Source organism: Gymnogyps californianus, chromosome 1 (genome assembly GCF_018139145.2).
Source record: "Gymnogyps californianus isolate 813 chromosome 1, ASM1813914v2, whole genome shotgun sequence".
Lineage (NCBI taxonomy): Eukaryota > Metazoa > Chordata > Aves > Accipitriformes > Cathartidae > Gymnogyps > Gymnogyps californianus.
The window spans coordinates 185,947,323-186,068,514 of record NC_059471.1 but is presented as its reverse complement, the minus strand read 5'-3'; the positions used below and the strand labels follow the sequence as shown (position 1 = coordinate 186,068,514).

At 38.6% G+C, this 121,192-nt stretch overlaps 2 protein-coding genes across 4 annotated transcripts; one reads left to right on the top strand and one right to left on the bottom strand.

Annotated features, from left to right (window-relative positions):
- Nucleotides 1-32,010: 32,010 nt before the first annotated feature.
- Nucleotides 32,011-44,827, bottom strand: ZCRB1 (zinc finger CCHC-type and RNA binding motif containing 1). The gene is made up of 8 exons (XM_050905294.1): nt 44,760-44,827; nt 39,588-39,675; nt 39,388-39,416; nt 36,015-36,126; nt 35,825-35,932; nt 34,254-34,363; nt 34,072-34,147; nt 32,011-32,675 (listed from the first exon to the last, which is right to left on the bottom strand). Exons 2-8 carry the CDS (start codon nt 39,669-39,671, stop codon nt 32,544-32,546), a joined length of 651 nt encoding a protein of 216 aa, XP_050761251.1. The 5' UTR covers nt 39,672-39,675; nt 44,760-44,827; the 3' UTR covers nt 32,011-32,543.
- Nucleotides 44,828-44,971: 144 nt separating this feature from the next.
- Nucleotides 44,972-118,350, top strand: PPHLN1 (periphilin 1). 3 transcript variants are annotated; one of them, XM_050900372.1, is made up of 10 exons: nt 44,972-45,005; nt 50,552-50,599; nt 51,720-51,811; nt 55,108-55,287; nt 56,207-56,268; nt 73,946-74,160; nt 78,220-78,302; nt 82,525-82,644; nt 85,300-85,440; nt 115,972-118,350. In XM_050900372.1, coding segments are annotated over exons 2-10 (1,104 nt in total). In that variant the 5' UTR covers nt 44,972-45,005; nt 50,552-50,598; the 3' UTR covers nt 116,182-118,350. The 3 variants fall into 3 exon arrangements, with proteins under 3 accessions (XP_050756329.1, XP_050756321.1, XP_050756337.1); XM_050900364.1 differs by having other exon boundaries at nt 73,946-74,202; XM_050900380.1 differs by lacking the exons at nt 44,972-45,005; nt 50,552-50,599; nt 51,720-51,811 and adding an exon at nt 53,916-53,934 and having other exon boundaries at nt 73,946-74,202.
- The last annotated feature ends 2,842 nt before the right edge of the window (nt 118,351-121,192 follow it).

Genomic DNA, 121,192 nt, shown 5'->3' with positions numbered 1-121,192 from the left:
GGGGGCGGCGGTAGCGGTGGCGGGAGGGGTCCGGCGCCGAGGGGCGGCCCCGGCGGCGGTTGGCGTTGCGGGCGCCCCGCGGCCATTGTCGCGGCGGGGAGCGGGGACGGGCCGCCCCGGGGGGCATGGCGGCCTATCCGCCCGCCGCGGCGGCGCCGGGGTAGGCCGGGCGGGCCGCGGCGGCCGGGTGGGCTGAGCGGCCGGAGGGGGGTGGGGGGCCGCGCAGGGCCCGGCGGGGAGGAGCTGCCCCGCGGCTCCCCGCCCGGGCGGAGCCGGCGGCCGGGACCCGTCTCCGAGGCCGCGGCCGAGGGAAGGCCGCGGGGAGCCGGCGGCCCCGCTGCGCAGCCCGCAGCCGGGGCGGTGGGGGCCGGGGGGGCGCGCCGGGCGGCGAGGGTAGAGCCGCGGAACCGGCGGAGGGGCTGTCCCCGGCGGGGAGGCGTGAGGCGATGCTGGGCAAAACGGGCTGACCGAGAGCACGAGTGATTTAAAGTGGCCTGCACGGCTCTCCCCTGGAAAACTGCTTTTCTATATTACCGGGTATTGCTTGCAATAGCGTCTAGGTTGCCTTGTTCTCCTTCCCAAAGGAATTGCTCCAGGCCGCGCTTCACAGTAAGAAAGAAACGGGAAAAAACTAAGCACGAGGTTCTGCTTAGAAACGTTGGTCTAAACCAGCCCGTTAGCCTGAGGCGGGTGGAGAACATGATGGGTACCGATACAAAACCAGGGGAGAGTGGCGTTACCTAGTACCCGTGTGCAGTGCGGTGCTTTTGCACTTCAAAGCTTACAAGTACAACGTGGTTCACATGCAGCATAGCAACATTAAACAAAACACTGGTGTTTATTACCTGTATTATCTTAGTGCACAGCAGCCCCAGTCACAGACTAGGATGCCATTTTGCAAGATGCTGTACAAACAGAACAAAGAGCACATGTCCTAAGTCCGTAACAAAAGACAGCAGTTGTTAGACACAGGTAGATGGCAGAGCGCAAGCAGACAATGAGATGATACTGGTCAGCATCGTAGTGCTCAAAGCTGTTTTTGCTGCATTGTCTTTGTGAAGAAACAACAAGATTTCGAAAACAAAATATGCCCAAGGGGAGGTTTACCCAAGTGTGTGAAAAAGCATAACTGAAGATGTAGACGTCTTTGAAAATTTAGCAAGTGAACAATGGAGAAACTTTCTGATTCTGAAGGCCAAGTTGTCAAAAAGAGTTTCAGCTAGAAATACTGGGGTATGGCAAAGAAAAGGAAAATGTAGGTGAAGTGCTTGAGGTCATCTTAGGGAAGCAAGAAAAGACCCATTAGTTGAGACATTTACATTTATGTAAAAATACTAATACTTTTAAAAGATTCTCAGTTTTCTGTGTCTCTAGCAATCCTGTACACCAGCAATTGGAATCCTGTGTAGTATTTCCTACTTGTGGTTGGCCATTTATCCTAATTTCCTTCTGCATCCACATCCTGCTTCCAGTATTGTAATTTTCCTTGCCTTCTGGTTTTTTCCGTATTTGCCTTGCCTTTTCCTTTCTTCCTCTGTTGCAATTTCTTTCTTCTGTTTTTATGTTTCTCATAGAGCCTTCTGTAAATTATGAATAAAATGTATGGATTGCAGGTATGAGGACAGGCCACGCCAGGCACAGACAGCTGGTCTGGGTTGGTTTGTATCTAGTTAGACATCTGCATGAACTAGGTGCCCAGACCCAACCCCCCGTGGGGAGAAACAAGCTCCTGCTGAACACGATTGATCTGATCCTAAGACAAGCATACGATTTTCTCACCTATGGGGACCATTTCTCTCCATTGACTATAAAGAGAGATTTGCACCAGTAGTCCAGAACTGGGCATCTACCCTTTAAAATTACAGAATTATATGAGGTGACTCACCTGTGCTTGAGCATCATGCTATGTAGAAATCTCTAGACAGGAAGCAGTGGAGAAACCTGTCTCCTTGTGCCCTTTTCCACACTGCACTCTCTCTACTGTATAAATGACATATTATTTCCCCACTTTCAGAAAGCAATTATTTTGAAACATCTCTTTCTCTTGACCTTTCCTCTGTCGCAGCCTACTTTTTCCATACCGATTGTGAGACACAAAACAGAACTTCCACTGCTGGTTACAAAATGCTGGGATATGTTGTAATCCCGCAGGAACCATTCTTGGAGAGAACTGTTTCTAATCAGCAGGGGGAATCACAACTGCCAGCCACAAATGTTATCCCTAACAGCCGAGTAATCTTTCTGGTTGTCGTGTTCCAGACCTTCTGCTGCATGGCCATCACCCAAACCACTGCGCTTAAAGATCACGATGTTTTCCCAGCAGCGTTGGGCCTGTTCCCCACTGAACTCCTAACTAATCCTTATTTTGGGAGCTGAAAGGTGATTGGGATGGTGCGTTCAAAAGTTCAGGTCATGGTGCCCTCCACATGGTGCCACCCATGGTGCCCGTGGGTCTGTGCAAGGATGGGTCTCATTCTTAACACTGAAGAGGAAAGAAAGGCCATTTTCCTCACACCTTGTTCCGTCCTCAGATAGGAGCACAAGAGAACACCAGTGAAAGCACCGAGCCGTCCCATGTCATCTCTGCAACTGAAACGGTGGTGGAAAGCATCTTTTAGCAGCAATGCAGGAAAGCACATGGAAGAGGTGTGTGTAATAGTCAAATGCTTAATCAAGAGATTTAGGAGGACTTTGCTACAAACTGACAAGTTGAGAATTCCATAGCCAGACATTTTGTCATCCAGTGATACCCCTGTGAACCCAGAAAACTCATCTGTCTTCTGCTAAATATTTGTATGGCACATTACCTGGGTAGTCTGAATGACAAAATTGATGGTGTCGGTATTAGCAGTCTTTAAAAAAATGTTTCAGGGAAAGAAAGGGGATGACCGAACCTTCATTTCGAATTCCCTTAGTTTTAAGTTTGGTTTCATCTAGAAGTACAATTGTTCTGGAATAGTTATTTGCACCCTATTTTAATTCAGCTGAGCTAAACTAAACACATCTTTAAGACAGAAGGGATGGGCAATATATGTCTTTCTGTACATCAGGCATTCACTCTTTAGCTAGTGTTTGGTCTCTTATCTCGAAATTGACTCTTTTATAGCATTGTACTAGGGAAACGCTCACTGTATGATTATGATATTGAATATGATATTACGCTGATAGCTTTGTGGAAGTTAAAGATCTAATAATATTTTCAGTATGTTATGGTGTAAGTGTTCTGGCATGCATGACTTCTCAGTTAAAAGTTTATTCATATTAAAGAGGATGTGAAAAGGGATGGTAGCAATTTCTAAGTATCTTTTTGTGTGAAAATTCTTGCTGCAGAGAAAATTACAGTTGTTCCTGAAAAAAAAAAAGTGTTCACATATGAGGTTATTTAAGAATAGGCTGTTGCTGTGTAAATCCATATGAAGACTTGCCATTTAGTCAATACTTGAACCATTGTTGTGCACATCAAACCTATGCCAGTTGCTGCATTACCAGCATCTTGAGCAATTAAGTAATCACTTCGTCACTGCTTGAGTTTAACAAAACTCTCCATGAAGACGATTATCATTATATTGTAGATAAACCACCTTTTAATCTCTATTTATAGAAAGGAAAACTACGTAAGTATAAAATTGCACTGGAACAAATGCCACATCATTCCAGCACAGTATATTTGTTTTGCTTGGGTTGCACTGATATAGTAAAATCAACACAATTAAATCAATTCATGGGAATTTGTCTGGTGAGGTTTTTTAACATGCTTGGTATAATGAGGCCTGAATCCTGTCTGGGCTTCTATATGCTACTGCACTGCAAAAAAACCCCCATATTTCAGAGCTTTTGAAAAGTGAAAGATACTTGCAGACCCTATAATAAAGACAGTAAAATTGGTGACAGTGAGAACTGCCCTTCCATGTTAACCCAGCATGTGTTTGCTCAGCCTTGGGGTCAGCCCAAGCTATTAAAAAAGCATCAGTGGCTCCTGGCAGTCCACACTTCTCTTATTAGTGTGTGGAGGCAGGAGAGGAAAATTCTGCTTTAGAAAGGGCTGGGGCAGAGAGGGACCACATCTAGAGTATGTCATAACATCAGAGAGTCTAAAATATGTTTTAAAGTAGTTTGCACTTCCTTGTGTGTACAAGCCTGACCTAAACACATCATATAATTTTTAGGGAACTACGGCATTCGTGAGACTTGGTTCACCACCATATCCTTCAGGTTTCACACAGTTAGAATGGCCCTGAGATCAGCAGGGATATGGTGTCATGAACCTGGAGTAACACAGTGGTGAATAAGTCCAGGAATCTTTCTAGGGCCATAATTTAACTGTATAATATGTTTGTGAGAATTTGGCTCCAAACGCGTAAGACAAAGAGTATGTACACAGAATGCTTGCAGGTTATAGTGCAGCAGCAGTATATAGTTGTCTGCGTAGGTGATCATTAGATCAAGAAAAATTCGACCATAGCGGTCATTTTTTATATTTGTCCTCTATGGACTGGAATGAAGTTATCAAACCACTTAATTTCAGATGCTTGGTAATTATCAAATAATTATTTCAGTTACTGCCTACTCTCCTGGTTTGGGCCCAGCCTTTATCTTTGCAGATTTTGTAATGAAGCTTTTCAGCTCTACAGTCTCTGTAAGTCCTCTACGTCGTCACAGAAAACTCTCACAGTGGAAGTTTCCCTACTTTTTCCATTCAGCCTCTCTTGGAGGTAATCCGAGGTGTGAAGGATTCACATTCTCAACATTGAACATTCTCAACACTTATTAAGTATTTCTGGTCCTTTTGCTGAGATTCCCAGGCGTGGTGGTGCACATGACAGTCTTTTAGACTGAGGACGATAATTCATTTCAGATAGGTCACTAAAGATTGTTAATAAATAATACCAACACTTAATTCTTCTATCATACCTCTCACAGGAGAGATGTGCTAAAAACTGCCTGCGAATGCTAGCTTGAAGGTATGCCAGGCGATGGTTTCAGACACTGGAAAGGTGTTCACGCACCCTATGTCTGGACTTAAAGAGCCAGTGGAAGTTTCCCTCCTAACAAATGGTGAAAGATTGGCTTCTCCAGGGCAAATGGTTCAAAGTGGTAGTGCCGGCGTCTTGCTTTGAACCATCTATAAAGGGAACGGAGGGAGACAAGGCTCACTAGCCTCTGTGAATTTGGATCTCTGGAGTTAAAGGAACTGGAGTGAAGCTGCCATTATCAGCTATTTAAATTTGTGGGTAAATCTTTCCCTGGCTGCTCCCATCAGGGTGAATTGAGGTAGTCTCCAGTACGTCCTCTGCCAAGGGGGATTCATTTGGGCAAAGCCAGAGCTCCCCAAGGAGGAATGGGTATGCATTGCAGAGGCTCCTTTAAACAGAAACAATCTCTGTCTTCAGCTGCCAGTTCTTGCTGACATCAGCATAAGATCTGGCTGGTTACAGGGGTGAACACATACATACCTTGATTAGCAAGCCAAGCTCCCTCGGGGCTATAGGAGAGAAAAAAAATAGCCCACTCTCAATGCTATCTGTTCAGGTCTGCTCCCTGATTTCATCATCTGCCTTTATCCCTCCTACTTTGCTCCCTCTTTCCCTCTCTGCTATTTGTCATCTTCCTGGTGTTTTTTTTTTTCCCTTTTCCTTCTCCTCTTTATGTGTTCCTTCATCCTCCTTCCTGTTTTCTTTTCCTCCTTGTCTTTACGTCTGAGATTTGTCTTTCTAGCTGGTCTGCTGTACTGCTAATTCTGTCTGCTCCATCCTCCAAGTTCCCTTTCTGTCATGTCTCACTCTTCTCTTGCTTGCTTTTCACCTTCACTGATGCTCTCTCTTTTAGGAGTTGTTTTAAAGCGTTAAAATCTGGCCAGAGGTTGAGTTTCCTATTTTTGTGCCGTGCAGGTGGCAGGCTTCCAGTGGAAATAGTGCCAAAGGAAGAACAGCAACCCAGAGGAGATTTCACACTTTACAGCAATATTTAAAGCATTCTGAATCTGATTAGGGGATATGGCTGAAAGTCACATAGCTTTCTGGTCCTACACGGCATTTTTTAAAAGCTGTCAGAGCAAAAAATGAAATACTGGAACTAAAGCCCCTAAGCAAGTTCCGGCTTCAGTTCAGTACTCCGGCGTAGTGTCAGTCAGCACGCAAACACCTACTGCAACGGCTGGATTCACAAGTGCCATAAGCCACCTTTGGATCAAAAGTGCCATTCAATTTTTCTCACTGTAAATCTCTTTTATACATTCCTCCAGATTTACTTTGAGATCAGAATTTGACTTACAGGCATTATCTCTGACAAACGAAGGGGAAAGGGTGAATGTGTAGCACTGTGGCATCAGGAGGAAAAAAGGGTATTGCAGATGTACTGCTTTTTTCAGATATAATGGGAGTAGTGAATGAACAAACCAACCTTCTGTCAGAAAAAACCAAAGATGATGACTCCTTAAGAAGAATGCCTTCTCTGTGTATAATAAAAAGCATATTTCACTGCTCATAGCTCTATGCATACATACACACACAGAGACACGGGTATATAAATATTCAAAACAGTTGCAAATTTATCTTAAAAGGTATTGCATATCAGGTCATTACATTTTCATTATGAAATACTCTGAGGTAAGAGATATCCATGAGAAACCTTTCGAGTCCCCTTTTCCCAATTCCCACACTATTCTAGGTAAGGAAGAGAAAGATGGATTTAATAAAGGTGCAGCACGCAGGAGTGCTGGTAAGCAATCTCACTTTTTTTTTTTTGGCTTGGAATCACTGGCTTTGTCTCAGTTTGGCAAAAGATTATATCCTTCATGACATAATCCATGTCAGTATCTTCTGCTTCCAGCCCCAGTGTTACACTTTCCATTTTTCCTTTTTTTTCCCTCTTTTTAATTAAATGAATATAAAATATAGCATCTAACAAAAAGGAACAAAAAAAGCACAGGGATGAGATCCAGCTAATAGAACAGATCACTGTGTGCGTTCAGAATCAAGGCTGGGCAAGGAAGTCTCTCCCCTGAGGAGAAGACTATTTCCTTGCCACTGTGCTAAGGTTATTGCAATGCCAGCATCCCTAAATAACCACGCACTGCGTCTTACCACCCCTGCATCTCTCCCCGTCCTTTTTGCTGGACTTGTATTGCTGCCAAGTGTAGGGCTGGACTGTGTAGAGACTCAATACTTGGTAGAAGCTCTTTACAGAGCTTCTTTTTCAAAACAAATAAATATAGAAATAAGAGAGAGAAAGAGTAACGAAGTTGTTTAATTAACGTGGAACGTACCCTCAGGCTTTGCCTGTAGGTTCAGAGCACTGTCTGTAGCAAGCCCGTTGCACTGACAGGTGGTCTGGGGCTGGGAGAAGCAGAAATCTCCCAGAGGAACCTGTCAGTCGACATGGATCGGTGTTGATTCCTCCTGTTAGGTAATTGCTCAAGTAGAAGATTCTCCAAATTGTTCAGGATTCAAGAAGAACTGTTCAAATAAAAGACTACCTAATCTTGCAGCGCTGCTACTTTTGAGATGATTTAAACCTCAAAAGAAAGTGCCGTGGAAAAAAATACTGCAATTATCAAGATGATCATCACAGATCACCATCACTGGAAGTTGAACATGGAGGTCAGACGACTTCTTTACGAAGCAGCTGCACCGCACGGTCTGACTGGTGCTGTCTAGCCTGCAAATGACCGGGGAGGCTGCACGGCTAATGCTGCAAAGGCACACCACTGATGCAAAAGCTCTGCTCTCAAGCTAAACTGCTGCTCTCTGGCTGCTAAAAAGGAAAAGGAAATGTAGTTACACAAAAGGGAGTTTGAAAAATGACAAATTTTGCTACTTAATTCTGCATTGGAGTTATCATCATCTGTAGCCATTACGTACATTTGACTAACCCTCAGAATGCTCTCTTACAGCCTTACAAAGAAATCTTCAAAGAAACCCTGGGATCAGGGCAGTGTAAGCACAAGCTTTAAGTCAGCTTTGCATGACAGCTTCTGATTTATGCTTTCAAACGTACCGACAGATCTCTGCCTCAGTTTGTTAGTTACCACTTGCAAAATACATAAGGACATGCAGTGCCTTAATATACCTCTCCCAGAAGAATAAAATCTTTATACATACTCTATTAAATTAGATGGTTTGGAGAAGAATTACATTTTCCTGAAGACTGGATTTATGAAAAGACTATCTAGAAGCTTCTGTTTTTAATTAATTGCAAATTCTGTAGCATTCTAGACAACTTTAATGACCAAATTTGTCCTCACTAAGTCTATTTAAATACTACCATTTTCATATAAACATTGAAAAATATTGCTAAGAATGAAGTGTTGAATGTCTTTTTTATGATACCAGTAGAACATACAGTAAAGGCTTTACCATTTCCCTTATCCTTGGGGAAGTACTTAAGCAGATAAAGTAATTAATATGTGAGTTACTAGCTTATATAGTAACAACAGAATATTTGTTAGCTGCACATGTGAGGAGATTTCAGATAAATTCAGTAGTTCTATCTGTAGTTCAATTCTTTGAAAGAAAAAAAATCCTGTAATTGGATTTATTTGTTGAAAAAAAGCTATTTCACAGTTAAGAAGGGAGACATGTAGCAGAAAATCTTTAGCCACGTCTCTCATTAATGTGCAGTAAAATGAGCTAGATATACTCTGCTTGGGTTAACCATCACACCTTTATGCAAGCTGTTTGACCTGTACACTTAACTCCACATAAGAATCTGTCCCTGTGTAACCAGAAGATAACAAACTGTATAGTAGACATAGGAAAAAAGCACCTCAACAAGACAGTGGCAGGAAATCATTGATTGACTTTGTGTTCGTTTGGTAACCTCAGGAGGTCAAATACAAGAGAGGTCGTTGAGCTTCAAAGTCTAAAATGTGCATGTATTCTAAGAGCTGTGTTCTGTCTTCTTAGGAGTTTGCCTGGGACGCTAGCCAGAATAGCACTGCAATAGCACCTGACAGATAAAATTAAAGCATGAATCATAATCTCTCTGGTCTGCCAAACTGAGCTTCATTCAAGTTGTAGCTTTAAGATAGATTACAGTTCATAATTTGATGGCATGTCCAAAAGCTAACTAACCCTTAATTTCAAACAGTGTTGTGGGAAGGTTGTGTATTTGCACTGGGGTAGCAACATGGGTTTGTGTGATGAGAATCGAGTGAAGGGATTTCAAAATCATAATGGTTTCTGTTGTTTACATTTAAATGAAATACCAGCTGGACATTTGCCAGGATAAGATATCACTCTGACAGAGCAGAACACTCAAGTATATCAAGCGAGCTCTTTGGATTAGTTTAAAAGAATAAAGGGCATCATAACACTCTTACAAGGCAGGGAAAATGTGGAATGCTTCAAAAACAAGCATTCAAAATAGCATTGATAATAAATGATTTAAATGGAATTTGGAATATGGAATTCTTGATGTTTGAAACCTTTTTCTTAGATATGGGGAAGAAGGCAGGCAGACTAGACCTGGAAGAAAGCCCGTTACAGGGTAGAAGGGTATTATTTTCATTAATGCTAGCATTATTGATAGGCTAATCTTCCAAAACAAATCTACTTAATCTATAATCTTTGAAGCTATAGAATTGGTTGGGTACCACAGTAAGTATCATCCTTCCAATTTTCATTTTAGACGCTGTAGCAATCAAAGGATGATACAGCTTCAAAGAGTAATACAACGTAGTTTGAAGTTCATTGTATCATGCTGGTAACGGACCAACCACTGGGATTTTTTAGTTGGCTTGACTGGGACAAGGGATGGGCATACACAAGTCTTCAATCATCAGATTAACTTGATATGCATGACTAATTGGTAGACTGAATATAGGGTTAGGTAAACTAAACACTTTGTAATTGACAGCAAACTGCCTGCTTTATCAACTCCAATAAAAAAGACTAATGCAATCTAAGAAGTTTTCCCTCTCTGCCTAGATATGCAGCAGATTTGTATCTCTTAACAAGCGTTTTAATCCATAGATCAAAGGGTAAAATAGTATAGAAATAAAACAGACTATTCAATTTATAATTCAAAGCATTCTTACATTTGAGATATCAACTCACAAAAGTAAAATAGCTAGCAGACTTCAATGCAAGAATACATATTTACTTTTAGTCTCTTTGGTAGTGTGCATTCAGGACCTGACATTCAATTCATCAGTTGCAGATATGACCACATCTGTAAAAAAGGCGGTCTAGATTTTGATATGAGTAGCCATCACTAGATGCAGTTCGTATCTTTTCTGGGAGTACTTTCAGTTAAATTAGTGATATACATTCTCAATATCAACTCCAATTTAACATTGATCTTTGTCTGAGAATTCCTTTAAAAGGTTTTTACATGTGAATATTTAAGAAGAAAACCCAGGAAGAAACCCAATAAGAAGACACAAGAACAGTAGCATAATATCCACCAAAACCTAAAGATATATATGAGGAATCTTGGCTCAGCTGGAAACGTATCTGAAGTTTTGAGACATTCATCAGTAGGCACTGTTTGCTTTGTGCTGCTATTCGGCAATGCAAAGCAAACAAAACGTAGTCATAAGCTAGGCCAGGTCTACAGCTGCTTTGCATTACTGGGGGAGCTAACACCAGCCAAAGAGACCTTATAAGCCTGATCATTAATTGACTAGCAGTCAGGCACAGAGATCCTCTACAAGAGTGGCATTGGGGACTGGGTGGTAATTGTGCGGCACTGTCAGGGAGAGCTATTAACAGATGAGGCCGGTGTCCCTGACTGATTGTGCCCAATTAAACTGAATCATGCAAATCAGTGAGTGAGGAAGGATGACGCTTGGCTTTGTTATCTCCGGTGTCAGACATCGAGGTATAGATCTGCACCTGCTTATCGCTTACAGCACTTTCTATACCAGTCATTAATAACACACTGTCAATGTATGTCCTCCAGCTGAAGCCTACATGTGAGATTTCAGGGCTTTAACTCTATGGAAAGTTTGAATGCTCCTATGTTTCCACATTATTGCACAGAGATGTGGGATAAAAGACTGGCAAATGGCAAATTTCTAAAGTGACTGGGGTCTTTTGTTTGTTTGTTTTAATTTTTGAGTTAAAAATGAATTGAAACATTTTATCTGTAAATTGTCACAAAAAGTGCTGTACCCAAAGCACAGGTAATGCATCCTATGAAATCCATATCCTAGGTGATGCATCCTACCATCCATTTGAAAGGATCTCGAACCTTTGATGCGTACAAAGCAAAGAAGTTTTGAGTATTGAACCATTCACTCAGATCTCTATAAGAAGACACGTACCACAAACACGCCAGTACTCTATGTTCCTTACAGTACATTCAAGGTCTGGAAATGCGACCAAAAAAAAAAATCACCTATGGTGATGATATTACAGATTATATAAGCTTTCTCTGATGTTCAGAAGGTGTAGAAACTGTTGGCGTCGTAGGCATAGTCAGGATGATCGCTCACAGCATGCTGCCACTTCAGTTTGAAGTCCTCAGTAAAGAGCTTGGAAGAATTATTTCTGGCCAGTCCAATCATAGTGTCTTAGATGTGCTGATGAATGGTGTTGCTATACAAAACCTCCAAGTTCAGAAGCAACCTTGAAATGTCTGTTTCCAGTGCTGTCAAAGATGGGAAGTATTGTAAAGCTAATGTTACCCTTATAAAGATGAACAGCAAGAACGTCAGTAATAATGTGAGTGTGCTGCAGCTGTACCTGGACAGTGGGAAAGCCAGGGAGTTAAAAAGAAAGAGTCAGTCAGCTCCAGAAGATGGTCTGGGTGAAATTTTTCTTTTATTGTCTGCTGTTCTATTTCATTTTTAATTGGCGAGGAAGAAGGGTCATATTCTGATACCAGGAGCCTTCCAAAAGTCAAGAAATGTCATATACAAAGTAAGTCAGTGTAGTTTTTTATTTTCTTGGAAAAACTATCCGCTACTAAGTTGCTTTATTAGATACACATTTATTTTAAGAAGCAACTGAACATTATACAGAGGGTAACAAACTATGTAATAGCTGGGGGTTTTTTTCTATTGCACGTGAAATATTTTGCACAGGCAAATGTGACTGCAGAGTACTTTGTGTTTGAAATCAAATAGAGATGGGAAGAGTCAGAGCATTTGTAAAAAACTAGTGATACACCATGTTTTTCAGCTGTATTAGGATAACTGCATTACTGTATTGGGGGGAAAAAACATTCTTCAGCTGGAAAGCCCAGATACATTAATCCCGGGTACCAGTAACCTCTGCAATGTTTGCATTGAGGTCCCCATAGAAAGATTAAATGACATTTTCAGAAAAAGTTATGGCTACTAGCTTTTATATGTCCAGTAACTTGCAGTTGTTGTAGCCTCTTGGTGCTTTCAGCAAATGAGCTAAGTTAGATAAATTCTTAGAGCTTTTGTTTGTTTGTTTGTTTGTTTTTTGGAGGCTGCCCTTGCAACACATAAAGCCTCAGAATCATGGCAATATTCTCCTTTACTCCAGCTTGGCTTCCAACTTAACTAGCAGCTGAGCACTGGAGCTTAGTATTCAATACTCCTCCAGTGTCCCAGCTGAGGAACCTTCTTTTGGTAGTTAACAGGGTCAAACTTACTGCCTGAATTGATTCACAGACTTTATTTCAAGATAGCATTATGTGTTCACACTGAAATAAACAGTGGGCACAAGTTCTTTCTTGTTTAAACCTGCTTCCAGGTTGTTTACATGTGTTCCTAACTCAGTCTTGGACTAAGATTTTGAGTTGTTGTCTGTCTGTCACTGTAAATCTTCAGTGACTCTGCTGAAATCCAAGCATTCACTCTGGATTTTGAAGAGGTTTAAATGGATGCAGACTTTTCAGTTTTATCTTGTTTGGGTTTTTTCCCTTTCTTTTCCGCCTGGGGAATAAAATAAGCAGATGGAATCTCAAGTCTTTTGAGAACAACCGCAGGGAAGAAGTTTTCCGTGGGTGTGCAAAAACAAGCTAGAGGACAATTTGTAATTTATTGCTGCACTGCTGAGTCTGAAGTAATTGTGCCACTTCTGAGCAGTCTGAGGAGGCTGGGTGAAAGCACACATTTACATGGGAACATTACTAGAAAAAAGTGTGATGTCAAACTGGCTAGTTCACCCCAAAATTGCTGATGTGGAAATAATACAAAAATTGTTATTTTTCTGGATGTTCTTAAACTATGTATGGATTAAGTTGTATTAAAAATAAATAAACTTACAGCTTTTCTGGTTAGAAACCTGTGTTAATAGATGTGAGTACAACATTAAGAATGGTTTGTTTATTGCCAGCCAAAGTATTCTGACATAATTATAGCACTCCATGGTCTTTCTTAATGGATAGTGTTAATTTTGGAGCCTATCTGGGTTTGCAGAAATTACTCACTGTATTAATAGGTGCCAGCTGTGAGATAAGCCACTGACAGCTTCTTAAAAATACTGTTGTTCTTTCACACTGACTTCATGTAAAGCTAATCATTGCACGGTTTTGCATTTGTTGCCGAAAGCTAAAAAGAAAACCACCACTTCACTTTGCTATTGTAAATATTTAACTGATGAAGTATTAAATATTCTCTGGCTTGCTCTTGTTCTATGCCAGAAGAAATAATAATTTTTAAATAATCATTCTTTTCTGCTACGTTTGTTTGAGGAAAAAAAAAAAAGGTAGTGTGTCTTTTACTGATTCTGCAGCTTCACAGGGAATTTCTCCTGGAACTTTTTTACATGTAAAATCACCTGAAGAAAAATTTTAATGCAAGTACTTCTGAAGAGCAAAAGATGACTGATCTTGCAGTTTCACGATCACTTTATACAAGCTAATTGTAGGCTGCACCCCCAGGGAGCGCTCCCCTTCTCTACCCAGGGGTCTGTCCCTGCCTCCTCCCTGCCTTGGCTGCCATAGGGACAGAGCAGGGCATGGTGAGCTGGATCAGCTTGCCAGGCTGACTGTAACCGCTCTGCTGGGTTTTCTGCAGAGTTCATTTTCTCTGCTCTGATCTGTGAGTTAGTCCGGCTCAGCCCACAGCTGTTTGATTGGAAGCAGCAGGAGCTTGTAACCAGAGGCAAGGAGGAGAGAGCTGGACCGTTCTTTCTAGGCTGCGGCGAGTCAGGCTTCATTGCACACATCACAAATCAGCAATATAAAAATAGGTAACCTGAGCAATAAGACAGCATTGGAGGTTGCACTGCAAAATCACTCAAAAAAAGAAATTGTCCTAACGTCAAAAAGAACATGAATCTGACCTATGATCAAAAGACAGAAAAGCCTCCAAACAGGCAACTTACTGGGAAGCAAAAAGCTCTTTGTAGATTGTCACTTATTTAATAGCAGACACGTAAGTAGTGCTTCACAGATACAGGACTTGATTCCTGGCACTCTAACAGTCTAAACGCTTGCCCTGTACATTGCAAGATGGAAGCACAGAGACCAGCCTACATCACGGGGTTGCAGTCCTGAAGGATCAGGTCCTATATGAAATAATTAAACATGATAGTGGGAGAACTGACCCAGACTATGACTAGATACATCTACACTAACTTACAAGAATAAAACTGTACTATCTCACAGCTTGCTGACGTAAGAAGCTAAGGCCCTGCTTTCCAAGGGTTAATCCTGGCCATGTGGCCCCACCTTTTCCCATTTTCTTGCCTCTGGCACTGTCTGGCACTGTCTGACCCATGGGTGAGCCAGGTCAGCTCACTAAACTAGCTTTCTGCCAGCTCAGCCAGCAGATCCAACAAACTGTGGGGCCATGTGAGCAGTAACAAGAAAGCAGAAAGATTGGCAGAGCGGAAACCATCCTTCTGCAGGCAGCCAGGCATCAGATTGTCTCAGCTGTAATGGGAACCCTCCCAACAGTTCTCCAAAGCGCTAATTATTTGCATTCGGTTTATAGCACTAGTGACAGCAAACCTGTAGCTGGTTATTTTTCACTTTAAAAAATCATAGGATCACAGGATAATTCAGGTTGGAAGGGACCTCAGGAGGTCTCTAGTCCAATCTCCTGCTCAAAGCAGGCTCAGCTTTGAAGTCAGACCAGGTTGCTCAGGGCTTTGTCCTTTCTTGCCTTGAAAAATCATTCTCTTTATTTGAGAAGTTGCACAGTTTATATAAAGTTTGTGATATTTTCCAGGGGAAATGCCTTTCCTCTGTCACGAAAACATCTATGTAGCTTTAGCAGAGAACAAAACTATAAAAAATGACCACTGTCCTTCTGTCTGGGCTGCTCAGGTGCAGGCAGAAGAGCACTCTGCAAATGCCTCCGTGCAACCAGCGCACTGGCACACTCATAGCCTTCTCTGTAGGGAGGCACCAGTTCTTAGGTACCTTTTCTTACGGTCCGCTGAGAGAGTTACAAACTCCCACCCTGGGTCCCTTGACTTTCCCCTAACTGTTTCAGTCCAAATGAGGCACGTGAGTGAAGCCTCCTGCTCACCCTGTTTAACCTGGAGTGACTTCATTCCGAACTCGGAGGCAGATGGCAGGCTCAGCCAGCGGCTACCGGGGCACAGGAGTTTTTCCTGGGGAAGGGGTGGGTGACTATGAACTGCAGGGAGGATAACTCTTCACTCCAGCACAGCTGGATCTGGAAAAGGGCATCTGTCCATAGCCTGGGACACGTATAACGTGGTTGTATCTTCTTCTTTAAAATGAACTCAAAATTTTTTTTGTAAAAAAGAAGCAAGGAAGCTACTTAAAAAGAACGTTATGTGGGTAGCAAAGTCAGCTACCCAAAAGTTAGAAGATGCCAGCTGACTATACGACCTTGACTTGGTCCCCTGCACAAAGTGCGTTATGCAGTATCAGCACGTATTGTTCCTCCATGGGATCTCTGTCTGGTTCAGTGCAGAATACAGATGAAAAAGGAGTGATAAGGGGATCTTAAACTTGCCACTTTCTAACGTTCAAAAGCTTCACCTTGGACCTTATATCCCAATTAATATTCCTGTAATGTAGAGGGTTACATGCAGTATGCATGATGTGTGTAGACACACCTGTATATACTTTGGACCAAGTTCTCACCTGAAAGAAAAGTAAAAATGTCTTGAAAAAGACTGAAAAATAAAATTATTAAGGATGAGATTTGATTTTATCTCCTTTTACAATTCATGTTAATTTTGGACTTACAAGGTCATGTTAAACAACTTATAAAGGAAATAGTAAATCAGCTTATCATAGCAAATGTAAAACAAATATGACCGAGTGGATGTGACCGTGTGAACAGTCACATGGGGAGAAAATCCAGGCAGCTGCCTCCAAATAACCATTAATCCTCTCAAAGGCGAACAGACAAGAGAATGGCCTAGGGCCTCAAAAGAGCCAGACCCAGTGCATTTCAGGAGAAGCAACACTGAGGAAGCTGGGATGAGGCAGGAAGCTGAGAGGAGAGCTCACGTACAGTGGCACCATTTGGTGTTAATGCTGCCTTTTTTCCAACTCTCTTAATTTCTTCAGGGTTTTTTTTTTTGTTTTCCTTTCTTTTTTTGCTCCTTCCAGAGTCTGAAGTAAATTCCAGAAGACAATACGTGCATAACATCAGCCACATATTAAAAATTTCAGATGTTTAGGAATCAGAGCTATTTTCAGGTAAAATTTCTTATCCTCCTGTGGTTCTTGTAAAAGGCCAAGAAATCTGTAGAATGGGCTTAAAGGTGGGAAATCTCTGTCGTTTACTGAGTTCAGCAGCCCTGTTGTCTAGCCTTCTGGCCCTTTACTGCTTTGTGTTGCCTTTGTGGATGAGATACAGGGACGTGATACATTGGCTTTTATTTGGTCCCCTAATTCCTATTAAGAAAATGGGGGAATTATAACATGTTGGTAGCAACACACATTGGATGAAAAAGTACAGCAGGAAGGTGAACAGGAGGTTTCCCATTGATTTGGTGTGATCAAGATTTACACCACTGTTTTTTAAAAATACATCCATTTCTAAATGTCCATACAATAAAAGTGCCAAAAGGTGCCTGCATTTAATCAGAAAAAACACAAAAAAGAAACATTGTAAAATATGAAAACCTTTCTGACATAAATAAGATGTCTTTAAAGATACTGTTTTAATTCAGATCAAGTGTTTGTCAATTAAGAGCATTAACTGGGGACACAGTCATCCTAACTGGCATATGCATTCATCCATGGACATAGCCTGGAGGGGTGGTGATCAATTATTCAGCAAGGCATTTTATGCTGCCTTCACCTTTCATAGCACATCATCTGCTAGATTGTGATCAGCAGCAAATATCTGAACAGCAGCAAATGAGAAAACAATATTTCTTGGTTGAAGCTGAGTGAGATTTTAATTTCCTCAGTAAAAACTCTCCTCAGTCACTAGGTTATGGAAGATGCACGAGTCTGGCTTCTTCTGTTCTCCAAAAAGAGCTGAGATGGTGGTTTCCCATTCTCCAAATATCCCATATGCTTTAGCATTCAAACCCCTCAGAATTCTGCCTCTTCCATCACATTTATTGTCACCTCCTCCTCCCCCGGATCTTTGCTGTTGGTCCAGCAGCATATTGATAGAGAACAGCTCTCCCTCTGTGCTTTTCCAGTTTTGAAGCTGCCCAAGACTGCAGTCAGAAACATTGCTCTGCCTAAAGCTGATGGAGGTAAAGAGGTCACTGCCCCACACACTCATCAGTTTCTTCCCCATCCTCCCCATCTACCTCCAGCTCAGTTCTCTTGGGTCAACCCAAAGCAAACTATCCCACCAAAAACCTGTTCATTTTCTGTTGGATCAGGGGAGCTGATTCACCCTGAAGTTGCATAATCCCTCGATGTGATGCAAGGAAGAGAACAGGGACACACGTGGGAGTGGGGACATGAAGACAGAAAGACTGCCATCTTTGGTGGCAGCCCACAGTTGTACCAGATTAAGTGCAGCGTGAACCACTCTTGGAGAAAAACATGTTGACCACAATCTCTCTACTGGGGAAAATACAATATTACAAGGTAACATAAGCTACTTCCCACTTCTTTTGGCTTTTTTAGTTTGGCTTTCATTGGCTTGCCCCTCGCTGGAGCTGGAGTCACAGTTTATGCACTTCAGAAGTGAGATACATGTAAAAATTCCTTCAAACTAAGTTTTTTTCTTAAACTATCACTAACGTATGCCTGGATGAATCCACGCAGGACTCTTTCCATACTCATTCTCTCACTTTCAAAGTTATTTATACTTCACGCCCTTGCCTTTTAGCACCAGGTAGGCTCTACATTTTTTTTTTTTGTGTACCAAACAGCTTTTTTTGCCTCATAACAGGGAAAACATACCAGAGGCCATTATAAAACAATCAAGATCGTTAATCCTATTCTTCTCCTGTGGGAGCTGCTTTGTGTTTCTGTTGCTCCAGGGCATCCATCTCTTAGAAGTGCATATTCAGCGTTTTCCCCCTTGTATTTCTTGTTGTCGTGGGTAATATCAGGTATGGAGTAGGATACTAGGTGAAATTGCAGTATCTCTTCATCTCTCTCCCTCTCTCCTAGGAGGTTAGGGATAAGAGCAACATGACTTGGGAGGCAGCATTTCAGTTGGTCTTCCTGTGGGCAATTATTGTATCTGCATTGTCTAGGTGCATTTCCTTAGCATCTTGAAAAGGCCTGGCTGATTCTAAACTGAGGTCAATATTTGGAAAGGAAAATGTTTTCTACTATGAAATTAAAAGGAACTGGTAGCTCTGTAAGGAGCTCGGTAGCTCTGTAAGATGTAAACTGTGCAGTTCTTACTTTTGAGTTAATAATCAGACCTAAACCTAAATAATCAAACCTATTAGGTAACTAAACTATGTTCTGGGTGGAATTAAACACATAACTAAAAGAAGTAATTCAAAAGAAAACATCTTGGTCACAAAGGTGCCTCAGTATGCCTAGTTTTCACCAAAGGACAGTCACCTAATTTCCTGTATCACTTAAGTCAAATATATACGATCATTGAAAACTGGCAAAGGATGGGCAGCTAGGCTGCTTCTATGTCCATCCATTGTGAAAACACTTTCTGATTGTAATAAACAGCTCTGGGTTTGCATGAAATGTGTGAATGTGTCTGCCATCACTTTAAAAATTGTGTCTATGCCTGTTCAGTGGGAAAGGTTTTGGGAGAGGGAGCAAGGAAAAACTAAATGCTTAGAAGTAGTCTCCCAACCACCAAGGGATGGGGATATGACACGGTCTTGATCAAAGCTTCTGAGGTGGGATGGGCCAGAGAAGGGAGCATCTCTGCTCGGGAAAGGTCAGGGTGCGGGATAACTGAGAAGACTGGACAGCCCTGCTGGAAAACCCTGCTGCTTGGCAGTGTGCCCAGAAAATAAGACTTGCCATGAAAAGGAGGCAAAGCACCTGCAAAGGGGGTTGTCCCTCCCATTTTGTGCCCCTGTTAGCTTGGGACCTTCTCAAGGGTACCTGGCAACTGAGGAAGTCTTGTTTACCTACTGTCCCCCCCGTCGCTGCTCTCACAATACTCCGATCAGTGTAGATGGATGCCCATCTTCAGAGGAGGGGAAGCGGCTCGTACAGAAGGGAGGCTTGGGGCTGTACCACCAAATCCCTGCTGTGCTTGGGAACTGCATCCCTGCTCCCGCACCAACTGCAGTCAAGTTCATTCTGCTACAAACAAGACATCCCCTAGCACTGGACCATATATTAGTATTAGACTTTTAATAGGCCCTCTTCAAAGCCTTTATTAGATGCTCCACTAGTCCAAGTCCTTTTGATGCCTCTCCTTAAGCATGGACAAGGCACTGGCACTGTATTCCTTATCCCTGGCCATTTTGCCAGTGAGGGACTGCTGCACAGCAGCTCCTCTCCAGAGCCTCAGCAGGTCTCTTCCCAGATCCACTTTGGATCACAGCTGGTAAGACTGAAAACAAATGACATTTCTATGGCCTTTGATGGGTTCTACATGGGTGATAGTGCCATTTCTGGCTACTATGGCAATGGAGACCTGTGGCAGGTAAAGGTCCAAGGTAAAGTCTATAGAGATCCAGCTGCAGTACCTGCAAGAAAAGGATGGGCAGGGCTGAGAATAGGTGCTTTGAGGAATCACCTTTGCTCTTGGGCAAAACAGTTGTAACTGGGCAAAGAACTGACCAAGAAAAGACTTGAGGAGAGATACGGGATGTCCAGTAAAGCCCTGGTGAGAAAAGAAAATGTGTGATCTGTCATAAGACCCATCAGCAAACACTTAACCCCTTTTGGGAACACTTCACCTTTTGGAGTGACTTTATACCTGATCAGTATTCTGTATTATGTAGCTGCTAATGGGGTGCAAGGCGTTCAAAAGCCAGGCTTAGTGCTTTGCCAGGCCATGACCCACAGCCCTTCAGCCCACAGTGCTGTCACATCTGCTAGTACAGTGCGGGACCCAGGGACGGCGGGCGGACCCACAGCTCTACTTCGCCGCTCTGTAAACCACTGTTCGATTTTCTTTCCTGTATCTTCTACAATAAACTGTAAAGCACCGTTGTGAAAGGGGGTTATTAAATAAATAAAAGCTGGCGATGAACAACCTCCTCTTAAGCAGGAAACTGTGTGTCATCGAGCTTCTCGCTTATGTCAGGGAAGAGAGGAGTGAAGGAGAGGTGATAATGACAGGGGCTGCCTCCAGGGAGGGAGGTGGAGACAGCATTGGAGGGGGTGGAGAGCTTAGATTGTGGCGAAGGGAGAAAAGGAATACAGTACAGTCAAAGGAATACGGTGGATATAGATAAAGGTCAAGTGAAACAAAGCAGAACCACCGAAACCTTCAGAGCTATAAAAATGAGGAAAGGAGAAAAAGTATGAAAAAATTCTCATCAAAATTCCTAAAATAGGCACATGTTAGCACACTCAGAGAGGGAAAAAAATAACAGGGAGGCTTCGATCTTGTCTGTCTCTTTCTCTAATCTAGCCAGCAGTGTGCCCACGTTCCCATGCAACGTGACTATAATTATAAGCTGTGATCTATCAAAGCAAGACCTGGAAATTTTCATCTTATTGCCCTGCAAACATACGGGGAAGGCTGCAAAATTGTTCAAGCGTTGACTCTTCTCATCTAACCACATTGTTATTTAGCACCATGATTCTATACATAATGAGAGTGGCTGGGTTTCCAGTGAGTAGGGCTTGATAGTATCACACAATTAGATGTGAAATGTAATGAACATGACCAACACCTCACCCAGGTTTACTGTCTCTTGGTGTCTAATGGAAATTGTTTGCACTTGCCTCCTCTTTAAATGATGATCCCACACAAGGCTCTCTTTCCAATTAACAAAAAATCTTGAAGTGTAAGAACACATTTAAAGAGCCCTTTTTTCAGTTTTGTCACTTATTTGTGCTCAAGAGTCTGTTTCTCGTTCTTTCCCCCACATGCTGATAAATTCCATGCTGACAGACTGAAGGGGTTGAACTCAAATGAGCCCTGAAAATCTGTATTTCAGCTTTGGCATTTACTACGTTGGCAATGGATGTCTCCCCCTACCACTTCACCATAGCACCAGCCTCCTGCTGTAACGGAGTATAAACCCAGGCAAAGATAGGATTGCCCTCAATCTAAGAACACTGAAGTGTTTTATAAATGTGGTGTTTGACCTTGTTAGTGACGGGAGGTTATTGATACTTAAAGGAGCACCACAGCTAGAGGCATAATGGAGCTTGTTGGGGGCTGTGGGAAACACAGTCTATGGCCCCAGGCTTCTACACAGCCTTGAAAGACAGAGGAAAGTTATTAGCTTTGAAGATCTTATAACTTGCCTCCAAGGAAAAAAGAGTCTTGCTTTGCTAGACAGGGACTTTGAAGAAAAAAAAAAACCAAAGCAAGCCCCCCTCCCCAAAACAAAAAAACTCACCCCACCCAGCTTTAAAGGATCTCTTCCTGAAACATTAAAGTGCCTGTGAACCAAACATTACCAGACCTACCATTCTCTGGGAAAGAGATACAGAATCTACTGAAAGCTTAGATCAGCCACGAAAAAATGCTCAGGTGTCTGAAACCAGATTTAGGGGTTTCAGTCCCATTTTTATCTGGAAAGCTTTTATTAAAATATTCTGCCTTGGAGATGCGCTTAGTTACCGATCATCTTGCCATTGTCCCCATAGGACAAAGACACATAAGCCTTGAGCACAGGTCAGTTCGGCTGGTGAAATTGCTGTGATGAGCAGAGGGCAGAAGCCCATGCCAGCGTGGAAGAACCACGGGGAGAAGCAAGGGCTGAGCAGAAGGTGCTCGCAGAGGTCACTGGAGGTAACTGATTAGCTCAGGAACAGCCAGGAAAGGAAGAGCTATTCTTATGCCCATTCAATATTCAGCAGCATCAGATGAAAAGCCAAGACAGCTGGTGTCCTACGTGATGCTCGTTATTCACAAGTTTTACAAGCATATTTTCCATCCCACCATCCAAGGTTTTAAAGAGAGTATTGAACAGTATCGCATTTGTGACAGATCCCTGCAGAACCCCACTCAGTACATCTCATCAGTTTGTCTGTGAACTACTGAGAGTTTTCCCCAAAAATTTTCATTCAGGTTACAGTAGTAGCATTTAGACCGTGTTGTTACTATGTCACAATATCACAAATCTTAACGAAGTCAAGATAAATGGTATCTACCACCTCTCTTTTACATGTAAAATCTGTACCCTTGTACAGAAAGACATCAGATTGATTACAGTCCATATTGATTTTTCTCACCCCTTTGCTCGATAATTTTGTTCCAGGATTTTTTTAAACCACAGGTCTAAAATTCCTCAGCTCCCATTTTTAAAACCAGAATTTGAGTGTACACTTGTAAATGCAAATTCTCAAAGACAACTCCTAAAATTGCCTAGGGTCTCTAGGTACTCTGGGAGGCCCAGCCATTTTAACATCTAACTAACCTAAGCATCCCCTACCCCTTTCTTTCCCAGTTGCAGCATGCACTTCGATAGATAGTTGCTAGCATGACAGTTGACTGTATTAGTGAGGGCTGATTCCACCAGGGCTGAAACACCTCTGCCTTTTCAGCTGCTGCAGAGGACTCCTCCCTGTTGAAGGGTGGATCAACTCGCTCCTCAGTTTTACCCTTCCTGCGAACATACTCCTCCTTTCTTGTTATTCGTACAACACTCATTACTGTTTCTTGTTTGATTGGCTGATCTTTTGATTTTGCCTCTGTATCCTTGTGCTAATTACATTTAGCAAACTGATCTAGGTTCCCCTTTTCTTTTTTTGTTTTAACACTGTTGAGGATTTCATGGTTTAGTTAAGTTGAGCTCTTATCTCACTCCTTATTTTATTCCGCTTTGGGATAGTTTGCAATAATGCCTTTAGCACAGTTTCTTTAAGGAATTGCATTTTTTGCTTTTGCCTACTTCCCATGAGCTCTGAATTCTCATCTCTTACTGCTTCAGTTCTGTTGTGACACTATTTGAAAATTAATAGCATCAATGATACTTTTACTAAGTGAAACTTAGAATGAGTTCCTATGAGAAAAATAGGTTGGGAAACCAGTAAGAGTGAATGATCAGTCATGTGGGATTTCTCCTCAGCAAGGTGGCTTCTTTACTTCCTATGACTTTCCTGTTTCTTAACAAACTCCTCATGCCATGTAAATGATAGCAGCCTACTGAGGCTCCTCCCAGTCTCTCAGTTCCCTCCTGTGACTGAAATTTGAGTTGAAATGAAGCTTCCCTAAACCAGTATTCAGCTGTAGTGGTACTAGTAAGAAATATGAACATTTGGGAACAGCCTGAGTATGGATCTATAGAAATATAAATTAAAATATGGAATACCCATCTGCTGGTTGGCTTATTCTTATTAAAAGGGCCAATCAGCTAATTTTTATTTCTAAGTGAATTAAAGTACAATAAATGAACTGAATAACCTTAAGACAGTATCTTTGAAATCTTATAAAAATATTACAGAGATTCCCTACTACAGTTTTCTGTTTTAGAAATAAAGATACGATTCTAAAGTGAGTATTTTCTGCCAAACATCAGCATATTTCCACAGTGAACTCTTAAACCCTTGAAAGGGAGGGGGGAAAGAAGAAAGAAAAAAAATAATGGAACAGCTAATAAACCTTTTAAGATAGCAACAGCAAAAAATACTGCCTATCATAATGCTGTGGCACAGAATACATCTTTTAAAACCAGTTATCAGTGAATAATGCACTTATCACTCAGACTGGAGGCGTGTATGAAACTCATACTTGAGTATTCTCCAAAGGAATATGTCTAGACATTTGAAATATAGTTTGTTGGCCTCTCTCATCAGCTGAAGCCTAAGTATGATACATCTGTCATCAAACATGGCAGCAAACATTAGCCTGTGTGATTCATTGCTGGTTTTGCTATAATTCAGTTAATGATGACCATATATATTTTAATCATCTCAGTGAATTCAATTTAACTCATTCATATTATGTCAAGGAACTGTAACAATTACATTGCAAGAAAAGAGAGAAACAGAGATGACAGAGGAAAGTTTCCAGGCAGCAAATTTTGGAATTAATTTCTTGTTCCTTATTCATTATTAATACAAGTAATTTTAGAACAAAACATAGGATGAACTTTTATTATTAGTTGCTCACTTCAGCTTGCTAGGGTTGTGTCCGTTTTTAAACACTTTATATTTTTCTGGTTAATTAAAAATTAAAAAATAGATGGGCTAAATGTGACAGAAGATAACTGAACCCCTCACATTATTAGCAGTTTTCCGAAGGAAAAAGAGCCTGAATGAGTGAGGTCTCCTTCAGTTGTAAACCTAGGCCTTTATTTAGGTATTAAATTTAGTCAATGATAATAAAAGTGGAAAATCAATTGGATAGAATAACTAAATGAATGGCATAGCTGGAAAGCAATGGGTTTTTTTAAAAAAAAGCATCTTGCAGGTAAAGTACAGTTACAATGAGACACCCTGAAGCTGGTCTGCAGACTGGATATCAACACATAAAAAAGCACAGAACAGAAATCTCTCCATCTGAGAGAGTCAGAAATCTAGGGAGGAAACCTTCATCATAGGCAGAAGAACAAACAGCAAGTTATGAATGAGGAAAAAACCCTCAGCATAAATCATATCAATGGTGAAGTGAATAGAGACAGGAGGACTTTGTCATCCAGACAGTTGGAAAAACTGGAGAAAGCTCTGAACAATAACAATCCCATGGGGGAAGGAGGGACAGGAGAGCAAGGAATTGAGTTTAAGAGACACTGGTTTTCAGAAGCATCATTAGGTCTTAGAAGTTATTTATTGGCTAAAGAGCTCTTGAACAATAACAGGTGACACAAAGGATAGATTGGGAAGTCATTCGTGGCTTTATTTTTCAAAAAAAGCTGAGCTGCATCCACCTTTGCCATATTGCTGTGAAGTTTAGCACCTAGAAAATCAGGTAACTGAGTTCAGAGTTGAATGTGAAAAACAAACCTTCACTGCAATATGCAAAATCACTTATTTCCTGTAAAAGCATTCTTTAAATAGAGGGGAATTAATGTTACAGACGATTGTGTGTGTTGGTTTTTAGTTGACCTTTTTTGCTCCCTTTTGCCCCTTATTCTGATGCTGGTCTCTGCTCTACCAATATTCTCAGTCTCACCTGCTAATTCTGCCAATTTTCTTTTTTTTTTTTTCCTTCACTTCTGAAGCTCTCCTTCCTCTCCTCCCAAGTATAATACATCCTCTTAATTTCCACAAAGCCACTGATGCTGTCTGCATTCAAGCCTCTCATGTCAGAATCTATTTAAATATAACACCTATGTAAAAAATAGTTTATAATAAATAGTTCTACTAACAGACAGGTGTCATTGTTCCCCAGGAGAAGCCAGTTAAAGCATGAAGATAACTTAACGTGAAGATGTAGCGAGTCCCATTTGCATTAATATAATCCATGTTACACTTCTACATGACTAAAATCAAATCTTTGCAGTTAGAATTTACACCTATGTACTCCAGACAGCCACATAAATTTAATCCTCATAAATTCTGATCTAAAGTACTGTTAAGAGGGGAATCTGTACAGAGAAACCTGAAAATGTTTAGCATAATGGATACACACTTATTCTGGATGGACACTTGGCCTACTCATTTTTTGCCCTACCTGCCTCCTTCCCTCCTCCTCTGCCTCTCAGTTCCTAGGAGCAGTGAAGTTGCATCCAGAGAATGCTGTCATAATAATTACTGATTGCCCCATCCTCAAAGGAGCAGAGTAATCTGTGTGCAGTGCTCCTACCACATTCGGACCAAGGGAGCTCGGTGCCTTCCCATCAACCAGTTTGCCATTTCAAAGGTTTAAGTAATGATTGCACTCATATGAAATCCTAAGGAAGAACACCACACCAAATTTGCAGCAAGTTTGCAGGAATAATAATAACATATTGTAGCTTGTACTCTTTTGATATTTAGCGGGCATACAACGTGTGCAATATAGTACAAAATCTGCCATCCTAGCACAAATAACAGAAGAGTGAAAAAAAGGTAAAAGTTTTGCAAGGGCTTCTTTGTCCTGAACTCAAGTACTCCATCATGGGCTTGACCTAAACTGTGCAGCAAATGAAGAAGATTCTGGACATTCTCCAGCAGCTTCAGCTAAATTAAATATGAACATGAATAATGCCCTGGGGCCCTGCATTCTCTGGGATGCCACAGGCATGGGACTCACAGAGAATCCACCCTTGCTGCAGAACTGTGTTCCAGATTTTAATTAACTGAGTTTCCTCTGTTAAGCTTTTCCTGTGAAAGCCTCCCACAGTAAAAACACTTCTTAAAAACGTTATGCTGCAGCAGATGAAAATAAATCTAGCTGTTGAATTTTCAAAAACTTTCTTTGAAAGAACATAATTTCAAGGACTACAATCACTCATTCCAGATACATGGTTCATGAACTCAAAACCATCACGTCCAAGTACTGCAAGTTCTCATCTTTCCTAACTGCCATATGCTACTAAGTCATTTCATTTTATATGCACCCTCATGGCTCCAGGCTTCATGGGCAGATGGCTCTTTGCCACCTAATCAAATTCACACATCAAGGGCATCCCAAGTGAGGTCCTTTGTAGAACTGCATGCTCCTTTAGTTCCTCCCCCTTTCCTGAACATTTGCACATCAGTACAAACTTGTACTACCAAAAGGTTCATAATTTTCACATATAAGACACTCATTCTTCAATTAAGCACAACATAGTACAAGCAGTTCTATCCCATTCACTCCAAAAATACAATTCAGTGCCTTGGAACTTCACAGCATACCCACACAGTCCTTAATATCCCTTTTGGTTCTTTTTTGGGTCTTTCCTTCTTCCATAGCCACATCTGTTCATTGGGCAGAATGTGTCTACGTCCTCTGCCACCACATACGCAGTTATAATAACGCATCTTTACTCCTGCAACCAAGTGACAGTTTTTGCTGTACTGCACCAAGCTTGATGCAGTATCTAAATTTGGATGCCTTCTAATTTTCTTTAACTGCATATTGATAAAACTGAATTTTCATGGATCAGTTAATCTTAATGTAGGCTAGTGGCTGTTGCCTTTGATGGACTCATAATCTCAAAGCTGCATTTGATTCTCTGGAGCATCCCATTAATCAGACAGGAAAGTTCTCATATTAGTAACTGTGGTATTTCTTCAAGCCACTGTGACCTACATTGCCTCACAGGGTTGGTTAGATTTTTCACACATGCTTTTATCACATTTTACTGCCACAATTTCTGTAACTCTTTACTTGCTGCGTTACCTATCACATCCATTAAATACTTGTATAAGCACACATCTCATCTGTCTGAATGCTCAGCAGGGTCAGGGTTAGCCTGGCACTGACGAAACATTATTTCACAAACCTGTACAATTCTTCAACTTAAAAAATATTGCTTTCTTTTACATACAGAATCTCCTCAGCTTATCCCTTCTAGGACATGTTTTACAGACACAAGGTCATCTACATTGAGAGTGACTAAACCCTCCACTTTACACATTTTTCTCTAAAGAAGAAACAGGGTAGTAATTTTTAATATTGCCGTCAACAGCAACAGAAAAAACTCACCCTGTTAAGATCCGTAAGATAAACAAAGCTGTTTAGTACGACCATTTTAAGGACACCTAAAATCAGTTTTGTAATCTATACTGCAAAGAAGCAATCAGCTATGCAATACCAGTTATTTTAAGATAACACATCTGGAAGAGTGTTATTTGAAATATTTTTATAGAAGAGCAATGATGGAATAGTGATGGTATATATTATCACATTGACACTGCAGACGCCGAATAGAATAGAAAGCAGAAACAAAGAGGTCTCTACACTAGTTACTTCTAAACATTCATAGTAGCACTTAATAAATCCCATTTTTAAATATCATGTTTTAAATATAGCTTTTCCAACCAATTTAATATTTTGTGCCTCAGAAGACTACAGCCAAACAGCATGCACAGCTCACCTTCCCATGCTACAATAAGTCATCTCTGCAGATTAAAAAAGGGCTATTCTAGAGAACATGGTGACCCAGAAGCCAAAGATAAAGTGTTTACAATTTGTTCCAGACATCACCTATTAAGCTACACATAGTTCTTTATATTTACAGCCCATTCTATTGCTCTGCTGAGAGTAGTAACCTGAATATGCCAAGAACATAGTGGGAGCCTGCTAAACATGGACTAAATTTACTCCAGTGTCTCATAGCTGCAATGGTTTAACAAGTGCTGCACAGGCACAGTGAGTAATACCATTTATAATCAGTTAAGCTAATCATCCTTATCCCCCTTCCACAGCCCCTTCTTCCCCAAGGACAGACAAAAGTGATCTGTTTCTGAGACACTACTTGGTTAGCCATTTCAATAGACAAGAGGTCCCATGACCCAGAGAGCATTATTTTGACAATTTTCAAGCTGTTTTGAAAATACGAAAGTAAAAATCTAATAAGTGGATGTTTGCAGAAAGATCTACGTTTTGGACATTATTTTAAAAAAAAGAAACTGTCTGCCACTTAATGTCATTCTCTATAATCAGAGCCACATTATATGTACTCTAAAATTAGCATTCAGCTTGCTAGCCTAAGCTAGGTCCTCAAAGTACTAAAAAAAACCCCAAACCAACACAAAAAACCCCACCCACAAACCCCTGTGGTTTTTCTAACAATAACAGGAAGGTGTTCTACAAGGCGTTTTTTATTCTTCTCTCTTTTGAGAACTTGGCTACATAGCCTCATCTGTTTGGCCCGGAGCCATGCAGCCACCAAAGCTGTTTTCTGCTTCCTGAGCTGGTGCTTTTAAGATACCAAACTCTGACAAAAGCACCGCTCTGTTGCTCAAGTTTTGAAAACTAATTGCATCCTATCGGCCTGATTTAAATTAGGAGCCTAGTTAACACTCCACCTAGCTTCTCAGCACTGATCGGACTCAGATGGAAACCTGAAGCCATGCTGCTTGGAGTAGGTGAGGTTGGGCACGAACAAGAGCAAATCCCTTGGCGTTCAAAGATCAAAAAGGGACTTAGTTGACAAGTTTGGGCCTTTTTCCAGAACGAGGCAGCTGCATCAGGGGGTGCTGCAGACAACAATTTTGGATTTAAGCAAGCAGAACAGGTACTCATGCTATCTAACTTAATGGTTATCTAATGCTAGCGTTCTGAATTTCTCACCTAGAGATGCTTCATTATCTTGCCAACAAAGAATAGAAACTTAAAATAATTCAGGAGACCAAAGTGCAAAAATCCTACTCCCCCAAAGTCCCTCTAGGTCCTGTTTTAGGCACTACGTGCTTTCTTCTTTACCCTGACTCTACGCCAAAAACTATAAGCACTGCTAATCAATAGAAGTTCAGAGTTAAGAAAACTGCTAAAGGAAGATGATTTAAGGTAAGGAATTCTAGATGCCAATTCTGCACAGAAGCAGGCTCATTTTTATCTGTTTCTTTTTCAATGTCACCTGCCTCAAGTGACTTTACGCTTGGAACAAAAGAGCATGGAGGAACACCACTGGGTCAGTTGTAATAGTCTGGACTGAGGTACTGCTTCATGCTGACAAAAGCAAATCCTACGGGGAAAGCAGTGAGGCAGAAGCAGCAGAGTAGAAAGATATATCAACATGCTTCAGCTACTGGAACTCTTGAAAAAGTAAAGTACTGTGTTAGGTCAGAACAAAGGTCAGTTTTGTTTTTATTCTTTCTGACAAGACACCAGTAGCAAATATGGAACAGTAAAGTGTATAAGAATAAAACATTCCTAGAGTGTTAATATCTCTGTATATTTTACAGTTAAGAGGTAGTCAGTAATTTCTAAGTGGAGACTGTATTTAAACTAACATTGTTAAATATCACGTTCCACACGTAAGTCTAATCCTTTTGACCTTATGACCCTGAAAAAAGTCTCACAGCAGTGAGTTCCACTACTACATTACACAGTGTAATGAAACAAAAGTTTGAAACTTGCTGCCTGATCACTTAATTGAAATCTTAATTCTTATAAGCTATCAAACATTCCCAAATCAAAGTCATGGACAATATCAAACTGGTCCTCTATCACATTTTAGTTTTCTATCTTTTTTTAAAAACAGCATTGAACATGGTATTGGAGAAGACAACAAACCCCGATTTTAAGTAGCGGCATAATATTTTTGTTTGCTTGTTTGTTTTGCTCTCCATTTTTTTTATTTTATTTTTTTTTTAACTGCCACTGAGCCCTAACCTAGCATTTACAGAGAAGCATGCTGGCAGCAAGATTTTCTTCCTTAGCAGAGTTTAGAACTCCTCAGTCTTCATTATTACACACATGATGTACAGTGATTTGCATTTATTAATACTAATTACATCTGACACTTTAGCACTAGGCTATTCAGCATCAAGAGATCTTTCTGAAATTCAGTAAAGAAAGCTTCAGATTTAATATATAGTACTCTTAGCAGAAAGTCACAAAGTAAGTCTTAAAAACATTATTTGGATTACTGAGTCCAAGACTTTCCTATGCATAAGGCCCAGTATTTCTCCCCATTCTGTGGCTGGAGTAGTTTGTACAGAAAAATCTTTTACTTTATTACTTTATTCTTGTTTCTGAATTCTTGTGAAAGTAGCAACAAAAGACCCCAGAATGACCTTCTGAATGTGACTGCTTTATATTAGCTTAGAGGGGGTGTGTGTGTCTTTGCTTTGCACCTAGTTATATATTTGAATCTAAATTGGTATTAATTAAGAATACATAATGGTATATTTGGATTTACATTTTCTATATTTGGAAGAAAACCAAGTCCTGATGAGCAACAGGAAGAGCTGAAAATAGAAACAGGCCAGCTGGTCTCTTCTTCCAAGTGTGAAAGTGTGAATGTGTTTTATATTGTGCCTCCTAAAAATGAAAAGTTTGACTACACAAAGTAGCCAATATAAAAGAGTTACTGCCATCACCATGTGTCTGTGGTTTTGGGAGTGATGACTGCTGCAGGGCTTTGTACTGTTCTCCTAATGTGTCTATGAGGCTTTTTAGGAGAACATGACTAGAACCCTACAGAGATTTAAGGATGGAGACCCTATTTAAAAGATCTGAACAGCTTTAGCTGCAAAATAGGCGCCAACACACTTTGCTTAGAGACCATGACAGTTCCAAGTATACACGAAAACTGATTTTTAAGCATGTAGGAAACTTTCTGCCTTTTGGATTTTGCCAGCAGGTTCGGATGCCTGAGAACATAGGCCTGTGATCCATGTTAGATATAAGAATATTTAAAACCCCATGCATAACCGTAATTACCATGTTAGGCACCCAAACTGCGGTCAGGAGAAACAGTGCAATATAAGCCCTTATCACAGCAAGAGACCTTCAATATCAGATTAGAGCATATTAAAACATATGCATGTTCCAATTTTTAGAACATACGGCCATTCTCATTTTTGATGCAAGAGCAACAGAACTATCACTCTTAAAAAAATATTAAGTATGTTTCAAGACTGAACTAATCACCACATCACTTAACTTGCATCTCCTATGAAGCCTATATTGTATACAGGCCATATAATACTATGAAGTGTACAGCAAGTTACTAAAACTGTGCATAGGACAGAAGATCAACATCTTTATATCCTTTTGGAAAACAGACAGATGTATTGTTTAGTCTAAAATGATTTCACAGACCAAGCTGATGTGACAGTAATTTATTATATTACTGAATGAAGAGTTAAAAGACTAGTACAATGCTTAAGGCTGAAATTTAACCCTATGCAGAGGAACTAGTGCAAGATTCATATACTAAAGTACTACTAAAGCACTGTTTCCAAACAAGCAATAAACAGACCAATACATAAAGCATCAGTGGTGCCAACAGTGATCCTAAGAGGAACTTGTCTTAGGAAAAAAATCCTGGGAAATTCTCTTATGAAAGAGTTCACTCCCAGGGTTTGGGTCTAGATACTAACTGCAAGAAGCATTCTCCCAGATATTTTTCTGGATTTAAGTGTAGAAACACATCGTTTTCTTAAGAAGCAGCCTTGAAAGGTGAAGTTTTGAGAGAGAGAGAGATATCAAAAGATGGGAGGTTCGGGGGGCAGGGTAGAACTACAACATGATTTTCAGTGTCTTCAACACCAAGACAAACCTGTATTACAGATAACTTTGTAGCACTTTACAAAATGTACACTATGTATATTATATATGCACATAAACCAGGATTATTTCAATCACTAAGTTCTTCCTCATCACTGAAATAAGCACTTTTCTTAATCCGTGGACGTTTTGAATCATCTGAAATTGAAGATTCCCCTGCAGTCTGCGTCCATCTTTGTTGTTCTTCCTCAATTTTGGCTTGCTACAATGAAAGAAGGAAAAGTATTAGCTAGGATTAAGAAAGATTAAGATGCATTACAAATTATAATGCTAATTATTAATATGCATTGAATTATTTAATAAGTTAAAGAATTCAAAGGGTTTATCTCCATTTCCAGATAAACTGTGCGATGAATGCACTAGAAAACATTTCTGGAAGTAGTTCTCACATGCAAACAGCAAGTCTTCTGCACCAATGCAGGCCACATGGAGTACCCTCTATTTTCAAAGGGAGGAACTTTGCCCATGGCAAACTTACAGAACTATAGAGCAGCTGAAATCTGAAGCAAAGAATGCACTGCATTTTAAATTGACATTATTGAATCAGCTTTGTTCCACTAACAAGTCTTCTATCTGTTGTCTTTTGCAGTCATTCATTCAGGGAATGAATGTCTTCAGGGATGTAAAGGTTATTCAACTAAAGGTTTAAATAGATGATTCCTATTTTTACTGGGAAATATGCTATCCCAGTTAAAATCTTCGGATGGTGAGAGAAAGGGGAATGTTTCCTGGCTTGTTTACATTTATAGGTTTTACTTCCAATTATGGAGTTTTCTGGGAGTGGGGGGGGATAATTGTATCATTTGGGGATCACTGTATCAATTGGGGAAATTGCATCATTTTTTTGGACTACATCATGTAGAAGTTTTGCACTCATTACAGTCATATTCAGAACAAAGTTATCTTAAAAACTCTTGAGGGTTTTTTGGGCGGGACGGGGGCACACAGGGGACAGCTGAGGACTAGAGAGCCAAGAAATTTGAACATCAGGTCAGGCTTGCTCTGTGTAGTGAAGTAAAAGCCCGTAAAGAAGTATTAAAGAAGACAGTGATACAGCTGTCAGACTATCTCTCTACATAACAAAAAATGCACTAAATATGTTTTGAGAGAAGAGGTCTATTAGAGACCGCAATGGACTGCATTAGGCAAAGGAAGTGCTCCAGAAATAGACGTTGTTCAAGGATATTCTAGTGAGTGAGGGCAGAGGATGTACCCGGTCATTTACACATGACTGTTTTTCTGGCTCAGTTAACAGAGTAAAGATGGATTTGTGGACCAAAAACCTAATCGAGCATCACAGCAGAGATGATAGGAAACTAAGCAGCAAAGGAGCTTGAAAGAAAGAAAAAAATTGCAATGCCCAAACACAGCAATAGTGAAACAAAAAAAAAAGAGGAAAAAAGATGACTGAACATGCCTGCAATATGAAGAAACCAACTATAGTCACGAACTACTGCCAGGCAAGAGTGCCCTGAGTGCTACAGAGTGGACAGACCTACAGGTATATATCAGAGCTTTTGAAAAGCAGCTAAAAAAAGGAAGTAGAGTTGCATTTAAATAATAATAAATAATAAATATTCAATGCTTTAATTTTGTACCTGAAAAGCTATGGCTTGGCTGAGGCTATCTAGAGCAGGGTCTTCTCCTTCCTCTTCACTTTCTTCTTCCTCCTCACTTCATTGCGCAGAGAGAGAGGAAAAATATATAGATCTTTATTTTAAGTGTTCAGTATGAAAAAGCTTCCTAAAAGAAGTAGTAACATGTAAATAAATATACATACATTTCTTCTGGCTCAACTATTTTCTTTCTCTTCTTCTTTTCTTTTTTTTTTGGTGGCTCCCGCTCTCCTAGCATATTTTTAGGACAAGCATAACTTAAGTGTCCTGCTTCCTTGGAGAAAAAGAAATATTGCTTAACAGAAACCATTACAAACAACTATATGTTAAAACATATCATGAGGAAAGTTAATGTAACACAGTTCACAGGGAAAAAACCAGAAGCAATTAGTAAGATAAATGGAATGCTGAATTAGCACACAGAAGACAAACTCTTCTCTATAAGCTTGCCATGGAAACGAAGAGATTGGTGGTGATATGCAGGTTTAACTGCAAATTGAGCACAAGCTATGAGCAAAGTAGATTTTCTCTGGCTGCTGCAATAGCTGAATACACTACAGCACAGTTTATGCTCAAGACAAGACATAAACCTCAGCATTAACAGTTTAAGAAACAGGAGTGAGTCAACATTTTTGCTCTAAAACATGTTATGAGTATAAAACAACTTTGCATTTGACATTAAACACTATCCAAATCTCAATCTCCTATGTTATTATGTTCAGGAAAAGTGAGGAATTGCCTAAAACTTAAAACACACATCTTCTGTATAAAATCAGTTGTTTCCAATATTTATTTTACTGCCAACTATATCATGAACTTCCAAAGATATAGCAAAAGCAGTATTTTGGAGCAAAGATTAGGAGGTTTTCCTTCTCAAACAGCATTATACTGATACTCAGATCTGTCTGCTCATTAGCATGTTAAGCAGCAATTATATGTACATATTTTATTTGGGATTTTGGGGGTGGGGGAAAAGACACAAGGGGTACTATCATTCTTGAAAATGGTACAACTGCTATGCAAGTTGATAATATCAACAGAAAAAAATTAATTTAACAGCATGGGCAGGATTAGCAATGGCCAAACTGAAGAAACAACTAAAAGTCTGTGCTGGTTTTGGCTGGGGTAGAGTTAATTTTCTTCATAGTAGCTAGTATGGGGCTACGTTTTGGATTTGTGCTGGAAACAGTGTTGATGATAACACAGGGATGTTTTAGTTACTACTGAGCAGTGCTTACACAGAGTCAAGGTCTTTTCTGCCTCTCACACCACCCCACCAGCGAGTAGGCTGGGGGTGCACAAGAAGTTGGGAGGGGACACAGCTGGGACAGCTGACCCCAACTGACCAAAGGGATATTCCATGCCATATGATGTCATGCTCAGCAATAAAACTAGGGAGAAGGTTGGCTGGGGGGCCACTGCTCAGGGATTGGCTCGGCATCAGTCGGTTGACAGTGAGCAATTGTTTTCATTTACATCACTTGTCTTTCTTGGATTTTATTTCTCTCTGTTATTTTCCTTTTCATTACAATTTATTATTATTTTATTTCAATTATTAAACTGTTCTTATCTCAACCCACGAGTTTTCTCACTTTTACCCTTCCAATTCTGTTCCCCCCATTCTGCTGGGGGGGGGAGTGAGCGAGTGGCTGTGTGGTGCTTAGTTGCCGGCTGGGGTTAAACCACAACAGAGTCAAAAGATGGAATATATTAGTTCATTTTTGGTTTTACTCACCCCACATTCATAACACTTAGACTTATCAAAGTAGTTACGCCTGCGAATGAATTCTGCTGCTCTTCCATTATCAATGGCAATACTTGCTTTTATTACTCTTCCAAACAACTACAGCAAATTGGAAAAAAAAGGTAAATATTTTGGGACTGCAAACCCAACCCTCCTGCCATAACAACTTTCCACAATTTACCTGTTTGTTATTAAGTGACCGAGAACAGTTTTGTGCAGATTCTTTATCCAAAAACAAAATAAAGGCAACTCCTTTGCTCTTCCTGGTGTCTTTGTCTTTCATAATAGTAACTCTGAAAACATATAACCACATTATTGATACACTAAAATTACTTCAGAGACATTTTTTCCTTAAAGATCTCAGTGGCACCTTAGCTTTGTTACATAGCAAAAAGGAAAAAGTATATTTAACAATAGAAAGGCTCACTAAACAGAAATTGAAAGGAACAGCTAACCTGGCCATGTGCTTACAGGTAGAGTGGAGATGATTTAAAAAAAAAGTATGTGGGGGTCTTTCTGGGTCCAGTGTCATTCTTTATTCCCTTGGATGACTTGAAGAACAGAGAACATACTCTTCAGATTTGCAGACAAAATAACTGGAGGGAACTACACATACTGGAGGTGAAATTAAAATTCATGAGTAATCTTGACCATTGCTATCATTGCTGAAAAACAGTGTATTGAACTGCATCCAAACTCAGAAATCTATGTTCGTGTAGGACTAACCAGCTAAACAGGTTCATGATAGGAAATGATAAGTATATGCAGTATTGTTCTACAAATATTGCCAACTGGAATCCAAGCAGGTCATGGACACGTGTTATTTTTCATGACATACAAAGTTAAATCTTCAGTCTAACACTAGAAATCAACAGCTCCAATAGCACATCAAGAAATTCAAGAAAGATTTAGACCTAGTAAAAAAAAAAAACAGACAAAGAAAAAGAATGACAAGAGGTGAAGGCGGGGGCGGGGAACCCACACAACCTCAATTCTTTCAGTCTTAACGTCAATTGTATTTAGCCCTAAAAACAAACAACAGTGGGAAACAGGATGCCAGTCTGCATGTACATAAAAATAAAAGTACATGTTAAGAAGTAGGGAATAAACTCCTCCCACCACGGGCAGAACAAGGTTCAGCCATATGGCAAGCCAAAATTGTAAGAAGTAATAGGACATTTTTAAAGAAAAACCACCCCAAACAAACCCCGCTTCAATGCAAAAGGCCTACCAAAGAACCTGTATAAGTAACAGGTGACCTGCATAGTAAAAAGTGTATAAAATAAAAGCTTAGTAAAAAAAGCTCAATTTTCCCCCAAATACATGCACAGAAAGATAGAGCTTAGAACAGTTTTTCTTCCAAAGCCTCTCGGACAAGGATGTGTCCAACTGAATGCATTGAGTTGAAGTGTCAATAAAACTCACTTTAGAACAATTCTATTAATTGTTTTGCCAACTTACTCTTGAAAGAGTTCCAACAGAACCCTAATATGACTGTCAGGCTTCTAGTTGGGATATTGAACATACCAGTTAATAACACAAGCATAGAAAGAAACAAGTGTGACAAATCTTTAACAAGTCAGCAACTTCTTGGAGCCCTAGAAAGTCTGATTTCTCACTGAACAAACTGAGCTGAAATCATAATAGTCAGGATATATTGGGGTGAGAAATGCAGTACAGAAGAAAAGTCAGCATGATTTTGCTGAGTCAAGACACACCTCAAAAAAAAGTCTATTAATGCTTATTTAATTAAGTTAAAGCTGACCTAGATGGCATCGCAAAGCTTTCTGCAAAGTGTTTTAAGGTCCCTGAACAAAGACTCTACAGAAATCAAGCTAATATTTGAAAAGATTTTTCTTGGGAATTAATGACTAGTTACAAATAGGAAAACTGATCCTTGTTAGCCTCAGTTTCACAGCGAAATGGGAATACCAGTATAATCCCACAGTATCTGCACTGTTTATAGTCAGGTCAGCTTGCAAAGGGGCGAACAGGAAACAAATTTTGCTAGATACAAAAAAAAAAAAATCATGGTAGTATTTCACACATGGTATTCTGTGACTCTTTGCATTTGGTTTAACTTTTGGCAGTGACTAGACAAAATGTCAGGAAAAATTAGGTATCAGTAAGTGAATTTTTTGCAAAACAATATATAGGTGGCGGAAAACAGTAACTGCGCAGATAGAATTGCAAGTTCTAAATTAGCTACTTTCACACAGGATGCAGTGCAGGATTTCTTCTGCACAGGCATCTGAAAACACCATTTCTGTTGTCAATGACAGTAAAAAAACCAAAAAAGCACATAAACCACTAGAAACTATTAAAAAAGGGGAAAAAAAAAAAAAGAGAGAATGCTTCTATGACACCTTTAAAATAACCAGTGCATCATACAGCCAACACTTCATACAATTCTCATCCTCCTATCAAACAAGTTCAAAAGCCAAGACAGTAGGAGACCCCTACCTCCAAACACACAAAGTATAGGTATATTACCAAATGATAGCAGAGAGGTCAGAAGTGTCAAACTTATGGAGAACAGGCCCCTCAATGGATAAACACTAGCATTAGTACAACCTTTGCTCAGGATTTTTCTAAATCGGTAGTTCAGCAATCGACTAGAACAGGTCAGACATCCCACTCTGGAAACAACAGAGACTGTAGGTGCCCAGTTGTATTGGTCACTGCATGTCTGCCAGAGCCCTACATAAGGGTTTTCCTCTCAGTCAATCTAAAAAATATGTTTCTCTAAAGTTGTAGTTTGGCTTTTCCTGCTATTTGTCACCTGAAACACACTCCTGAGACTTCAAAAAGTTTGAATTTAGCTCTGTATCTCACAGGTTATTACAGCAGCTACTAGAAGTTAGAGTAGATATTTGCTGGTGTAGGGTTAAAAACTGAAGTCTTAGGTCTTGTTATCCTGACCAGTTAAAAAAATAAAGAAATGAAACAAAACAGCAAGTTCCTTACTGTGGCATTTATTTCCATCATTTGAACATAGAGGCAGGTATTCACAAGTATTGTTCATGAATACCCCACAAATTAAAAGCTGTTACTATGCAGCCTTACATCTAATCTTAAATATAATACTAAGCAGTCACAATCACAAGTCCTGCTAGAACCACAAATAGAGGAATTGTACATTGCAATTGTGGGAACTGTGACATCTAGTTCACATAACTAGAAGCTCCCACTTTTACACTTACCCATTTGTGTCCCAGGTGGTGTTCAGGGGAAGGGGAACAACACTTACTAGAAGACTATTGTTTCAACTATTTCAGAGAAAAGACCATTGGTATATAACAACATTTTACTTGCTCTTAAGAAGTGGTTAGCAAAACCTGCCCCCAGCACAAATATTCTTACATCATGTGTTTAACTGCAAGAACTTCCAGTTGTTAAATTAAATTTATACTTTATTAAAAACGAACAGGACTTCAATACAGTTCCATATTCATACTTAAATTATAAAAAGCACAAGACTTTCAAGTGAAGCAAAGACATTAAATATTTAAAATGAAAGCTACAAAAATAGCAGGCCATATCGGGTCACTTACTTGACAACTTTCCCATACTTTGAAAATATCTGAAATATAAAACAAAATAAAAAGATTTAACAATAGACAATTGCATTTCATTAGTAATAAATTTATCAAGACAAACTTTTCTAAGTAAAAGATATGTATCAGTATTGTATTTACACTCAAAATTGTTGTCAACAAATTTAATCTGAACAATGCAGCTGTTAAAAACTTACCCTGTATAGATCGTTGTTTGTCAAAGCAAAGGGTAAATTGGACACATACACTGTGCTTTTGCTTGGTGCCAACCCACCACTCATTTTTCTGATGAAAGGAGAAAGAGAGAAGAGTTAAACTGTATTCAACAGAGAAATCAATTAAAAAACAGTTGCAAGACTAAGTTGTTTTTCAAACCTAGCCCAGACAGTCATGATAAAGCTGCAGGGAAGCATAGCTTTCATTTCCCTTTCATTGTTTTACATGAAATTAGTGTTTGCCTTCATGTGCTACAGAAGACATACATTCCTTCCTCCTCCCCTGGATCCAAAGCATATTTTTGCTGCATGCGAGTCAATTTATAAGTCATGAAAAAACAGACAAGTTAGTGTACTTAAAAGAAACCTTTGCTGATTTGTGCAGTAAAGAAAGGTTTAGGTCCAAAAAGAAGCAAATAATCTCCATTTATTAAACATTATGGCCAATATGTGAAATGATTGACCTTTGTTCAAGTACCTGCATGATCTGATTCTTTACACAAGCTTCAGTTCAGCTGCATTCAACATAGAATAAACCACAATTGGTTAAGGGGGAAAAAGAACCTTCCCTAAAGCAGAGTCCTAATTATTGGGTGGGTAAAAAGATACTACATTGACTTTAAAATGTATCTAAGATGCTAAAGCAGCAAGTATTTCCTCTTGTACCTATTGCTCAGGCTTCTACACTGCTCTGGAACTGCAAGTGTCCAGAGCTGATCATACACAGCATCTCCCCTAGAGGCACTCCCCCTCCTCCTCCTCATTAAGCAGCTCTATACTGGCAGGAACCAGGGAAATCCCAAAGCCATTTTCATTTCCAATCTCCTTTAAGGTCTTGAAACTAAGTATGTCTGGAAACAATGAATCAATTAAAAAACACTGTTATAACTGCATACACATCATCTAACACTAGGTGTGCGAACTCACTTGAAAAAGAACAGCCTATGGTTTTCCTCATGTTTGGACATTTCCCAAAATTTTAAGTGGTGCTAAAGTCTGTGCAACACACTTCTTCCCTTTGATCCATTCTGTAGCCATGGCACGGTCCAAGAGCTAAGCAAGTAAACTTTAAGATCAGAATAAAGCACAGCCCTTATGAGAGGGCACACCAAATAGTACAGCAAAACTGTTCCCTACACAGTCCAATTATTGCCTCCTTATCCAGTTTCCTGCAGCCTTATTCCTGCTTCTTGGCACCTCTAACCGATTCCTAACTGAGGATCAAGTCATTTCTTCAGCAAGACCAATCCATTTCAAAAATGCAGACAAAAGCTCATGAAGGGATAAAAGAAACTAAAGTATCAACATCCGGCGTAGTACACAGTTTCTTAGGGGACTTTTTGGGTAGTGAGTCTGAGCAGATTGCTTGGCCAAGTGCCAACAAAGTAACTAATATCACACTCTAATCTGGCTGTGGTTATTTTCTGGCATTTCATGATTCAGTCATCTGAAGACCTGATATTCCCAGTAGACACTGATTATCCAAGTGTTTTGTTTCTCTTTCCTGACATGCTTACTGTATCACAATTCATTTGAGTGGCAGTTTCCAAGTGATTGAATTTTGAGGTTTTCCATGTTCAGAGACTGGTTTTTGGCATGAGCAGAAATGGCAACATAAAGGTTAAGCAAATGAAAACAGAATAAATTTGCAATAAAGGCCACACATTGCATCTGGTGTTAAGCAGACTGGATTCATTATCCGAAATTCCTTGCTGCTTGGCATTAATATCCTTGACAAGCCTAACCAGACTGACTTGGCAACATGCCACGCGAATAGATGGCCCGAAGTGCAGTTATCCAGATGTACAGTGGATACAAAGGATTCGGTAAGAGCTACCTTAGTGCTGCATTATAGTATGTTGCCAATACTAAATTTATTGCAACAGGGGAGGAGAAAACAGCAGAGGTGACCCTCACGTGGGTGCAGATAGCAATTTAACTGCCTGAAAGGCAAGAGAAGCTAGAGCACCTTGTAACAGGAGACCAAGCAGGCCCCATATTAATGAACAGATGCCAGTGAGGATGGCATGACTGGAGAGCAGTCAGCTTGCGTATTCCGCAACACCGCAGTGCAAGCCTCCAAAGAGAAGGTGATATGTCATGTGAAGATTACTGTAGGCCTAATAGCTCAGTTGATAGGAAATTATTAATGACTGCAAGCTACAGAACTGCCATTTTCAGCTGTACGCTACTTTTTCCAGAAGCAAGCTGAAAGAGTTGCTCCCTGGAGTGCTGGCTGCCAGACAGCTGAGGTTGAGCTTTGTTTCTAGTCCCCTGGACAAATTTAAGTGAAACAGTCTTGCTGCTCTGACTGCCCAAATATTCTTAGCAATTTGTACTGTTTAGGACTATCGTGCCAGGATTTCTTACTTTTAATGTCTGACCTGCCAGACAGACACAATTTTAATAAAAGAGGAAGTACAGTAACTGTAAGGCTATCACCATGCTCATGTTCAAGATGGCAAACGTTCAAATTTACCACTCCAGGAAAGAGTATTTCCCCAGATCTGCAGGAGGATTTCCTCTTCTAAATACTAAGGGGTCATTGGGATGGTTTATAAATATCTTATTTAAGCCAGCAGATACACTGACAGGTTTGCATAACGGCAACATTTGGGCCATTCATGTATCTACTTAAAAGCCTCATTGTCCTTACTCAGTCTTCTGCAGAACATTAAAAAATAATATTCTACCAAAAGCAGTCTCTCAAAAAGCTTGAGCATGTTAAAATGCAGATTTCTGGTTATCTGTTGTGAATACAGTGGTATAAATGCAGTTTTAGATCCAACTACTGGCACAATTCTTCCCACCCTGATAAACCTTAACAAAACATCATGTGTCAATTTTAACTCTGCTATAACCAATCCATTATTTTTTTTTTTTTTTTTAAAAGCCACCATGAAGCCCCTTGTGGGGATACCAAGTGCCAACACCATATAAACAGTAGCTTTTTTTCCCCCCTCCCTTCATTTATGGATGCCAACCTTGCCATACCAGCTTCACATTTATTGGTCTGATGTTTTCTAGCTGGGGGGGGAGTGGTGGTAAAAAAAGTCAATTACAGCTTTAAGCTAACTCTCTACATAAGACACATCTCATCTGGAGGCTCATCATTACAAGGCTTAGAGTCCTTTTACTTCAGGAACTTTCTAACATCACAGAACTGTCCAATGTAAGTTTAATATTTTCATCACATTCTTTCTCTTTGATCACCAGTATCTCTGCTTTATAGCTTTTCACTTCACAGGCTGACAAAAAACCAAAAACCTCCCCAAACCATCTGAGCTTTCTACTTGCTGCAGGGGACTCACTTGAGAATCACGTACAACCTGCCTTCTATATCCTGCTAGATCTCCTGAACAAATCAAAAACATTTCTGTTTTATACTGAATGCTTTTATGGGGCTTCCCTGATCTTCAGGGTATTACCTGGTTATTTAACTTTAAAGCATCAGCTGGAAGCCAGTACATTATCTCCATGGGGTTGAGCACAACTCTCATTAATGTAATGGCCTCTCTGTAATATTAATGCCTTCTTCATTTATCATCTTCACATATTAACTTTCAGGATGGAGTTGTCTCTCATTACTATGACTTCTTGAATTCAATCTTTTTTGTCTTTTCCAACAACTCGAACTAAAAGAAGCCACACTTCGACAAGAGCCATCTGTCAGTAATGATTAAGTCTCCTGCAAAATATATCGGGTACACGAGTATGTTTTGCTTGAATCCAATATGCTTAATGCAGCATCTGTCACTCATGTTGAGAACACCACAAGAGAAGACAATGATTAATTTCAGTAACTGGCTTTTCTACTCTGTCCCAGAACACACAAAGGACACCACCAAAATAGTTCAGATGCCTCTGAAGCATCAAGTGGAGTCTGAATTTACTGATATTTTCATGACTTAATATCAACATTTCAACTTAAGCACAAACTTTAGTGTTTGTTTTTAAGTACACAGCAGCAAGGTCAGATTTGTGATTTAATCAATTAAAGTATGTATAAATGATTTGTGGGTAAGTTACTCAAGACACACTCACTCAGGCCAACTCATTTGAGTTCTTCTATCTTGATCCTTAAAACACCAATTTTATTTTTTATTTAAGAGTATCAACAGAGTTTAGACCCAAATCAACAAACCATTAGTTGTGGCAGGAGCTTGGCTCAAGCTTATGATGAAAAGTCTGTGGTAAAGGAGGAAATCGAACCCATGTTCTCCTTGGTCCCAGACAAGGGTATTAACCACTTGCTACAATTCTGTCCTACACAAGGGTCATGTAATAAGCTATCAGAGCATAATCTGTTTTATCTTTACATAGTCACTTAAATAGTACAAGGCAAACATTAAACAGGATCAGAATTTGGTAAATAAAGTTGATGCTATCAGCAGAAAGAGTATAAGGGTCTTTCAATCTGCCCAAGGCAAAGATATACACGAAAAGGATCCATGGGTTGAATCAAACTACTCTTATGTACTAATCTAACTATAAAAACTTTGGGACAGTAAGACTGGGCAACCAGACCACCAACAGAGACTACATTAAGAGCTTTAACAACAGTTTCTTTTTAAAGGGATTTCCAGCATAGTCAAGATGTGAGAAGAGCTGCTTGGTTCAATCGCATCTAGTCTCACCCAGAACTTCACCCAGGCGGGGCAGATCCAGGTAACTCACTTGGTGACGGCCCTTCCTCCTAAAAACCCCAGCTGGGACAAGCGATTCCATTTCAGAGCTCAGTACGTGCAAACCAACATTAAGGCAAGAGAACTACAGACTCCTCAGAAACTTCCACACGTTGTATTAAAGCGTTTCACTGTAAGTAACGCCAGCCTGCCGCTCCCTACCACAGCGCGGCCCCGACCAGCTGCGTGTTTCGCCTGGCCCAGCTGCCGCGCGAAGCCAAGCCGCTGCTTCCCCGGCACAGAACTCCCTCCCTGCAACCACGAAAGCCAGAAGCGAGGCGAACAGCCTCCCCGGCCGTAAACAAGCGCTCCAGCCACCCGCGGTGCCCTCGCTCCAGCCGCCACCGAACCAGGGTGGGGGCGGGCGGGCCGGGCCGGGGCTCACCCGCGCACCTGCTCCCGCGCCTATTCCCCTCAAGGGGACGCGGCCCCCGGCCCCGCAGCGGCCTACTCAGCCGCCCCGGCCTACCCGTCACGGCGGGGGCTCAGCCCGCGCGGACGCCCATAGTGCGACACGACACCGGACAACGCGCAGGCCCCGGCGGGACACGCCCCTCCCGCACCGCCACCGCCGCCGCCGCTCCAACCTCCCTCCCGGCACGGCGGCGCTCTTCCGGCGAGCAGCACGGTTCGTGCCCAATAGACGGTGGCGATGGTGGAAGGAAGGCGGGTGTTTCCGTCAACGTCTAGGGAGCGCCGGAAGCGGCGGGAGGAGGTGCGGCGCGAGCCGGGGGAGCTGCCTGCCGCGCCGCGGGAGCGAGAGGGGGAGGCGGGTGAGCGGCAGCGGCGGGCCCGGGCCCGGGCCCGGGCCGGGCTCGGGCCGGGGCGCGGGCAGCGGTCTGTGCCGGCGGGGGCTGGTGCGGAGCCGGTTGTCTGGCCTCCCTCTTCCGCGGAGTGAACGTGACACTTCATCGTGTCAGAACCGATCGCGTGGCCCGCAGCTTCGGCCCGCGGGCTCTGGCGGCGGCGGCGGTTTGCCGTTCGGGTCCCTTGTGAGGCGGCTGGCGTTGCGGGTGGCAGGAAGGGGCCTGCCTTCCCTCCCTCCCTCCCGGCTGCGCCCCGCGCTGCTGGGGCGCCGCGAGCACGTGCTCGGGTGGTCGCTCGAAGCGTCTGTGAGGCCCCTCCTGGGAGACGGCAGCCCCGGGGGGCTTTGGGAGGGGGCCGGTCCCGGGAAGAGGTCCCTCTTTCTGCACCTGCGGGGAGCCCGTGTCGTGGGACGGGATCCTTTGTTTCCCCGGGTTTCTCAGAAGTTGGGGTGAATGGAAGGGGCGGGACGGGAGGGGCGGGAAGGATCGCCTCCTCTGGGCAGGCGGCTGCTGTGTCAGCACCGAGGGTGACTTTTGTAAACCTTATCTTTTAATCCTTTTTAAAACCCGTGTTTGACAGAAGATTTTGATTTTCAGTTAATTTGTGTTTTTGCTTTGAAGGGAGGGATGTTACTACTTGTGTATACTTCTGAGAGTTATTTTAAACTTTAATAACTAGTAATGAATGTTTGGAGGCTGTATAAATCCCGTTGTAAACACTTTCAGTGAGGCGTCTTGTGGGTATGATGGTGCAGCATCAGTATCCTTATGTTTCTAGAGGGATAAATAAGACATGACTGTGTCACTTAGCTGATTTCCTTAGAAGTACTAGAATAAATCTTTATGCTTAGCTTAACAATAGGGCGTCCTGTAATATATTTAGAGTCTTTATTAGTATTTAAACACTTAAAGTCTGCTTTCCATGGTTCTTTGTTCTCACTCATACTCCTTAAGTAGGCTCTTTACCATGCATTAGAGTATTCATGGATAGTCTTATAATAATTCTTTATCTGATGTGTCTGGGACATCAAGGGAACAAAGATTCTGTCAGAAAGACACAAAAAGATGTGGAAACCCACAGGATCTGTGCAAGCAATGAGTAGAGTTTGATACAGTGATTTGCCCTGGGTGAAATATTCAGAGTTGATTGGTACTTTGAAGTGTAAGTGTTGAAAGCATTGCAGTTTTGACCTGTTACGACAAGAGTATGGTGAGCTGACATATTTTGTTGTCAAAATGTTTGTGCTGCAAGACGGAAAGTCACGGTGGAGGCAGCGATCCATACAGTTGTTTGCATTGACGTTGCTAGCGTAACAGCCCCATTGCAGCCTGGTAGAATATTGTTTTTGTAGCATTGACACTGATGAAGGATGAGACGTTGGTAACTGCAGGTGTTCAGACGAAGATAAGCACTAATACATCAGTCGTTGTATTAATATAACCCCCCAATGCATTGCCTCCATTTCTCTTGCTCCCAGTGATATATTAGAATGATGTGGTAAGAAAAGTGAACCAGTGGGTTTGTAAATCCTCATCAGAATGCTGCTGCTGTTAATAATTTTATTCAGCTTACCCATTTCTGGCTTTTTTCCCTTTTGAGGTGGGAGTTAATTTGACTTTTGTGGTCAGTGCTTTTTTAAATTTTTTTTTTTTTTCCTTTTTTTCCCTTTTTTTTCTTTCTCTTACTTTACGTCAAAATTATTGCAAACAGGTCAGGAAAGATTGGAAGAAAGCCTGTTCCTTCAGGTTATTTGGTATCTAGGTTGCATATGCCTAGACTTGTTGAAGTCATACTTCTAATTGCTTTTGAAAATCTTATAGCCTAATATTTGTTATTAGGAAGAGGTGGATTCTCTTTGTATCCCTGTTTTTTCTCGATGCCTCCCTCACAGTATTTTATGTACTGTTGTAGTGGATTTTGCCCTCTGCTCTTACACTTCTGCTTTTTCATCTTACCAATAGAGGACTACGTCTATTCAGTGTTTTCTGCCTGTCCCAAGTATGGGGAGAGGAGGAGAAAGTTACTTTTTTTTCCCCCAAACTCAGTTTTATCTATCTTGCCACCTGTCTAGGTAAGAGATACTGGGATATCTTTGAAGCACCAGCAAATACAGATTCTAATTGTTGGAAGAAAAAGTGATGTTTTCTGTCTGTCTTTGTCCTCAAAGCAGCAATTGTTGCAAAATTGGCCATGATGTTTCTAAGAAGTTACAACTCTCTAAGCATCTCTCCTAGGTCTTACTCACACAAAAGCATCTAAGCTTTTTTTGAGAGCTTTCCAAAGCGGAGGAGAGACAGAACTGGCCCACATTTGTCACTCTCTGCTGTTTGTCAGAGTAACAGTATAAAACCAGATATATCTCAGTAGCATCAGAGATACTGCAGCTGCCTGCCTCTGCATTTACAGCGCAGCATTGGTTTTATGCTTTGTTCACATATGGCAAGATGTAGCCACCTGGATTAGAAAGCTGTATGTTTTTGAAACAAAAATGTAGATTCTGCAGAAGGTTCATAGCACACACTGGAAAATTATGAATCCTGGAGAAGTAGATGTTTCTAGCTGTGATGAAAATTAGATGTCTCAAGTAAGTGTAAACAGATAGGAATTGTGTACAAAATATTGCAGAATACTGGAGTGCTTTTGCAAATGTGTCAGGGGTTTTTTTAGCACGTATTATTTAGAATACAAAAGAATAAGGAATAAAAAATTCATGATTGATTGATAAAGAAAACCCAGTTGTGCAAAAAATCTAGAGTTTAAGTGACCCATTAAGTAATCTGCTTGATGAAGAAACCCTTTTTGTATTACATCAGTTATACTAGCATAGAGCAAGACATAGTGCTGTGATAATCGGAGCAAAGCCATCCTTGGCAGGTGGCCACAGTGGAGCAGCTTGTGCTGCGTTGATAGAATGGCTTCTGCATACGCTGGAGTGTCTTTATTTGAGAAAATAAAGACCTTGCTTTAGGGAAAACAGTCACCTCTGATCAAAAATAGGAAGAGGTTTTTTAAATTAATGTAGTAAATGGTTATATGTCATGATATTAAAGAAATATCAACGACCTTTGCTGTATATGCTACTAGAAAATAGTCAATATGAGTGACAATGGTGTTAGGTGTGAAACAAAAGTAGATTTTTTTTTTTAATATTTGTTTTAGAGCAACTTTGTACTGAGAGAACAGATAAATCTGAATACAGCGTAGTAAACTTGAGGTTTGATCTCTTGAATCCTTGTTAATGGAATCTTCTCATATTGATCCTAAGAGTTTAGTCTCTTCGTGGTTGTTATTAAAGCTGTGTTAGGTCACATCATTTAAGAAATGGATTTTTTTTTTTCTGTAGAAACAGGTGAAATGTGCTCAAGATGCTGGGAAATGCATTTTGCTCCCTTTAAACATTTTGTGTTTCTTCTGGTATTTTCAAATGCATCCTTACTTTATCTCATTGGTCCCAGCTAAAATTTGTCTTTTTAGTCTTCTATATAAAATTGGTCTTCTCCTAGTTTTTTTCCTTACCAGCATTTTGAGCAATGTACTTCATGGTTGATTCTATCTGATTAATTTTCTTCATTTCATTCCTCTAAATACAAAATATTCTCACTTCTGAGATGTTTCTTCCCCCTCCATACTTCTTGTCTGATATAATTGTGGGTTTTTTTGTTTTTGTTTTTTTTCTTCAGTCTGTTGACTTTTGTCAGAATACTGGCAATAATTCTTGCTAGTTTCAGTGGGGTCCATCAACAGTGATAAAAATGGAGCTGTTTTTATCAGCCTTGCTGCCTGATAATATAACAGAGCATGTATGTGAATGTTGGTGCCTGCTGCCAGTGATGTGTGTTGAGATGTTGGAGGTGGCTTGACTGACAGAGCAGCATGATGTGTGAGCTTGCACTTAGCTTCAGCGGCACTTACCTGAAATGTGTTGCTTTTTGAACGTTGTGTTCAGTTAACCATTTCAGTAACTGCTGCAGGCAGCAGGGTGTGGACACTGCTGTATTTGTCAAAATGCAAAAAACCCCACTTGAAAACCTTATCTGAATCCAGCTTCTGATATCTGCTGTTGGTCTAGAAACAGAGTGAGGCTCGCCATCAGGTACCAAAGTCTATGCGCATGTGAGAGGTGGGTGGGCTGTGGACGAGCAGGGGTGGGAGCAGACGCTGTGGGAGGCTCAGGCACTCTCCAGCCGTGAGCAGGTACGGACAGAAGGAATGGTCCACCTTGGGGCAAGGGCTGGGCATGGGGGACCGGTGGCAAAGTGTTTTGAGAAAGAGCGCATGACGCTGTTCCAGCGTAATGATTTTGTCTTGCCTCGGCTAATTCTGTCCCTCCTGGTACATGTAAAACACAGGAGTATTCAGGTACTGTTCTAGGTACAAAGAAAAGAGGATTGTGGGGACAGTGTAAGAGCAGATAGAGCACCCTCCCGCTGACGTGGGAAGCAGAGGGCACAGGGTCGGCCTAAGAACAGTTAATGCACGTGTAGCCCCTGGTATGAGTTTTTAAGGCTTTAGCAAAAGTCCCTGAAGTAGAGAATGAAGAAAAGTTGAGGCAGTTACTGTGAAAGTAGCAGGAAGGTGCTTCTGATGGATATGCCTGACCAACAAATACAGCAATATGAGCAATGGTTTCAGAATTAGTAACTGTTACGTGGAGCGCACTGGCAAGGGCTGGGACAGCAGACCCTCTAGCTCTTACCCTTACCAAAACCAGGACCAACCAAACTCTGTTGGTTTAGTCAGCTTTTGATGTATAAACTGGCTACACCAGACTAGTCCTGTGTCTTGGTTATGGAAAGTACTTAAGGTCAAGTCTGTTATAAATGGAACAAAGTTTTCAGAAGATACTCTGGTTCGTTTGTACCGATGGTAGGGTCAAAATCTCTGAACATAAAGGCTTATTAACAGTTGAGGAAAGAGCTACTTCATCAGGATTTACTATCTATTACCAAAGGAAAAGCATTTGTTAAATCAAACTTTTCATTAACCTCTCATCACATGCAATGGAGTCTTATTTTTCTCTAGTTAATGATATTGAAAGACACTTAAATAAATATAAGTTAAGTGAATATATTTAATATTTTTCTGAGTGTTTTTAAGAAAGCAGTTACAGTAGTTTCCAAAAGCTTTTGCCAACAAATGAAAGAAAAACTGAGACTTGAGATAGTGAGTAAAAGATGATAGAAGGGAAAGAAAACTCTGGAATTTATTAAGAAAGTGTTGTGTCTGTAATAATTTGTCATGGAAAGTTTTTTGATACTGTGAATTCAGCTGAGTAGTTCATATTCTTTCTTAATTGAGTGTAGTGAATTACTCTGTACTAATTCAGACAGATCATGGGGGATGGGCGGTTGAAAGACTTAGATTTTAAATGTCTCTTTACTTAAAAGAAAAAAATGTACTTATGAATATATATGCATTTTTTGCTGACTTGAGCGTTTGTTTTTTTTTTTATAGGTAATTGAATGGGTCTCCAGAAGCGGAGTTGCTAAAACTGACAGAAAAGTAAGTATGCAAGTGTTCGTCGTTTTTCACAAAAATATATATCTGACTTAGTGCTACCTCTGTTTACAGTTAATAAACCCTTTTGTCATGTTGATTCTTAACATCTGTAATAATCAATATTTTTATATAGCCTCATAAGTCTATTTCCAGTTACGTGGTTTTATTTTGTGAAAGTAGATAATGTTATGTATTTCTCCTTCTGAATATGTCTTGCTGTTTCTTTTTCTTATTGATTATTTTTAATAGCTAGAGCTACCATTGTCAATGGAAACTTTGAAAAATATAATTCTAGCAATTTCTTATCTATTTTCAATGATGTATAGTATATAATTTGTCACCTTTATAATGATCAGAAAGGTTTCAACTCCTCAAGTTTGTGTTGTCTAACATAGCATGACTAGAATCTCTTATGGTGATGGTTTATTTCCACTTGTATTTAGTTACTAATTTTGACTTTGAAAGTCACCTTTCTCTGGAAGGAGGAATTTTTGTGTTCTGCTGGCTCCCATTTAAAACAGGAAAAATCTGCATGTGAAGAATGCATTTCATTCGTGTATTCAAAACGCAGAGCTTTGTACTAACTGAATGATATGTTGTGTTTTAACCTCTTTCCAGATGGTTGAGATGATGAAATAATTGAATCAAAGTTATAATATTATATAAAAAAGTAGAAATTCTTCAATCTAATAAATAGGAGTTGAACTCTTTTTAAAAAAAAGTCCCCTCTTTTTAGCAGAGCAATATCAAAAGTGCTATAAGGTATGTGTGTATGAATTTATATGTACAGCTGGTATTTGCAATATGCATATATTTCAATAGAGCTGTTTATAGTATTCTTAAGCCCTGTAATTATACTGATTATATTGCACTAATTTCCAGTTGTTCAGTTGTTCTTGCACATGCTGTGAGTTATTTTTGCTTAAAGTTCATTAATTACTTCCTATAACTAGATAGACTTACTTTTAAAAGGGCTAATTTAAAAAAAAATGTGTATGTACAGGGCTTGTGCATAATACATTATATTGGGAGGAGTCTGGGAACCTTTATTTCTATGCTCACTATCCTTTTGTCTATTCATAATGAGCGTGGTTTTGGCTAATTGGATTGTTATTGTCTTTAGTGGCATATCGAAGAGATGAAATGTGGTCTGAAGGGCGATACGACTATGAAAGAGTTCCAAGAGAACGTCTCCCTCCAAGGATTCATCCTGATGTAAGTGTATAGTATGTTTCTTTAGTGTTGTACCATTATACTATACCTTTATACCACGACTTGTGCCATAAGGGCTGGATTTATGTACATATTTAAGTTCCTAGTATACCTCAAGTTCCGTTCTTTTCTCATTCATTTAAGCCAACAATCTAGCAAATGCATCTGCACAGAGATAATAGGATGCCTACAAAATTAAATCTTGGTGTTTTTTTTTCCCCCAAATCTATTGAAAGTGTTTTGGAATATTTATATTTTGATAAATTGATTTTTTTTTGTGTAATTCTTTGTGTTATTAAACACAGGATTTTTAATAAATTCTGGAAAACCAAAGGCCATACTATGTTGTATTTTTTCCAGACTATTTTTTTTTTTAATGTTAATACATCTTTGAAGTGATTTGAGGTGGTAAAATGACTACTTTCAATATTGTTCTTGTCACCAATGCAGTTTTTTATTATGATGCTTAAAGTATAGAAGGAAATGTTTATAACAAATGTTGAAAATACATCTTTGCTAAAGAAATTGTGTTTTGGAGCCTTTTAAGGGAAACGCTTATCGAGAGGAGTGTCGATGGAAATCTGCTTTGTAGGCATGGAGACTTCTACTGTATGTTATGATTGTAAAAGCAAACACAGAAGCTATGCTTACTCTGCTGTAGAATAACTTTAGAATGCTTTTAGAAAATCTCTGTGCCAAATAGTTGAGTAAATTTTTTTTTTCTCCTGTGTCTGAAGAAGAAAGAAAACAGGTTGTAGCTTTGTCTTTTGAGCTATTACACCTTAAACAGAACTTTAAGAATACTTTTTGATATTTCTATTTACATGCTGTGCAATGTACATTTGGCAAAATAAAATTTCAGGTACCTGTGCCTGTTATCTGGTTTTTCTTTTAATTCTTCTAAATGTTGGAATAATAGCATAGCTGATTTAGCATACTTTCTGGGTTCCCTCTACCATATTTTCAGCTTGTCGTTTTGGAAGCATACCAGTGTTGGTAACTTGGTAACTAGTTACGTAGTCTTCTCTGTTGCGTAGTGTATTAATGTTTGGCTGCTCTGTGACATTTTTAACTTTCTTTACAGGCAACAGCAAAATTTCTGCATTTTCAGCAAACTGGAAATCAGATAAGTTTGCACAGGGTATTTAGTCAGCTGCTTCTCCAAAATATTTATCAGCAGTAGGACACGAGGAAAGGCAGAATGTATTTTCACAGATTCTTATTTTTTTAAATCGTTTAACTTGACTAACACACTGCTAATTTAATTTAACCATTGCAACAGTGGCATTCCTAAATTCTTTTAGTCTTTCAAGCTGTCTAGGGAACAATGCATGGCATATGCATTATGAAAATTTACTTTACAATTTAAAAGATGTGATGCACTCATTTTGATGCAAAAATTAACTAGATAGTTCAATGCTAGCTTTATATTACATGTATTTGGAACGGGGGAAGAAGGGACTAGCAGAATACACTCATTTATCATGATCAATACTATCCATCTGCACCAAAACAACACCCCCAGTAGCTGGGCAAACCAGGATCTGGTGTCTCTCTGCCTTACTGAAAGATGGGTATGAAGCTCCTTCTCATACAGCTCTGCTGATTCAAGACAGTTGGCAGGCAGTTTCTGTCCGTGTAAGCCTGTGCCGTTGTATCTGTGTCCACGTATAGAGGTCTGACTTAATTTTGACTAGACAAGTGAAATGGAATTAATTTATTCAAGCTATGAATGTGCTTAGCATTTGCTGATAGGTTAGTATGTTGGAACTGAGACATGCTAGCGATACAGAATGAAGTATCTCTTGTTTGAGAGAGCAAGAGACTTGTCCTAATCTAAGCCAGGTGCTAATTATATATCAAGTACAGATTGTAGTAGAAACACATGTTTTCAGATCCTGGTAAACAACATAAAGTTGCAAGCGCTTGGCACAATTAACCGTAAGTGGGTACACCTTGAGCTTTCATGTAACTATCCTTCTGTACGTCAGTATAGTTATGTGATGGGGACTTCTGGGTGAGGTTAAAACATGGAGCAGTTTTATTTTAGCTTCCGAGCACATCTTCTTTGCAAGACACCAAACTAAAAAAAAAAAAAACCAAACATGTGGAGGATGTTCAGTGAGGTAAGGGTAGGTCAAGCATTGTGGCTGTGTATGAATGTGTATGTAGTCTCTACTTTGCATCAGTATGGCTCTAGGCTGGCTTTGGATTGCCCTCTAGTGAATTTGTTGGGTGGTCTCTGAAATCAGAACTAATTTTTTTTTGCATGACAATATTTAGCAGTTTGTGAATTTAATGTGTTTTTCTACAAAAACTGTTGGTGCATTAGATTGTGTCTTCTACTACTGTTAAAAAAACTAGTTTGAGTATCTTTCCCGCCCTCCAAATTGCACATGCTAACTCAGGTCTCTGCATTTATAGCTTGTGTTTTTAAGGCCCGTAGAAAAAATACCTTGCTAAAGGAAGAAGACTTAAAATACAAGGTCTTGCATTCATGTTTTTGTTTGCTTTTTATTTGCAGTTGGCTTATATAATACTTGGTTCTAGAAAATTGAATTTGTATCTTTTGCAACTGTGCAGTTTGCACTTAATAAACACAGGATTTCTTTAATTGGTAAATGGTCTATGACATTTTATTTGAAGGAAATACAATAAATTAATTTTGCATTCTAGCAAAAAGCTATCTGAAGCTTGCGTTAAAAGAAAAACTGAGAGTGTTAAAACTCTGTCACTTGAATCCTCAGATCACCTACTGCATTGTATTGAGAAGGTGCTTATCTATTCAGATTATGAGGCAAGGACTGTCTTCACTATAATCTCCATAGTGTGGAGGCTGCTATTGACATTAAAAAAATTGATAGTATTTTCAAATGGACTCTGCTTTATAGGCATTACAGGTGTAACTTTCTTTATTGCATTTCTAAGTTAACGTAAAAGTCTCTGAGAAATATATGTAGCTAATGCTTAAAAAAAGAAAGTAGCTGATGCTTAGAAAGTAGCTAATGCTACTGCTTCAAACTTTCAAAAGAAACTTAAACCATGTTGAAAATTTTGCCTCTATAAGTAAACTTGTAACGCCTAAGGATTGCATCTGAATGGTGTCCAATTAGATTTAATAAGTTATTCCACCATCAGACTGGCATGATTTTTAATGTTTGTCATTCCCCTGCGCTATTTCAGCTTTAAGATTATTATAGTCCCATATTTAGAAATAACTTGTTGTTTTTACTTTTGTGTACTCACTATAGATTTCCAGCTGTTAAAAGCAATATGATTTTGTTTGTTTTGTGGTTTAGGATGATTACCATAGAGTAGTAAACATTGTGCCGAAGAAACCACCACTGCTCGAAAGACCTGGGGATGGCAATTACAGTCGGTATGATGATTACAGTCACGCTGAGTACAGAGACTATGAAGAGGGTCGCAGTTTTGCCCATGACCGAAGAAGTGGCCCTCCACACCGAGGTGTACATAAGGTGATTCTTCTCACATGTTTATGAAGTTTATTTTCTCATTAATGCTTGAATACTGAACAATTAAAATATTATTTCAGACAGAGCATTGATGTTACTGCTGTTCTCATAAACTGAAATAGAATTAATAGAAAAAACATCCAGGTTTTGATACTTGGTGCTTTTTTGCAGTTACTATGCTTCTAAGGCTTTTGTGATTATATGGTAATACCTGTTTGCTGCTTCTTATGGTTCCTAGCTACTCTGTTGACTTAGAAAAGAGCCCTTATCCAGCACTGTGGAAAGCTCAGAGTCTGAACTGGGAAAACAAAGTGGCCAGGAGTCCTCTCTGTAATGCAGCACAAAGTTATCTGGATGAATAGAAGAATGATTGCAAAATCTTTCTATTTAACAAATCCTTGCACACACAACTTGTTGAATATTGTCTACCTATCCTTCTAATTTGCACAGTTGTTCACTTAAATTCTGTCATGATGTTGAATGCATGGGGTTTTTTCCCAGTAGCTACACTTAAGTACAAAATTTATGGTCCCTTTGAAAGGTCATTATTGTTGCCTCCTCCAACCCAGCTGTTTGAAATTCTGTAATTTCAAGCTATTGATGATAATTTACATTTCAATGAAGAAAATTTTCTTTTTTTTAGGTCAGGCCCTATGTATATAGTTTGGAAATTTTTGTAGTTTTTGTGTTTTGTACAGCATTGCAAAGTTGCTCTCTTTAGTATTGATAGAGGAAGAAAATAAGAGGAATGGGGTAGAGTGAATAAACTGAGAGGAACCTTGCTGTGAATGATTAATACTTTCTTTTAGCTCATTAAATGCTTTGGTTTTGCAGTAAAAGAGTACCATTTGGCAACTAACTGTACCTGACATTTGATGTTGAGATACATGCAAAACAATTGTGTGACATGTATGTTTTGCAGGATGAATCGGGATACAGATGGCCAAGGGATGATCATCCTATAAGTCGGCAGCCTGAATACAGGTATTTTATAAGACTTTACAGTAGTGCCATGCATAGGCTGGGACTATTTATGGCATTTTTCTTTGTTATCAGAACACTTTGTAGAGCAGAGTAGTGAAATGGCAGGGATGTGGGAAAGGACATCTGTTGAAGTAAAAGATGATAGTGGAAAAGTGGTTTCTAGTTGTATTGTTTGAAATACAAATTAAATAAATGGTATGACGTGAAAGTCTCTATTTTAGTTTTTGTTTAGTAATGATAGAGGCATAACGATACCATCTTTAGGATATTAGCCTGGGACTGTAAGTAATTTAGTGCATCTCCCTGATCAGTCACACTTTTTACGTGACTTCAGAGAATTCTTTGGTCTAATATTTGCTTCTGTGACTGCAGTACCTTGGGGCCACAATACAGTGGAAAGATACCTGCGCCATTTTAAAGGTTGGTGGAGTGGATAGTGGGATTATGAAGTTCACCATAGCCTTGTTCTGACCTCCCTGTTTTCTCAGCTGGACTGATGAGTAGATATTTCCATCATACATTATATTCATTTCTGTGAGCACTTCTTAGTCTGTACCTCAGGTTTCCATCTATGAAATGTAAGCAATAGTATTAAACAGTAGGGCTGTAACATACATATGCCTGCCATGATGTTTGATATGGGATTATTTGATATGATAAATAAAGTGCACAGGAGTTACACTCAAAATTTATGGACAAGGATGAAACTCACCTTAAATATTCAGACAAGAATTAGTTGTTCATATAACTGAAATATTAACAGTCTAATCTAAGAATGTCATCTCATGGCTGTACTTTTATATGCCAGATCCTGTGTTTCCACTTCTCAAGGTGTCTGCTATTACACCAGGCCTGTATTTCTATATACTGCATCATGGTGTTAGTCATAAATATCTCATTCTACATAGAATAGCTCCTTCTTGCTGCTATCTATATAAAACTATGGTTGTACCATACAAAGATCAACAAAAGTAAACCAAGTTAGCTATAGACACCTGCTCAGTTACAAAAATTGCTGTTAAACCTGCACCAAGTTAAAAAAAAAAAAAGACTTCAGGCAGGTCAGGAAAAGCTCAGAGCAAGCCTGACAAACTTGCTCAAAGCCTCAGTCTTGAGGCCTTGCAAACTCAATATGAAGCTGTTAGTAGCAATGGCAATACAGTGCTACACAGTTGCAGTAGATACCTGTTCCTTTGAATGTGACGATTTAGACATAGCATAACTAGGTTATTACATAACTTCACCATAAAAAATACTTCATATACTATAAGGGTCTGTGTGCACTAGACTTTTCTCAAAATTCCATTCTTGGGGCTAGAAGCAACAGTAAAGGGTTTGGAAAAGTAGTAAAAGAATCAGAATTGTTTAAAGGGAAAAAAGAAAAAAAAGACTGAGAAGGCTGCGTTAGTGCCAGGCAGTTTATTTTACACAGAACAAGAGTGGCACCCAGTGGTCAAAAAGATTGTCTTAAATGCATCCTGATTTCTTCCATTTAAAATGTGAGGATAAAATGTCAGCTTGTTTTGTTGAAGGCTTTAAAAATGTGTTGCGTGATAGGTGATAGTCCCATCTGAGTCTTTATTATATATATCAGAATATGTAACTGTTATACAACTGCAGTAACACTGTGGAAGAACTTCATAAAGATACTTGGTTCAGTTGAGGGTATGGGAATGTATTTGCAATTGAATGAAGCCCTACAGATTTATTATATAAGTATGCATTAGCATGTCAGAATTCTGATTGTACAGAAGAGGACAGGAATAGTAAATAACCTTGGATGTAAAATCCTGTGATCAGACTGCTAAACACTTGCAGCATTACATGCTTTGTAATAAACTTAATTACGATTTTTTGCTTATTGCTCACTATTGAGCTATGTAGTGGATCTCAACGGAGGAAATCGAAGTACAGTACTTGGTATATGTTGTCTCTTGTGGTGAAAACGCTAATTACTTTCTATTTCAAAGACATTTGCACTATAAAACATGAGATTAAAAAATGATTATATGCAAAAATGCTTTCTTTTTGGATATGATGAAAGTTATTTTGGGTAAGTTCTTCTGGAGTACATATAAATAGGTTTTTTTTTCTTTGAGGTAGTAGAAGGAGATGTAAGATTACTTCAACCAGAAGTACTTTTTAAAAAATTGCATGAAACATGGCTAAAACATAGTACAAAGTTAGGTTTGTGAAGCTAAAGACTCAGGAGACTTGTAAGGTTAATGGGTTTTCGTAGTCAGTACAGTGACTATAAATTCTAAAAAGAATAGCTCTTTTATTGACGTAAGTAATCAGTTTTCTTGAGTTTTTTTAAAAACTCATTCAGCAGCTAAAAATGTGCTGTAAGAAGTTGTTGTCAGTATTATGTTTAGCATTTCCTCTTAAGCATTAATCATTCACATTTTCCTGCTTTGATTTTTGGCAACTTAACTGTCAAAAAGTAGTTTCTGATCTCTTACTCTTTCCATTTTTGTTCCCCCTGTCTGTCTTTGGAGTGCTGAAAAACATTACTCGAGATTCTCCCAAAGTAAAAGAAGCTGCTTATCTGGAATATCAAAAATCCTTAAATGATGCAGAATTTTGGGGGCTGAAAGTTTCTTATGTTGAAGAAACCAGCTGTTAGGTTTTTTTTGGAGTGGGTTTTTTTTGGTGCTGTTGTTGTTTCTTCTGTGGCTTTTTTTTAAGCTTCTTACCTTTTCCTTAAGAACAGGAAGTGCATGCTTACTTTGCAGTTGCATAGCAGTGGCTCGAGCTGTGATGTGTCCGCTGGCCAGCAGCAGTTCTCCATGAGTGACGAGAGGATTGTTGAGGTTCTACCACTTGGCTTAGCTGTCTTTTTTCTTGCCTTCTTTCTTCTTACGGACTTATGCTCCAGTTTCCAAGCAGCTGTCATTTGCCAATAGTCTACCATTGAGCGGAGCATTACTGATCCTTCTGCTCTTACCTGGATCACTCAGTTCTTGAGAGTTGTTAGCCGTGTTCTATACTATGCTCGGTGAACAGCTCTCATCCTGACCATGACTTCTTTATGGTAATAGAATTTTTTTATAAGTAAAAAACAAAGTAATTCAGAGGATGTGCTGGGCATAGATTTCAAAATGAGTTCCCAGCCCTTTTTCTCCTGTTCTGACCTAAGGGATTCTTACTGGATTCTGAACTCCAGGAACTGATGTGAACTGTGTAACCTTGCAGTCATAGTTTGGTTTGAAGTGCTCCTTGGTTCAAGCCTAGTTGGCATGTGTAAAGAACTGTACATCAAAGCAGAATCTTTTAGTTTGGAGAACAGAGAATTTTCTGCACACATGATGACAGTTTTAATATCTTGGTCGCTGATGCTATGAGAATTGTGAAACTTGGAAATTATGAGAGGAGTAGAGATCAAATAACACATGACTTCTTTGTACATTTGTCTTTTACTGATGTTGATCACTTCTGGGGCTGTGTTACTACTTGTCTTTAGTGATATATCAAACTCATTTATTCAAAGCACTCAAATTATTTTATGCATGTCAGATTTTTTGAAAAGTTGCAGGGAACTATGCTGTTAGATGTTGAAGAACTCAGATTTTACAGTACTTCTGTATGGGCTCTCATAGCAATGGATTTTGCATACAAGTTCATTTTTACAAAGTCAGATGAACTTTTCAGTGTGTAATTCTTTAGAAGATTTTTAGCTGCTGTTCACTTTAGTCATACCAAATTTTAATCCTTTTGAGTGCACAGAGCATTACTTCATTCTTTTTTTTCCAGCCAAACTGAGTTCATAAGATGTGAAATATGCAAAACTTGGCAACTTAAGATGGGTAAGACTCATCTTCAAAGAGAAATTACAAAATGACGCACTTGTAAATCCCAGCTATACATTCATTAAATTTGATCCTTAAAATTATCCAAGGTCTAGATTTTTGTAAAATGAGGATTGCCATATTTGTAGACAAAGTACTCTGCATCAGTAGTAATGTTGGTTCATATAATACAGACTCCTGAGAAGTGGCTCACATAGGAGATTTTGAATATCTCTTCTCAAGTTGTTGATATGAATAAATTTTCCTTTGTTAATGAAGGAAACTTGCTGCTGCTATGTGTGTTCTTTTGTTTATTGGTTGTTGGTTGTTTTCTCCTATGTGCTAGGTGAAATTAGGAAGTAGTCTTAGTCCAGTCTTTAATACTAATACATTTGTGTATGTAAAACAGATCTGCTTATCTGTGGAGTGCACAGGAAATATTTTGTAATAAATAGAAATAATAAAAAAGTAATTTTGATGCTAGAAATGAAAGAAAACTGGCAAAATGTTGAAACTTAATTTTAAACAATTAGTGATCTGTGAACAACTAAGATTCATCAGTCAGTTCTGTATTTTGTTTTGGAAATCTTTTAAATCAATGGCACATTGCCTTTCCTCTGAAAATTTTATGTGGCTTTCTGAACATTAAACTTAGTTACCTCTTTAGGGTAGTAAAGAATGATATACTTCCAATTTTTGTAGATGCATAAGCCTTCACAGTGAGATTGTGCTTACTGAAGGCCATGGAGAAAATTGGTAGCAAACTGGGGGATAGAAGCCCAGCAATCGTGGCTTTCTGATCTCTGCTTGAACTACTCTTCCATTTGGTGATTCACCCCTTGCAAGTGCAGTATGTCATGGCAGGATGCTCTGGAGGAGTGGTCTGAAGATTGTACATTAAAAAGAAAATTGTTCTTTGGCAAGAATGGTTATTTTAAACCAAAACCATTGATGAGAGAGTCTCCAGATAGAAGTTAAGGGTTACTGGCTCTTCTCTCAATAAAGCAGGATTTAATATTGAGGGTTCAGATGTGTCATAGGCCAAGGCAGTTACCTTTACATAATCACTGTGCAATCACCTTTGAATTACAGGGGGTAGCTTGTTTCTTGTTCCCCACTACTCCGTATGTATTCTTTAAAGAATGAAACAGTGAACCTGTTTAAATATTTTATACTCATTTAAAACAGCGCATTATATTGTGGAAGGTCTTTACGCTTTCGATTTAAACTTTCTTGTAATGTAAACTGATCTTTGTCTTGCTCATAGAAGAGAAACTTAGCCAAAGGGATTTATGAGATGGTGCTAAAAATGTACATAAGTGTGCTGTTCTGGTGCAATATTTGACAGGTCTTAAGGGACAGCATACAAGAACCTCATTCTTCATTAAAAAACATGTGTGGAGGGAAATAAATATGGCAGTCACCCAAAGAAAATGGTCTTGTTTTTCACAGAGATTGATAAGCAGAGTTCTAATCATATTCATTAGCACATGCCTTTTTCTTTTAATAAATAAATAAATAAAATTTCTGCCAGAACATTGAGCCTCTCAGGTATTCACATGAACTACTAAAGCAACTTGTTTATTCATATACAAAATTACAGTTTCCTTATAATAGGTCATTGTGGTAGATTCGTTATACCTGTCTACAACTCCAGGCAAGGACTTGTCTGTGAAATCTTTAGTTGAGAAGACCCATTGTATTAGGCTGCTAGCTAAATTAGTTTACCTTGGCTTATGATATTTTGGGGGGGTGGAGAGGGGGAGTTAGAACTTTTTGGAACAAGATAATAGGTAACAGGTAACTTAAAAGTAGATTCTGGTTTACACTAAATATTTGATGACTTCATATTACACTTCATGTCTTATGCAGCAGTCTTATTGATTCAGTAGTTGCAACACTTTCTTTGAGGGCTGTTTTCTGCTCCACTGCCTCTTTAGCTCTTTTGTGCTTGGGACAACCAGTTTGTTTGCAAACTGAGATTCATGTTTTGTAATTTGATTTTTATTACTTGGCCAAAATTATATATGTCTAATTGTATTACTAATGCTTTGGGTTCCTTTGGACCACGGGTTCTTATTTTGAAGGGATTTTAAGAACTTGAATCTTCTCATGCAGATATCACTTAGCATTTTAAAACTGCCCTGTACTGAAGGCTATGTATAATTAAGAACAGTTCAGGACTGTCCACTATTGCAGGTCAATGCAATTGAAAGTAAAAAAGTTTCAATTCAGACAGGTCTGGTTTTGTTGCTGTGATGAATCTCTTCCCTCCATTTAACTTAGAACCCAGAGACTTAAAACTATATATGTGAACACTGGCTGTTTTCTTACTAAGACTATTATGTCAAACTGAGTTTCTGCTGTTATTTATGTTGGTGGGACCTGCTTCGTTTATATCTAGAATTATACTAGAAATGTCATTCAAAGCAAGACTGCTGTCACTCCGCTTCTGAAATGTTTGTCACTTGAGAGAATGGGGAGAAAAGGAGAGACTGGTGGACAGGGTTTCAATTGTAGAATTCTCTTATTTTTTACTGGATTTTTTTGCATGTTTCAGCTAATTGTGGGGTTATTCTGTAAGGTGAATGTTGCTTTCACTGGCAGCTACTTGTAGTTGTTGAGTGATTGCTTTTAATTTAAAAATTTTTTTTTTTTTTAGTAACTACTGACCGTGATCATTATGGAAGGCCTATTTTCTTTTATTTCTTTGCAGAATTTCTCATTCCAATTCTAAAAAACATGTTTGCTTTCAAAAATTGCTTACTGATAAATTTGCTTCTTTTAGGGGATCTTGCGGAACTCTGATTTAATTGCTTATGCAATTTCCATCTCTGGTTGAGGAGAAGGAGTTTAAACTTTAAAATCATAATATAAGCTGTATTGATAATTTAATTTCTTTTTCTCTTAACCATTTCTCCTGATGAGCTTCTGAGGTCAGTGCCAGTATTCCTGCCATTCAACCAGGACCCTGGAACCTCCCACAGGAGTCTGACCTGTGATTTTTTTTCCTCCTGGCTGGTGGGAGACTCCTTTGACTGTTGTTGATAACAGAGGGGTCTGGCTGTTCTGTTTCATTTTGGAATGATGTCATGGAAGCTTTGTTTTTCTAATCAAAACATTTCAAAGTTTCTCATATATGGGAATTGTCAAATTAACAGAACTTCCCACTACCTGATTATTTTTTTTTTTCCTGCTGAGCTTGTAAATATACAACCTCATGCAGTAGAGCTTACCCTTTATATGAAATGTAAAATGGTTCTAAATCTTGGTTTTAACTGTGCTGAGAGCTGTAAGAGAAAACTGGGTAAGCTTGTTTTTGAAAAGCATTATTACAAATAGGTAATTTCAATCTGATTCTGTGTGTATGGTATTTCTTATACTTTGGTCCTTTGAAATGTTTCAGTTACATTTAAATGTGGTCTCTATGTTATGACTCTAAAGGATTGACAAAGTATTCTTTGGACTAAAGACATGTTGTTATAATCTTCTCAAAGAACATTTTGATATTCTTAAAAACCCAGCCTGAATTATTGTTGAATAAAGAACAGCTAGGTAGTAAATTGACTTGTAAGTATTTATTTAACAATAATTACAGTAAACACACCAAATTTGGTAACAAAAAACCTAGAAGTTTTCATCATGACGGTTCTCAATTGCTATCGTGTTTATTTAACTTGCTTTTGATGCGAAGCTATATTATGTTTTAAGGATCTATGGCTTTTTGTGTGTACAACTGTTTCCCACAGCAGTTTTGTAACGTTGTAAATTGTCATATGAAATTGGTGTCATCATTATATTTTTTAACAGTGGTTATTGCATGAGAACTATTTACTACAGCTATTAGTATGTTATGATATACATGTAAGGAAAAATTCGGTAGCGTGTGCAAACTCAGTTAAATTTTGTAATAACATTGATTTGTTGCTTAAAACTAAGTTGTGTTTTGGGAAAATGATTATTTTCTTCTTATCAATGATGTTTACATAATGCTAATAAACTGTAAGGAGATCCTCTGTTTACAATGTAGGATAGGGCAACATGCCTAAAGATAAGATTATGTACCTCTACACTGTAAGATCTTTACTAACACCTCACTTTAAAGAAGACTTTAAAAAACAAGCTCATCTGGTCCAGTTTTATAGCTAGCATTATAATCGGGTAGTAGATGGTATCAAACTAGCAAGTTAATGCTGTCTTGGGAAATAATGAGGCAAACTCCCATGGGTAGCACTTGATTATTCTGGAAAGGTTTCCTAAGATGTTGAAAAACAGCTAGGTACTGAGAGACAGTGAGGAGGGAAAGAGAAGGGAGTCTTCTTTCGAGTCCAGACAACTACTGTTAAGATGGGCATCTAACTAAATCATCTCAGCGACCAGCCAATGAATTGGCTTAATGAATGTAGTCATGGCTTTCTCAGGATGGGGAGCATTGTCACAGAGGACTTGTACATAATTTCCCCTAGGAAGATAAATTCTTCATTTGTTAGGTTCCAAGGACTTGTTTCTTGTATTTTGACTATACTAAACATTTCAGGGAATTTAATTCCCGTTGAGAGAGGGTGGGAATACTAGGATGAGCTCTGCTTAAATGTTGTTTCTTCACATGAATGCGAGTTGCTTTTTTCCCACCCCCTAATTGACGAAATGAGATGTGCTGTAAATTTCAGTAGAGGAAAGGAAAAAGTTTGGTGTTATTGACAGTATAGGCATCCTTTTGTTAAACATTTTGCTGCAAAGAGAAGATTTTTGATATGCCATTTCCACCTACTGCTACGTTTGAGTGTGTTAAGATCTCCATCTGAGGAAGAGTTCATCAATAAAGCAATTCCATGATTTCATGCTGTTGGTATTATTTTTAAAAGGTTGCATATTTTTGCATGCTAACAAATTATTCTTAGTGGTAGTCTTGACATTTATTTGTGATATATATTTGCATAACCATGCAAGGTTCTTTCCCTTGTATATGAAGCTTTGTAGTATTAGTTTGTGAGTTGATAACAAATGCTTTTGTCTAAGTGGAACTGAATATTGACGCTGTGACATGCAACAGTGTTGTGTCAGCCAGCTGTGGGAATCTCTCTTCTGAAATCTGACTTATAACAGTTGCATTGTGTTAAATGAAGTCCTACCTTACCTAGTCTAGTATGCCTAATTATTTTTGGAAATTATGTTTGAGAGTGTGTTTATGCAATTTGGAAGTAGAATGGAAAAGGTATTTTAATGTGACTTAGAGAATCATAGAATGGTTTCGGTTGGAAGGGACCTTTAAAGGCCATCTACTCCAACCTTCCTGCAATGAGCAGGGACATCTTCAACTAGATCAGGTTGCTCAGAGCCCTGTCCAACCTGATCTTGAATGTTTCCAGGGATGGGGCACCTACCACCTCTCTGGGCAACCTGTTCCAGTGTTTCACCACCCTCATCGTAAAAAATTTCCTCCTTATATCTGGTCTGAATCTACCCTCTTCTAGTTTAAAACCATTACCCCTTGTCCTATCACTACAGGCTCTATTAAAAAGTCTGTCCCCATCTGTCTTATAAGCCCCCTTTAAGTATGGAAAGGCCGCAATAAGGTCTCCCCAAAGCCTTCTCTTCTCCAGGCTGAACAACCCCAACTCTCTCAGCCTGCCCTCATAGGGGAGGTGTTCCATCCCTCTGATCATTTTTGTGGCCCTCCTCTGGACCCACTCCAACAGGTCCATGTCTTTCCTGTACTGAGGAGTCCAGAGCTGGACGCAGTACTCCAGGTGGGGTCTCACCAGAGCAGAGGAGAGGGGCAAACCAGTTCAGGTTTGATGAGGTAGTAAACTCAGTATATGTTCTACAATTTTTATCTTACTAGATGCATTTTTTGGAAGAATTTTGTACAAGGATTATCTAAGTAAGGCAAAGGACTATGTTAACAGAGGAGATTGAAGTGACAAGCAGTGAATTATCTTCTTGAAAAACTCTCTTCAGCTACTGTTAATTTTATCCCTTACTAAAACTTACTAAAACTGTGTTAAACAGTATTCTGTTTAAAAATTTATCTTTGAATCTACATTTATTACAGCCAGAATATTGTGTTTTCAGTGTTGCTTAGATATGTATGTCTATTATTTTTAGAAAAAAAAGGTATTACTTCTTTGAGTCTTACTGATGCTAACTTCAACTACTCTAAAATTCTGCCAAGGGACCGATTTTATTTATCATAAATAAATAAAAGTCATGAGTGCAGTAAGGAGACTGATCTTTCTACAGTAAAAATCTATTGCCACAGCAGTTTAAACCGATCTAAGCTGGTGCCATTCCAGTCCTTCCCTCTCCTGGTACTGTTTCAGGTGTCTGTACTCTTCAATGAGCTGGTCCTGCATGCTAACCCACCACAATCAATTAAATAATTATCTGCCAGTTTGGTTGCCTGAGAGAAAATATCAATGGCAGGGTAGGCATGGAGTGGGAATATGGATTCAAGGAAGGTTGAGAAGATTAGGATTGTAGCAGCACCACTTTGAATCAGTATGACTTGTCATGGAGGTGCACTCTGAAGTTAAACTGTTATTAAATTAGTGAAATAACTGAAGGCATACAGTAGTTACAAAAGGATTTTTAATAAGCTATTTACCCAAGTAGAATAGCTTGTTAAATATGTTCAAGGAAGTGCTATTTGTAATATATAGGAAATGGCCTAAAAAAAAAAAAAGCAAGAGATATTAATGTGTATTATAGTGATTGTAAACTGTAATCAAAATGAAAGGAAAAAGCAAACTGGAAAAAAAGATAAAGCTACATGGCTGAATAATTTATAAGAGGAAATGTCTGTCTTAACTTGGCTTTCTGATTTTGAACAAACTACATACTTGACAGGAAGGAATGAGATCAAATAAAGAAAAAAACATTATGTACAATAAAATTTTTCTTCATATATATATATAATGTCTTTTATCTCGAGAAATCCAAAAGTAGAGGTAGTTTGCTAAATTTTATTTAAAATTGCTATGCAGAAGTCTGTACCAGTATTACAAAACTTTTGGGGCATAAGCAAATGAAACTGATTTGACCTGATTGCTTCAAATTTCACTTTAATTTAAGAATAAAAACAGCAATTTGTGGAGCACTTTTCTGGTATAGAGAAAAATAGGGTGTTTTTCTGTTTTATAGATCTCATTAAGACATTTGGAAAGAGAAGAAAACTAAGTATAGTAAGGGTATTGTGTGTCAGTATTACTGACATAAAGTATTACTGCTTACAAACCTGTTCCACGACTTGCTCTTTCCTTTTGCAGCTTTTTATTGATAGTGTTAGAAAGTCAACCACAAGGGTTGATCAAATCAGTATATACTACTACAGCACACTACTTGTTGCTTTCTCTTAAGTATCAATGGTGTTCTGCAGCATACCGATGAAGAGCCTTAGGAGCTCCTTTAGCAGATAGTTTATGGTTTCTGGGTTCTTCTATTTAAGAATTTTAAAGATAGCCTTTGGGAAAAAGAATAATAGCTCGCTGAACATAAAATTCACTTATGCCCCTAAAAATACAGCGCAAAAATATTTCCTTCTTTTTTTCAGGTGCTTAGTGTGCATATTATTAGATAAATCTTTGCCTACATTGAATTGCTTGGCAAGCACTGACCTGAAGTGAAAAACAAAACAAAACCAAAAAACCCAAAGAAAATCTCAAACAAAGACCCCCACAAAATACCAAAACAACCACCCCCCCAAACAACAAAACAAAAAACCCCACCAACCCCCCCAAAACTTGCTTTGTTTAGAAATTTGGCAGTATAAAGTTGCATGACTCTAAACAGCATGTATTTTTCTCTGCAGTCTCATGTCATTTCCCACACTGATTTAGAAGATCTTTAAACAGTAAAATTATTTTAAAATTTCCATAGAGCTATTTACTTGTGTTTCATAGTCCATTACTGTTCACAAATGCTTGTTCTCAATACCTTTATGCTTGCTTTGGGTAGTACTTGGGAATTTTTTCCATCTCCCACCCCATCAACCCCGCGCTCTTTGGTACCACAGGGAAGCTTTTTAAAGTTCTTTCCCATGTGCTGGTCTTAGTTCCTGAGGCAGGATGGCAGTAGATGTGCGAGCACCTGCTTAGGAAGGTCTGTCCCATTAGAACTTTCTCTAGAAGCAATAATGATGACCAGTTTCTCTGGTCTGTTATGGTATCAGGAAAAAAAATAAGAGTTTGTGAAGATACCGTATCTTGCTTCCTGTCTTCCTTCTAATTTTAAGCTTGTATACTCAGATACAAGATTTGAATGATTTCCATTTTGAATTAAGGCTGTTTAGAAATTGATTCTTTTCTGTCTTTCTTTCTTGGTCCTGTGTCCTGATCTGTATGCTTGACCAGTTTCTCTCTGTCAGATAATAGAAAGAGAGTTTGAGTTTAAATATACTTTTATTGTGTGGGCTTATCTTCCAGCAAGTTTAATAAAGTACGTTATCGATGACAGTAGAAAAGAGGGTACTCTTTACTAAGGATAAAGAGGAGTGTGATCTGATTTCCAGTTTCAGTTGAAGTGCATAGCTTTACTATTCAATTAAAGGACATAGCAGGCATTTCTCTCTAATGTTGCTATAATATTCAAGTTGTCTTAATTTTTATTCCCTGATCTGTCATGACGTCCCGAGGTGGGAGGGGAGATGAGTTTAGTAGCTTTTGTATTGAGTGAGGTGGACAAGTGGCATCAGTGTCGAGTTTTGGTGTTTGCATATGAGGACTTCTGTAGTACCACATGCAGCATAAAAATCATGAAGCATTTATATATTTTTAATTTTTTGTTGTACATTTGGTATGTCTAGTTATTCTTCTCTTCATGAGATTTGCTACTGTTCTGCAATGCCTGTTTTCTTTTGCCTTAATGTGAAAAGCTGTTAGTAAGATTACATTGACTAGACCTAATTACGTTAATTTCATTTAAAGCAAATGCAAATATCATGTACAAGTACTGCAGTTACTTGCTTAGTCATAAAATGTTGAAAACCAGTTGTCATAAGAAATCTGTCATCATTTCAAATGTTCAAATGAAAGGCAATGGAACCAGATTCAATTACTTGTATCTACAATGGTGTAATTCACTGTATTGTTTTAGCTTATAAAAAATCATCATGAAGATCTTTGGACAATAACAAAGGATTATAGTAAGTCTCTAAAGCAGAACTAAAGTAAATTGTTGGTTAGTTGCACAAACATGTACTGTGTACTTTGGAAAGAAAGGGAGTGAGTTCTGGGAGAGAGGATGGTGGGTGGAATCTTCCACCACCTACATTTACTTTGGAGATGTTAAAAGAAGAGATGTTCTTGACTCTTTGTGTTTGCTTTTTGGATGTTTAACACAGCAAATCTTTTGAGAAACGTAGAGGTCAGGGGCGTGGTATATTCTATTAAATGTTTTCCACATCATCTCAATCACGTTGGTAGCTCTGTTAGCCCCTGCAGTGTCCTGACAAGGAAGGCAAGAGGATTTTTTTATTTTTGTTTCACTCTTCCTCCCTCTTCCCCTTGCCTGTTTATTATGAGACAGGGAAAGTGTATTGAATTAAGAAGCATGGTTCAAGTCTTGTCTGTTTTATCTTTTTGCACTGAAGTCTGGTGTCTTAGGAGATATGTATAATTTCCTCTATTTATTTATGAAATTGTGTGAGTTACTTTTAGGGAAGGTTAGTAATCAAGCCCAAGCCTATAAATGGAATGTCTACCCCCTTTGACAATAACAATAATCTTTCTCAGATGGAAGGGGTCACATAAACTTCTCTGTTGACTTTTTATCTAGGTGATAGACTGCACTCACCTGTGAGTTACTGGAAGAACCTACAGTTTCTGCTCCACAGCGATGTGCCGTTGAGTTGCCAATCTCTTCAGTGCAGTGTCAAGTGTGAGATATGTCCTCTATGGCTGGACCACATCGTAGATTAATGTTTTAGTTGAAAAGATGGATGTCTGTATTGGGATGTAGAAGTCCAAGAGAATAGTAAGCATGAAGTATTGTACACAGTTGTCCAGTAGCATGAATTCAATGAGGGTGAACTAAGATTCCTTTTACAAACAAAACTTTTTGCTTGTAAAGTGCTTGCAAAAAAACCAATTGCAAAATTGTTCATATTGCATGTGATGTGCTTTCATGTACCCAAGTACACCTCCATTCCAGGCATGTCACATCTGGCAAGTGATTGAATTTTGCCTTTATGTACTCTTAAATTATAAAACTGACACACCAGTTCGTGTTAGTCTCTGTTTCACATAGCTTAATCTGTACCACTCCCTTTTGTAAACTAGAAGGCTTCCTGCAGCCCTCAGTTTCCCACAACATTGCTGCTGAATGGTTTGCAGGGCTTAAAATGGCAGGGAGGGATGAGACCAGAAGTACTCAGTGTGGTAGTGGTAGCTTAGGAGAGGTGGTGTCTCTGATCCTTTGGCAACTGAAAAGCTCCCCTGTGTGGTATTCTCTTGGTCTCCTGCTATGCAGAAAGTCGTACCTTTGCCTATTCTGTATTTGTGTTTTTCCTCCAGGAAACTGGAACTGATGGTTAACTGAAATAACTCTCGGGCTTGTGCTCTTCCCTCAGCTGCCCTTGGTGGATGGTATATCAGGGTATTGCTGTTTACTTATAAAATTTCAGGAACTCATCCAAGATTATCAGCTTTAGTGAGAATTTAATGGTCAAGTTTCGTGGAGGTTAAAAATGCTAATGCTTCCTGTTGCAGTCCTGCTGAGAGAACTAACTTGTGCTTTCTGGACTAAGTGTGAGATATGAATACAAAGAATAAAGATAAGAAGGATCCTATATAAAAGGGATTAATCCTGTATTTGTTATTAAGGGCAGTAGTTCTATTTTAAAGTTACAGCCGAGCACAAAATATTGCATCTCTATTAAATATTGTCCCTGCTCAATAAACCTTTTGAGTATGTGTTGGAATCTGAAGCATGTGCTTAACTGCTTTGCTGAATTGGGGCCTTCATTACCAAATTGCAGGTGTATGTTAGTTTAAGTATTTAAGGAAAAAAAAAAAGTAAAACAATGCTTATTTTGTTCTATTCAGTGTAGTTTGTTACATTAATGGAAAACATCAGAAATGCTGTGCTGTTCCTATGCTGTCCGAAACAGATTTAATATAGTTAATGGCTTGAGTGTTCAGTATGAGATAGGGTCCAGTTAAGAATTAACATGAAGTGATGAAATGAAAATTTAAAAAATGAAAGGGAGATTCTACTTTTTTGTGGATAATATTATTGTAGAATGAGGCTTTTAAATGTTTTCCTGTTTAAAAGTGTGTTTCAATGATATTTTGTAAATTCTTACGTGGATATTAGAGCATTTAGAGTGTGCAATAGCTGGGGCTCTGTAAACATTTCCATAATAAACTTCTCTGTATACTAGGGCTTAATAACTTCCTCATAAAAATGTGCTTTGGGCATAAAAGTGGTGTACTGGTCTGCCAGAAAGTTTGTGCTTTACAAATAAATAAGATTATTTAAAGAGAGAGATTTAGAGGGAAACTGAAGAAAAAGTGTGCTGTACCTAACTCATTCCTGATAAATATTTGATCAATATGCTCTTTAATAAATAAAACCCCCCATATTTAACTAGACAAACTAGTTCAGTGTTGAGCTAATCTTTCTAGTATTCTTAAAATGTGAACTTTCACTTTAAGTCTATTGCTACATGAAATGTTCATACGTGTAATGTAGATAAAGCGTTAGTTCCCTGTTTTCAGCTACATCTCATGGGTTTGAGAACTTGCCTGGCTTCTTTAGATTTCTTTTTGCTAAATTTAAGTGGACAAAGGGGTTTGAGTGTTTCTTCATTAAACGTGTTTTCTCAGTCTCTGATAATTTCAATTATTTCCTTCTGGAAAGTCTCCTGTTAATCTACACATTTTTTGAGAGAGTAGTGTCCAAAGGTGGGCACATTGCTCTCAGGCCTTTGAAGAAAGCAGGAGGATTATCCTTCTGTGTATTCTGGGGTGATTCATTCTTTGATGTAAGTATCTATGCAATTGCTACTGTATAGAGGCTATTAAATAGAGTACTATTTAACAATTCCTTAATTGTTTCTTTTGCTGGCTCGCTTGGGGAGAAGAAAGTGTCGCAATAAACAGAAGAAGAAAAGATGTTTAGAAAGGAAATGAATATTGATTTTTAACACACCTGTTAGATATAAATCTGTGCAACATTGTCTTGTATCAGTTTTGGTATGCAGACCTGTAAAATATGCTTTTCTGTAAGATAAGGTACCTATAAAAGGCCTGTGGTCTGTTAACAGTGAAACAATTATTTAACTGTAAAACTTGGCGTTGCTTCACTGGTGTTTTACTGAAAACCAGGGTGGCTGAGAGTTATTGATTCATACTTTAATTTTGTATGAAAATTTTCAAAATAAAGATTTGTTTTATTTTCCTGATACTTTATTCCATCTGGAATTGGAGAAATAAGCGGAAGGATTGTCTGTATTTTTACTGGCTATGCCCCCGTCCTGATGATTTTTCTGTTGCAGAGTAACCTCAGTGTTGCTTGTAGGATGTTTGCGCTCTGAAGCAGAACCACTCATGCAGATGTGCTTTCCATGCAAAAAGTAAATCAGCACTGTATAAAACACATCGGTGTAATAGGGTTTATATTACTGTGGTGCTACCTGTGTAGTTTCAGTAGTCCAAAACACCTTTAGCACACTGAAGTCCTTTGTTACCCGGAACAAATGTGGGCCTGTAACACGCTATAGGAATTGTACACTAGAGGGCTTTTTTCTTTTATCCACCAACGTAAAATTAGCTACAGCTACATTGTGCTAAATGAGACCACCAGATCTTTGCTCGCCTTTGTGAGACATTCCCTTATTTAAAATATTGGACTATGATAAGAAATAGGAAAGAAGAGAAGTGAAATAAGGTACATTCTGGCTTACTATAAATGCTATGAAGTCTTTATTTTTATTTAGCAATGCTGTGGAGGAGCTGAGAAGTACTTGCTTCTCTTAGCAATGTGTCTTCTGACCAAGGCAAATGTCACAAGTCTAGATTCAGCAGATGTTCGCTTGCATGTTTCTTAGCTTTGAGATTCTTTAGGAAAAGTTCAATTTTATACTGTTTTTTTGACCTTTACATATATATGTATATTAATATAATTTGCAGGTAACCAGGACATTTGGGGTATGGTCTGGAGTAACAATATATAAATTCAGTAGAAAGTTTTGGTGTTTACTAGATCATGGTTTCAAATCAGTTGGGTTTCATGTAACACTGAGTGTGTCTGTGGCATTTTACAGTAAAGTTCAGGGTTTGACCTTGGGTGGATACGTAGGCATGAGAATAGATATTCTGCAGTTTTCTTTTTGTCCTTGCTGGATATAAACTGAAATCCCTCAGTGATATTTCCCATAGCAAGGTGTGTGAAATCAAATGAGGGACATAGTCCCTTGAAAATAAGGCTAAGAGAAAAATAGAGTTGAAAAACAGCCAAATAGTGTGAGCAATATTTGCATATGCATTTTTAGCTATTGTAAATTAAGGCTTTATTTCCAGGTGAAGTAGAGCATGGAGTGAATCTGAAGAAATAAAATGTGAGAGTCCCAATTTCTTGAATGTCTCTTTCTCTTATATTTTAGCTGTATTATCGAGAAATAGAAACAAATTGGCTTCTAGTGATGAAGTAGTTGAATAAAATCTGAAAAAAATTACATACATATACATATTTTTTTCTACTTTCCTACTTGTTTTTCATTCATTGGCTAGTACTCTAACAACGCTGAAGATTTCAGATGTGTTCTGCAGATGACAGCTAACCTATTTGTATTTACCAGACATAAAATGTTGCCATTGTATTATCTAGTGCTGTTCCACAAACATTGGAAGGATAAGCAAGTAACTTTTATTTTTCTGTTGTCTTCAAAGGGACATCAGAGATGGCTTCAGAAGAAAAAGCTTCTATCCTTCTCATTATATGAGAGAGCGGTCCCCTCATAAGAGGGACTCTCCTTTCTTCAGGGAATCGCCAGGGAGCCGAAGGGATTCTCCGCACAGCAGATCTGGCTCTAGTGTCAGCAGCAGGAGCTACTCTCCTGAAAGAAGCAAAGCCTATCCTTTCCACCAGTCCCAGCATAGCAGAAGTATGTCATCTTTACATAAAAGAAATATTTCTTCTCAGCAAGGTAATGCTGGATTAATGATGAGAACTGGTTAGTGAGGTGAAACTGCGGCTCACTGTATAAGTCCTTTTTCTTTACATGCTGTCTTTTTCAATGAGAAAACTAGACATTTTGTACCAATTATGTGTTGTCTGCTCTGTGGTTGTTTCATTGTACTCTCTGTTCCCTTATGTATTTCATGTGGGAGATTGTAGGTGTTATTTCAGTAGCAGCTCTAGACTGACTGTAGGAGTTTCAGCTGCACAGCTTTTTCTAGTATCGCATGTTGTTTTCCTTTTAGCATCAACTGCTTCTGTTACTTCTTTATGTGCTTCATTGGATTCCCTTACAAGAAACTTTGCTGTCCTCTACAGCAGATGAAGACTTTTCTTCCTGCAACCAGGGGAAAAGAGGGATTTAAAAAAATGGAGAAACTAAAGTACATACTGCTACTTGTTACATTTTCTGAAAATGTTCTTAGAACTGTATTATTAGGGTTTTGAAGCTGGCGTTTTTTTAGCAGTTTCATCTCATCATCAGATTCTCTCAAATCTTGCTTTCCTCAAAGAAATGTGAAACATACCTCAGTTAAGTCTATACTATGTATGTTCTGCCTTTTAAAAGCTTGGCTGTTAATCTTTCTGAGAAATCTAATGAATCATGTTTTGAAAATATTTAAGGTTTTCCTATTTAAATAATTTGCAAAAAAAAAAGGCAGAATTGCTTTTTTTAGTATACTACAATCTTAGCCACTGCTGTTTGTGCAGCTTATGTAAATTAATCTGATTTGATTTCCCTTTCTGCAAGTGCTTTCTAGTGAACTATACAAACCTACTGTTCATTTTGGCAGCTTTTTAAAAATTAATTAGATATTTTTTTATTCATTGATAGGCATGTTGTGTGTTTCCAGAGTGCCACACTGGACCATTATGTAGCACTTCTTGCCAAAAAAGATTTTGTGGAGTTTAGTTAACCTTGTTTAAATATTGAGTAATCATTTCACTCTTTGTAGAATACAAATTATCTTTCTAGCTCATCATTGCAATTCGTTTAACATTTTGTAGCAATACTCAGTGAATGTGAATTCCTCTAAGTGTAGGAGAGGAAGAGAAAAATATGATATTCAACTAAATTTGTAGAAGTGTCGTAGATGTGCAGATCATAATTACCAGGAACAGGAAAAAATTGTTGTGAGAAACTATATAAAATTTTGGAATGTTTCAAGGTTTTCCTAAAATTTTGGAATGTTTCAAGGTTTTCCTAAAATTTTGAGCTGACTTGTATCGCATTTGTAGTATAGTGGCAGAATTATTCAAACACTAGTGGAGGTAGCGAAGTAAAAGCAGACATCTTCACAAACCAGAAAAGATGCTGGTCAAGAGACGAGGTTACATTTAGGTCTGTGGCTTTTAGGATTTTTTTCCAATTGCATGGCTAAACACCTCTCCCCATCATCTTTAAATCATTTTTAAGAGACCAGATGGCTTGTACACTGGACTATTTCTTTATAACTGCCTGTTCCCTGGAAAATAGTACTACTAAACTGTTCCTCTAGATGACTGAATTAAAATGGCCTATTTGCAAGGTATACATGGCTTAAATAATACTTTCAGAATCGTGTTTGAATATGATTTGTCTTAGGTAAGCTCATGTATTACATATTTAAAAGTAACATAAAGTGGGACATATCTCATATGTGTCAGCAGTACATTTTAGTCTGTACTTCAACAGATTTACAACATGCGAAGTATATGCTATTTCATGCAGAACTTATAATACGGCGTTGTCTTAAATATCGTAATACTGTTTAAAATCACGCAGTCTGAATCAGTTTGGCCTCATGAATTCCACTGAAGGAGGAATATCCCATGCTCTCCAGCCCTTCATAAATTAAGATAAATACAGGATTTGAACAAAGAAACTGGGGGCACATAAAGAAGCTTGGTAAAGGGAGGGAAAGGGGTGATGGGAAAGGACAGGTATTCAGCCGTGGTGGGAGAGTGTGGCGAGAAGCAGGGTGGTATTCCTTCATCGGGCCAGTTGGTAAGGGGTCTGTAGAGTGGTATGCCGAGGAGATGCAAGAAGGCAAGTAGTGGTGCTTGGGAAGCATCATGTTCGATTGTACAGGTAGGGCTTGTGGGTTCAAAATAGCCACATGCATTCAGAAAAAATGGCCTAATAATATCTCCAAATTAAATGGTGGTTTCTCTCTCTGCTTAACTTTGAATATTTACTGCGACTTGTATCAGCTTATTTCATCTATTCAAACGCAAACATATAATCCACTCAACTGAGATAATCTTTAAAGAATCCAGTGTGATGTAGGAGGCATGTAGGAGGCAGAGTTAAAGTAGTCTGTAAATTTAAAAGGAGGTGGCTTATCCATGGGGCTGAAAAGCAGGTATCACAGGAGTAAAACTTCTGTGTTACTTGGTGGTGTCAAGGGAGACATTCTGTGCTTTGGGGAGTGTGACAGATTAAATACATGATTATTTTTGTCTTTATGTTTTTGGTTTTGTCATATAATTTGTATTTATAGGAACTTTTAATTTTTCACAGTTTTTCTTTTTGCTATTTCTTTTCATTGTTAAAAAGCTTTTTTAGTTAAAGGTAATTCATAATTCATCTTTTGTTTTATGGCTACTAGCAATTCTTAAATAAGGCTGCTTGCTATGTTTTTAAGTATGCTCTCCGTTTAACATCATCTTCAAATTGAGGGTTAAAGTGCAATTTGGAACGTTTGCTTTTGCCAGAGTAACTTCCCCAACTATTTTCAGCAGCATTTTCGAAAGACCCATCAGTAGCTGTGAAGATTTTTGCATGGATTAGTAGGCCTTCAACATCATAGCAGTAACTCACGTGCCTCTAACAATGTGCAGAGATGAGCAGGTGTTTGATCATTGCTTTGTATTAAGTCTACGCTATACATATGGTATGAAAATGTGGAGAAAGAGTAGAAGACCAACTTTTCAAATACCTCTTAAACATTTCCTATTGTTAAAAGTATGCATTTTGCATAGACTTTACCTTACATTTTTTGTGTAGGTAGTGGTATTTTAAAATACACAACACAATGCAGTCTTATTTTATGGCATTGAGTAAAAAAATAAAATAGCACAGCTATTAGGAGTGAGATGCCATGTTTGCTCTTTATTGCTTCGACTCATTAAATTAAAGCCATATTTGTTTATAGTTCTACTAAAATAATTTATATCCCAATTTTCAGAAGTATTTGATAGACGTTTTAATTCATCCCTTTCTTTATTGTATTGATACAATGTAATGGAAGCCAAGGTAAGTCTATGTTGTTTTCCATTTGTGAACAGTCAACCATTTCCCAGGGAGTGTGAATAGTCTAGTTAATCTAGGCCTACTGACAACACATTTGCTTTTTGTATTTAACTTTTGCAGATCCCTTAGATGTAATCCATGGACCACAGGTTGAAAACTAGTAGTTTACACTGCAACCCGTTCTGCTGCTGTGGGCTGCCTGTAACCAGTCTGTGGCAAGGCTATGCACAGCCTGTGATTAGCACAGTGAACTTGAATTGTCATTTTGCCGATTTTAACTCTTATAAGAAAAACACTGATAACACAAAGAGCATCTAGCCTGTGGTTGGTACAGTATAGGAGTGTTTCTCATGGCAGGGCTTTTCAACATACTGTGGCCTGCTAAACCAGTTCCTTCACTGCCTGGTTTCCTGGAGTGATTGGCTGGTGTCTAATATTTCAGCCATTTATATTTTCACAGGAATATTAAAAAGTAAAACCACATCATCTTGCCAATCATATTGATATGCCCTTTCAGTTAATGTTGAAAAAAAGGACAGTAGGTTTTCCTAAACATGTAAAATAATAATGTTCTATCTCTTCTCTTTGTAAGGAGAAGAAAGTGTTACAAATATTTATCAGATGGTGGAGCGTGTAGATTTCATGTCTTGCTTGAGCGAATTTCACTGCAATTTTTCTAAGCCAATAAGTATATTTGCAACGTGTATCTTTAATATAATTTTACAGTTGTTAATTTTTTCTTAATTGTAGGTAAAGAGAGGATGTCAGTTCAATCACTGAAAACATCAAGAGATGCATCACCTTCAGGCTCCACAGCAGTACCGTCATCAAAGGTGAATTTTCGAGTGCTTCTCACCATGGTTTCAGATTGCTCATTGTTGGTGGATTTTTTTCCTGAGTTGGAAGGAGATACTATATGCAGCTGTTAAGGAAAGGAGCATCTTGAATTACTCTGCAATCCAGCAGAGGATAGGTTTCCCTTATCTGGCAGGAAGGTGCTCATAATGCTGTGTATCTAATGATGACACCAACAAAACTTTTTACTCTGTATTCACTATCTCATTTTGGGAGAAAGGGAGTTTTGTATGTGTTTAAAATTGTCATTTTCCAAAGTCTGGAGTGTGCTAGAAAAGGAATGGCAAGGAGAAAAATGGGGAAGCAGTTTTTAGGAGCAACAGATCAATTGGACAAGCCTGTACTTGCACTGAACTCCATCCTTCAGTGATTCCTAAGATGTGACTGGATTTGGAAACAGTGTGGTGAAGTGTCTGACTGACTGGGAAGATAATGTGAATAGCACATTTGGCTTGGAAGCAGGGCTGCTTGAGGATGTGGCAAGAATGATAGCATTTACTTGGGAAGGGAGCCACGTTGCAAGATAGCTTGGTAAATGTCATTTTATGTTCTAAATGATGCTGTTTAATTTCCTATCACATCTTGTGGGCTGAGCACCAACTACATAATCTTGCTAATTAGTTAAACGGACAGGCTAATAAACACTAATGAACAATCAGCATTCAATATTGTTCTGGCTGTCCTGTGGCAGCAAAAACGTTTTCGCATCACAGACTGCTTGCCTGTAAATTATATTTGAGGTTAGAATGAACACTTCCACAGGAGTATTTTCTCTAAATTGTTGAGAAATACTTTAATGAGAAATAAAGAAACAATGCATTATGTTGTTCTAAGTGAATAAGGCCCTAATAAAAAGTAGCATTTGCCTTAAGTAGCATGGTGTACTAGCCTGGTTCTTGAGGTCTTTTTAATAAAAGCAGTGGAATGCTTAAACAAAAAAAAAGTTGGAAGAAAGAAAGGTACTTTTTGTTGTAAGAAGGTGAGACTGAAGGAAATAATTAGGTGGGGAAAAAATCAGGCTTTGGTTGTGCTATGTCATTCTAAGTACTTATCCCTTATGCAGCTCTTTTAGAATTGCTGTGCTAGGCATTAGCTAATTGCCAATGTCCTTAAGGGGGGAGGCAAGCGATATATTTTCAGTGATGTAAATAAGGAAAGTAAGATAAAAGCTGTTACGCACAAGTTACACTGATTTGGATTATAAAATAAACTTTATAATTAGTTCACCTATTTTGCTTACAGACTCAGCATACTACAGCTTAATACCAAATCCTTGCTTAATAGAAACCTTTGAGAACAAGGAGGCATTGCAAAATCTCTTGCTCTTGTATTAATATGCAGCATGAGCTTGAACTATGAAGTATCCTTTAAATGTTTTACTTTCTTCTTCAGTCAGGTCTGATCTATGCTGTATTGGTTTTTTTGCGAGCAGTTTGCATGTATCTGCTGGCAGTGGATATCCGCTTGATGTAAGCTACACAAAATGAAACTTTCTGTTTGATGGAAATCATTTCCCCAGACAACACAAATATTTATTGGGTAGGCATCAGCTGCAGAAATGGAAGTACTACAGTGACCTTTTATTGCTTTTCTCTTGAAGTCCCAAAATCTGCTTGTAATGTACTGTACTGTGTCAGTGGAGCCTCTTGGGGTGATGGCTGGATTACACTGACCAGTTAAGTTATATAAGTGCTTCACTGACATAGAAATATCAACAGAAAAAGTCTTGGCAAAACATGGTGACCATCTCTAGGGCCAGGGTCTTACAATCTACTTAGACTTGAGAAATGAGTTATATATATTTTATAGATTAAAGGAGATAATTTTCAATGCTCTAAGTTATAATTTAGCTTTGAAATACTTACAAAGGTATATGCTTCCACAGCAATATCTCTTTTCACTGTAGTAACTATATGCAAATGTGAAAAGGTATTCTTATCTGTCTTATAATTAATTTTTTACATATTCATGCATGTGAATTAATACATGTTGGTGTTATCTGATCTTAACCACCTGTTTAATTGACTATGGCATGAAATCTTTTGTGTTTTTCTTTAATAGCTGTCTGGACTGCAAGCCTTGGAGGCTGTATCCAACATAATTAGAGCAAAAGGTAGATGTGTGAGACAGGGAAGGCTTCCCAGCAAAGATAGCAGAAAACTGACAGGTTTTTGCTGTTCTTATGTTATGCATAAGGTAAAAAAAGACACCTCTGTTTTGAGGCAAGGGGAGAAGTTTGGTTGTGTTTTACAAGATATGCTAGGTTGTTCATTTCTTGCAAGTTTGCAGCCTAAGTAGCTGCAGACATTTTTCCTCTGAGAAATATGTTCCTGTTCTTTCTCTTCAGTTGGAGTGTACCTGTGGAAATACCATTACTTTATTACATAAAATGCACTTAGGATTTTTTTAATATGTATTTATTGACATATGACCTATAGAATTAAATTTAGTGAGATTAAATTAAACAGATTTTTTGCTGTATTCCAGTAGATGCTAGAGTGGTTAGTTTCCGTTTATGGCTTGTGGAAATATTGTAGGTCGTGTGAGATTTTATTTATCTTTATTTCATGCAAAGCTGACTGTCGGTGACAAAGATACTGGTCTTTTCTTTTGGTTAGTATTGGGCAGAGCTATATTTGAGGAAAGGGAGAGATTCATAAGAGAACCACAGTACAAGATTTTGGCAGCTAGGGAAAATTCAGGTTAAAGATAAAAGTCAGGGATACTATGGGGAATGAAAACATCTGGGAAAAAAAACTTGGCAGCAGATAGTTTGTAGTGAGACTAGTGTAAGAATAATTATATAGTTTGGAAAGGTGAGCTGGATTCTGTGAATTATATTACCCCTTTCTTTTAAGAACCCTCTTCGTACCCCTACATATTGAACTTTATCACCTCCTGACTTTGCTGGTTATAATTCTTTAATTTACAGTTATAGAAAAGAGGGATTCCTATTTGAACATTGTGTTGCACTTCTCTTCTGGATTCAGATAAAGGTGGTGTCTTTATGACAAAGAATCCTGGAAGGGTTCTGTGAATTTTATACTTATGCCATACTACAGCACAAAGAGATGTTTGGATAGTATTTTAGTTGAGGTAAGCACAAAAGGTCTGAAGATGAAGCAGTCTTATTACAGGTCACAGTATTTGCTTCCACTGGCCATTTATGTAATTTAGAATGAACTAATGATAAGAGAGGGATGTGTTGTTTTTTTCATTTGGTTTTTGGTTTGCCTTTTTTTGTCCACCTGTTTGCTAAGATGGAACAGGCATTGGGTAGAAATTGTGACAACCTTTTTCAGGCAGTAGGATTTCTGTATCTTTTTTAGATATCCATCTTAGTGTTGCAGTTTTTAATACTAGACTTGTGTAGATTCTTGGATGGATGCTTCTATACATACAGTTGATTCAAATGAAATACCCACATAGTGGTCTAGATTTATAAAGCTAGCTATTCCTAAACTGGTTTTGGTACGTGAGTATTTGTCATGGTCTGTTTGTTGCTCTGTTAGTAAAAGCCAAATTGAATTCTTAGAGAGAAATAAATTTTAAAATATTATTTATATGAGTATTTCCATGTGAAAAGGTAGATTAAAAGGCCATAAAGCCATGACTGACTCTATTATAAACGATCAACATTCCCCCCAAATAAAAAATTATGAATTTTAATGGAAGCAGCTCTGATCATTTGAAGTATGTATAAAATACTCTTTGTCCCTAATTAGCTGAGGTTTTATACCCTACACAGTATTTAATAGTTTAGTTTAAATTAGTTACAACCTTTTATGCCTGAAAATCACATTGAATTATTAGATCACACTTGTATCTGACTTCTTAGTGCCCATTTGATCCATGTCTCTTTAAACTCAACTGGTCTCACATAATTTTTCTGTTATCTCTGTCCTGTGAATTTAATAAAACTGATTCTGAAAGTATGGTGCTTTTTTTAACATTTTATTGAACTTCGTTGATTTATCTTTTTTTTCCCCTCTTTTTTTTAAATTTTTTTTCTCTGCTCTCTCCCCACTCTCTTTTCTTTTTAAAGAAATCAGTCAGCAAATGAAATAGCTTCAGCTTCCTTATTTCCTATTTTAAAATGTTTTGGGGATCTGAATAACTGTTTGTTTTAGTTTTGAAGATTTTTTTTGCCATGTGTGAATATATTTCATGTTAAACCTTGACTATAATGTTTTTGTACAGGCCTTGGATAAGAGCAACAGACTATCGGAAAAGGAACTTGCAGAAGCTGCAAGCAAGTGGGCAGCTGAAAAGTCAGAGAAGGCTGATGAAAGCAATTTACCTGAAATAACAGAGTATGAGGTAAGACAGGATTATTAATCGATTTATTTTAAAGTGTTACAACAATAGACTCTTGTTTTTCTGTACTCTCCTGAAAGGCACGTTTTGTGACTTACCCCTGAATTTCTCTGTGTATGCTATTAAATGTTTGTTGAAAAGGAGTGAGAGGGAGACTAAAGCCTTGTGACTTATTTATTTATTTATTTGTTTTTTAAAAAACCCACAAAAACAGAGTAGGTTTTGTTAGTATAATATGAATTCATGTTGAGCTACAATTGACAAAATAAGGCTCCAGCTCTTCCAGGGATTCTCCAAGGAACTCTTGCACTAGTGTAAGTCTGTATGCCTGCTGAACTCCTTAAAACTAGCATGGGACTTCTGAGCCAAAATACGAGTGTATACGTAAAACATAAGACTAGAAGAGAAACTCTGCTTTATTGAGTTCAGTTCCATGCCATGTCAGCCTGCCATGTCATGTATTCTTCTTGAGAAAGCAGTCCTCCTCTATATTAAGAATTAAGCTTTTGCCTTGGTACTGCAGTGGGTAGATTTTTTTTTTCCCCACCAGAACCTTTATTTCATTAATAACATTAATTAATTACCAGTTTACACCCATCTGTTCTTGCGCATCCTTGTCTTCTACCCCTTGCTATATTGAAGTGTGATTATAGCCATTTTCAGTCTTTGTTTTGTTATGGTGCTCTTGGATAGGATGTCTGTTTTGGCTTCTGCTATGTTAGTGGAATATGTATTTGTCGTTTAAAGCAAACCAGATGTCATGTAATGTCTTTTTGTAAAATAGTCTGTTTTAATTCTGTGATCATTTTGTCTTCAACTTCCACTGCTTCAACTTCAGAGGCACTCTTACAAAAACAAAGTAGTACTTACTTTACAAAGTCACGTGTCTTAAACGTTATAATTAATGGGTTTGTATTTTATATTTGTTTGTAAGTAATTTGAGGGAAAATAAAAGCATCTTGGGAAGCATCAGATTTCCTCCTTGGGGAACCTAAGGGCTAGATTAGAGAAGTAAACTCACTGGATCCATATTTATCTGAACTTTTAAGTCCTGTCCATTGATGTAATAGCTGAGTGCATCAACAGCATCTTGATACTGGACAGGAAGATCCAGTTGGATAAATAAACTGTTCATTTCCCTTCAGGAAAAAGAAATTTAAAAAAAAAAAAAAAGGAGGAGGGGTTGGAGTGAGGAAGAAGCAGTGAACTGATCCAAGCATGAATGCCATACGGAGGAGAACATATGCATGGACATTTCTGAGAGGTTCAGGAGAGTAACAGTGAAGGGAAATGTCACTCGTGTTCTTCATGAGGGGAACGTAATGCAAGGGAGGAAAGAACAGAGTGGGCCATACGGAGAAGAGTTGTTTAGAGCTTCCTCTGTGCCTCAGAGGAAATTGCAGTGGCAAAAAGACTCAAAATAAAGAAAGATTCAAAATGAAACAATTGCAGTTGATTATGGCAGAGTCTGAGATGATTTATTGACTAAGAAAGTGTGCTACAGGAATGCTAATGAAGGAGGTGAGGCATCTCATTCTGAGTCCTAGAAGAAAGGATACTTCTCACCTTGATTAGTAGGCTGTCATGTATGAATTGCAACAGTTTTTAACTTTTTCCAGTTTATCTTACATAGTGCTTAATAGTTGAACTTTGTGTTGCACTGAACCTTTTCAGCAGCCGTTACTCACTCTCAGGCATTTAATGATTTACTGCAGTAACAAGATTTGGGGTGCAATCTTAATGGTTTATATTGCTGCTAAGTTTTGAGCAGATGCTCGTAGGACCACTTAAGGGTTTTAGGTTTTTGGTTTGTCTAATGCTTTTCTCTTTCATATTAGTTAAGTCTTAAGATTCTCCACCTCTTTATTTTTGAATAGTAGAAACTATTTTTATGCATCATCTTCAATTCTCAAATCTTATTTAAAAAAAAAAAATTTACTACTCTACAAATCTGTTCATAATATTGGATTTAAATATGCTGCAGTAATTTCTTCTCTTTTTATATCTTCTATATAGACTCCTTGGAGTGGGAGTCTGTTTTCTTTGGGACAGGGATACTGTCTTAATTTCTGTTTTAGAGGGAAGCTTATACCATTTTGGTACTTCAGTAAGATTTCCCATATTGTCAGGAATCTTCTAAGTGTGTGTTTGCTTTTGCTATACAGTAGGTATCTCTGTTCCTTTAATATTAAACCTCTGGCCCTGAATGCTGCAAGAGTTCTTTCTGACAGCATTTTGATTTTGTCGATGCCTGTTTACCTTTGATTTTTGTTACTTTTATCCTTTCCCAGAAAACTAATCTCACTTTCATTGTGGATTTTTCTTGCTAGCTGGTGTTATAAATACCGCATATACAAGTTCCTTCTCAGCAGAAGGGCAAGTAAAGGTTATCTGACATCATTATCTTTACACAGTTAAGACTGAGTCACAGGTTTTTTATGATGTCATGTTTTCTACATGTTTAAAATCTATATTTCTGTATCTGTTAGATTGTAGCAATAATACTTCACTAATAGTCTTGATAAGCAAACTCATTTCTAACTGAATGACTGTATTTGGGTTTTTATTTTGCTCTCACACTTTCAGGTTTTTATTTTGCTCTTAAAACTGTTTGGTTTTTTTTGTTTGTTTGTTTGTTTTGGTTTTTTTTTTTTTAAGGCTGGATCTTCAGCTCCATTATACATCGAACAAACAGAGGAAGCAGAAACGAATATAACGGATGGTACGGAATTATATGAGGATGGCCAGCTTCTTGGTCGCTCAAAAGCAATTGCAACTAAGACAAAGGAGATTGAACAGGTGAGTCCTCTTGGCATTTTGTCACTGATACAGTACCTGTGTAATGGCTTGATCTGCTAGAAATATGTTGATTTATTTTTTCCTCGTTCTTGGAGCGTAATATGAATGTAATCTGATTTCTTGGTATGATGTGATGATAACATCTCCATCTATTTAATTCTGAAGAAGCGTGGCATTTATCTGGGAATTAGTGGTAGCTTTCTGTAGCTTACATGCAACACCTGCTATTTTGCAAGCCAAGAAAATGACTGCTCCTTTGAATAGTTGTTTTAAAATCAAATATAATACAAATAATTTCAAATGTAATTAAAAAGTAAGGCTTTATGTGAGATCAAATTATCAAAAATTACTTTTACACTGTAATTTCCTTAACTTAAATATATACAGTTTGGGATTGAACACTAGAAGCTGCCTGTTGTTTTTTTTTGTTGTGGTGGTGGTGGTTTTTTGGGGGATGATTTGTTTTGTTGGGTTTTTGTGTTTGTTTTTTTTAAATTAGCTTTGAATCTCAGTGCCTTTGTCATTCTCTGAAGATTAAGAACCTTTAAGTTTTGCTTTGACTACAGTGTTTTATATCTAGATGAGGGAGGGATATTGTGTTCAAAATTTGTATTCTCTTTTCTTTTGTGTTAAGTACTTGGGGATTGATTTAATACAAAACAAGGTTTCTATTACTTTTGTAACATTGAGTTTTTGAGGAGATTCAATGGAATTTTAGTCATGTCTTAGTCTTTAATATCATGTCACCTCACAGTAAGGAAATTATCTACAATAACCTTCAATTTCCTTTGTCATAAACAATTGAAGTGTTTTGTTTCCATATTTTTGTTACTTTAAATGGAGAGTTTGGAGATTTTTCTGACTTGATCTTTCTGACATAAACGCAACTATGCCCAACTCTGGAAATTGCATTTAAAGTTTATAATTTGGGTGGGAGAAAGAAATTACTTTCTTCAAACTTGCTCTGATTTACAGTGTTTTCAGTGTATGCCTGGGATGGGTGGAAGGGAAATATAGATCACTTCCCTCTCATGATTATCTCATAATAACATCTTCAAGAAAATAGGTCTCTGGTCTTGTTCGAGATAAGCTTATTCTAGGTCTTAGTTTTCCATCTTAATTCTAGTGGACTTTGTTCTGTTGCCTGTGAGCCCATTTCCTGTGCTGTAACACTGTTGTTCCTTTTTTCTTGACACTTGAAAAACAACTTTCTACTCAATTGTTTTTGTTTCTTTTTCTTTTTTTTTTTAATGTTGACTTTGCATAATCATGTTCCTGGTGAGCATGGCTTTGCATGTGTGCTGGGTCTGGCTGGGATGGAGTTAACCAGAGCATGCTGTAACTATGAGGGTCATGATGCTGTTTGTTTATCCCTGTGTGTCTGATCACCATGTCGTACATGGCCTAAATCAGCTACTACCAAATACATAAACTTATGATTATTTAAAAATGACAGACTGAAGAAAATAAAGACTAGGAGCAGATTTTTAAAAAATAGCGATTGTGATTATTTAGCCTGATGCTGGTGAATCTGTGATTGGTTTATTTTCCTGAGGTCCTAAGGACAGGCTTATAGTGAAAACAGATGAAAATTTGGGCATAAAACCCAAATGTTGTTTTCAGTATGATCTGATGTTATGTTTGGTAGAGTTTGCACTTATCTCTAAGGAAATTTAGATTATGTTCTGTAAAACAGAATACTTTTAGGAACTTAGCTCACAAAAGCCTGAGGAATAACTTAAAAAGGTTTGGATTTCATAGAACCAGTTTCTCCTGTTGATTTGAATATTGAAGGTATCATCTTCCGCAGAATTAAAATAAGATTTTAGAATGATACTGGAAGCATCTTCAATAAATTTTATTCAACTGAACAAGATTCATGTTTTTTTATAAAATCAGGTACTGTGAATTTGTTGAAAGCTAGACAAGATATGTATTTAATAATTTAAACTTAAGACTGTAAAATGACCTATATGTTTTTCAGATAAATGTTTAAAACTAACTTCTGCTTCAGCAATTAAAAAAAAAAAAAATCCAGAAAATTTATTGTTATGATAGTCCTGATGATTTTCATAATTGTGAAATACTGTGAATCTTCCTACTGTATATGGAAGCAGTCTCTCTGTAGATATTTACACACTGTTCCGTTGACTTTGAGTTGTCAGCATCTAAAAGTAAATTCAGTTTAATTCTGTGTGGCTTGAGTTCTCTGCCTTTGACAAGGAATGAGAGAGGGAGCAAAGAGTGGAATGGAAACTAAATTTGCAGTCCTGTGGTGAACTGCTTACTAACGGTTCTGTGGAGGAACTTCTCAATATAATTTATAGTGGTTTTACTACTATTTAACTGAAAGTATGTTTCTGGTTTTTGCACAGTAAAATTAGTCCTTAACATGCAAATTTAATACTATTGCTAGTCATGCTGTATTGTTTATATAGATATAACATTTAAATCTTAAAAGTGAACTGTAAGCTATGATACACTTTAGGAATAGGAGGACTGACTTGATAATGAAATATAGAATACATTTATAAGAAATGTTTTTCATAATTTGTTTCTGATTATTTGTCTTGAAGACTCAAATAACAGCAGAAAAAATTTTTGTTCTATGGACTGTTTTCCAGTTGAATTTCATACAGGCGTTTAAAATAGCTTCTGAATACCTAGTTTTAATGTATTATTTCTGGAATGTAATTTTGTGGAAGGATTACTAAAATAAAATACCTATTGCATAGACTTATGCTGCAAAAATGGTGAAGCTGTAATCCTCCTGCAAAGCAAGATTCCCGAAAGATTGGTTTTCAGTCTTCACTGGACAGCTATTAAAGTATTAAAAATAAATAAATAAATAAATCAAACGGGGTAGAAATAACTTCTTGTGCCACTGAGTATGTGTCAAAGAATTGGTGAGGGTCCAAGCTAGTGTTTGAGAAAGTGAGGCTTGATTAGAAGGCTTGACCCATCAGACCTCTTCTGCTTCTGTCTCCCAAGTTTTTCTGCTTTCTCTTGGAACATCAGATCTAATGATGTTTGCTTTTCAGTTCATATTCTCATCCTGATTCCCAGATGTTCTTGCTGTTCCAAACTCCTGATAAAGCCTTCTTTGCTTTGTCCTCTCCGTATCCATTTGTCTCCAAAGCTCCAACCAGGAAAAAGAGCAAAATTTTCCAAATATGTACTTTTCCTTCATAGTATTGTACTATTTCAGGTAAACCCAGAGGCAAAAAACTGTGCTGACAGAACACGTATAGTGTTGCAATGAGTAAATTCATTGCTGTACAGCAGAGAAACAGGCAGCCTGATGCCCTGGGCCGGGGGAGGGTGTGGCAGCTTGTGATATAGTCTGTTATTTCTCTTAAGAAAAAACAACAAAAAAATCCCTTAAGCAATTGAATGAAATATTCATACAGGTGTTCTGTTTAAATAAGTCCATCTCTGTATCTCACGTATCGCTCATATCACTCTTTTGTAAAGTTCCCTCTACCTTTCCTCTAAGTTACAATAACACAATCACCAAATTCAGAATTTTGAATGGAACATGATTGTAAATGGTTGCTCTGGCTCATCAAGAAAATACTTGTATATTATTTGTTTGATAGGGGACTTACTGCAAGCATTCATGTAAAATCATGTAATTTGAAGAAAAGTTCTTTGTGTGCTGACTATGACAGGTCAAAAATTGTCAAACAAGTGCTAGTTGCTGTTTGCTGTTTAGTGACTATCTTTTAAGAGTCTGCAGTTGCTTTGCAAGTATTAACTGAAGCTGATGTAAAGAGAGAATAGAAGTTGTGCTCATGGATAAAGGCTTGGAAAAATCCAGACGCTGTTTGAACAGAGCCAAGAATTATCTGTGTGACTCCCAAACTAGAAAAACTCCAAAGCATATGTTTGATCTGAAGTCTGCCAATAGTACTTGGGAAGGAAGAACATGGTTGAAGATGAACAGGCGCTTGAGAACATTGCTGAACTGAGTCCGCAGATCCTGGAAGTCTCTGGTCTCATCTTTGAAATGACAGGCATAGTGACAGTATCATGGAAACATCCAGGTTGGCCTCACCTGGGCCAGTCTTCTCTTGAAACAGGGCCTTAGATCAGGTCATTCAGGGCTCTGTCAAGTTGAGTCCCGAGTATTTCCAGTGAGGGAGACTCCAGTGTTTCTCTGGACAGCCTATTCCAGTGTTTCACTGCTCTCTCTCTGAACTCCACTGCCATCGCAGTCCTGCATGCTGTTCTACAGAATGTGCTTGCTTTCCACCAAGGACAGTGTTTCTGCTCTCTGCTCCTCTTGGCAGTTTCCTGTCCCCATCCATGAACTGCAGAGTCCCAGCTCCTTGCTGTGGTCCTCTGCTTTTGGCTGGCCTCCCCTGCCTGTCGGGACCTGCTCTGCCCAGAGTGGGCTCAGCTGCTCTCAGGGAAGGGTTGAGTTCCCGGGACCCTCTGGCTCTGCCACTTTGTGGCTGGTAGAACAGGATCTTTCCTGGCACTTCCGCAAGGCAGGCACTGGGAAAACTGATCCCTTCCCTCCTGGTGCATCTTCTTTTCCATCTTTGTGCCTCTTTGCACTAAATGAAAATTCTGCAGCATTAATGTGTCTCTCATGTTTTAATATATCCCGTGAAGCAGGGTCTAGATCCATGATGTAGCTTTTGATGTTCTGTTTGTAAGCAATCAGAAACTTTGGAGAGTTTTAAAAAATAAAAACAGTGAGGTAATTAGCTTCCTGGGTGGTTGTTGGTGGGGTTTTTTTTTTGTTTTTTTGTTTTTTTTTTTTTTTTTTAATTTTGAAGCTGGGTGTTTCCTTATGCCTTTGAACATGCCTTTCCCTCTTTTCTCCACAATTACAATTTTGAAATTTGGTGTTATATGTTGTCTGAGCACGGTGGGTAGAAGCCCATTAAATAGGTGTGTAAAAGATTGGTCTGGGTACTTGAAAACAGTGTAGCAGAGAATTTTGTATTGGCGTTTCAAGGTCAGTGAATGCCCATAGGTTGCTGATGTAACAATTTCATGCACTTTTTTATAGTTTTGCATTTAATAACATACAATATACATTAAAGTATTGTTTTGGAGTTGTTTAGTTTCTGTTTTTATATAGTTAAGGATCAGCTTACGCTTTTAGCATGTAATGTGCTGAAGTATGGGTTTTTTTCGGAAGTGATGACAAATATGTCCCTGGTGTTAAATTCACAATTGGAGCGATTCAGCGTCAGTGTTACACAGAAGGCTATCTCTTTGTTGTTCCTTTATGAGCATGAGTAGCAGGGATTCTTGAAATGTCTTATCTTGTCTAGACATCAAGTCTGCAACACTGTGTTAATTAGTCCATTATTATGTGTCCAGTTTCTTAAATGTTGCATATGCAGGTTGAAGTGACATGGGTTACCCCTGAAAATCTATTATTTTCTGAAGACAAATTTTACCAAATGAGCCAAGTACCTTCCTTGATTTTGGCAAAAAATCAAACCTCTAAGTTTCTGAATGAGATTTGACACTCAGACCTCAGTTTGTCTATTACCACAGAGTTCTGGCATCTAAGAAGGAAGCATAGGAATTAATACATTCATGAATGCTTTTTTTCTTAATGGAATTACTGCCTGACTGGATGTTTTCAGTTCAACAATATTTTTAAATGTTCAGCAGAATAATATTTTAAATGTTCAAACATTTGGATTAGTCATTTGTTTGCCTGACTTTCTAAATTAATATTACTTGTTAACAGCCCTCAGTAGTATTAATGAACTGTTACCCTAATTGGACAGCCTTCTTGCTGGAAGATGCTGAAAATCACAGATTTTTCTAAAGCTTGGATTTGAAACTTCATAGATACGGTACATAGAAAGAAGGAAAAATGGGTATGTGGCTGGGTCAACAGGCTGTCCAGATTCTGTTTCCAGATCTGCCGTCTAACTGCTTTTCTTTTAAGTAATTTACCTAAATTACTTAAAACTCTGGCCTAGAAGTTGCAGTTAAGAAAAACAGTTAAGTTTTAGCAGTTGTAGTGTGTGTAGTTTCAGAAGAACTGTTTCTGGTTCTCCTGCTTTGTCAGATCTCTTGTTCTGGTAAGATCTATATAGCAATAACTGAATTGTCTTTGTGTGTATTTAACACTTTTTAATGGGACTGTTCTCTGGAGGTGCTGCTCTGAGAGAACACTGACAGCTCACAAAGTGAACCTTTACATTGCAAGGACTTAGTTAAGAAAGTTTTTGTTTTAATATCAGACCATAAAAAAAAAAATACAGGCATTTCTGTCATGATAAAATAATTACAATTTCTGTAATGTATGGAAGTATACTGCATGCCTTCCTCCCCACCCCCAACCCCTCCTGTGTCCATTGCTAGTTTTCTTTTGCTTCAAACGAAACTGTTTTACAGTGCTTCAACAGCGTAAAGGTGAAAGAGGGTGTAAATATGAGGTAGCTTCCGCATCTTAGCTACGAATAAGCTAATGAGAAACCGTGGTAAGTATATCAGAAAAGTTTTATAAGTTCTGGATACGTTAGATTAAACATTTAAGTTTTAGCAGTTGTAGTAAAACAAATAAATGAATAAATTGGACTAATGGGAATCCAGGAAGGAATGAAGGAGGCTGTCAAAGCTGGCCTTGGATGTACCTTTTCTTTTGACTTCAGCTGAGCCAGGGAAACAGGTTACCGTTTCCTTAGATTAGCTTGTTGGTCTGCTTGTGCTGTTGCTCATTTCAGGCAAAATTATCTAGGTTAGAAAAAATCCTGTAATTAAAATATGAGTTAAGAGGTAGGTAAGTTAAGTGAAGCTGAAGGAACTGGAACAGTAGCTAGAAAACACATTAAAGGATTATTTCTTATTATGGATGAGGTCAGACATGCTTTGTTTCTGACGGGAGTAGACCAGACAAGAGTAACAGGCCAGATGAGAGTAAAAGATTGGGAAGCTGTAGATTTTGGTTCCCTCCTAGCTTTTCTGTTGTCCTTCAAATGCTGTGTACTTAGTCCACAGTAGCAAGGCCTTAATGATGGACTCATCATCATCGGTCTAATTTGGTTGGTATTATAGTATGTATCATGCCTCCTCTGAGCTTATGTTTATTTTATTTAAATGTAAGATGTAATTAAGTGTGTTAATTTATTTTTTCCTAATCAAGAAAACGTTTGTCTCAGGTTTTGGTATTTTGCCTTAGGCTTCTCAGAAAAATTGATGACAATTCCTTTACTTAATGGTATCATCTGCCTATGATCTTATTTCATCCTTTTGTGGTTTATTAGTTTCCTTCTATCAGTACCCCTCTCCTTATATACATATACAAAGGCAAATAATTTATTACTTTTTACACATTGTCCTGGTTTTGGCTGGGACAGAGTTAACTTCTAGTAGCTGGTACAGTGCTGTGTTTTGGATTTAGTGTGAGAATAATGTTGATAACACGCTGATGGTTCAGTTGTTGCTAAGTAGCGCTTATCCTAAGTTAAGGATTTTTCAGTTTCCTATGCTCTGCCAGCAAGCAGGTGTGCAAGAAGCTGGGAGGGAGCAGAGCCAGGACAGCTGACCCAAACTAGCCAAAGGGATATTCCATACCATAGAGCATCATGCTCAGTATATAAACTGGGGCGAGTTGGCTGGGAGGTGTGGATCACTGCTCAGGCATCGGTCAGTGGGTGGTAAGCAACTGCATTGTGCATCACTTGTCTTTTCTTGGATCTAATTTCTCTCTTTTTTTGTTATATTCCTTTTCATTACAATTATTATTATTGTTGTTATATTTTATTATTGTTGTTATATTTTATTTTAGTTATTAAACTGTTCTTATCTCAACCCACAAGTTTTACTTTTTTTTCTGATTCTCCTCCCCGTCCCACTGGTAGGGGGGAGGAGTAAGCAAGCACCTGCGTGGTGCTTAGTTGCTGGCTGGGGTTAAACCACCACACACATTCGTAGGCCCTTTTTCTTCCATATTAATTCTGACTTGCTGATTTTTCTACTATCTTTTAATATTTATTCTAGACCTCCTTAATTTTTGCCATTGCAAAATCAAATCAATTAAGTTGTTATGGTTATTTGCATCTTTATAGTTCACACTTGCCTTAAGTCTTTTTTGTGCTGGGATCTTTCAGTTTTCTAAATCTGAGCTGTTTGTTAGACATCTGCATTTTCATGTTTGTGAAGCTGCAAGATGGAGACCATAAAAGCTTTTGGTCAGTATCTTCAAAGTATCACTGATTCTCCTTACAAATACATTGATTTAAAGCAGGATACTTGTAAAAGGATATGAAAACTTTAGCTACTTTCCTTTTCTTGTGTTTGGGTCACCATCCTTTAGAAGTTGCAGTCCTTCACTTTCCATTTGTTTAGCTATGTTCTCTTCCCTTTCCATGGACATTAATGGGTTATTTGGTATGCACTGCAGTGTTCGTAATTACAAACTGCTGCATATGCAAAATCAGTGCAACTCATTTTACTTCAGCACCTGAAGGTATAGTTTAATAAGGAAGTGTATTACCACATTTCAGCTTTTTGCCAGCAGCTTTTTTCATTGGAAAGCTGATAAAAAGTGAGTGTTATTTAACATGCAACGCTCATAGGGCAATACTTTTAAGAGAACTTAACACCAGAAATGTACGCATGTATCCAGTAACAGTAGGGTATTTCATAGAAAGACTTGAATGCATTAGAACTCACCTTTAGCTTTCTATCACTACCTATCTATGGAAGATTTTGTGTTTGACAGTTTATTTGCCTTACGTTTTTTAATGTAAACAATTTTTGGCCTGTGCTGAGCACATTATTTGGAAGTTGGTGAATGCGGGGGACTCAACTCATTGACAAATGTATTCATTGATACAGTTTTTGATGTAGTGACACTTCATTTATGTGATCAAGCAGTACTGCAGATTGCAAGAGGACTGTTTGCTTACAGACAGTCTTAAAGGGGGTTGTTTACAGATGTTATAATTTGATGGCAGATCTCTGGAAGACTTAAATGAGAGAGAGTTAGTAGTTAGTTACTCGATAAAATTGCTGGACTTAGTTGAAACTGAAGAAAATGTGAAAGAAGGTTGTACCTGTTTCACTCAGTGCCCAGCTGTTCAAATCTGAAAGACAAGATCCACTTCTTGGTCAGATAAAGTGAAAATCTAAGGAGTTGTCCATTAAATAGTATTTTTTCAATCAACAGCTAGCAGTGATTGTTTGATTTAAATTTCTTGTTCTGTCATGAGAAACCAGAAGAACTGAACAACAGGATGAAAGAAGACTTGGAAACTATAATACTGAATGGACTAGGAAGAAGAAAGATTAGTTTCAAGACCTGATGAGCGTAAACAGGATTGGAAAAGGCGTTAGGAAAAGAAGAAACTCCCTAACAATGTGTGGGCCTTGATATATAATTAGGAACTAATTATGAGAAATTGCCTACTGAAAAAACTGTCAGAAGTTAAGATGCTTGGAAGGATAAGCAGAACTGACACGGGCGAACCTCCTGAGAAAGCTGAAGGACAAAACCAGAAGTGATGAATAGTCTGAGCCTTGATAAAGGCAGTAGTTTCTGTGGGAGTGAGGGTTATTGGTTTTTGTGTGTGTGTGTGGGGGGGGGGGGGGGTTGTTAGTGGTGAGGTTTTGTTGGTGGTGGTCTTAATAACTTGAACTTAATTTAGAGGATAGAGAGAGCCTCCTCTCCAGCTTATTCCTGCTTTATCAGAAGGACATTGGTGGATTTGAGAGGTGGTTTTAGCACTGGTGATTGATTTTATTTTTGAACTGTTTTAAGGGTGGAAGATAAAATTCTCTCTTAGTTGGCTCAATGCACTGAGGCTTAAAGTTTTAACTTTTTAGTATTTTTCTTTCTTATAACCTACTGTCTCTTGAACAAGGCATCTTTCAAATTTTGGAGGAATATTTCAGCATTGCTACTGGGGAAACCTGCTGCTTCCTGGGTTGAAACAGAATGAGAATAGGATCAGTCCCATATACCTAATAATTAGATCCAGAAATTTAAATTGCCTCAGAAATAGCCCTAGCTCAAAGAACTACTGTCTAGCATCTGTTCCCACTCCCAACACTGATTTCACATCAGCTCTATCAGTATTCCCGATACAGTCTGAGCATTGATCTTCTGAAAGAGATGAAACAGGAATCCAAGTGGTGCTTTAGGGCAAACGGAGAACAGTGTCATAAAGCAAAGGTTTCATAAAACCATATGTGATGATGGGAAGGGGGTAACTGAGTGAACATGCAAAAACCCCTGGTAAGTGGCAAATGAAATGTAGTGGCAGGAAGGTAGGTGACAGGAGGGACGTGATGTTTGGCATGGAAGCTGGTTTCCATTTCTCCTGCACTGACAAGAGCTTTCAGGCCTCAGGAGGCTGGAGTAGACAGCGACAGAAGAGTATCACACAAACAACCTGTAGGTAGGGAAAATCTGTTGAAGTGTGAATCTACAGTTTTATGGGTTTTCGTGTGTCTTTTACAGACTGTAGGGCTGATCTTAATATAACAGAAACTTGTTTTGTAGATGACAGTTTTGCTGGTGCATGTAGTTTAATCCTCTAATCCATTTGTAATCTGATTTGTATACAACACTGATTCGTGTATAAATATAGGATCATCTGTTACCAAGGACACTTTGGTCACAGGTTGTATTTGTCACCTAGTTCTTAAGTTTCTATTTCTTTTTATATTCTGTATCTCAGTGCCTAGCCTGATGTCTTCTTTCTCTGGCAGTTGTTTCACTGAGCAGGTTAAACTCAGTATGTTTTAAAGATGGGTAGGCTACACTTTTTTTAATACCTTGTTCTTTTCTGTGAACATTAGTGATTTGACAGCCATTAATTGGGTGGCATTTGGAAAGCAAGCAAATTATTTAAAATGAAAAAGCTACAATTTATAGAGGACTGTTATATGGTTTTTGTTCAAATTATTTTGAGTGCATATAGTACTCATATAGGTTTGTATCTTAAAAGCTTGGCATAGAAAGTATTCATTTGCTCTGACCTTTAAAATACAAGGTAATCTTATAGTTCTTTTTCATAGTTTTTTTTATTTTTAGAAAAAGAATTCCAAAAGACATCAGCATTGGGAACTTACTTTCCTAAATGATATGGGAAAAAATCTTTTGTTGCATAGGTTGCTTATGCATGTGCTGCTTCTGTAAGTTAAGATTATAAAAACATTAGATTGTTATCTTGGGGTGTAAATGACTAATGCACATCATCATTTATCACTGACCCACAAGGATCACTTTCCTGTTTTGTTTGACTCTTATTTGCACTGATGTTGTGACTTTCAGTCCTCAGTGGTTGTCTGGCCATACACTAGTATGGATATCACAATGGTGTGCTGCACAAAATACAGCAGAAAAACAAGGGCCAAGATTCCCCACAGGACAAAGGTTATAGTGTGCCTGTTTTACCTTGGTAGTTTGACAGGCTAATAGAGTCAACCTGACTTACAAAATCACAGAAGTTGAATACTGACAAAATCAAGTGGGTCATGTTGTTCATGGTTCTTTAGCTTCTCATGCTTCTTGAGAAGGACTGTTTATACATTAATTTTCTGAATTACTGAACTTTGAGTATTGCTCTGAATGACACTAATAACCTTTAATAGATGGGTTTGATACTGTTTCTCCATGGTTTAATTGGCTTGCTAGCAATCTTTCCCCCTCTCCTGCCCCCCAGATAGCTTAAATACTTGGTTTCATTACAACATGAAATGTTGTACTTATGTGCGTACTGTGTGTACTTACTTGACCATAATTACTCCCCATAAGCAGTTCACCACCTTAGCATACTAGATAATTTATATATTAACTTTTTTGGTTGTGTTCTGCCTAAATAAAAAAATCTCCACATAAGCATTTTTAAACACAAAATCAGAAATAGATTAGGGTATGCTGACACAAGCTTTTCAGTGATCATCTTCAACTGGAAATTTGCCCATTTTATTACATTTTTTTAAAATTGGCTTCCTGGAGAAACTAGCTTATGCAATTGCAGAGTATCTGCGCTGTGTATCTTTTGACGCTATTGTCAGGTTTCAACTAAATTCAATTTAGGCATAAACCAAGATGATTAGTTGTTACAAGCTTTATGAAAATAGGCAGTAGCAGAAACTGTACGAGTTCCAGTGGAGAAAGACCATAATATGATTGCATCTCATTAGACATCAGAAAGTCCCCGTAAGCAAGTGCTGCAGTTGTTTTAAAAAGCAAAACAAAAAATACCCAACTTGTACCATTGCAGACATCAGCTGCACATTACAAAGAGTTTGGTGATAACCATAGTTTAAGAAATTACGGCTCTGTGCTGTACTGTGCCCTGTGCTGGCACAGTAGTCTTTGTGGGGCCTGGCTATGAATCAGATCAGGAAGAAGAATGAAAAGTTTGCAGATATTACTTTAACCAGTTCTCTTATTCACAGTGTGGTTCCTTAAATGTGCCTGCTGCCACAAGTGAGTACCCATGCTGTGTTGTGTGTCGAGCCACTACCGTCTCTGAACGTTGAGTATCTTGAAAGCACTGCCTTAGACACTCAAAGTTATTCAGTCATCAGGCAGAAATCTATAGAAAGCTATAGTCTTTGGTGGTATTTGCATAGTAACTGTTTATTTTCATCATGGGGAAGACAAAACTTTTAAAAATATTTCCGTTTAATTTCTATCTAAAGTTGCCATGACCAGAACTCTCTTCTTCCTTTAGGACACCTCACCGTCTTCTAACTTCAATAGCCTTGGTTCTACGTATTTTGGAGAATTTACTCATTTGGGAGCACTAGTGCATCACTAGACACCCTCATAACAGCTTCTTCCAGCTGGCCTGTTGGAGCCAAACTTTGATCTAGTCGTGAACGAAGCTAGTACCCAAGCTGCTCCAGCCCCTAAAGTTCTTGAGTAGATCTTTGAGATCCTCTCTTTGCGAGGAAAGAGCAGTCACGATAACCAGTGTTTTTGATAGTGAGATAGCTTGGTTTTGTAAACTAAATGGTCCCTTTTAATTCAAACTCTAACCGCTTACAGTTCATTAAAGTATTTGCACTTTAGGAAAATGAAGATCAAAAGATTTCTGAATGTTTTATGTATTTATTGCCTGTCAGCTAATGTGATGAAGAACTGGAAGTGTGCAATTATATAGAGACATGTTCCCACACCAAGGCACAACTCACTGTGAAGTAAAGCTGAATGCCTTTTTGAATGCATCTGTTACCTGCCACTGAACAGGGAAGTTGCAACAAAGACTGTTACGGTATAAGATAAAGATGTCTCTCTGTTCCTTTGGGGGGACCTGTGAGCTGGATGCAGCCTCCTTGAAACCTGTAATTAGATGACTTCTACTGGTGGGGCAGTCTCGCCCATAGCTCTCCCAGCAAGGGGATGGAAATTGAACCTTCACCAGCTCTTGGCAATGACTGGTGTACCCTTCCACCCCCAACAAAAGTTCAGGTTTTTTCACACAGTTGGAAGGAGAGAAACCAGTGTAGGAAGGTATGTGAATGTCAAGTTAGGAATCTTCCTCTCAAAGTTCCTTCTCTATGGAGAGAGGTGGACCATGCCAAAGGGAAGATAGGAGGAAGACTGGATGCAGGAGAGCATCCAGAAGGCAGGGGCAAAAGGATGCAAGAGTTTCTGAGGAAGAGCCGGAGTGGAACTATGTCTAGCTGAGGAATGAGGTGACCTCTGAATTAGAGGGTGGAGGAAATCTGGAGGAGATGAAAGGATTTGTGGTGACAGGAGAGGTAGGGTTGGGAATTGGGAGTGTGGGAAGCAATGAATGAGGGTGGGACTGGACTTGCAGTTGAAAAAAAAAAAAAAAGATTTGTGCCAAGATCAGGAATTGCAGCCAAGAGGGTGGGGAAAAGAATGAGATGGGGAACAAGAGGAACATGGGTGGAGATGGGAATTAATTCCACAGAAGCTCTAAAGCCCATGGGCAAATGCAGTGGAGTTTCTCCCTGGCTGGAGGGTGGAGACGCTACATCATGCAAGAAAACTCGTTGCTATTTCTGGTGCCAGAAACAAGTGGGGAGCAGTCAGGTGCTTCCAGCTTGATGTCTTCCCCTCTGGATGCCCTCGAGGCGTCTGCAGGAAGCTACAATCGTAAGGCAGGAAATGCAGCGTTCCTGCATCGAGTACCTGAAATCGCTTACTGAAGAATTTGAGAAACTTGTCAGTAACTGCTGATCATTCTGTTGTCCATTTGGTTCCATTTACTGTATTTCTCATCAACTACAAATAATTTCTTAATGTAAAAATGAGTTTTTAATGAAATTATTAATCTGCTTACCCAAGTGTAGGTCTAGCCGTAACTCAAAAATGCCCTGATTAATTTTTAAATACTTTTCGTAGTTTTTCTCAAATTTACAATTAGGCATAACTACAGCTCACTGTACAATTTTCCTTTTTCTTACGTTGCTATTGAAGGATGTTTTCTTGCAACTATGTTTTCGCTAAAATCAGGAGCAAAGATAAACTCTAAGATTCTGTTTCCTGTTTCGCTGAGGTCAGTTAATGCTTTTTTTCCCTTTGATTTTCTAGTAACAGGATACCTAAATGTTTAACTGAGCTCTGGAAAGCTCTCTGACTCACCCTTGATTTGGTTTAGGCTATTGGTTTCTTAAGCCTGTGTATAAGTGATTGGTGCTTTTAATAACAGAGTGAAATGTTTCATAATACATGCAACAAAATTATTGGTCTTGTTATTCTTGCAATCTCCTTTTGGATTGGGAATTACATGTGCATTCCAAATGTGACAATTATCATCTGTTACACTAGTAAATATACAGTAAAATGGTTGTAGTATTGGGTCATTAAATACCTAATCCAGATGTGATTAATCTAAAGTTGTGAATTTATATGTGATTTGATAAGACAGACTTCTAAAAAATTAGTTAAATACAGCATGCATTCTTGGTGTGTGAATTTTCTACATCATTTGTTAGCCAGTATTTGGGGAATGGGGGATGGTAAAAAAAATCTTGAGTTTAAAGTAATGGTCTGTCATGACCCAGATAAGTTACCAAAGAAAGTCTGTTTTAGGAGTGTTCCTTTCTATTTTAAGCAGGATGGGCTTTTTGCTACCAAGAAAAACATGTATCATTATAATGAGTTGGCTCTGGAGCCTTTTAATTTGTGTAGATGTTACTCATGTCACGGTAAGCAGCCAGAGCAGTGATTCTGTAGAGAAGTATCTCATCTACTGTAAAGTTTATTCCCTCCTTGTTCATTTATATTGATCCAAATACATTTTTTTATTGATGGGAGAAACATAATTTTTGCATGTATGTATTTCTAACACTGCAGTGAAAATGTAAGGTAACTCCTTACTTGTCATAGTCCTGTGCTATACATTGGGAACTTCCAAGAATGTAACCTCTGCTTTGCAGCACAATCTTGTTTCTTTACTCTGCGTATGGACCAGTTTGTTAACTTTTTTGAATCATTACATTTATCATAAAAATGATCCTTTCTACTTTAGGAAAAGCAAGATTCGATCAGTTACAACCCTTTTGTTAAAAATTATACTGGGTATTTTTGAAAGTCTAGTGCCTTTATAGTAACGTGGCTTGTGTCTTATTTCTTTATCGCGGGCTTCAGTTTCTCTTCAGTCTGTTGCTGTTTGACTAAGTGTTTCTGTACAATAAGACTAAGTATTCTTGAAAAATATATGTGCATATTGCTGAAGAGTTATATTAAGATATGCAGAGGTCTGTTAGGGATAAAGTGCTGAGCTTGTTTTTGTCCATTGTGGATCAACTAAGATTTTAAGAGGCAAGGTCATTTAACATGTTAACTGAGTATGAATACCCAACATCTTGTGTCAGGTAAGGTTTTATGCATATAAGGATGCAAAATTTCATTGGTATGCTTGCAGTTCATTTCAATATTAATTGCTCAGCATGTATGTGTAACTGGTAAGCAAGTAGCTTTTTATTGTATTCCTTAAAGCTGCTGTATCATATATTATATTAAAGCTCTGAAAGAACATGTGTGCATATGTACGTAATGTATACAGTGGGCAGTGTTTGTTTCTGTTCTTTAAATAATGTTTCCATTTAGTTATGAAACATAGCTTTTGTTTATGTTTTCATGTTTGATAGAAATGCATGAAATGTAAATGCATTTATGTCACAAGGTAATACAAAGATGCTCAGATAATTCAATTGACATGAAATATTTTTCAATGAATTTCTGATTTTTCAGAGAGCTAGGTTATATGAGAGCTTGAGTGAAGACTTGCCAAGGGAACAGGGAGGACTCGGATAAAACTGTGGTGGCAGAAGTGAAGGTAGTCAGAGGCAGTAGTGGTTCCTTTATTATGTATGTATTGGCCAACTGCAGGGTCTTTGGAGCAGGAAGAGTTGGTTTGGCTTTGTTCACAGTGTAGTTTGCTGAGCAATGGAGAACTAAGGAGAACAAAGAGAAGAGGTGAACAAGTGAAAGAGAGGTTAACACTAAGTTGAGGTAAGATGAAGTGAGTCAATGGATCATATTAAAACTAACCAGTTCTAAGATCTGGTTTCAGTGCATTGCAGGCAACAAATGGAAAGTGTTAGTCGTATTTTCTTCATTAAGAGTGTAAGCTACTGACTTACCCTGTAGAAGGCAACTTTTTTTTTTTATGAAACAGTTACTGTTATTATTCTACACAGTCCATGGTATTCTTAAATAAATAAATAAATGAAATAATCCTTTGTTTAGCATGTAAATCAATGCTTTGTGGATATTAATCCTTGAAATAGCAAAATGTCTTACCTGCTGATTTGAAAATAGAAAGTTTGCAATGTTTCTACCCTCATGTGATTTTAGAAAAACAAAAAGCCCACTGGAATTTCTAAATGAAATGAGAAAATGTCATTCATCTTCATTGGGGTTTTTTATTTAACTTGGCTTGCTCTAGTCTAAATAATTAAATCTTTTTTCCTCATTTAATTCTGTTTCCAGACAGTGTAGTTCAGCCAGATCCTTATTAGCATGAACTGTTTTGTTTAAAAAAAAAAAAAAAGTTCTGGAAGGCTGCATGAAGGGAGGAATGCCTTATTTTTCAGGATATGTTTGTACGAATAACCCCTGTCTATTCTGTATCTTTGAGAGCACATGGTAATCTTGTATGAAGTAAGGTTAAAAGGTAAATGGCATGGTACTGTTTCTTTTGGCTATTGCATTAAAGTGTTTGACCTTTAGCAACCTATTTTTATCTTGGGCAGTAAACTGTTTAGTTCTGCTTATCAAAAGAGACTTCACTGCTCTCTTTCCATGCTGTTCTTATCCAAAACACGCTGTATCAATCCAGCATCAGTAGACTTTATCAGCATCAGCTATTATTCTGCTTAGAGATACAGCATAAAAAAGTTTATTTATATTGTAATAGTACATTTTATTCAATACTTTCATATATAGTTCTGTGGTTTCCAGTTTCATTATCTAGTTTAGATCTTCCTTTGTATTGCCTCCTTATTAGCTTACTCTTTCCCTGGATTTTAGCTGTTTGACTTGAAATTATTTGTTTTGGTGTCTCCCCTAAAGTGAATTATTTTAGACTATTCAAACAATAGCCTATGTATCTCTAAAGATAAGATTAATATGGCAAAGTAAGTATGTTTGCAGATATGAACAGATTTCCTAATTATTTGAGGATATCTTCAAATCATCAAGGTGTTGGTGGTAATTTGAAATTTTATGAAGTGTTTAGTTGAAGGGTCAACTCCCCCATACCTTTAGTTGTCTGTGTGATTTGTGAGAGTGAAGTTCTACGCATTGGAGTGTTGGCCAGAGGCAGAACTTGCTGTATCTCTGAAGTGACCACAATTCATAATGCTGCTGGTGATACTCAACAAATCTTTAACCTGCAGGAAGTTGACAGAGTTGCTGGGCAGCCGCTAATTTGTTCTAGCTATATTTTTTTTTTTAATTGATTGTTAATTTACATGAGGCTTTACTATTGTTACTAGTAAACAAATACTGGTACCATAATCGGCCTCCTTGTTTTACAGTTAGGGTAAATAAGATATTTCATGAAGTAAATCCAAGAGGACTGAGTCTAGACCTCTGGTATCCTTGTATCAGAAATAGTGTGGCCAGCAGGATAGGGAAGTGACTGTCCCGCTGTACTCAGCACTGGTGAGGCCGCACCTCGAATACTGTGTTCAGTTTTGGGCCCCTCACTACAAGAAAGACATTGAGGTGCTGGAGCGTGTCCAAAGAAGGGCAACGAAGCTGGTGAAGGGTCTGGAGCACAAGTCCTATGAGGAGCATCTGAGGGAACTGGGGTTGTTTAGTCTGGAGAAAAGGAGGCTGAGGGAAGACCTTATCGCTCTCTACAGCTACCTGAAAGGAGGTTGTAGTGAGGTGGGTGTCGGTCTCTTCTCCCAAGTAACAAGCGATAGGACAAGAGGAAAGGGCCTCAGGTTGTGCCAGGCGAGGTTTAGATTGGATATGAGGAAAAATGTCTTCACCGAAAGGGTTGTCAAGCATTGTAACAGGCTGCCCAGGGAAGTGGTGGAGTCACCATCCCTGGAGGTATTTAAAAGATGCGTAGATGTGGCGCTTAGGGACATGGTTTAGTGGTGGACTTGGCTGTGTTAGGTTAACGGTTGGACTCGATGATCTTAAAGGTCTTTTCGAACCTAAATGATTCTGTGATTCTAAGTTTTGTCTCTTGACTACTAGAAATATCTCTGTTACTTTTTGACTTAGTGGATTTGTTGCATCATGCTGTTATCACAATTTGTAGATGTCAGGGATCACAGAAACCTGCTCTAAGCTATCTGAGGAATACAGAGCTAAAGCTCTCAAAAACTCTGTCTCAAAAAACCCCAACACAAAGCAGTATTTCATAATCCCAGTTTTCTTCTATTGGTCATAATACTTTTTATAAGGACTGACTGAAGCCAGACTCAAAAAGAATCAAAGCTTTTCAGTGGATGCCAGAATCTGAAGACAAGCGAACACTTCAAAAAGTCATGAGTGGTTCACATATCTTGCCAAGTTTGTTCCAGATCTGTCCTCTGTCAGTTCACCCCATCAGACAACTTCTGGAAAATGTTCAGTGACACTGGATTGAACAGGGCAGACATTCCTTTAATGAGTTTGATAGGTAACAGTTCTTGTGCTGAAATGCTGCAGCATTGCTTAACTATCTCATTAATAAAGGCTTTTAACAAGGAAGTAGAAAGCCAATGTTCTTAGTCTCAGAAGATCTTTTTAAATACAAAATAGGCTTGTTTTTCACATGGAAAAATAGTTCACAATGAAAAAAAACAGTGATCCCCAAGCTTTTTTGAACCAGTGAACCAGCTAATCGCTGTGATTTTTCAATATTACGAGCTGTAACCCAAACTTATCAAATAATTAATTCCAAGTACTGTGGGATACAGTCAGTGGTGTATCCACTGAGTAAATGCAGAACTCCTACTACGTTCCCTTGGAACCACAGTTGGTAATCACTGCCCTAAGACATGATTTACTAACCATAAAAGACAATCTCTACTCCTTGTGGCTGTCTCTTTGGGGAGAGACATGCTGTCTATTTTTACCAATTTTTGGATCAGATTTCTGCTTCCAAATTGAAGTGGAAATAGCTAGAATTGTGGGAACAGATTCAGAAGGAGAGATAGTTTGGGTGTTGAATGCTAAAAATACAGAAGGAATGAATGTATTTGCAATAAGAAATGAGGCTTCATCATACAGCTTTTCTGACCTGTTCCACCCCCGGCCATTGTGCTAGCTTTATGTTCTGTTTCTTTATATATTTTGTATTTGACTGAAGATACATGCTAAGATACGCAAACATTTAAACACAGATCCTGTGTGCTTTGTCTGTCTGGGTTAGGTAGCAGTTCTGTGAGCAGTCCCAGATGAGCTCAGAGAGACTGGACACACTAGTAAGGCTATAGACAAATGTCCTCTTTAGATGTCATCTGCAGCTGCTTGTCACCTTCTCACCCACAATAGGTGATTCCTTCCCGCAGCCCAACTGATGTGCTAGCGTGTGACCTAATCAGGCTGATTTTGCCTAAAAATTAATTTCAGGAGTAGTCCTGCATATTACTGGCTCACACAAACAAGTGGGGTGATGGTTTCTGGCATGGGGATGGTGACAGCTGGGGAGGGAGAACAGTCTTTTCAGCCGTCACAGCTGCATATGGAAAAAGATATCCATCCACAAGCTAGGGAAAGCTTACAGAAGTCTTCAAAAACATGGCCTTAATTTATTTTTACTTTATTTGATTTTTATATTTGAAATGAGTACTTAAAGTAAATGATGAGAGTGACTATATAGAGGGTAGAGACAGGACCATGACTTGGACATGAAAAAAATTTGATCTGTTATTGAGGCACTAATAAAACTGATTTGTGAGGCCAATATAATGTGTGAAGTAATTCTAAACTTTCAGAAACCTTGAGGTTTAACATAAACTAAGTAATAAAATGTTGGTAATCTAAGTAATTGTTTTTCTTCTTGCAGCTGTTGCTTTTCCTTTCTGCAAAGTTGTCCATTACATACAGTACTTGACTTATTTTGTGTAGTATTTTCTTTATGCTGCACATGTGATCAAAAAACCTAGCCTTTGGCATGTGTATCCAAACCTGCTTTAGCATTTTTTTTAACCATTAAAGAAGAAAAAAAAATGAAGTTGGTTTTTAGACAGTGATGGTGAGAAAGCCTTATCATTTAAGGGCTGGTTCTTAAACTCATCGATCCACTAGCTTTGAGTTTACAATAACAATGCTGCTGCCAGTTAATCGTGCAACTGATCTGCTGGGAGTTGCTCTTAATTGGAAAAGGAAGATTTATTTTTTTATTTTCTTCTCTTGCTGCTCGGTTACATTGTGCTATTGAAGAAAATATAGGTGATCCACACCTCAGGATAAAATTCTGTCTTGCCCACTAACAAAAATGAGCCCTGTTAATGCAGAATGTTGAATCTGAGAATATTTGTAGCTGAGGATATTTGTTGAAATTGAAAGTGTGAAGACTTGTGTTGAGGGAAAACTACATCACCACAAGTCACTTTTTGGTAAAAGCTCGTGCATCATTGCTGATCTGTACTGCAGCACAGTCTATATATGTGGATTTTAAGCTACTGTACTTTCCGTACAAAAGTATTTGTGTGTTTTTATGACAAGGAAGATTGGTTTGTCATGTAATTGTTGCTGTTAATATACAGCCCATTCTGATGAAGCTTAAATGAATATCGCTTTCCTTTATGGTCAGTGGACATAACTGAAAGCTATTAAAGCATTTTTAACAAGAGAATTAACATAGAGTCTTTTGTAGATAAACTTCACCCTTCCTGTTTTGGATGGAGCAATAAGTTTACCATGGAGCAGATTTAGGAAATAGCTTTCCATCAATTCAGTATTTTATAAATAAAAAGTTGCAGGGCGAGGTCCTTCCTTTGGCATAAAGCTGATTATTTCCTGTTTAATCCTGAACTGGTGCATTTCAAGTAATGGGATTTTTTTTTTTAGCATCTGTCAGACAGGAGAGCTTTTAGGATTTTGTTTTCATTTATGGTCCTATGAAAATGCAGTTTCTAGACTTGAAGATCATTATAGAACAAAGGGAAATTAATAGATATATAAATTGTTGCTCTTTCAGACAATTTTTGGACTTAGCCGTGCAGTTGTTTGTAGCTGGACATTCTTAAACATATAACTGGGTATTCTTATACGTGAGCTGAAAAGGTGTCATTGATATATCTTTAAGAGGTTATCAGTACTTCTAGTGAGGTTTAGAAACTGATGAATTGTAATTGCTATGGATTATTTGAATTCAGATGTATCATCTGCTTGCAGAAGGCACACATTTTCTATAAGAAGAATATGTAGGAGGTAGAACTTAAACTAATACTGCTGTTTTACCTAAGGAACACACAAGTTAATATATGAAGTAACACTACCCTCATCCAACGCATCTGTTGTAAAGAAGCCTATGAAATCTAGGCCACACACAAACTGGTCTCCAAGGGCCTGTAGTTGGTGTTAGAATGCTGTTATTATGTGGTCTGATTGGTTTAGTAAAGAATTATCTCCAGTAAAACTATGTAACATAATAGTCCTTGCTCTCCCACATGGGAGCTACTTCTGCTTGACTGAGCAAGACATTTCTTGAAGAAGTAATAATGCACTTGCTCTTGCCAAAATGTAACAGTAAATGAAGTGTATAGTCATGTACATTTTTGTTGTGTATCAATTCTTGTTCATTTAAACATTTGCTTAAAGTCCTCCACTGTAGTATTAAAAATTATTAAAGTAAATATATGGATTTCCTAGCAATATATTTAAAGTAAACTTCTTGCTTCTTATTGAAAACTTGTTTGTAGTAATTTTAAAGCAATGGGGAACTATATGGAAAATTCAGGTTTTCATAAATGAAAACTCTGTTGCTGAACTTTCCAGATATTAATTTAATTGCCAGGCAGTACAAGTCATAGCATTTTAAGGTTTATCTTGCACTGTGCTGAATACTTTGTGTGTGATACTTTCCCTGTTCACTTTGACTTAAAAGAATGCTGAGACAGTTCAATAGTTCATATGAACAGTTTTCTAAATAGTACCAACTTGGTTGGCTTTTGCTATGATTGTTCAGAACTATATAGCCTTGCTCTACAGATTTGTCCTTGTTGCGTAACTGGAGCTGTAAACACTACCATTGTTGAGGACTTGTCTTTTTAATTGCTTTTTATTTTTATTATTTTTTGGCTCTGCTCAACAGTGTCGTACAAAAGCTGTACGTTCCATCTTTAGATTGCTTTATAAGCATTGAGTAAATGCACAAAAACGTGTAATTTTTTGTTTGGATGGTGAAGGGAAGAAGAAAGGAGTTGAGGAGGGATGGTGCTTCTCTACAGAGATGATAATTAGATGTATTATTGCTGAGGGGCAGAGCCCTGCACAACAGAAGTCATAGGAAGATGAGGCTGACGTGCCGAAGACAAGGCAGCGTAGCTTTCCTCGGGCGCTCCTGCAGTCATTGCATACCTGAGCCAGTCACAGGCTTCTCCTGAGCTGCAATGGACTCCACCCTGTGCAAACCCCATGACTTCACTGTAATTGCAGAGGTGTCACCAGGGGCATGATATGAAGCAAAGGAGTATCCAGATGACGTCTTGAGCTTAAACTGGAGATAATGGTTTCATGCAAGTAAATAATTTGGCCTGCATGTTTTCTTCCCAGTGTATTACACAGCATGGAAAAGACCAGAGTTGTGTCTCAGGACCCAAGCCAACTCTTCAGGGTTTTCAGCCTTAAAATGTACGTGTAAACTCAGCAGAGAGTTTGTTACTGTAGACATCGATACCCGTCGTCATCCCGTCCCACCCCACCCCCAATTTTACACAGCACTTTTCATCTCTCTTCATGCTAGAATTCTACTTTAAAATGAAGCAGGAAGCCTTGCAGTGGCATTTAGACTGCATCTTCCTCTTTCAAATTAGTTTAATCAAAGGAATAAATAAAAACGCAGGCAGGAGATGCTGTGTCCTAGAAACAAGATGCTGTAGACCAGCTGAACAGAAACACTGTGGCCCTGTGTGGGGAGCAGTGACCGTCTCCTGGGGAGTTCAGAGCCGGGTGGCCTCAGCTGCCTCTCCCAGGGGCCTCCTCCCAGGCGCTGTGGCTCCCAGCGCCCGTCCCTGCTGCACTGTGCTCACGTGCCGCCCCCCACGTTGCTGGTCCCCATCCTTGAGGGCAAAGCAGAGTTCAGATTGGAATTCACGCTTCTTTTAAAATGATGGCTGTATCAGCATCTATTCCACATGAGGGACTTCCATCAGACCTTTCAGTTAGGTATTTAGATGCCAAAAATGGTGGGCTTACATTCTGAAAGCTGATTAAATCTATTAAACCAAGAGCTTGAAACTTTCAATGAAAAGGGAGGCAGAATTGCATTTAAGTGCAAATAACTTTAATGTTTTGCATATCTTCAGTAAGTAGCAAATTAACATGAAATTGTTCATTATTACATAGTAGATTAAATAACTTGTTTCCCCCAATTTGCATTTCAATGAATATCTAATTGGTCTATAAACACATTGATTAATGGGTGCAGAAATTATTACACAGGTTCAAGGCAAAATTGTTAGTGCGTTTTTAAGAAAGGAATAGACTTGTTGATATTTTATAATTAAAAATTGTATACCACTATTTTAACCAAGTATTAAATTTGTTGTACGTTAATTTAGCTTTGTGTAACCATGAAAAATAGTTTATCTTGGTTGAAAACCAATTTTAAATGTCTTTATCATGAGAATTGTCTGCAAGTGGTTTAATGACAGTTCCGAGCATTCTTTGCACTGTGGAGCTATAAATTTATATATTGTACTCATAAACATAACAGTACAATTACATTGCCACTGCAGTAATGAAAATTTCTCTGTACTCTTTCAGTACAAGATTAGCTTATTGTACTTGAGGAGAGTAAATTTTGCATAAGTTAATAAAGTCTAATTTGCACGGTTGAGAAGAATCCAAGATAGCATGTAAATAAATTATAAAGAAGTGATTTGGGGAGAGGTAATAGTTCCTTTTAAAAGATGTCTTTGGCAAAGAAAATACTGTGATCCCAGCAATACTGAAGTCATTCAATGTATAGTAGTTTCCCAGTTTGCTAGAGCTTACATGCACAATTATAATGCAAAATCTTACTGCATATGCAATCAGCTTAGAGCTAGGTCTACATTACAAAATCTTTTAGTATTGCTTTTAGTTAGGAGTACAAGAAAATTATATCTCATAGTCTGTCTACCCATGCCGGGAAAACCTGGCATAGATGTGGCTGTGTGAACAGAAGAGTGCTTTGTCAGACTTATTTTAGGTCTGCTGAGGAGGGGAAATAAGAGGCTGCTTATACCACCAGAGGGCTATACCAACCTAGCTGTCGTGGTTTAGCGGGGAGGGGAGGGGGGAACAAAAGCTGTTACCTCTGTCTGGTGTAGAGGAGCCCTGGGGCATCATTGAAGCAAGACGGATTTCAGGCAGTTTGCTCTTTCATTAACGGGGTGTCTGGAGGGGATGTGGTACAGCTTTCAAACTTGTGCTCTACTTGTGCTCTGCAAGTTCAAGCTCTGCCTTTGTCAGAAATCAAACAACTACCAGTGAGCATGTTGCTGCTTTCCTCCTTGCATGGGGTATTTCATACTTGTGGGAAATGTGCCTTTAGTAACTGAAAAGTTTCTGTCTTCTGAAAGATAATATATTAAATGAATACTTGCATGAATCACAGATACAAGATTGTGATTGCTGGGCATGTTGGGTCTTCTCAAGGGTGAGTTAGTATCTAAGGGTTGCAGGCTGTTTAACATGGTTTCTGAGCCACAACCCTAACTTCTTCCCCCGTGTGAACTGAGCCTTGAGGGTCTTTGGCCTTCTGGATGAGGAGCTGAGAACAGGCATCTCTGAAGATGAGCACTGACTCACAAGCACTGATGGTGGGCTGTATACATATGGTGCAGAGCTGCTCAGAGAGCCTGGAGTTGCGTTGTGTTGCTGTGAAGGAGTCCTGGTGGAGGTGAGAGAGTGTTAGATGAATCTGTAAATGTATGGAATGATAAGAATACTCAAAAATGCAGGAAAGATTGCGATGAAAAAGAGCAAGGGATTGGAAATTACAGACTAAATCATGGGCATCAATTTCACTTGCTAAATCATCACATCCACTTAATGGATGTGGTCCTTCTTATGCCTGGTGGTCCTGCTTATGTTTGTGAGCAGAAGTACCACCTTCTGCATTGAAATGAATTTGCCCATCTTTTGCATAAAGCTGCTCGAGCCTTGCATGCGCAAGTCTCTTGATTCCTATTCAAGAGGCTTTTACATGTGCATAAAGCCAAGAGCATTCAAAAAATGTGCCACAGCCATGGGTTGAAATCAGGGTTGAGAATATCTCCATTTTAACTTCTCTGTTTTTCCTGGCCTCATCCCCTTTGAATATTGTGTCTACTCGTGCTGTTGAAATGAAGCTGCTTTTTGACCAGGTATGCAAGACTTTGAGACCAAGGCGACAAAGTTTCTGACTCTTCTGCAGACTGTAGTCAGTTGCAGGGGAGGACATCTTAAGTTATAGTTTTTGTTCTCATTACTATTTGTGTTGTCCAACAGCTCTGTTGCATAAAATACACGGGCAGCTCTGGAACGGTTTTGGAGAAGAACATGGGGCTGTGCTAGGCAGAGAAAGGAAATGATGCGGACTTTGTTAGTGAGTAGTAGACATTGTGTCAAGGTATTCCCTAGCTAGGTATAATTTCATCCATGCCCAGAGTTCAGATTTACAACAAAGTTTTGGTGATGGTGTCTTCCACCCATCAGCTGAGCCATTCAATATGTTTTCTTTGGTTTAAGCCAAGACCATTTTTAGATTATCATTGCAGGAGGGATATAGCAGTCTAAGACATGAGCAGTCCCCACGTGCTTGCTTCTGCCCCTCTTTCTTCCCCATCAGAGGTTAACATCCCAGAGCTGAGCTGGAAGAAGAGAATGTGTGGTATCCTTCATCTCTTTCATGTCAGTGTCATACATTGTCATTTAAGTCACTGTTGATGGCGCTTTGAGGTTAACTGTGAAAACTTTGCACGGATGCAGATTAGGGAGTTGTCAAAAGTTTCATTCTGCCTGGTGAGTTCTAGGGCTTGATCACTTCCAACCTGGGGGACTAACATCTCCATTGGTCTAGGTAGATCTGGAAGTAAATGTCTTTTAGCTATATTTAAACAGTTCTAAGTGCAAATTTTGGTTTAGTTTTCTCAAATATATAAGGAGTGTTCACTAACCTGTTGCAGGTACATCACACCTTTAGATTTGCATCTAGACAAAGCCTAAGTGCTTATACAGAGACTAGCACAGTGAATGGTTGATCTCAGCCAGAGCTTCTATGCTATTATCATGTAAGAACAAAAAGAGCTAAAATGCCATGAGAATAATATAAAAATAGGCATATTTGTGATCCTCCGACCTCACAGATGCCAGATGTGCTGATTTTGGAAAACTCTTCAAAGAGAACTTGGATTCAGCTTATATACTTCTCATTCATAGGAAAATCAAGACTATATGGCGGGGGTTTTTGTGTGTGTGTATATATATAAAATAAGTATATTTATATATTTGGGAATAGAACAGCTGTTTCTGCTTCTCCTTCATCTGTTTACTGAAGTGTTACACATTCTTTCCATTATGCTGGTGCCGTAGCTTAGGTCAGAGAGTGAAAGCATGCTAGGGCCTTGGTAAATGATCACCCTATGGCTTTAGCTGTTTTCAGGATTACTTGATGTATATATCAGATAGAATAATCATGTCATTGGTATCATTCCGTTTCTTGTTTTTCAATAATAAAACGTTATTTCTTCTTTCCCCACACATGGAATCATTTTCAGGTTTTAGTTCCAGATGTTTACAGATGAGCTTTCCATGGTCTAAGCTCAAAATCAGTATCAGCTGGAATTTTAAAGATAGGGTTATTTTCAACCCTTGTTGGGTCACAAGTTCTTCCAGTATTCTTCTCCAACAGAGAGCTTTTTTGCTTGTTTGGAGTCTTTTCTGCAGTTTTCTTGCTTCCTCAAGCATCACATTATTGGCTTATTTTCCAGAAATAGCTGCCTCCTCTTCTGTAGAGAAGATGGATTTTAATACGCCATGCCACCGTCCTCTTTTTCAAGAGCTTTGAGTGCTTTCACAATTTTTTCAAATAGTTGATTGTACCATTAAGCTGTAATTAATATCTTCTGTATTGATATTCTTGTAATTGATAATCTCTACTCCCTTCTGCAAAGCATAGTAACTTCTCTCTGAGGGTTGGTAGTTGTGCACTGGCTTCAGATATAAACTGGTTTATGAAGTTATTTCCACTTCGTGACTGTTCTTTCAGTTGTGCTGATGCATCTGGTTTTAGAATTGAATCACTGCATCACATTAATTGGGGGGGAAGTAATTTTAAAAGGAATCATCTCAGTGATGCAATTTACGTCGCAGCTATACAAATGGGTTTATCAGCACAATTGAGAAGCAGGCAGATTGCACCAGGAGGATCAGAATTAGCAGCTGGGGTAGAAAGCTTGTTGAGGGAAAATTGCTCAATTATTGTTAGAGGAGCTGAGCTGTTTCCTTTGTTTTCTGTTGTTAGAACTGCCTTCCTGCTCCACCTTCACCGTCTTCCCCTATTTTAGGTCAATTCTATTTTTTTAAAAGTCTTTTGTCACAAAGTATTGAAAACGTTCATCTCGTGTATGAAGGTGTTTAGTTTTCAGATTGTTGTGACAGCAAAGTGACTTCTGACTCCAGGCGCAGCGATGACGGTGGCTCTCTTGATTTTCCTCCAAGTCTTCTTTTTTGAAAGTTTTGAAGAAAAATGTGCTTAGATTGAGCTAATATTGATATGGTAAGGGTCAGAGAATTTCATCTGGGTTAGTTCTTTGTGGTGTGTAAGAGAAATAGCAGATAGCACTAGTTGCCATTAATTTGAAGACCAATTAAAAGTAGAGCATTTCCTTCAGTTGTAGCTTTGGGTGCCTTCCCGTGCAGAAGACGGGGCGATGTGTCTGTGTTTTCTATTAGTGTCAGGGTTTCACTTGTGCCGGTCTTGCACAGCGTCCTCTGAAGACTGACAGTTACCACGTTCATTTACCTGTGGAAGATCATTCACACATCCTTGGTCTGACCACTTCAAAGGTGATAAAATAGGACAAATAGACATGCAATTTAAAAAAAAAAAAAAAAAAAAAGTTTTGAACTGTTTCCCCCAAAACATAATGGCTCTGGGGAGAAAAAACCTTTCAGAAATCATTCTGTGAAGGTGCTAGCAAGCATGCTGCAAGTACTTGAAAGGCACGAGTTATGCAAAGTGAAATACCATCTGTCTGTCATAAGGCTAATCGGAGACAGTGATTCTTCCTGAGCTTTTTCCTTGGAAAGGGTCAGAAAAAAGTAACCTAAATTTACTCTATTTGAAGTTCTCTTAGCAAGTACCGTGTTTTACTTGCTGTGGAACATGAACTCAGAGAGTCTGGGTTTCGTGCTGCTATTTTACTACCAAAGAACTAAACATACAAAGCAGGACACAAACCCCCTCTCAGAAAAAATGCCATGTGCACACTGTTTCCACACTTAAGATGTTTAGCTCCAGTTTGTTTTGGGCTGCACTTTTCTCTTTGACTTCTTAATCTCCGTTGAAAATGAGTTTCTTCCAAAACGTTTTCTTTTATTTGCCAACCAGTGTTTGAAAAGTAGGTCTCATTTTAAACTATTTTAATAGAATATACTATCAAACATTTGAGAACTGTATTAAAGGTATCATGTTAAATCGTTTTGTTTCTGAGAATAGTTTAATTTGTGTGCAGAATGTTTGTTTGGTTTTTTTTTTTTTACTGCTTCTCTGACATGAATATGCTTGAGCTGCCCTTGGACTGGTCCTTATGAATAAAACAGTGTGGTGGTGTTTGGTTGTGGGGTGGTTTTTGTTTGTTTTTTTCTGTCTCTTTTACTAATGGGAAATTGCTTATATACAGTTGTATCATTTGTGTCCACAATATAGATAAATGTGGGAGGAAAGGGTCACACATCTCTGTAAAAAACAAGTTCTAACAGAAGCACACAATACTAAAAGATAATCATACTTTGAGGAATATCAACATTTTAGCTTTTTTTTTTCCCTCCTAAAAAATGTACAGAGATACAAAACTTACTTATCTTCATTCAAAAAGCCAGTGTATTTTCTAAATGGAAATTGGCCAAAGAGGTGTGAAAATGAACTGCATCTGGCAGTTGGAAGACTTTGACAAGTTCTTTTTTTGGTGGGTGTTTAGATTAATAACCTTAGCTGGAATCTGAAAAAAAAAAAAATATTTGAAAGGCCACTGACTCACTTTGAAAACCGCCTGAGAGCATAGTCAGATGTTTGTTTGAAAAACAGTTGCAGAGATAATGAGAAGTTACTTCTCCTCAACTGCGGTACATAACTGACTTGCAAACTCTTCATTCCCTGCCGTACAAGATCAGACGGGTTCACGTAAACCACTGCCAGGATTTCTCTTATCCTTGGTGGTTGAATCACCAATGCAGTCAAACTAATTAAAGTCATGTTTGTCAAAGACTTCTATGAGAAACAGATATCCAACAAACATAACTTAGTGAAATTATTTAAACACAACTTGCATTTAAAGTATTAGGAAAGATTACAAACTAAGTTATTGATGCTTTGTATAAAGATTGAGATTGCTAGGCATGCCACAGTTAAATTAATTTTACATATATTTGCAATGAAAATCTGGTTTAGCATTTGTACTTTGCTGTGCCATTATTTATTAAATATTGCTGCCAGAGGAATAATCTCTCTTTTTAAGGCATTTCTTCCAATAAGAGTTACTTCTTGTATCCAGATAGTTCTGAACTAGTTACATTTGTATTAGTGCAGGTCAGAAGAGAGGAAAAGGCAAATACGTCTTACAGTTGAAACTGGCATTAAATCCAATATTCTTTGGTTTGGATCTGCAGTAGCACCGAACTCATGAGGGCTGTTGGTGTGCTGATGTAAAGTCTCTTGCATTTAATTGTTTTCTAAAATGTGTTGTTTCTAGGTCTACAGACAAGACTGTGAAACCTTTGGCATGGTAGTGAAGATGCTAATTGATAAAGATCCATCATTAGAGAAGTCCATTCAGTTTGCCCTGAGGCAGAATTTGCATGAAATAGGTGAGCGATGCATTGAAGAACTGAAACATTTCATTGCTCAGTACGATGCTGCCAATCAAGATCTATCAGAATCCTTCAAAGAGGGCTCATACTAAGGACAAAAATATGCTTTTAGATCCTCTGCATTGTGTATGCCACTAATACATAAATCTGCTTTTTGCGGGGAAAGAGGAGATCTTGTTGGAGATTTGAACCCAAGGCCTGTGCTCCTTTGTAGTAGCTCGGGTGGCTATATCTTGTTCACTGTGGTCTCCACAATTGTATTCTTCCTACCTGTACTTGTTGACATATATTCCTTTGAAAGGATGTTCTTTTCAAAAATGCTGTAAAGTGACAAACTATTTTTGAAACCTTTACACAGTTACCTAGGAAAAAATGTTCAGTCCGATGTATGTACACTTATGTTTTGATGTTTATAAGTGTAACTTCAAACACTGTATTTTTTATTAAAATAACAAGAAGCAGCTCTTCATTCCTCAACTTACGCAGAAATACGTCTTGTTTTCATATATACTATAGGAAGGGAAGACTTGCAAAATTGGTCACAACTATGATTTAAATTATTTATTATAGTTTAATTTTAAACTTCAGATTCATTCTGTAAAATTACACTAGCGGTTATCTCTAGTCTCTGACTGCCAGGGCAACTCTACCTACTTGATATAAGAAGTGCTGTATTTTTGTTCTAATTGCAGGTTCTGCAAATGCCTTTTAAATTTTAGTGTTTTTGTATCACGAGTCATTACTAGTAAGCAGTATTATGTAGGATGAATTCCATTTTTTGTTACTATTTGCTACTAAACGTTTCCTTTGTTATGTTTTTGACTACACCTTACAGAGTATAACTGCAGGCAGCCACTGAGCAGGGAAAGGTCCCTTCTCCTACTCGCTCCCTCTCCCCCCTTACGCCTTCTCACCACTTTTCATCCGTCAGTTTTAACAGTTAGGAGGCTGTGTGTAATCTTTATTTCCGACATCAAGAAGGAGCAGGAATTTGGGGTGGCAAGGTGGGGCAAGGAAAGAGAGCAGGACCACCTCTTTAGGAACTCCAAGTTGCTTTGGATTAGGTGTAACGTGAAGTTGAACCCTAAGGCCCCAAATTCAGCATCGTTTCAAACCTAGGTGATTCTGGGTAACGTCTGGCACCACTTTTGACCTGATAGAGCAACTTGTAGTTGGGGAACAGTGCTTGAGGAGAGTCAAGAGGCTGCCAGGGCTACGTGATTACTTTTCAGAGATGAAAAATATTTAGGACTCATTGGCGGTATCCTGACTATTGAATTGTGCACAGCTTTACATTTAATAAGGTACTGGGTTTTATGAACGTTTTATGAAAGGGATAATTTGAGTCATAATTACAAAGAGGTAAGTATAAGCACGATTGTTTTGTATATATTTGCATTTAGAAACACATGAAATGCTGTAAAAGGACTAATGAGCAAAGCTCACCGTTTCCAAAGTGCACAGTATTTTTAAATTAAAGTCATTGAATTCAGCCCCCTTATCAAGATAGCTTCTCAAATTTCATCAGAATGGTGTGCAGAAAAGTAAATGAAATAGCAATGATTTTGCATGTGCAAGGTACTGTATGTATCACAGCGTCTTACACATGCAAATCTTGATATGGTGTATTAAATATGTATTACATCAGATTCCTGAGATGCCTGATTAGTTTTTATGTCAGCAGGGTGTGGGTTTGCAGTTGGCTTTTGTTGGTTTCTAAGAGCTCACATTGCTCAAAGGAGATGACCTGCAACTTACCTTGTTGGCACCTGGGATTGTGTGGGCTGCACAGTGAGTGGGAATCAGCTCACAGATCCTACAGGATGCTAATTTGGAGAGGGAGAGAGGGGAAGAGAGGCAACCTGTTGTGGCACAGTAGCTAGGCCTGGCCCGCCCCTTCTGGCAACAACCTGGTTTGCTGAGATCAGTCATGAACCCGCAGGCAAAGTCTTCTCCGAGGCAGAAACGTAACTACAGCGCTTCACTACTTGTCTACAGGACCGAGAGCCTTCAGGGTGTTACAGCAGAGTTTCTGCTTTGGGTTAGAAATGCTAATGAAAAAAATACTGAAATCATGTTTAATATATTTTTGATTAAAAATGTCCGTTATTGCTGTACAGTTTGTTAGGAGTCTCCTTTGTTAGAAGCCTGATTAAATTTACTATGATAAAAGTATCTGATTTTTCAAGTGCTTTTCTGTAAAGTAAGACCTAAGCTTACAATCACAGAATATCTCAAGTTGGAAGGGACCCATAAGGATCATTGAGTGCAACTCCCTGCTCCTCGCAGGACTATCTAAAACGAAACCATAGGACTAAGAGTGTCATCCAGACGCTCCTTGAACTCTGACATGCGTGGGGCTGTGACCACTTCCCTGGGCAGCCTGTTCCAGTGACCGACCACCCTCCCAGTGAAGAACCTTTTCCTGTTGTCCAATCTGAACTTCCCCTGACGCAGCTTCATTCCATTTCCTCACGTCCTGTCGCTGGTCACCAGAGAGAGGAGATCAGCACCTGCCCCTCTGCTGCCCCCCTTGCGGAAGTTGTAGACTGCGATGAGGTCACCCTTCAGCCTTCTCTTCTCCAAGCTGAACAAGCCAAGTGACCTCAGCCGCTCCTTGTAAGTCTTGCCCTTGAGGCCTTCACCATCTTGGTTGCCCTCCTCTGGGCACACTCTAGTAGTTTGATGTCCCTCTTATACTGAGGTGCCCAAAACTGCACATCATACTCAAAGTGGGGCCGCACCAGTGCAGCGTAGGGTGGGACAATCACCTCCCTCGATCAGCCAGCTATGCTGTGCTTGATGCACCCCAGGACACAGTTGGCCCTTTTGGCTGCCAGGGCACAGTGTTGACTCATGTTCAACTTGCCATCAACCCAGACCCCCAGATCTCTTTCCACGGGGCTGCTCTCCAGCCTCTCATCCCCCAATTTCTACGTATAACCACGATTACCCCTTCTCAGGTGGAGAATCTGGCACTTGCTCTTGTTAAATTTCATACAGTTGGTGATTGCCAGCTCTCTAGTCTATCCAGATCTCTCTGCAAGGCCTCTCTACCCTTGAGGGAGTCCACAGCTCCTCCTAGTTTAGTATCGTTGGCAAACTTAATGTACATTCAACTCGTGTGTCTATATCATTTATAAAAACATTAAAGAGCACTGGCCCTAAAATTGAGCCCTGGGGAACCCCACCGGTGACTGGACACCAGCCTGATGTAACCCCATTTACTGTAACTCTTGGAGCCCGACCTGTCAGCCAATATTCTTGGGTTTTTTAGATTAGCTAATAGGTCAGTAAGATCTTTCAAAAGTTTGTTAGGTTGTCCTTAGCTTCATCTGACTTTTTTTTTTTTTAATGGATTAAATTTTACTCATGAACTAAGGAGCCTTTTGAATTATTTTATAAGTGCTATTTCTGTGAAAGGTTTAATTCACATTCCTGAATGATAGGTAACTGGTTTTCCGTTTAATACTTGTCATTATGTTGAATGTCCACATTTAACCTTTTGTGATGTATGTTTTCTGTTGATGTAAGTAAAATATTATGCCAATCCCTTAACTTAAGCAAGAAACATGGCTTTTAGTCTTGTTTGCTGTAGAAACAAACATATACTTTGGGTTTATTTCCTATCAATCTAAAAAGTTGTCCTTGCTCTCATGGACAGCCTCAACGGGGCTCTTGGAAAGGGGTAGGAAGAGCATTGGTGGAAGGAACCAGATGCTGTGCTGGAGGAATTTATTTTCTTTGTCACCTGAAGAGCTCCCGAAAACAAAACTTACTCCTAGCGCACATTAATGTGCAGATACCCTTAAAAGAATAAAAAGGGAAGAGGAAAAGGAAGTAAAGGAGCGTGGAAATTCAGTGCTACCTGCCGAGGCTGGAGCGGTTCTGAACGGATCTGTAACCTCACTGGGTGAACTGGCAGCTTTGAGTGACAACGTAAGCAGTTAGGGTGAAAATCAGCAATAAAACCACTACGGATATGAAAGGAGCTAACGCCATGTATCAGAGAAGGACCGGTTCTTTGTGACCCTGTTGTCTGTGCAAGGTTTCCTCTTTTGATGAGGATGAGGATAATGTATTGCCCTAATATTTCTCACTACCGTGAAGGTTGTACTGGGTTTGGCTGGGATAAATTTCCTTCATAGTAGCTGGTACGGTGGGGCTATGCTTTGGATTTGTGATGAAAACAGTGTTGATAACACAGGGATGTTTTAGTTGTTGCTGAGCAGTGCTTACACAGAGTCAAGGCCTTTTCTGCTTCTCACCCCACCCCACCAGCGAGTAGGCTGGGGGTGCACAAGAAGTTGGGAGGGGACACAGCTGGGACAGCTGACCCCAACTGACCAAAGGGATATTCCATACCATATGATGTCATGCAGCTCAGCAGTAAAATCAGGGCATGGGGGTGGGGGGTTTGGGAGGGTGTGTGGGGGGTGGGAGTTTGCCAGGGCTGCTGTTGTTCAGGGGCTGGCTGGGTATTGGCTGGTGGTGAGCAACTGGGGGTTTATCACTTCGGGGTTTTTTGTTTGGGTGTTTTTTGTTTTTTCCCTATGAAACTGTCTTTATCTCAACCCACAAGTTTTCTAACTTTTACCCTTCTGATTCTCTCCGCCACCCACTGGGGGGTAGTGAGTGAGCAGCTGTGTAGTGCTTAGGTGCCTACCAGGGTATAAGCTCCATTTGGAATAGGTGCTACTTCTAATAACACAAAACAGAATTTACAGCTTTGGTGACTGTATCTGAGTCTTGCGCTGGTAGCAGACACTATATCCCATACCATTCACTTTATATTTAAGGTGGAAGAATCAATTAGAAAAGTTTCTCGTAAGAAGTGGTCAAAAATAAAGTAGAAATCATTTATGTCAAGCTGAAAAAACTAAAGAAGTTGTATAGCCATCTTTAAACTTAGTGTATAATTTTTAAAAAGTGGATAAAAATACAAGTTAGCCCCTTTCATTAAGTGTGCTTACAAGTATCTGTTATTCTTCCCCTGACAAGAGTGTCTCTTAGCAGTCCATTCCTCAGCAAAACAAAGCTTTCTAAATGTTTTCTAATGCTGTTCATTACTTGTGGTCCTGCAGCCCAGCATAGCTAAGGGAG

What these genes read in the sequence shown, in the direction of transcription:
- ZCRB1 (XM_050905294.1), bottom strand. Translation starts at nt 39,671, where the DNA reads ATGAGTGGTGGGTTGGCACCAAGCAAAAGCACAGTGTATGTGTCCAAT. An exon ending in AAGTATGGGAAAGTTGTCAA is followed by an intron (nt 36,127 to 39,387) that starts GTAAGTGACCCG and finishes ATATGTTTTCAG; the next exon opens with AGTTACTATTATGAAAGACA. An exon ending in GGTCACTTAATAACAAACAG is followed by an intron (nt 35,933 to 36,014) that starts GTAAATTGTGGA and finishes AATTTGCTGTAG; the next exon opens with TTGTTTGGAAGAGTAATAAA.
- PPHLN1 (XM_050900364.1), top strand. An exon ending in CACACCGAGGTGTACATAAG is followed by an intron (nt 55,288 to 56,206) that starts GTGATTCTTCTC and finishes TATGTTTTGCAG; the next exon opens with GATGAATCGGGATACAGATG. An exon ending in AGACAAAGGAGATTGAACAG is followed by an intron (nt 85,441 to 115,971) that starts GTGAGTCCTCTT and finishes TGTTGTTTCTAG; the next exon opens with GTCTACAGACAAGACTGTGA.